Source organism: Hypanus sabinus, chromosome 9 (assembly GCF_030144855.1).
Source record: "Hypanus sabinus isolate sHypSab1 chromosome 9, sHypSab1.hap1, whole genome shotgun sequence".
In the NCBI taxonomy this organism is placed as follows: Eukaryota; Metazoa; Chordata; class Chondrichthyes; order Myliobatiformes; family Dasyatidae; genus Hypanus; species Hypanus sabinus.
In genome coordinates, this window is record NC_082714.1 from 138,327,451 (window position 1) to 138,471,259 (window position 143,809).

The 143,809-nt window shown below is 39.6% G+C and overlaps 2 protein-coding genes across 6 annotated transcripts in view; both read left to right on the plus strand.

Moving 5' to 3' along the window:
- Positions 1 to 2,802, plus strand: part of LOC132398932 (XK-related protein 7-like) — a 234,795-nt gene extending 231,993 nt beyond the window's left edge. For 3 of the 4 annotated variants that reach the window (XM_059978768.1, XM_059978772.1, XM_059978770.1), the window contains one exon: positions 1,856 to 2,802. In XM_059978768.1, the coding sequence (XP_059834751.1) occupies positions 1,856 to 2,802 (947 nt within the window). Of the gene's footprint in view, positions 1 to 1,849 lie in introns of all 4 variants that reach the window. The other variant, XM_059978769.1, reaches the window with a different exon arrangement.
- A 41,002-nt stretch (positions 2,803 to 43,804) lies between these two features.
- ccm2l (CCM2 like scaffold protein) lies at positions 43,805 to 108,601 on the plus strand. Of its 2 annotated transcripts, XM_059980669.1 has the most exons (10): positions 43,805 to 44,114; positions 56,471 to 56,644; positions 72,845 to 72,928; positions 76,175 to 76,358; positions 77,859 to 77,995; positions 78,096 to 78,231; positions 90,984 to 91,047; positions 91,169 to 91,316; positions 95,815 to 95,953; positions 107,833 to 108,601. In XM_059980669.1, the coding sequence occupies exons 1-10, from the start codon at positions 44,085 to 44,087 to the stop codon at positions 108,093 to 108,095; spliced, it is 1,359 nt and encodes a 452-aa protein (XP_059836652.1). In that variant the 5' UTR covers positions 43,805 to 44,084; the 3' UTR covers positions 108,096 to 108,601. The 2 variants fall into 2 exon arrangements, with proteins under 2 accessions (XP_059836652.1, XP_059836653.1); XM_059980670.1 differs by lacking the exon at positions 56,471 to 56,644.
- The last annotated feature ends 35,208 nt before the right edge of the window (positions 108,602 to 143,809 follow it).

Below are 143,809 nucleotides of genomic sequence, written 5' to 3' on the forward strand. Positions count from 1 at the left end.
CAGCGGTAATGACAAAATATCCTAACATAATCAGACCAAATTTTAGCTTCTTGGGCTCAGCACATGCAGTGATGAAAGGTACAATCCCAAGGACTGAGAAAATCATGGGGACAGTTTTTAGGAAAGGTCTTGAGTATCAAGGCATTTTGGAGACCTGGAAGAGAATGTTGGCCTCTTGTGGCATTGTAGGAAATGGATTGATCTGCTTGGCATTCTCCTGACCCCACAAGTTCCTATTACTTTGTTTTTCCTTATGTTTACCTTATGTTTTTCCATTCAAGTTACTGATTTCCAAAATGTAGTGGATTCCCTTAATATGAGCAAAGTACTATGTATATACAAAGGGAGGATATCTTTTTGATCTTCTCAGAGGAGCATATTTTAATTCAATGAATTAAAATAGAACATTGGAAAAGTGGTCTTGTCCACCTGGTCATCTAATTTCCAATGGATAAATAAAGTTTAAGAAAACCCTATTAATCACTTCATAGTGTTTCATTCTCAGTGTTACTTTAGCGCGATTGGCTCAATAATTTACATAGTGGGCATTGAAGAAAACAACCTTCTCATGAAATACTGTTTGGTATGTAAAGTTTAAGACCTAATTGTTTCAATTTGAAACACCCATAAATATCAAATGAATAAGCTTAAAAAATACAACTTCTGCTTATTATGATCCTCTCCGGCTAATCTTTCAGCAAGGAGAAAAGTCAAGCTGCTCCTAATGTAAAAAAAAATCTTGAAGAAATGAAGTTGGCATGGAAACAATGAAACCAAGTACCTCAACTACCCTTGAGCAAAAGGAATGGAAATGCTAATAATTTATTATCTGTAGTTACCTATTTATAACCTTGAGAAACACACCATATATTGTCAGTAAGGAAATATATTCCAATTGGCCACTGCTTCTTTCTGAAGTTAGTATCCTAGGACAATAGTCTTAAACTCTGTGTGCTTTTTGTAGCCTTGGACTTCATGCTTAACAACAGAAGTGTGCAGCTTGTTCACTTGTTTAAGGAGCTTATGTGTTCAACTCAAAGGAAGGAGCATTACATTTCTAATGAAACTGCAGCAATAAGCACTTTGTGGAATAAATTTCCTTTGCAGCATCACCTTACCATGTGTACATGAGGAAAAGCTCCACTTATGATCCCAATTACTAGAGTAGTTTATTCTCTTAAAGATAGAGCTCACATGAAAGCTTGAAAAGCTGCAGGATTGTCTCAAAATGATTGTGTGTGGGATGAATCTTTAAACAGGAATCTTCCAAAGCTCATTTAAATAATCTGCTGAAAAGAGATTCTAGCTCATACATTAAGATAGCGAGTAGTGAAATATCATGCAAACACATTAAGCATTGCAAAATCAAAGCTCCATTCTGATGTTTCTAATACAAGAGAAAGTCTACAAATGCTAGAAGTCAAAGCACTGCACACAAAATGCTGGAGGATCTCAGCAGGCCAGGCAGCATCTATTGGAAAAAAGTACAGTCGACATTTTGGTTTGGGACCCTTCATCAGGTTTGGAAAGAAAGATGAGAGGTCAGCGTAAGAATGTGGGGGGGAGGGGAGGAGAAGTACAAGGTAGGAGTTGGGTGAAACCAGGAGTTGGATAGTGGTGACTTGTCATTTTTCCCAGTCCTGATGAAGGGTCTCGGCCCGAAACATCAACTATTTACTCTTCAACGTGGATACTGCCTAGCTTGCTGAGTTCCTCCAGCATTTTGTGGGTGTTGGTTAAACTGATGTTCCTGTTCAGATCATATCAGGGTATTGATATTTTCATGAAAGTGAAATGAAAGGAAATCAGCACTGAAATGAGCTAAAGTGTCTCCAATATTTATTATCTTTCCCAGGTCTGTCGGCAGCTGCATCACTTCTGTCCCTTGCATGGATGATAGGTTCTTACCAGAAGATACTTCGGGACTCCCGGGATGATAAAATGCCCATGACATATAAGGCTGCTATTACACAGATTCTCTGGCACCTCTTCACCATTGCTGCTCGAGTAATTGCATTTTCCTTGTTTGCCTCCGTTTTCCAACTCTACTTTGGAATCTTTATTGTCAGTCACTGGTGCATCATGACCTTCTGGATAATTCATGGGGAAACAGACTTCTGTATGTCGAAGTGGGAGGAAATCATTTATAACATGGTTGTCGGAATTATTTACATTTTCTGTTGGTTTAATGTTAAGGAAGGGAGGACTCGGTGTCGAATGTTCATTTACTACTTCATTACCTTTTGTGAAAATGCTGCCTTGACTGTGCTGTGGTACTTGTACAGAGATTCCCGTACTACAGACTTTGAAGCCTTAATCATAGTGTGTGTAGTGTTTAGTAGTTTTGCCCTTGGAATATTCTTCATGTTTATATATTATGGTGCTTTGCACCCAAATGGACCAATGTTTGGTTCACAAGGAGGGTGTATAGACGGCAGAGAACGAGACACTGCTACACACATACCTGCGCAGGTTGTAACAAGTCCACCCCGAGCGATGACCCAGTGCCGGACTACAGCGGGTGAGCAAGTGCCATCTGATCGCGACAGTTGCATGCCTGTTTTTCAGGTAAGGCCCACTGTCTCCCCAACACCAGTGCCGCGCACACTGCGAACAGAAGGGCCTGTTATCAGGATTGACTTGCCCAGAAAACGGTATCCTGCCTGGGATGCGCATTTTATCGACAGACGACTGCGCAAAACCATCCTGGCCTTGGAATACACCTCGCCTGCCACTCCATGCCTCCAGTACAGAAACATTAGCTTTACACAGGAAGTACTGGAATATGAAACCACTGTGTAGTAATATACAGGCAGATCCAGATGCATGGAATATTGTCACCCTTCTTAAAGGGTTCAAGTCTATGTAGAATAGCAGTGCACTGCAGGGCTCCCCCTCAACAACTAACCTTGCTCTGTCATGGCAGTGTACAGAACGCCTGTATCTACTAACGTGTCTTTGCTGAGGAAATGTAGTATTGATGCCACACTCCAACTCTGTTGGAGTGAATTGGTCAGTTGTTTTTGTTCTTGCCTTTTACAGGAAATGATTTTTACATTTGTTTCAAAGAAAATAAGCGTCGGTGCACATAGTTCTGTGTCACTCAATTGTGAAAGGCTACACACAGGTAAATGTATGGTACCTTGGGTTTAAACTTAGAAATGTCAAACTTTGCTGATTGTTTGAAAAAAAAAACGGTTTGCATGTGATGTTTGAAGTATTATTTCCAAACTTTACTATAGCTTATTCTCCTTAACCAGTTTTTTTTTTAAATGTCACAATCTATTTGCCAAATAGTGACCAAATATTAAGAGTAATGACAGTATATGATATTCTGTAGAGGTTAGACAACACACATTGTTTGAACTTTTAATCCCTATACATCACGTCTATTTTTTGATGTAAGCAGGATGCTTCTCTGCAGTTATTATGGTTCTGGCAATGGAAATATGTTCAACATTCTTGCAAACAAAATAGATAATTATAGTAATTCTTACAATTCACATTGTAATGGGCCATGCACATTTCAGTGCGGGGAATAAAAGCATTAAAGCTGCAATATAGAATAGCAAGGTATTATGACTTTTTTTAATAAATTAGCAGAACATTTGACTTTGTTTTAAATGTCATCTTTTCACTTTTACTATCTTAATACCATGCATAGAATGCAAAGCAAATTCTCAGGAAATATGACTTCAAATAAATTTGAAATATAAAATATTATTAAAATGTTGGTTTTAGATTCAGAGTACAAATATAAATGTTATTTTACAAACATTAATTATTTTCAGTTTGTATGTTGGCTGGCAGGTACAATATTTTTAAATGTATTCTGTTAAAATATCACACTTGCTTTCTTTGTTGTACTACAGCTTTTGGCAGCGAACAGTTAAGAGCAACTGTAAAGATACATTAATCAACACAATTAACCTCTCATCAGTAAAACTGGAAACAAATGTTCCAATAAAGAGGTATCAGTTTTCAGGTACAGCCAATATTCTTGAAGTTTTGGGAAGTTGGATTAGTTGGTCTTCATTCAAAGATGAATTTGGAAAGATGAGTTACTGCATTATCATGTGTCTCTATAAGATGGTATAATTGATTAGGATAAGAATGCTGTGCCATATCAGAAGTGTTGCCTTTCACTTGGGCAGTGGCATGAAATAAAATAATTCTTCACTATTGATAAGAAGTACATTCATTCTGATTGCAAGTGAAATGGGTGCTAATTCACAGCTGTACTCTGGAACATTTGATGAATTAAAGTTTGTTAGTAGTATTTTTTTTAACCAAGGGCTTTTGGTTCAATGTGGAGTTTTAAATTGAGGATCCATGCTGCCTGGAGTGTAAATAACTAATTGTCCAACTAATGTTGGCATGGTCCTGAACTCCTTGCATTGAAATAATGCGATGGTTCAGGTAAGAAACTTGCAACAGTTTGGATTGAAGAAGCTCAATTGCATCTTTTAGTTTTTTTTTTGAATTACAAGAACTTATGCAGCAAAATGTTAAAATATTTTTCCAGATTAAACATAGAGGAAATGCAAACTTACATTAAATTTGAAAACTAGCATCAAATATTTATTAATGAAGTTTACTCAAAGAATGAAAAAAATGAAATGTTTTTACATTTTTGCCATTAATTTTCACAACTTAAATAGAATTATGCAACTTTTCAAGAGCAGTTAAGCAATTAATCCCATTAATATCTTTAAATTTTGCTTCTCTGGAGCATTCAGAAACCAGCATGCAGCTTTGTTAGTCCACAGCTCAGACACATGGATCAATGAGCAGCACTGCTTTATGTGAAATAGAGTGTTGCATAAATCAAAAAGAGCCAAAAACTAAGCAGTAGTACCACTACGGTCCAACAGGACACCTGGTATCAATAAAATAACACTGGTGCATATCTGGAGATTGTGCTATTAGTTTCACAAAAATAAATACAGGCCACCCCCAGATAGTGAACGGCTCCAATTTTACAGACAATCGTAAATTGATTTAGTTTGTAAATTGGAAAATACGCACAAAAGACTCACTATAGTAACCATATCTACATAGTTTTGTAATGAATGGCATCAAAATTGTTTAAGACTGATAAGAAAGAGCAATAACTATGTAGGATTTTAAAATTTAATAATACTGTGGGAGCTCGTTCCTATCTATTGGTATCCATAAGTAACGTGTTCATAATCATGTACTGAAACCTAGGATGGTAACAATATTGCAGTTGTCATTGATCATACAATTTTGAATAAAAATTACTTTGGATGTACATGACTCGATAACTGCAGTAATCGATAAAAAAAGTACACCCTGTTTTCTTTAAAGTCTAATGTTTTTAAAAGAATTTATTATAAAGCTTAAATTGAAAATGGAGCAAAGACACAGGTAAACTATAATTCCAAAAGCATGCTACAAATCATTAATAATTTTAAAATCTCAAATTGAGAGGTAGAGTTTATTAAAGAATTTGAAAATTTCAGTGTTTTAATTTTTGTAAAATACAAAACTGTGGGTAAATATACTTAAAGATACTTTAAATATATTCAAAATAAAACATTTTCTTCAAGGTTATTTATAATGTGTGACATCAGTCCTTTTTCCCCCACAGTTAATGTATCTTAAAATGTTTGTATAACTACACCCCTAATTTGAAGCCTTATTTTTACACATTAATATGGACCAGACTGTTGCTTATTGCCTGAGGCAAAAACTAGTGAAAAGAAGTTAAATAGTGCCTGCTTAAACTCCACAGATGGTCTAAAGAGTTAGAGGCACTACCCGTGTTGGCACTAAGCAATGCAGAGCATAAGATCCCAGTAATGATTCTTGGTCTGTTATGTGTTAGTTGACTGTTGCTCCAAGTTGGAGCAGATGTAGGGGTGCTATGATTTCTTTCAAAGGTACAGCTTTGAACCTGGTCTAGGGAGTGGATGAAATTGCCCCTTGATTATTAAATGGCTATGGAAAAGACATTTTTCTGCATGCTAGATAAGGTAGGACAGGATGAAGTAAGGTCTTTTTCCCTCCTTGGTCAAGTAACTAGCCAAAATTTCCTCTGTAGGCACATACAGTATATGCAAAATGCCCAACTGGAGGAGGGCCTGAGCCTGAATGATATTTGCAGATGCACTGCCTAATAAGAGTCAGTGCTATCTGATCACACTGAAGGGAGGGGTAGAATAATTTCGAGAGTGTGGAGTAACAGTGCCTGCACAGTGACATGAAAGACACTGATAGTTTCCAGTAAAAACGTCTACATAATAAAGAATAGAAGCATCATTTTGCATTTAGTAGCTTCTGTTTGCAATATTATCATTACTGAATACTATTCAAAGTACTGTGTGGCACAAACCTCATCATGTTGTGCGGAATTTCAAGTACACACTTGAAATTAGTACTTTGTTCACATAATGTATACAACGAGGTGCCATCTATCCTGTGGAGAATGCAGAGTAATTACATGTGCACCTTTCTTGTAGACGTGAATATTGTGAGGCATTCACCAGTTTGCGAGTTAGTCTGATGGAGATTTATTAATCCTTATTAAAAATGAATGGATAGAATATCGTGGCTTGTGATAGATGATTGTAGATGAACTATGATTTGTCTCATTTTGGGGATAACATATAGTTTTTAGAAATCATAAACACAAGAGATTCTGCAGCTGCTGGAAATCCAGAGTAAAACGCACAAAATGCTAGAGGAACTCAGCAGGTCAGGCAGCATCTATGGAGTGGAATAAACCACTCAATGGTCCCCTCTCCTTTCCTATCAGATCCCTTCTTCATCAGCCTTCCAACTAGCACCTCCCAGCTTCTCAATTCATCTGCCTTCCTCATCCACTTACGATGTCCCTCACGTGCTTCACCTGTCACCTTCTAGATAGTATTCCTTCCCTCTCCCCCCCCTACCCTCACCTCCTTAGTCTAGCTTCTTTCCCTTTCCTGATGAAGGGTCTGAGTTCAAAATGTTAACTGTTTATTCCCCTCCATAGATGCTGCCTGACGTGCTGGCTTCCACCTGCATTTTGTGTGTGTTACTCTAGTTACTGTATTAGAAATCTATTTCTTGTGGGCATTATTTTTGAAAATTTGAAATATTCAATATAAAAGAATATATAATAGAACCAAGGCAGATTATCTTCTAACAAATAGGGGAGACTTCATTATGAGTCAGATTTAAAATCTGTTCCAAAGAAAATCTATGTAGTAACTTATAGTATGTTAAGAAGTAATTGAGATTTTCTTTTTTTTTATTCTGTTGCATTAACATCATTTTACTGGGTGTTGTTGAAGACCATTTTTAAGTCTGATCATAGAGTTAAGCACTTAATACAAAGATTACATGAAATACAACTATTTACTAAATCGGTGCACTTCCACAATATATGGGAGATATTGTGCCATCTAAATGCATATGTTATGATATGATTTAATCTGCTGCTTTTAATTTTTAGTGAAATATCTACCTCAGATGTTTATTGTATTTTTTTTCTTGTCTTTGTGGTCTCCTGGTGAAAAGTGGGAATGAATTGTTAATGTATTATGCAGGGAAGATGAGTTAGAACCAGTTCATAGTTTGTCTTTCATTTTTCTCTTAATGTTATTTTGGAGTGATATTTACTCAAAATGCTAATTTTATTATATATTCATTCAGATATAAATGGAATAAAATAATATTTAACTTTAAGGAAGTAAATTGTGCACATGCTGTTACTCATCTTTTGATATCACTACAGCATATATTCTCACCTTAGCAATGGCTGTTTTTCCAGTTTAGCTCTTCCATTATTAATGCCTTTGCTTCTGACTGTAATTGAAGTGAAAACAAATCTCACTGACCATTTCATTCCTAATTCCATCTTTCATTGATATATTTTGACATCTCACAAAGTGTAAATGAACATTAAATCTGAAGATATAGAGCATAAGCTGAGAAGAAGTTATCTTAATTTTCTCATTTTTCACCAAGAAGGAAAAAAGATATTCTGATATTAATGAAACTGGAATTAGAGGCCACAATTCAGTGAAGGACAAGATAATTATGATCTTTTTTCATTAATCTATACAGGATTTTCATCTCTGTGTTCACTGGGAAGTATTGATCACTCGGAGGGAACAAGAATAGCCTACTAACAGAACTAATGTTATCTTTTTCTAGCTTGGACTGTCCATTATATAACATGCCAACAACACTATTATTTAGGTGTCTGGTGGAGAATTCTACCATTTCTCTGACAACAGAACAGATACATCAAATGGAAAATATGGTCAGAATTAAATATTTGGGACAGAATATGTTTACTGCAAAAGCTATCATGTGTAATACATACTTTAAATATGAACAATATTATTTAAAGTGTGTAGTCAGTCTATAAGCATCATTTCTCGTCTATTTTGCTTTCCCTTGTACTTTCTCTCTTGCTCGCAAACTCCCATTTTCTTCTGTTCTCTCTTCAACAATCCCACTCTTTTTCAATATTAAGTAGAGAATTTTTTATATAAGACAGGAAGCATTGATTGAAATGACAGCAGTTAGTAATACCAAACAAGTAAACAAAATACAGTAATTTTTTAAAATTCTAATTTGTGATACAGTAATTTGTAAGTCACTCTGCTTAGTGATTTTAAATAATACAATTGCTGTCTTTTGTATGACTTTTAATATGTTTTGCGTTACTCTCTACTTCTGAATTCTATTTTTAAGAATGCTCTAGCTTGAGGAACATTTAAAATGCATTCCACCAGGAGGATAAGCCTGCAGGGTTTAGAAAGACTGTCTTCAGTTGCCTTTTTATTCAGGTAAAATTAGTTGCCTAATTTTGTAAAGGAATACAACTTTAATCGTATTGTATCCCTAAGTGTGATTGTGTTGCAAGATGCAAAAGAACTTGATTCATCACTTTGCTTGCTTTACACTGCTGCTTTTGCCTCAGTATTTGTTACTTAGCTTCGACATACAATGACATTGAGCTTCTGCAAGGTGTACCATGGTGAGATGAGGGTGAAGCAGTATGACATTTTACAAAACTGAAACTTACAGCCTTTAATACCCAGAAAAATGTACATTTTATCTTTTGCACATTTATGTACTGTCATTGTATTTAACTTATGGTTTTACTCCCCATTTTAATGGAAGGTTTGCAAAAGTGTAATCATAAAATGTTAACCGTTCTGGTTAACACTGAAATTAATACATTTTATGGTGTATATTTTATGCCCCATTAACAATAGGAAGAAAATCAGTGAATAAGAATACGTTTTGAGATGTTGCATGCTGAATGCAGGTAGTTATGACACATTACTAATATTACATCACCCTTTTTCAAAATGGTTTTATAGAAAACCCTTTTCACATTTGGGTTTGTCTTCACTAATCATGCACTGTCTCATTTGATATAACGATCAAATAACCTTTTAAGCTTTTAAATTTATGTAGTTTTTATTCACCCTTGAGAGAAGAATTTTATAAAATACTTTCCGGATTTTAATAATTTAAGACTTGGACTATGCAATTCTTTTTATTCCAGAAGAAATTTTTAGAAATTGACAACATGTGAATTACTTCAGAGAACACGTGTCAAAGTTTTTACAACACATTACTGAAAATAAAAATGGCTAAAATATTGCAAGTTTATTATGTCAAAAATCACTTACAGATTGTAATCTGTGTGCAGGCCAAATAACCCTCATGTCTAAACTGCTTAGGTTTGCTAAATGTCATAGCAATGCTTAGTGAGTATAACACTAAGCATCCAATATACCCAAGCAGCATAAAGAAATTATGATTACATTAAATACAAGAAATTCTATAGTATTATAAAGTAACATAGCATCTGGATCATCATATCAATTGTCTATTTAATTGTTTTTATTTGTACTGTTTTTCTTTCACAACGAGGAGTATGCAATAATTAAATCTGTTACAATTGACATTAAATGATGCAAAACCTCTCACCGTTTCCTGTTTTCAGCTTCAGCAACTATCCAACATTCAAACGCTGCCTCTTATTGAATGCTATCGTTTAAGTCTTAGATACAAGTAATTGTGAAAAATCTCTACCTTCTAACACACTCTGAACCATTTATTGATCAGGTTAGCACGATACCACAAAGAAGCAGGTGACATAATATGTGGGCAGCAAAAACTCAATTTTCTATATTACAGCAGCAGCTATATTCAGAATATGATATTTATATGTGTTCTTGTGTTTTTCTTTAATGAATAGTGCGAAACATTTTTAATCTGGTTTATTAACATCATAAGTCTATGAAATGACATATATTCATCCCATTCCATAGAGAAATGAATAGCAGTGCTGGTTTTGCCCTGACTGCTTCTTATGTGTACTGTATGTGAAAGGCTGTATGTATAATTGAGGATGTAATCAGTATCTTTCTTGGGTCTTGGCAGTTCGATCAGCTGTAACATAACAGCTAGTGATTGTGTATACTGCTTTATTTAGTGGAAATAATCTGTGGGTTAAAATGTCTCTTCTTTGTGTACCTGTAATCAGTTTTGTACTGTGTGGTTCGATGTTATTTAGCACACATGACTGAGCATATGTTCACCTGAATGATTAGAAACTGCATCAACAGATAACTTAGTTGAGAAATAATTGTTGACGTCATTAAGATGTTGCTTGGTTTTAAATGTCATGTGTGCTAAAACAAAGATTATTATATGATAGCTGCTGAGTTTTTAAATGACTTTCTATTATTCTTTTCTCAGCTGCTGATTAATAGTCTTTTTTATTAGAATTAAAAGGATGGAATGATGTGTTTCATGATGTACATAGTTATTTGGTGCCACCTTGTAATATTGTTTCTTTTAAAACAATTCAAAAAAGTAATTGGGCTTGAAACTTTGTATATTATGAACTTTTTTGTACATTTTTATTTTGCTGCAACACAAAAACCAAAATCATTAAAATAAATTATGCCATTACCAGTTTTAGTAGTTGTGATTGCATTGTGTAACGCAAAATTACAGCAGAATGTATGACTTGTTCTCAATGTCTAGAACTCTGCAGAAAAAAGTAACATGAAAAATACTTGCATATTTATTATGTTAAATATTGCATAGTAAAAAATTGTTGATAAATCTAAGATCCGTACAACATAATATTATTGGATAACTTTGCCAATCAAGTATGTATCCAATGTGCTACTATATCAAAGCAAAATACCAGCTTCCCAAATTATTTTTTTAAACCAGCCTTTTATTGCAACTTCATGCTACAGTCGTTTTAATAAGATTATCATTTATTTCAGAATATAAATATATGTATGATTGAAGAGGATAATTACCGATCTGATTTTTTCCCCTCCACAGCTCTTCTCCAAGCACATTGAAACTGAAAAATCGAGCTTAAATGTAATTATAAACATTTGTAAAGAAAGGAGCTTATCATGGCATTCATCTCAGCAAAATCTGAATGTTGTTTCATGAGTACACTGAATAATATCCTAATGGAATTCAATTTCATGTCCTCTTGATTTTATGTTTTCCACTAAATAATACAGATAGGTTAAACGCAGCTTAAATTGACCCTTTGATTTTCAGTTTTTTTCTTAATTATGCTCTTGATAGCAATTTTTATTGAGTAGACAGGATTTTCTCCTTATGGTATTTTAATGCCATTTCTTCCACCTATATCTATAAAATTCATTAAATATATAATTGGATACAACTTTGAACCTACCTGCATGTTTCTCCAGACCTACTTCCAATGACATTTTAAACCTTTTAGCCTTCCAATTATTTAATATTTTTCACATTCCTTTCATAATCAAGCAAGAAAATTGCAAGGGGGAGCAAACAGATTTAACAAGTTAGAGTTTATAATGAAAAACAGTATTTAAACACTTCCCTGAATCCCAAACTGCCTTACTATGAATGGAGTACTTTCCATTGCTACACTAACATGTGGGCAACCATGTGGGTAGTGTAACAGCATAAAGATGTTACAGTGCCAGCAACCTGGGTCCAATCTGCTCCTGTCTATAAGGAGTTTGTACACTCTCCTGTAACCACATGTCCCTCCAGGTGTTCTGGATTCTTTACAGAAAGATGTACAGATTACTAGGTTAATTGCTTACATGTTTGTAATTGGGCAGTTGGGGCTCTTTGGACTGGAAAGGCCTGTATTCGTTCTATATCTCTAATAACCTTACCTAACAATTAATGCGTATAGAGCAAGATACCAAAATATCTGGGGGAAAAATCACCAGATAGGAAATAGTTAACCTAGTTTGATAACCTTTCATCAATACCAATGCTTGTACTTCAGACTTACAATGTCTACAGTATTTCACTTTTCAATACCAGACAAAATAATCTGTTTTCTGAACTTTGTTGAGGGATGCTTATTGGTCAGAAGACTTGGGCCATTCTCAGTTTATTAGTGACTGCCATCAGATCTTTTGTTCCCAAGAATTGGAGCGTAGAAGGTTGAGGGGGGATTTGATCGAGGTATTTAAAATTTTGAGAGGGATAGATAGAGTTGACGTGAACAGGCTGTTTCCATTGAGAGTAGGGGAGATTCAAACTAGAAGACATGATTTGAGAGTTAGGGGGCAGAAGTTTAAGGGAAACGCGAGGGGGTATTTCTTTACTCAAAGAGTGATAGCTATGTGGAATGAGCTTCCTGTAGAAGTAGTAGAGGCCAGTTCAGTTGTGTCATTTAAGGTAAAATTGGATAGGTATATGGACAGGAAAGGAGTGGAGGGTTATGGGCTGAGTGCGGGTAGGTGGGACTAGGTGAGATTAAGGGTTTGGCACGGACTAGGAGGGCCAAGATGGCCTGTTTCCGTGCTGTGATTGTTATATGGTTATATGGAATGAGGGTAGAGCATCATTTTAATCACTCATCCGAAAAATGACAATTCAACTGTCCTCCATGCAGAACAAGCTGGAGCTAGACTGGGACGGCGATACAAACATGTGGCCATCAGTAAGAGTGTTCTAATTGGTTCAAGACTGACAATTTTCAGCAATTATATCAAGTTTTCCCTTACTCACTGACCATTACCCCACTGGCTTTTAGAGAAGCAATGAATATCCTCCACCTCTTTATGCAAAGATAAAGAAGGATTCTTCATTGGTGTTTCTGTAACAATATCTCATGGACTAGTTTTTAGCAGTGAGCTGAACCTCCAAATCTGGAGGACTGGTGGACCACTCTTAGTCTGGCCTCTACACTTTGACATGTTTGGCATGGGTGACCCTACCAAGAGTCAAAACATAAGGCCCTGACACCAACTAACATAGCTCTCCAGGTCATTGAGGTACGCAAGCATCCAAACCCTACAACAAGGTGGTGGTCCTCTTGGAGGCAAGTTGTCCCTATTTTTGTAAAGAAACACCTTACCCTTTGGTTAGAAATGAAGAAGGATATGATGAAGTAATAAGATTGAATAAGAAAGCAGGCAGGAAGTTCTTACAATATGCCAAAGTAATATTGAAGTACTACTGTTTGTGCTGGACTGCAGGATTTAATAAAACCAATTCAGACAAAAAAACTGAATAATTAGCATGAAAGTAGGTTGAGAGGACAAGAAAGGGGAGATGCAGACATGGATGAAGGCTTGAAGGATTTTGATGAACTGAGAGGTTGGTAATGAATGGTGGTTAATAGCCCTCTAATTTGCAGAAGAAGATTCGGGAGGCTGACCTCTGTTTGACTTGCGTATGCAAAATGAAACACCGGAGCAGTAAATACAGTCTGAAAAGATCAAGTCTGGAGGTAGCATATGTAGGTATCAGGATTCAGAAGGAGATGAGGTGAGGTGGCGTCAGAGGCTATTGATATTTTAAATGTACATAGTACCTTGCAGCTATATTCCAGGGCTGGCAGAACACTTAAAATAATTAAGGAGTTTAAACTAATATTATATCAAAATGTTTGAGGAAACCAAACAAAATAATTTTGATTTGGAAGGAAAGTGGAATAATCCAGAAATAATCAGCAGGCTCCTGCTGAAGAGTGATTGACTGAAAATGTCAACTTTTTCTCTCTCTACAGATTCCACTGAACCTCCTGAATATGTTAAATATTTCTGTTTTGATTTCAGGTTACCAGCATTCACAGTTTAGATTTGCTTTCATTCATGTTAAACTGTGGAAAGGTTTGGATTATTTATGACGTTGCATCACATTGACAATCGAACACGATAGTTGATGTGAAAAATGGTGAGTGGAGAGATAAAACTGGCTGTCATTGACATGAGAATAATAGGTAATTATGTGTTTGCATATAATGGATTGATAATATATATGTGCCTTAAAGCACAATAAATATCATTGTGTTTGTGCAGGTATGAAATCTCACAATTCTGTCCCTGAAAAATAACAAAAGATATGGGCAACAAATAACTTGAAACCATACTAAGTTTACCGCCAGATTTAAGTTTAGACCAGTATTTGGCAGATCCTAAATATTTTTGCAGACCAAGTGCCCAGTTATAGAAAGAAAAGTATAAAATTCTATCAAGGAGCCACAGACTGCTTTTCATTCATCTGGTGAAATTGCTAAGTTGCAAAATTTTTTTTCCACATGGATTGTGATTAGTACATGAAAGGTTTTGACTATTTGAAAAGCGTCAAAGAAAAATATGGAAGTATACAGATGAAACATAAGGAAATAGATTCAGAGTAGTTCTGGCAAAACACTGGCAATATCTACACATACATCAATCTTGTCAGCTTTTGATTCAACAGAAAAGGTATTTGCTAATAGTCACAAAATTGGAGAGTTTACTAACCAAACTTTGTTGTTCAGGATTTGTATTGTTTTTCATTGAGTAGTCAGAATTACACACTAGGTAATAAAGGAAACTTACATTGCTGCTCATCGTGACATTAAAGCTGAAAATCATCCCATGACATATAATAGTGTGAATTTGTCATTTACAAACTATTATCTCTGGAGTAAAGGAGTGATAGAAAGCTCCTTTTGGTTGTATACGCTAATTGCCTGAAATAGATATATATTTATATGGAATTCCACATTAAATCATACTTACATAAACCACCATATCAAATAATTGGGATATATTCCTAGTTTAAATTTTAATTTGTAACATCAGAACAACTGATCATTGCTGTCTAGGACCCTCAAGCCCTTGAGTGATGTGAATTTCTAAGCAAATGATTGTGTCTTCTCATATGGCATAAAACTGAAGCTTTATTCAACATAACAGAGAAAGAAATGCATTGAATAGATTTTAGGAAATCTTTTGAGTATAGAAGCATAGGGAAATCAATGTTGATAACAGAGATATGGAGTTTAGACTACTTCCTCCTATGCATGGATTTGGAGGAAATTGTGGAGGCAATACTGGTAGTACCTGTCCACTACACCAATTCCTAGAAGTATACTGGAAGGCAGGCATCATTGCAGTCTGTAGACCATGAGCTTGATCTTGATCTCCAAACAGTCTTTTCCTCTGTGGCTGTCCTGGTGCACTGAAAATGATGATAAATGTCATCATCAATATGTACCCACGTTGAAAGGTCATTCCTGATATAATGGAATTAGACAGCACATTATGGGACTTTATTGATAGGTAATGTGCAGGAGTAGAGACACTTTGCTTTGTGTTATAGGATTATGATGAGACCCCATTTTTAATAAGAGGTCTGGTCTCTCAAATTGATGAAGAATATACACTCATTACACACCTGGACATCAGCTTGTTAATGCAAATATCTAATCAGCCATTCATTTGGCAGCGACTCAATACATACAAGCATGCAGACATGGTCAAGAGGTTGAGTTATTGTACAGACCAAATATTAGAAGGAGAAAGGAATGTGATCTAAGAGATGTTGACTGTGGAGTAATTTTTGGTGCCTGATGGAGTGGTTTGATTATCTCAGAAACTGCTGATTTCCTGGGATTTTCACATACAAGTCTCTAAGATTTACAGAAAATGACATGAAAAATAAAAGAGCATTCAGTGAGCAACAATTCTTGTTGGCAAAAGCACCTCGTTAATGAAAGAGGTCAGAAAAGAATGGCCAGACTGGTTCAAGCTGACAGGAAGTAACTCAAATAGCCACAAGTTACAACAGTGGTGTGCAGAAGAGCACAAAGAGTGCACAACATGTTGAATCTTTAAGTGGATGGGGTTCAGCAGCAGATGACCATGAACATACACTCAGTGGCCACTTCATCAGCTATAGGAGATACCTAGTAAAGTGGCCACTGAGTTGATTCATCTGTTCCATTTGAGGAAAGATGAAGAAAATCAGGCCTGCATTTGGTCAGTCCAGCAACCACCAGTTTCTTTCTAGCTGCAGATAATGTAGACACCCTTGCATTCTCTGACTCAGATGATAACATAATCCAAAATGCGCCAAAGTGTGGATAGCATTGTTGGCATGCGATCTCCCATTTAACAAGCAATTTGTGTTGATGAGGTTATGCTGAAAGTGTATAGTTAGACAAAGAACTCCGCTGGAATTGACTTACCCTGCTCCCTCTTTTCCGACACTGGCACTGAAGTTATCTAAGAGAATTACTTTGTCTTCACTAAGATGTAAGGTAGTGTTTTCATTCATGGCCACATTCACAGGAGGAAATGCTGCGAAATCATAATAGTTTATAGTTGACTGCAAAGTTTCAGAACAATGGTTCCCAACCTTTTTTAGACCATGGACCAATACCATTAAGCAAGGGATCCGTGGACCCCAGTTTGGGAACCCCTGCTTCAGAAGATGAGCGAAAGACCTTCTGCCTTTATACTATAGTCAGGATAGCAATACCAATGTGAATGTATCTACGTTCCCAACTGTAATAAGAAGAGTGACATTCAGTTCTGTCATGGCTGAAGTTTCATATAAAGACCCTGATGTTCCTTATGATTTCTAGCAAGGTGGTCACACCTCAGGCACAGGCAGAAAGTTGTTGGACAACTCGCAGGAAAAGAAGAGGGAATAGGCAAATAGTGCAACCTTATGACCATTCCCCTTGACAACAAGTATACTGTTTTGGGTATTGTTGGGGGATATTGTTGTTCAGGAGAAGGCAGCAGTCGCCATGTCTATGGCACCAGGACTGGCTCTGAATCTCGGCAGGCAAGGTGAAGGCAGAAAGGACTATAGTGATAATGTACTCAATAGTTAAGGGCAGACAAGAGACTCTGTGGCCATGAAAGGGATTCTGGAATGGTGTGTTGCCTCTCTGGTGCCAGGGTCCAACATGTCACAGAGTGGCTACAGAACATTCTTAAATCTTAGCACAATTGACATAGAGAAAGTGATAAGGTCCTACAGAGTGAATACAGAAAACGAGGGAGGAAGTTAAAAAGCAGGACCTTGAGGTTGGTAATCTCTGCTTGTCAGGGAAAGAATAGCAGGACATATCAAATGAATGTGTGGTTGAAAAATTGGTGTAGTGGGCAGGGATTCAGATTTCTAGACAATTTGGGATTTCTTCTGGGGCAGAGGTGACCTATACAGGAGGGATGGTTTGCACCTGAATTGGAGGGGAACCAATATCCTGGAAGACAGTTTTGCTGGTGCTACTAGGGTAGGTTTATACTCAATTGGCGGGGGGGGGGGGGGGGTTGGTGGTTGAGATCCCAAGCATTGGGGAGGCAAATGAGAGACTGGAAAGTGATGCAGAAGTCTATGACAGCAAGTTAAAAATTCATGACAAGCACAAGCGTGTCAGGAGTGAGGAAATCCTATTGAATTTATCTTAATGTTAGAGGCCTGACAGACGTGGCAAATTAACTTGGGGCTTGATGGGGATATTATAGCTATTTTGGAAATATGGCTAAGGGAAGTACAGCTTAATGTAACAAGCAGCATAATGTCCCGAGGTGCAGATTTTATAGATAGGATAGAGGTGGAGGGATAGCGAGGAGGAGTTGTTGCATTTTGATTAAGTGAAAAGTCACAGCAATGTCAAAGATGAAATTACTGAAGGATCATCCAGTGAGGCTTTATGGGTGGAGCTGAGAATAAAGATGGGTATGATCATATTATTGAGATTGTACTATATGCCCCAAATAGGCCAAAGCCTGAAAGGAAAATCCTGTCTGAATAACATACCACAATCTTTCGGGAAAATTACAATCAGGGTAGACAAAGGAGATGCAGTAGATGTGGTGCACTTGGATTTTCAGAAAGCCTTTGACAAGGTGCCACACATGAGGCTGCTTAGCAAGATAAGATCCCGGGGAATTACAGTGTAGTTACTAGCATGGGTGGAACATTGGCTGATCAGCAGAAAACAGAGAGTGGGAATAAAGGGATCCTATTCTGGCTGGCTACCGGTTACCACGAGTTCCACAGGGGTTGGTGTTGTGACCGCTGCTTTTCACGATATATGTCAATGATTTGGACTATGGGATTAATGGATTTGTGGCTAAATTTGCCGATGATACAAAGATAGGTGCAGGAGTGGGTAGTGTTGAGGAAACAGAGAGTCTACAGAGAGACTGAGATAGTTCAGGGGAATGGGCAAAGAAGTAGCAAATGAAATACAATGTTGGAGAGTGTATGGTCATGCACTTTGGTGGAAGAAATAAACAGACAGACTATTATCTAGATGAGGAGAGAATTCAAAATGCAGAGATGCAAAGAGACAAGGGGGTCCTTGTGCAGGATACCCTAAAGATTAACCTCCAAGTTGAGTCAGTGGTAAAGAAGGCAAATGTAATGTTGGCATTCATTTCTAGAGGTATAAAATATCAGAGCAGAGATGTGATGTTGAGGCTCTATAAGGCACTCGTGAGACCACACTTGGAATATTGTGTGCAATTTTGGGCTCCTTATTTTAGAAAGGATATACTGATTTAGGAGAGGGTTCAGAGAAGATTCACAAGAATGATTCTAGGAATGAAAGGGTTACCGTGTGAGGAACATCTGGCAGCTCTTGGGCTGTATTCCCTGGAGTTCAGGAGAATGAGGGGGGTTCTCAGAAACATTCCAAATGTTAAAGGGCCTGAACAGGTTTGATATGGCAAAAATATTTTCCATGGCAGGGGAGTCCAGGACAAAAGGTCATGACTTCAGGATTGAAGGGTGTCCATTTAGAACAGAGGTGTGGAGAAATTACCTTAGTCAGAGGGTGGTAAATCTGTGGAATTTGTTGCCAAGAGTGGCTGTTGAGGCTGAGTCATTGGATGCATTTAAGACAGAGATAGATAGGTTCTTGATGATCAATTTCTCCTTCCAGTAAAAAACAAATCCTCCCCCTCCCCTCTTCTATTCTTCACTATAATCCCTTACCACTCCTCACCTGCCTATCACCTCCTCCTGGGTTCCCTCCTCTTTCCTTTTCTCCGATCATCTACTCTCCTCCCTTCCTCTCCAGTCCTTTACCTTTCCTACCCACCTTATTAATCTATCACCTTCTAACTATCCTCCTTCCCCTGCCCCCCCCCACTTTTTCATTCTAGCAGCTTCCTCCATCTTTTCCTATCCTGAAGAAGGATCTCGACCTGAAACATTGACTGTTTATTCATTTGCATAGATGCTGTCTGACCTGCTGAGTTCCTCCAGCATTTTTTGTGTGTTGCTATGGATTTCCAGCATCTGCAGAATTTCTCTTTACTGCTGATATCATAATAATAATACTAGAACATTTTGAATCAAAATCATTGTTGATTGCCATTGGCATTAGGATTCATTAGTGGAATCGAAAGGAAGGGGAGTCCATTTCAACATCCATGGTTGAGTTGAAGAAGTTGGCTGAGCATTGTCATTTCACTGACAGGCTTGATGCACTGAGAGAACGTTTGGTTTGTGGACTCTTATAAGAAAGCACTCAAAAATAGCTCCTAGCTGAAGCACGATTTACATTAAAAAGAGCAGTGGAAATACTGCAGATGTATCATTGCACAATTGAGCTGAGGTCAGGAATGGAAGTGAGCATGAACAAAACTGTAGCATCAAGAAAGAGGCCTGCATGGCCAAACAGATTGTGTTACCATTGTAACAGGGACACACATACACCAGGCCAATGCAGATCTGAAGGTAAATGTTGCAGAAAATGCAACAAAGTAGGACACATACAAAGAGCATGTCAGACAGGCAAAAATAAATGGACTGCACAGGAAAAAGGAAAATCTTAAGAAGTCAAGTTGCAGTTTCTAAAAGAGCACTAATCTGCATGCTGTTGATGAAAAGTTGTGATAATGATGAGAATGACATAGATCTGGGTAGTGTTTGGACTTACAATGTGAAAACTGACAAGAGACAAGCAATATGGCTTACACCAGAAGTGAACACCAAATTACTTAAAATGGATTTGGACACTGGCTCAGCTGTTTCAGTCATTCCACAAAATGAGTTTGAACAGCATTTCAAATTTACTAAGCTGAAGCTTGCAGAATTTATACTGGAGGAAAGATTATTCCTGCTGGAACGACATTTGTAACAGTGAAATACAACAACCAACAAGCCACACTGGGCTTGCATGTGATAAAACAGGTCGGCCAGCAATGTGATGATGTAACTAAGACTACTAAAAATTGATTGGAGATCCAACCACAATTTGCATGCCATGTCCCCTGTAATAGAGTCAACACTGAAAGTGAATTAAGAAAGGTACTGGATGATGCCACAACTGTCTCCATGTTGTACACCATTAACCATTACCCAGTAGAGGGCAACAGGCGTTGATGCCAACCTCTATACCTCTGGCTGGAAAGCATATTTGACCACAGAAGGATCATGCTACTCTGAGGAAGTGACAAAAGCAGTGTTCTGACTACAAAAGTTTTTGTAGGCAATGTATCTGAGAAAGCTTTTGATATGCTAATCAGACAGTTACCTGTGAAATGTGGCTTGGTTTTAAGCTGGAAGAGAGTTCAAGAAGCTTCAGGAAAGTATTCATTTTTTGTGAGTATAAAGTACCAAAATCTACTCTGCATGCATTAAGGTTATTGAATGAACCTCAAGAGGGAGACAAAAATGCTGCTTGAAAAAGTAGATGCAAAGACCAAAACCCAGCTGGATGAATGGAAGGCCGAACAGAAAGGAGTCAGTGGAGATTCAAAAACAGAGGATTCATCAGATGATGTTGTGGATGAGGAAACCAAGAGGTGAGATCAGATCATAAAGGGAGCAATAAAAAGATTAATAAGAGAATATTCCCGTGAACTAAATGCAACTTTCCAAGATCAAGATGCATAAACTAGAAGAAAGGTATCCAGAGCTGTCAGACCACTTTCTGCAGTGTCAGAGTCATTTCGTTTATTTCATTTATTCATTTATGATCAAAACATATATCTATATACAACTCTACATTTTGTATTTCTACAAAACACAAAGAAAGAGCATGAAAGTCAATCAGAGAGAAACATTGAACCTACATCTCATACAAAAAAGAACGGCATCCCAATCATCAAGCTGCCAAAAACCCCTTCACTCTGCACAGAACAACCAGCAAAAAACAATCCTTCCCCACACAAAAAACTAACAGAACATCAACACCCAAACATCATCCCCTTGTACAATAAAACGGAAAATGAACAAGTGATAAAAAACACAGAATATAAAACCTACAAATCTGAAAAATCTACAGCCCCAAATAGCAATAGTCCAATCCAGAAACATATCCTCCAATATCACCAACAATCATCGAATGGGAGGGATACCACACAAGGGTTGAGAGGTCTACCCTCCTGCCACAGTGAGCCACACAGAGAAAGGCTGCTCACAGGCTTCCTTCCCAACTGCGACCAAATGGCAGGCAGTCAGCACTGAAACTCTCACTTACCTTCCACATTACCTTGATGTCTCAATCTTCCTCAATGCTTTAATCGGCAATTAATGGATGTTATAAATGGCGAAATTAAATCTAACATTGGCTCATGTCTCGTTTCTTCGCATTGAGGCCATCCGAGTACACATTCGCTTCCTGGAATCTTCTTGGAGACAGCAAAGTGCAAGATCACTCAAGTGATCTCCAAGCTGTAAATTGCAGGCTTCAAACAGTCCCAGAAACATACTTAAGGTGAAAAGCAGATATTAAAAAAAGTAAAAAAGCTATTTTCGTGAACTATCTGTAAGATGTTGACTGACGGAGCATTGCATGATGGTGCCATCTTGATTGGAAGTAGTCAACTCCTACAACCACCATGGAGGAGGCCCCAGAACCTGAAATTGTTTTCAGATCACAAGTCTCACCTGCCAAACAGAGTGACTTCCCTTGTCAGAAAAGACATTATCCCACAAGAGTGATTAAATCTTTAGGCCTGAATGGGACAGTTTAAAATTTACTATGCTATGGATGTCTTTATAGTGGTTGTATTGTAGAGTATGTACAGTGCCTATAAAAAGTATTCACCCCCCCTTGGAAGTTTCCATGTTTTACTGTTTTACAACATTGAATCATGATGGATTTAATTTGGCTTTTTTGACATTGATCAACAGAAAAGTTTCTTTCATGTCCAAGTGAAAACAAATTTCTACAATTGGTCTAAATTTTTTACAATTATTAAACACAAAATAATTGAGTGCATAATTTCTCAATCCCTTCAAGTCCGTATTTAATAGATACACCTTTGGCAGCAATTACAGCCTTGAGTCTGTGTGGATAGGTCTCTGTCAGCTTTGCACGTGTGGACATTGCATTTTTTTTTCCTATTCTTCTTTACAAAACTGTTCAAGCTGTGTCAGATTGCATGGGGATCTGAGTGAACAACCCCTTTCAAGTCCAACCATAAATTCACAATTAATTTGTAATTAATTTAGATCACTTTGTGCAGATCTATTTTCACTTTGACATGAAAAATTCTTTTTCTGTTGCTATTATTAGCCAAAATAGCAAATAATTTGGCTATTTCATTAATAGCCAAATTAATTTCACTGTGATGCAATGTGGTAAAACAATAAAACATGAAAACTTCCAAGGAGTGTGAATACTTTTTATAGGCACTGTATGCGTACTATATAGAAGTTGAGTTGAATTCTATTTTGAGTTGGAGTTTATAGCTAAGCAGGGAGGATGTTGTGTATTTAATATTTAAGTAATATTTGAGTAATATTGTAAATATTTTGTTGATTAAGTATTTTTTGTTTAAATAATTCATTACAGATTTTTTGTAGAAGTATATAAATGGTATACATTATTACAACACTGCTATGCGCATGTCTCACTTAAGATAAAAAATCAAAGTTAGACTCACGCTTCAGGCTTTTGTCTTTTCCTTTCAATTAGTTTAATGTTTTGAATTTACAAAACATAGCAGGCACTCACAGTAAATATAAAGAAACAACAGAATCAATAAAGAGCTGTACAAAGACACAACAAAGATGGACAAACAGCAATGTTCAAAAGACAATAAAATTATACAAATACAAAAAGAAAGAAATGAAATACTAATAATAATAAATAAGTAATAAATATTGAGAACATGAGTTGTCACTTCCTCGGACATGAAGAATCTCTTCAGTGGTGGGGTGAGTGATTCAGGAACCTGATACTTGAGGGCTATTAAGTGTTCCTGAATCTGATGGTGTGGGCCTAAGGCTCCTGCACCTCCTTCATGATGACAGCAGCAAGAAGACAGCATGGCCAGGATGTTGAGGGATCAGATGAGTGTGGGCTGAGAAACAGCAAATGGAGTTCATAAGTGTGAGGTGTTGCATTTTGCAAAGTCAAATCCAGGTAGGACTTGCACAATTAATGGCAGAGCTATTGGGGAGTGTTGTAGAACTGAGGGACCTTGGAATGTATATGGTTCCTTGAAAGTGGAGTTAGAGGCTGATGGTGTGGTGATGAAGGCTTTTGATATGCTGGCCTTCATACGTCAGGGCATTGAGTACATAATTTGGAGGTCATTGTGCAGTTTTACAGGATGTTGGGGAGGCCACTCATGGGGCATTGTGTTCAGAGTTCTTTGCCCTGTTATAGGAAAGCTGTTATTAGTCTGGAAGGAATATAGAAAAGATTTACTGTACAAGGATGCTGCCAGAACTTGAGAGACTGATTTACAGAGAGACTTTGATCAGGGTTGGTCTTTATACTTTAGTGGTGGGCAACTGAAAGGTGACTGTATAGAGGTGGATAAAATCAAGAGGGGTATAAATGGGGTGAGTGCACTGTCTCTTTTCACAGAGCTGGTATATTAAGAAATAGGGTGCCTAGATTTAAGGTGAGGTGGGAATTTTAAGAACTTGAGGGATAACTTTATTACTCAATGATGCACCATCAATAACTCACACTGAGACGTAAGGCGAGATACCGGCTTTTATTGACTGGAAGAAGGAACCTGCAGTGAGTGACCACCATACTACATCCTGGAGACTGAGAGGCCGGGCTCAGGCCTCGATCTCCTTTATACAGGGGTCTGTGGGAGGAGCCACAGGAGCAGTCAGCAGGGGGCGTGTCCAGACAGGTATATGTAGTTCACCACATTCAAGGGGTGATATCTATGTGGAATCAGCTGCCAGAAGAAGTGGTTGAGTCAGGTAAATTACCAACTTTTTTTAAAAGACAATTAGACATGTGCATGGAATGGAAAAGTTTAGAAGGTTATGAGGCAAACAGTGGCAAGTAGAATTAGCTTGGATGGGGAATGCACCAGTTTGATTGAAGGGTCTGTATCCATGCAACATTATTCTATGACTATATGATCCTTCCCCATCTGCCAAAGGTCCAGTTATCTCCTGCATGCCCTGTCCTTCTCTCCACTATACCTAATGTGGCCCATCACCACTTGTACCCTGTCATTCCATTCCCTCTTTCCTTCCAGGAATCTTACCCTATCACTTTCTTTGAGTTCTGTGCTCTCTCCTCTCTTCATTTCCCTACCTCACAAGTCACCCCCTTGCATTCTTTCACTATCGCCAGCGCCGAGAAAAATATTAAGAAATGATTTCCTGCCCACAATGAGCAGGATTCATGGGTAAGGGCTCCTCTGGTGCATGTCGTCCTTGCTCTTTTTCTGAAGGAATAGTGCAGCTTTCTTTTTTGAACAGGGTATCTTAGCAAGCCATTTGACAAGGTGCTGCATGTCCAGATGATCTGAAAAGTTAGATCAGGTGGGATCTGGGATGAGCTAGCTAATTGGATACAGAATTGGCTTGGTGGTAGGAGGCCAAGGGTGCTAGATTTTCAAACTAGAGGCCAATCACCACTAGGATTTATGCATGTTCCTATGTTTTGTATCATATATATTAATAATTTGAATGAACATGTAAGTGACATGACTAGTAAGTTTGCAGACAACACCAAAATTGTTGGTATAGCAAGGACAGAAGAAAGATGTCTAGGGCTGCAACTGAATACAGATCAACTGAGTCAGTAGGCAAGCGAATAGCAAATGAAATTTAACCTGGCAAGCATGAAGTGATATATTTTGAGAAGATTGGGTGTAGCACAGTCCTGGCAAATGTTGATGAACAGAGAGGTCAAGGGGTACAAGAACACATTTCCATGAAAGTAGAACAACGGTGTTGAGAAAGGCATGTGGTTTGCTTGCTTTCATCAGACAAGGCTTTGAGTATAAGAATATATTGGTGTTGCCATTGTTGGAGTATTGTATGCATACTCTAGCAAGGAGGCGACTAAGCCAGAGAAGGAAAGATTCAGTAAGATGGTGCCTAGATTTAAATTACCAGAATAGATTGGATAGGCTGGAACTATATTCCCAGCAGCAAACGATGCTGAGGTGACTTGATAGAAGTATATAAAATTATGAAATGCATAGAAAGGGCATCTGTTTCCCATGTTGAGGTGGCTAAAACTACAAGGCACAGCTTTAAGGTGAGGGTGTGGCTGATTAAAGAAGATCTAAGGCTAATTTTTTCTCACGAAGAGGTTGGTATCTGGAATGAGCTGCCAGAAGAGGTGGTAGTGGCAGGAATAGTGCCAACACTTAAGAGGAAGTCTGGACCATAATTAAAAAAGCAAGACTACAGTTAGATATGGAATTAATGCAGCCATGTGGCTTATGCTCGTTGTCAAAGATGCAAAGGGCTGAAAGACTTGTTTCTATCATTGAGCCCCTGATTCTTGCTTGTGTAGCTGTGCCAACTGGTTTAGGTTATGAAAAGGCTTCAAGATTTTATTGTGATGCAGAATTATGCATACGTAGCCTGAAATGCTCAAGTATCTATGGTTAAAGCAGGGTGGAAAGAATTGATCAAGAAATGCTGCACTATGTTTTCAAGGAACTAACTGCAAGATCACTCTACTCTTGCCAGACAGGTTAGGTTAAAATTGCCTGCAAGGTTCCTGTTCACTCTTTAAATCAAGTGATGCCTTCTATTGGTGTTCCAAACAGTTAGAGTATATCCAGCATACTGGCTCATCTCATTTGGCTTCAGGGTTAAAGTAAATAGATTGATCTGTTATGCCAACGCAATTTGACTGCCATTTATGTGTAACACAGATTTCAGGACTACACCATCTATTACACTGAGTTGCAAATATACCTGCAAGCATTTGATAAACACAGGCAGAAGGTCAATTTAGCCTGACCTGATGTTGTAACTAGGCAACAAGACCCCCACACGCTAGTAATCTTGTAATGCTTTGATAGAAGTGGTTACTACGCTGTCTAGAACCAACATTATGTGATTGTCAACCAGGACCTCCTTACCTACCCTGCAGCAGACAAATCTAAAAAACATTCAATTACTTAATCAGAGTGAGACAAGGAAAGGCTAACCAGATTTGTCCCCCAGCTCTATGTATCAATGACTGCACGACATGCTGGAGGAACTCAACAGGTCAGGCAGCATCTGTGGAAATGAACAGTCAACATTTCAGGCCGAAACCCATCGTTAGGAGCAAAGAGGGAGGGGGCATGAGCCCTATAAAGAAGGTGGGGGGAGGGTGTGAAGGAGAAGGCTGGTAGGTGCCAGGTGAAAAACCAGTAAGGGGAAAGATAAAGGGGTGGGGGAGGGGAAGCAGGGAGTGGAAAGGTGAAGAAGGAACATAAGAGGAAAGCACTATGGGTAGCAGAAGGAGGCGGAACCATGAGGGAGGTGGTAGGCAGCTGGAGGAGGAGGCAGAGTGAAACTGAGATGGGAGAAGGAAGGGGGAGGGAATTAATGGAAGTTGTAGATTTCAAAGTTCATGCCAAGGGGCTGGAGACTACCCAGATGGTATGCGAGTTGTTGCTCCTCCAACCTCAGTTTGGCTTCATCATGGCAGTAGGGGAGGCCATGTATGGATATATCCGAATGGGAATGCGAAGCAAAGTTGAAGTGGGTGGCAACCAGGAGATCCTGTCTGTTGTGGTGGATAGAGCAGAGGTGCTCAACAAAGCTGTCCTCCCTTCCCCCATCCCAGTTTCACTCTGCCTCCTCCTCCAGCTGCCTATCACCTCCCTCATGGTTCCACCTCCTTCTACTACCCATAGTGCTTTCCCCTTACATTCATTCTTCACCTTTCCTGCCTATCCCCTCCCTGCTTCCCCTCCCCCACCCCTTGATCTTTCCTTTTATTGGTTTTTCACCTGGCACCTACCAGCCTCCTTCCCACCCTCCCCCCACCTTCTTTATAGGGCCTGGGCCCCTCCCTCTTCAGTCTTGACGAGGGGTCTTGGCCCGAAACGTTGACTGTTCATTTCCACAGATGTTGCCCGACCTGCTGAGTTCCTCCAGCGTGTTGTATGTGTTGCTTTGACCCCAGCATCTGCAGAGTATTTTGTGTCTGTATCAACGACTGATTGTCTGGGCTCTCACTTTGAATGAGAGACCTTCTTCCTTAGTGTAAGAGCTATAGATGTGTTGCTATGCTCCTTCAGGTCCTTTATAAACAGCATCATACAAACCCACAACTGTAACGTATGGATCTATTTTTTTCTGAGCAATGACCAACACCAGCCCCCAACACTATGTATGATCTGTTGTCTATGCACACGCATTGTTCTCTCTCTCTCGTTGCAATGTGAATACACCAGTTAAAGCCATCTCCCACATGCATGCTTTTATTTAATCAAAAGATAGTGGTGCACAGACACAATAAATTGGTGACAAGTACGAACCTGAATGTCGGAAAAAATCACCAACTGCACCGACAGTCACAGGGCGAAACAGCGAGAGTTAAACAGCACGAGAAAGCCAAAGGACCCATGATTAACAGTGGAAAACAGACTGAACTTAAAGTGAAAGTAGCATGGCGATGACCTCAGTCAGGAAAGTTAACTAATTTGATAGTGCTAATGAAAGCTGGGAGTCAGATATCAAGAGGGTTGAACCGTTCTATAGCGCAAACAAAGCGAGGGCGCCAAAGAAAGCCCCTGCACTTCCTAGCTTAATGAACCCAAGAACGTACTGTCTCCTACATAACCCAATAACCCTGCAAAGCCAGCAAGCAAGTCGTTCGATCGAATTGTTACTATTTTACAATATCACTAGAGTGCTAAAGGGCTGGCTATAGATTTTACAAATGGAATCAGTCAAAAGATGAAAGCGTTTCTGAATACATTGCAGAACTGCACAAGCTTTCCCAGTACTCTGACTTTAGAAATGAACTTTCTGATGCATTAAGAGACAGACTTGTGTGTGGTATGCATAGTCAAAGCTCTCAAAAGAAGCTACTGTCCAAAAGAGACTTAAACTTAGAATGGGCATTGACCATTGCAATATCATTAGAGACTGAGGCAAGGGGTGCAGCAGAACTACAGTAAAGGAGGCTACAATGTGAAATACACAAAATGTCCCAGAAAGGTGAAAAAAATCCAAAGATGTTATCAAGGTGGCAAATCCTCCTATGGTGCAAATGACAATTGGTTTAAAGAAAAAGTTTGCAGAAAGTGCAAAGACAAGGTCACATAGAGAGAATGTGCAAAGATGACAAAAAGCACAACCGAGTGAAAATGCATAAAGTTACTGAATGTAAAACAGAATCAGACAACATATAGTCTGACTAAGGTGACCTGTCATGCCTAAAACTGCACAGTATTACTGAAGAAGATCGTAGTATAATATGAGTCACAATAGATGTGTCTGGTGTATACCTGAAAATGGAGCTGGATACAGGTTGAAGGGTCTTGGCTTGAATCGTCAACTGTACTTTTCCATAGATGCTGCCCGCCCTGCTGAGTTTCTCCAGCATTTTGTGTGTGTTGCTGGATACAGGTTCAGCTTTGTCTGCAATTCGAGAGGCAGAATACAACAAGCAGTTTTCTAAGATACTATTTACATCTGGGGCGCCTAGGCACAACTTGAGTGGCAGCAGTACTCTCAATGGATATGATTAAATATTCCTGCTTCAGCCTGACACAGCTAAAAAGCACAACTGCTTCCAAGGTCAGTAGAGTCAACAAAGATGTCTTAATGTGAACTATTGCTGCTTAAGACTGACAGAAACAACACCGACTGTGGTTGGAAGCAGTGTTCAGGTAGGACACCTTGGAGGAAGCATGGGTGTAGCACGGGGTTACAAGTGCATTTAAGGAAATAAGGTTTTAAATTCCCTATACTGACTATCTTGCTGGCGAATGTTCAGTCTCATGTGAGTAAAATCAATGATCTCAGTGTGAGGGTGCTGAATCAGAGGGACGTTAGGACTGCATGGGTCCTTTGTTTCATGGAATCCGTTACAGGATGCAACGATTCAGATCGACAGGTTTTCTATCCACCATCAGGATGGATCTACAGAGTCCCTCAGAAGCAGAGGTGGAGGAGTTTACCTCATGGTGCACAAACATATCAGTGCTGTCCCCAACTCTGTTCACCAGACCTGGGATACCTAGCAGTAAAGTGTCGTCCTTTTTACCTACCACAGGAGTTCTCTGGAGTCATTTTGGTAGCAGTTTACATCCCACCTCAGGCCAACTTCAAGCAGGCTTTCGATGGTCTGAGCAATGGGATCAACATACATGAAAAAGCACAGCCTAAAGCCTGCACCACTGTTTTGGGAAATATTAACCAGGCCTGTCTGAAAAAACTCACTACGTAACCACCATCAACAGATCACTTGCAATACCAGAGGAAACAACACACTGGACCATTGCTACACCACCATCAAGAATGCCTGCCTTGCTATTCCACACCCTCACTTCACCTGGCTGTACTTCTGCTCCCTGAGTACAGGCAGAGACTGAAGACTACAGCACCAGCAGCGAACACCAAGGAGAAAACAGGAGCGCCTAGACTGCTTTGAATTGGTGTATTGGACTGAATTCAGGGATTCGTCTTCGAACCAGAATGAGTTTGCTGCAGTTGTTACCAACTTCATTAAAACCTGTGTGGATACTGTGCGTTCCCAAACCAAAAACTGTGGATGTACCAAAAGTTACATCATCTGCTGAAGGCTAGATCTGTGGCATTCAAGTCTGGCGACTCAGGCCTGTACCAGAAAGCCAGGTATGATTTGCAGAGGGCTATTTCAAGGGTGAAGAGACAATTTCAAACGAGATTGGAGGACACATTGGATGCACGGCAACTCTGGCAAGGTCAGCAAGACATTTCTTCCTACAAAGCAAAACCCAAAAGCTTGAATGGCAGCGATGCTTCACTACCAAATGAACTCAGTGCCTCCTATACACACTTTGAAAGGGAGAACACAATTATAGCTGTGAAGATCCCTGCTGACCTGATGACCCTGTGATCTCAGTCCCGATGGAGTACCTGGTAAGGCTCTGAAAACCTGTGCAACCAACTAGCGGGAGTATTCCAGGACATTTTCAACTTCTCGTTGCTATGGGCAGAAGTTCCCACTTGCTTCAAAAAAGCAACAATTATAGCAGTGCCTAAGAAAAATAATGTGAGCTGCCTTAATGACTATTGTCTGGTAGCATTCACATCCACAGTGATGAAATGCTTTGAGAGGTTGGTCGTGACTAGACTGAACTCCCACCTCAGCAAGGACCTGGACCCATTGCAATTTGCCTATCACCACAATAGGTCAATGGCAGATGCAATCTCAATGGCTCTCCGCACGGCTTTAGACCACCTGGACAACACAAACACCTACTTTAGGATGTTGTTCATCAACTATAGCTCAGCATTTAATACCATCATTCCCACAATCCTGATCGAGAGGTTGTAGAACCTGGGCTTCTGTACCTCCCTCTGCAAATGGATCGTCGACTTCCTAACCAGAAGACCACAATCTGTGTGGATTGATGATAACATATCCTCCTCGCTGACGATCAACACTGGCACGCCTCAGAGGTGTGTGCTTACCCCACTGCTCTACTCTCTATATACACATGACTGTGTGGCTAGGCATAGCTCAAATACTAACTATAAATTTGCTGATGATACAGCCTTTGTTGGTAGAATCTCAGGTGGTGATGAGAGTGCGTACAGGAGTGAGATATGTAAACTAGTGGAATGGTGCTGCAGCAACAACCTGTCACTCAATGTCAGTAAGATGAAAGAGCTTGTTGTGGACTTCAGGAAGGGTAAGACGAAGGAACACATACCAATACCCATAGAGGGATTAGAAGTGGAGAGAGTGGGCAGTTTCAAGTTCTTGGGTGCCAAGGTCTCTGAGGATCTAACCTGGTCTCAACAAATCGATGTAGTTATAAAGAAAGCAAGACAGCAGCTGTACTTTATCAGGAGTTTGAAGAGATTTGGCATCTCAGCAAATACACTCAAAAACTTCTATGGCTGTACTGTGGAGAGCATTCTGACAGGCTGCATCACTGTCTGGTATGGAGGGCATACTTCACAGGACTGATAGAAGCTGCAGAAGGGTGTAAATCTAGTCAGCTTCTGTGCACTAGCCTACAAAATACCCAGGACCTCTTTAGGGAGCAGTGTCTCAGAAAGGCAGTATCCATTATTAAGGACTTCCATTACCCAGGGCATGCCCTTTTCTCACTATTACCATCAGGTAGGAGATACAGAAGCCTGAAGGCACTCACACAGTGATTCAGGAACAGCTTCTTCCCCTCTGCTATCTGATTCCTAAATGGACATTGAAGCTTTGGACACCTCCTCACTTTATTTTAAATACACAGTATTTCTGTTTTTGCCCATTTTAATGTATTTAATATATGTATACCATAATTGATTTACTTATTATATTTTTTATTTTATTTGTTTTTTTCTCTGCTAGATTATGTATTGCATTGAACTGCTGCTGCTAAGTTAACAAATTTCACATCACATGTCGTTGATAATAAACCTGATTTTGATTCTGAGAGGACCTAAGGACCTACATAGGTGAAAAATAAATCTCCTAAATGCAAACTAAAGGTGAATGTGGCCAAATACAGTTGTTAGAACTTCATGTATTGAGAAATGGAACTTCTCAAATTTGAATGGTTGAGAAAAATCCAACTAAATTGGCACTCAATCAAAGCTCTCAGTGTGGCATCAACAGGCAACTGCAGCCCAAATGGTAGCACTAACCACAGGCTGTCATGGCTGCTTAATTCTAATCAGAATGTGTTTAAGAAGAAAATAGATAAGCAAATCGAAGACTTGGCTAAAAGCTGTTCGGGGTGCCAAAAAGTTCAAAATTCACCCCCACAGGCAGCAGTACACCTGTGTGAGTGGCCAACTTCACCATGGCAAAGAGTACATTTTGACTTCACTGGGCAATTCATGCACTCCATGTTCCTGATTACTGTGGATGCTCATTTGAAGTGGCCAGAGGTTATACCATTGAAATCATCCACCTCAGCAAAGACTTTCTCCAATCTGAGGACTATCTTCACCAGAAATGGCTTACCAGAACAAATTATGAGGGACAATGGACCACAGTACATCTCAGAAGAATTCCAGCTGTTGAAGAAAAATGGCATCAGACTCTTCAAGTCAGCTGCTCACCACCCAGCAGTGAATGGGTTAGCTGAATGGTTTATCCAAACCTTCAAATCCACTAAAGCAATGAACAAGGAGGACATTTCTCTACAGCACAAGGTGGACAACATCCTTTTTGTGTATCAGAATTCTTTTCATGCTACGACAAGTCAAAATCCTGCAATGCTGTTCATGAACAGGAATCTGAGATCTTGCATGGACCTCCTGAAAACAAACCTCCATAGGGAAGTACAAAATAAACACTACAGGTAGTTGCCAAGTGAAGCAGCAAGGTGCTTCAAGATTGGACAGGAAGTATCCTAGCGCATGATTACCAAGAAGACAAGTAGACACCCGGCAGGATACGTACAAAAACTGGACCACTGATATACACAGTGAATGTTGGAGATCAGACATGGAGATGTCATGTGGACCAGATACTGGGTGCTCAACTGGAGAACACCCCTGAATCGATTGTATCCAAGAAGATGGACACATTATAGTCACTGGGCTTAATTCTCAGTGATGATCACGTCACTGACAGCAACGTGACACCAGAAACCGAGAGCGTTGTCCTAGACAAGACACCTACCAAACCTAATGCCACTCCACAGATCCAGGGGCGCGACCAGAATGTTATCATTGACAAGACATCTGCCAAGCCTGATGCCACTCCACAGATCCGGAGGCGCCATGCTAAAAGAAACAGAGCGCCACCCAAAAGACTGAACCTTGAGAACTGTGAAGTTAGTTATGGACTGTTACCTTGAAAGTATGTTTATTTGGAATATGGGTTTATGAAAGGGAAATTGAGTATTTTGCACGTATACAGTTTATTCCCCCCCTTATCAGTACCATTGATCTGTCATCTATGCACGCATAGTTGTCTAGGCATGCCTATTGTTCTTCTTCTCTCTCACTGCAATGCGAATACACCAGTTAAGGTCATCTCCCATGTGTATAGTTTCATTTAATCGATATGTAGTTGTGCAGACACAACAACAACCTCTACTGGCTAAGACATGAGCAGCAAAAACAGGGGAACAGCACCGCCTGAAAGTAGCTGTCCAAACCACACACCATTCTGTCTTGGAAATATTTGTCGCTGGGTCAAAGAGTTCAAACTCTCTTCCAAGTAACTTTATGGGTATAGCCACTCCTCAAAGACTGTAACAATTCAAGAAAACATCTGCCCACCACTTTCTCAAGGGCAACTGTGAATGGGCAATTAAACACAAGAGATTCTGCTGATGTAAGGCAGCATCTATGGAAATGAATAAACAGCCAATGTTTTGTGCCGAGACTCTTCATCATGACAATGTGTAATTAAATGTTGGTTTGGCCTGTGAAGCCCATATCCTTTCAAGGAATATTAAAAATGGGTGAAAGAAAATGATTATTCCAGTAAAAAATGCACAAACAATCTGGGAAGTCTTCATTGGGATTTTATTGTTAAGCATATCATGTTGCCAGTGACAATTCTCCCTGATAAATGTCTTCTGAAATTCAGTTCTTGTTCACACTCAAAATAATTAATGGCTAGAGCTTTAGTTAATCATGCCTTAAATTCAGAGAAGCTTCCTGTTATTGACTGGCTCTGAAGCTGCACATACTTTGAAATTTACTTCAAAGTAAAGCTAAAAAGGCATGTAGTCTGTCACTAACCTTGACCACAAGAGGATATAGGCATGTGTTTCCTGGGTCTGACCCTGCATGAAGATGAATTCTTAAGTGCTTTTATGTTAAACTATGTATGTATTTAGTGGATGCATATAATCCTCGGCAATTCTGATATTTTAATCGGGGAGAGAGTTTAGCATGCGTTTGAGCACATGGCCTCTATTGTTCCCCGGGGCAGAACAATTGCAATTGCATCTAGCAGTATAAATGAGGTACGGCCTGACTAGAGCTGACAGCTGCAGTTTAATCTATCGTAAATTCTATAATTTCTTTGCAACCCAGTTGATTTAGGAGTGGCATCTTGTTCTTTAGGTTTGTTGTTTTTGGTGATTTCTTTTTAACTTTAAATTTTTAAGATTACAGCTCTTGGTTAAAATAGAGTTTTATTACTTTCTTCTGCTAAAGTGACTTTTAGGAGCACTTAAGGTTCTCCCATGTGGATCTCATTCAGTTCTCAAATGGGTTAGGAAAAATATGGAGACTTCGGCTGTAACCCTCCCGAGTGACACAGTGACTTATTCACCAAATAAAAGACGGAAACTGCAAATCGGTTTTAAAATAAGGAGGTAAGTGTAAGAAGTGAAAGAAAACAGCTCAATATTTAATTTTAAAGCAACTAATTTTGGTTAATAAACATCAGTAAATTATAGAAATTTATATTGGGAACAGACTATTATGTAAGACAAGTAAAAGACTGGCACTTCAGATATCCTCCAAGGCAATAATTGGGTGATCTTTGAATTTCTAACAGAATATTAATTGTGTTTTTTAATGATTGTTCAGTCTTCATTAATACAGACATGTATATTTGTATCCTGTATGTTGAAGTATGCTAATATATATACATGAAGTCTACTAACTGATTATGCTTAGAATGATAATGTTATCTGTAAAGTACGCAATGGAGGTAACAATCTCAAAACCCATGTTAATTGTTTCTGGAGGGACTGCCGATGATATGAATTTTTTTTTAAATCTGACACATCTGTATATCATCTTACTGAAATATTTTTTCTGACTGGAAAAGTTCTCCCACAGGAAGTATCTGAAATATGCCTGTATTTTTCAGCCTCCCAAAAGATTTTCAATATCCTGCATCAAATTTCGAGATCATTTAGGTTCTGAAGTCCTTAGCCACACTGTGACAGAGAACTCACAGAAATGCACAGCTACTTACAGCATGCCCATTTTTTTTCAGCTTTCATTGACAAGTCAAGCAAAAACTGCACTAAAGAGAAAGATTATCAATTACTAACTAGAAAAAATCTGCAGAAATCCAAGCAACACTCAGTCCTGATGAAGGGTCTCATCCTCAAATCTTGACTATACTCTTTTCTATAGATGCTGCCTGGCCTTGACAATTACTTTTAGGTCTGATGTTGTTGTGTTGAACAGCTCTGAAGACTGGTTGACTTCGTTTGAGTTTGATTGAACAACCAAACAAAGGTGGCCTTTTCTTCAAGAAGAATATGGTGGCCTGCCTCAATGACTATATTCGAGTAGCACTTACATCCAAAGTGATGAAGTGTTTTGAGAGGTCAGTGATGAAACATATGAACTCCTGCCTGAGAAGTGACTTAGATCGGCACCAATTTGCTTACTGGAGTAACAGGTCCACAGCAGATGCCATCTTTACTTAACCCCTGGAACATTGGAACACTAAAGATGCATGTATCAGGATGCTCTTTATTGACTACAGCTCAGCGTTCAATACTGCCATCACCTCAAAACTAATTAATATGCTCCTGGACCTTGGCTTTAATACCTCCTTGTGCAATTGGATCCTCAATTTCCTCACTTGCAGACGCCAGTCAGTTCGGATCGGCAACAACTTCTCCTCCACAACCTCCATCAGCACAGGTGCACCACAAGGATGTGTGCTTAGATCCTGGTCTACTTGCTTTACACTTATGACTTTGTGGATAAGCACTGCTCTGATGCCATATTCAAGATTGCTGAATACACCACTGCCATAGGCCAGATCAAATTTCGTGAAGAATCAACATGTAAGAGGGAGATTAAAAATCTGGCTCAGTGATGCCATAACAACAACCTCTTACTCTGTGTCAGCAAGACCCAGGAGCTAATTATTGACCTCAGAAGCAGAATACCAAAGGTTAATAAGCCAGTCCTCATTGTGGGAGGAGGGGATCAGAATTGGAGAGGTTCAGCAATTTAAAATTTCTCAGTGTTAATATTTTGGAAGACCTGTCCTGGGCCTAGCACGTAAGTGCAATTATGAAGAAAGCATGGCAACACGTGAGTTAGGAATTTGCAAAGATTTGGCATGATATCTAAAACTTTGACAAACTTCTATAGATGTGTAGTGGAGAGTATATTGACTGGCTGCATCACATGAATTGACTCACTTTCAAGGCCTCCATCTCATTTTCTTGATATTTATTGCTTATTTATTAATTATTATTATTTCTTTCTTTTTGTATTTGCACAGTATGTTGTCTTTGCACACTAATTGAATGCCCAAGTTGTTGCGGACTTTCTTTGATTCTGTTATGGTTATTATTCTATGGAATTATTGAGTATTCCCATAAGAAAATGAATCTCAGGGTCATAAACAGTGACATATATGTACTTCGATAATACATTTTTTTTGAACTTTGAACATTGAAATATGAATGCTTTAATAGTGGTCCAGCTAACCCTCCTTCAACAAAATAAAGACCAGGCTGGTTTGGAAGTTTGGAAGAAGGGATAATGAATGGAGGAGATTAGAGGGACTTATTCCCCAACAGGAACTCAGAAGAGAATTATACCCCTACGGTCCAATCCCTATGGCCCCCTCATGTACAAACATCTGTAGAGAGATCTCCAGTCATGCACTTTTTATGAACTATTATTTTTGTGGAGCTAAAGGTCAAAGTGTGGCTGAGTTCAAATTCATTCCACACGTGTTACTTTGTCCTTCATCCCACAGTATTATTATAATGAGAAAGAGGGATTCCATGAGAAAGAGGAATCATCTATGTTTTACAAAGATGCTCAAGGATAATATGAAATCAAAATGTTTTTTTCCCTGTTGTAAAAGGACATTTACCAGGGTCATAGCAACAAGCAGCCTGCCGGAGGAACTCAGCAGATCAAGCAACATCTCTGTGTATGGAGGAGGAAAAAGATGGAGGTATTTCGGGGTGGAAGTGATGGGCATCAGGGGCAGAGTGGAAAGAAAAGATAGCCAGTAATATAGAGGAGTTGGAAAGTGATATGAGATGGCTCAGTGAGCAAATGGTGGACGAAGGATGATGTGCAGTTGGAGCCAGGGAGGGCTGGAGTTGGGGGACTGAAGAAGGTGGATGGTAGGTGAAGATAGGTAAACAAACAAACCTAAAGGAAGATAGATATGAAGCCAGGTGTGTGGAGGGTGAGAACACGAAGGCTGCTGGTGCAGGAATCTGTTAAGTAAGGAAGGTGACAATGGTAACCATTAGGAGAGAGAGGTGAAGACCCCTTCTCCTCTGGACTCTCTTCAATGTCTGCGCATCCTTTCTTAAAAAATGGGCCCAAAACAGTTTTCAATACTCAAAGTGTGGTCTGACCAATGCCTTATATTGTGAACTGTTTTGGGCCCAGTTCCTAAATAGGGAGAAAATTCAGAAGTCAGAGGTGCAAAGGAATTTGGGAGTCCTTGTGCAGGATTTCTTAAAGGTTAATTTGAAGGATGAGTTGGTGGGAAGAAAGGCAGGGTAATTTTAGCATTACATCTTTGCTTTTATACTCTAGTCCTCTTGAAACGAATGCTAATATTACATTTGCCGTGGAAAGTTGAAAAGGCATGCACAAATGGGGAGCACCAAATTTCTTGGTGTTCACCTGGCGGAGAATCTCACCTGGTCCCTCAACACCAGCTCCATAGCAAAGAAAGCCCAGCAGCATCTCTACTTTCTGCGAAGGCTGAGGAAAGTCCATCTCCCACCCCCCATTCTATCACATTCTACAGAGGTTGTATTGAGAGCATCCTGAGCAGCTGCATCACTGCCTGGTTCAGAAATTGCACCATCTCGGATCGCAAGACCCTGCAGCGGATAGTGAGGTCAGCTGAGAAGATCATTGGGGTCTTTCTTCCCGCCATCACGGACATTTACACTACATGCTGCATCCACAAAGGAATCAGCATTATGAAGGACCCCATGCACCCCTCATACAATCTCTTCTCCCTCCTGCCATCCGGGAAAAGACTCCGAAGCATTTGGGCTCTCACGACCAGACTATGTAACAGTTTCTTCCCCCAAGCTATCAGACTCCTCAATACCCAAAGCCTGGACTGACACCTTGCCCTATTGTCCTGTTTATTATTTATTGTAATGTCTGCACTGTTTTTGTGCACTTTATGCAGTCCTGTGCAGGTCTGTAGTCTAGTGTAGCTTTCTCTGTGTTGTTCTTTTTTTACGTAGTTCAGTCTAGTTTTTGTACTGTGTCATGTAACACCATGGTCCTGAAAAACGTTGTTTCATTTTTACTATGCACAGTACCAGCAATTATGGTCGAAATGACAATAAAAGTGACTTGACTTGACTTGACAACTGGGAGTCCAGGTTGGCCCGATTACTACACCTACAGTCTCTTGTGCTTCCATTCACTGGCCTCATTCTTGGAGAATTCTCCTGTCAAGTGAGGATAAATAGGTTGTGTCTGTATTCCTTGGAGTTTAGAAGAATGGGGATGAGGTGAGCTTATGGAAAAATAAATTAGGTTCCAAGGTGACATGATGAGGTAAATATTGAGATGTTTTCATTGTGTAAGGGACTTAATGGGAGGACATAATTTCAAGATAAGGGGTCAGTCATCAAAAACCAAGGTGCATGGAAATTTCTTCTCACAGAGATAGAAAGTTGTAGAGGCCAGGTAACTATTTGGAGTGGAGGTAGATTTTTCTGAAAAATCAGGAACTTGAAGGCTACAGGGATCTGGCATAGAAGAGACCCAATTTAAATCAATCATGATCATAATGAATCATGAGGACCTAATCACCTACTGCTGTTTTTGTTTCCTATGCTCTTTTGACAGAGGATCTCTACTTAAATAGAGGGGAGTTCATTTCCCAGAGTAGAGACTGCAAACATTACAAATTCATGGACTGAACAGGAACATCCTGGAAAATACCATCGACTGGAAAGTGACACGGGCCAAGCATTAAACAACTATAGAATGTCAGAGATGGCAATTTCCACATCAAGAGACTCAACTCCTTACTTCATGAAAAGACAAGAAGCTGTAGATATTAGAATCTGGAACAACGATGTGCTGAAGGAACTGAGCAGGCGGGGCAGCATCTGTGGAGAGAAAGGACTTGCCTTGATGCAGAAATGTTGACAATTACTTTTGCGCCACAGATGTAGCTTGACTCACTGAGTTCATCTGTCAAGTTATATGTTACTTCTTACCTTCATAAAATTGCTTCGCCATCTGCAAGTCTGTATTAGAAGAGAGAGTTGCTGAAGTCCAATGAATGATCTAGTTTAGTGAGGGATTGATTAATTAAACAGTACAGTTGATGAATGTATTGCTTTACAATTTATTTTCATTGTAAAATGGATAGCAATTAATATTGAATCACTCATTTGGTGAAGGTATAAACATCAAGAACATATATTTCAAAAACAAGTATCCTTGAAGGTAAGGGACCTTTGAATTTCTAAGAATATTAATGTGTTACATTAATGATTGTCATTTATTTTGATTTAATAGCTTGATTTCTATTTCTATGAATATCTTCTATTGTGTATACTTAATTCAGAATCAAACTTGTTTTCTTCCTGATTTTACATTTCAGGACAAGAACAGACAATTGAAAAACGATCAAATTCGGCAACAAAACATAAGATTGCTTACAAAATAATGTACAATGTTAAGATTCAAGATAGTAGTATTCATATCATTTGTTGTAAAAAATTGAGGATAGACATGATTGGTGCACAGGTTGAACAAGTCCCTGAGGAAAGAAAACCAGAAGTATCAAAAAAACGATATTTCTCTCAGTTCTTGCAATGAAAACATTACATTGACTTGCGAAGACAGGAGGAGGCTCAGCTTAATGACAGAGGAAGTCCTATATAAATAACTTGATGAATGTATTTTGTTCCTCTATTTTTACTTTTTGATCATTTTTTCTGTGCAATACATCTTTAGCCTGTGAAAAACAAGTAACTATTCATATCTGGAAAAGCTGAGACCTATTAGGGATAATTCAGCCTAGTTTTATGCAGGGAAGGTCACAAATCACTAACTAGATAGAGCTTTTTTGAGGAGGTGACAAAGATGGTAGGGCAATGGATGTTATATATATGGACTTTATAAAGCATTCAACATGATCCCTCATGGCACATGGGATCACTTGAGTCTTGGTAGATTGGATTAAAATTTGACTTGGGCATCGAAGACAGAGGATAATGATGAAGGGGCTTTACACAGATTGAATATATGTGACCAGTGGTATTCCACAAGAACCATTGCTATTGCTTGTGATTTGGCATGGTTGGTGATAGTAAGGAAGTTTTGTCAAAGAATTGAACAAGATATAGAACATTTAGAATTGTTCTATATTTGAGAATACTAGATGAAATTTAATCTAGACAAACGTGAGGTGTTAAACTTTGGCAGGTCAAATGTATGGGAAAACATGCAGTAAATGGAAATTCCCCTAAGGAGCACTAAAACAAAGAGGAATGGATCCTGAGGTGCAAGTCCATAGCTCTCTAGAAGTGGCAACAGGAGTAGGTGGGGTGGGGAAAAAAGCCATATGGCGCACTTGCCTTTATTGTTCGGTGTATTACACATAAAAGTTGAAAACACATGTTGCCACTGTATAAACCCTCAGATAGGCCTCAGTTGAGGTCTTGTGTGAAGCGTTACATGAAGAATGCAGAAGTTTTGCTGAGGTTCACCAGGATAGTGCTTAGATTGGAATGTATTAGCTATAAGAAGAGGTTAAACAAATCTGAGTTGTTTTCTCAGGATGGTAGAAGGCTGAGAGGCAATTTGATTGAAATATCAAATTTATGAGGGGCACAGATATAGTCCTTCTTTCCCAAGATAGAAATGTTGATTACTAGAAGGCGGGAGTGTGGAAGGTTTAAAGGACATTTAAGAGCCTAGAGAACGCTGCCAGGGAGGTTGTGAAAGCAGGTATGATAGCAATGTTTAAGTCATTTAGACAGGCACATAGAGGAATATAAACGATTTGCAAGCAGATGAAATTGGTTTAAATTGATACCATGGTCACTTTGAATATTATGGACTAAATGGCCTGTCCCTGTGTTCGAATGTTCTATGCAAACTGTACTTCAGTATTAACAGAAAATGTTTAAATGATACCGAGACAAGTTATAGTGTATTTATGTATATCTCTGGTTCAAAACACTTCCACTTAACTGCTTCATTTGAAGCATTAGTGTTACACAGGTAAATGTGGCAGTGAGTTTGTAGACACACATCCTAGCCCCAATAACCACAAACTAGATCAAGGACTGTTACTCTGCATGGCCTAATAATGAGAAAAAGAATACAAGGAACACGCTTACATCTGTCTGAAATGAGAGATGGCTTTTGAATTTAGATAACACCTCTCTGGATTAAAGTCTCAACCTAGATTACATGTTTTGAGCCTGCAACCTTTCAAGCAGAAGGCAAGCACATTACAGCTACTATCTAGCAAGGGTAATATTGAAATATTGATTAAAATCCATACCAATGTCTGGTTTTCCTGTTCATTTTACATATTCCCACCCAAAACCATTGGAGGAACACCATAAATCCCAGCACTGCACCAGTTCTAGTCCAAACATGGCTACACCAATCCTCAAAATGAGAAATGACTTAATCAAAAATAATCAAACCCACTGTTTAAATTGTTGACTTCTTCTAATTATGTATTTCTATGTTAGACTAGATCAGGTTATTGTCATTACAGACTGCAATAACAATCCTTTTTACATGAAGTTCACAGTGTAAAGATGTTAATAATAAATACAGCCAGAAATCGCAATGAATGGAGTTACATTCTGGTGATTGATGGCCCAAAGAATTTAAACTTTGATTGTTCTGAATGTGAAATGGTAATATTGATCTTCCATATAATTCTAACATTGTCTACAACATTTGTTAAACTTCATACAATTTGAAATAATATTAGCAAACATGGCTGCCACTTAAAAATATAAAGAGGAAAAACAGGTGCATGTAAGTACAGTAAGTTCTAAACTGACAGAGTGAGACAATAAGTATAATACATTGTGGAAAGAAACGTTTCTTCAACTGAATTATTGAAGACATTTTTTGAATTATGATTGAGTCAAGGAAAATCAAGGCACTGAATACTGCATGTAAACTAATAATCTTGTTCCTTAGAAATGCAAATTCTAATTATTGTATTCATCATTCTATTGTCTTTCCAATTAAACTGCAACCTATTATTACTGTTGGTTAACACTGAGATAGTAAGTCTAGTGATAATGGGATAATTGAGGTCTGCAAATGCACTCGGTTGTGTGATCTAGACTAATGGAGCACCATGTGTAGATCAAAGAATGTGTCAGGAAAGTATTGAGTAACATTATTCAGCAAAACTTCTGCAGGATTTTCAGACTGCATGACCGGGTTAATTGTCCTTTCAACAGATTTTCCTTCATCTGCACATCTTGATGACCACTTCCAATTTCAGAATAATGGCATTAAATTAACATGGTCATCATCAAGTCATTAGCCTTGATTACACTAATGTGCTACATATGAGAAAATTAGGAAATGGTGCTAGAAAGTTAATAAAGCATTTTGAGAACGCTACCTTCAGGTTCTTTTTGTTAGTTTTGATTGAATTGAACAATTCTTTCCAATGAGCTTACCCACACCCACTCATGAAGACTGATATATATAGTGAAGTACAGTAAAGGAAATGAAATTTCATGTTATTGAAGGGTCTCTATTAAGACTGATAAAAGCTTCTTCTAAGAAACTTTGAGTATACACTTGAAAGATTTTCTTTTATCCGGTAATCTCTTCCCATGACAGAGCTCATTTTGGGATTCCCAGATCAGGTATACAAAAGATGTGGACTGCTTAACATAGTCACTTCAGAATAACCAGGATTCATTATTGGGCTAAGTAGAAAAAAGAATTTTGAACAATTATGTTTATTGAGCTTAAGATAAATATTGAGCTCAACAAAGTTCTCTTACAAAATAACTACCTGTGAAATGAAAAGGATCTCTGAAATGCTTTATTAATATCTGTCAAGTTAATGTAACAACTTTGCTGAGGAAATAGCTGGTATTAGAAGTCATTTCCTGCTCCTTGGGTGTCATGGTGATAGAACAATACCAATTAGCCAACAGGAGATACTGAAAGAACACATCCAGAGGAAGTGACTCCAAATCCTTTCTGGTGATTTAGGGAAATTAATTCCGCCCTTAAGAAATGGCCAAAATTAACATCACAATATTTTCTGAAATGTTGTTAGTCTCACTGAAAAAATCAGCATCATATCAAAATTGAAATATATTGCCAGACAATTCTGTCAAAGTAGGCTCAGAGACTGTCTAATATTTGCTAGATTTTCAAAGGCTGCTGTATAGCATATTGTTATCAGTCCCTGGAGAGGAAGGGCTGTAAAAAGCTTACTTATTTGGTGGAGTCTACTAAGGGTTTCCTGCATGTATCAGCACTAGAACAAAACAAGAAATGTGTAGAACTGATGTGAAAGCACAATGGAGGTAGACTTCAAGAAAGGCAAGAAGGTAAGAGTTTTCATAATGTGATATCAATCAGAAATACATGCATGAACGTACTGTAAACTTCAAATGTTTTAAATCTATAATACAGCGGAATCAGTGCAAATTCTGGAGGCATACACACCCACTATTTCCTTTAGGGAAGCTCACATCAACCAAGCTTGTTTAAATATTGTTCTGGATTCTAGATGAACAAACTCTATTTATATGACCAAAATGTATTAACATCTCTTTTGTTGAAATATTGCAGCTTTTCTGCCTTCAGGATAAAGTTCTGACCTAGCTGAAGCTTTAAGTGTGTGCAGGTCTTTCTCAGGTCAACTAATTTTAGGGCATTGTTAAGCCATGGCTGAGATTTGTGGTAGTGGCAATCTATATTATGGAGTTTAACCTGATTTATGTAGTTTATTTATGCATATCAGTTTTAGAATTTATTCTGGGCTGTAAAAGAGCATGCTTTTCATATGTTTCACAGGACAGTTGTGTACAGTGGAAATGGTGACTTGAGATAAGTAGTACAGTTTTATGTTGAAGCTTCTTTGTTAAAATGGAATTCAATTGCTGTGTATTCGGTCTTTTTTTTGTAGTTGTTCATTCAATATTACATCGTAAGACTATACAATTTTGTAAGGATAAGAGAGAAGTTTCCGTTGGATAAGATTTGTAACATCCCTTTCTTATCAAAATGAAAGATTCTAACTGGATAGTTTGCTTAAAGTAAAAAACGTGTCAATGCTTCTAATAAATCCCTGGTTCTTGGATCCTCCATCATCCCGGAAGATGTAACATGGGGGATATACATAAGATTATATGCTATCACAAATGAACAAATTATATCGTCTATTTTATTGGTTCTGATCTATTATTATTTTTATTTTCGATTTAAAATTCCTTCATTTGTAGGGAGTTTCTAAGGAGTCAAGCATACAGTCAATAAGAGCTCTCTATTGAATGGTTAACAGAAAAGGAAGGGAAAGAGTGCCCAAGCTTGCAGTGTGGGAATTGGTAGCAATATTAATTTGTTCTTGTATAGTTCTCTAATCAGCAAAGCTGATGGTTGGTGTAACTGGACAGTAAAACACACAGGTGTTATTAACACTAAAGTAAGCTTTAGATGTCTACAGACATCTCAGGAACACTTGTATGATTCAGTCCTCATGTTTACAGATACCCTTCCCCAGCCAGGTCTGACTCCTATTAGAAAAACAAAATTAAGAAATCATTACATAGTGAATATATGGTTTTTCACTCGAGATGTCCAGAAGATACTGGTTATTGATGAGTCAGTAACATGCAAAGTAGAGTATACTCATTGAGACTCAAACATTATCTACTCTTCCATCTATTCCAATAATGTAAATTCAACAGTGAAATCGGTGCACTTGCATTACTTTGGGCTGGCTTGGCTGATCCCTGATCCCTGGGACTGGGAATAAAAGGAAAACCCAAGAAGGGTAAGCATTTTGATTCTGGATTATCCTAAAAAATGCAAGGTCAACATGATTTCCAGCAAGCAAGAGCATATTGGTTTCTATAGAATGTAGAAGGTTAATAAAAATGATGAGTTACTTGGCATCTGAAATGGTCAGGATTATTGATTAAATATGATACACCTTGTTTGCCCCTTTAGACAGAAAAATATTTATGACCTTGGGATATCACAAAACATTTAATTATTGGTCAATTACAGGTACATACTTTTCATTAGTAGTCACCATTATGGTAAAGAAAAACAGACTTGTCCTCTTATGTCTCAGAAACTATTGCCTAAAATTAAATTTCTCTTTTTTTTTGCTGTATATGACAGTAATCAGTTTACCCACAAGTCAAGATATTGTCCAAAAATCCATTAGAAATGGCATTAGTTGTTTTAGAGTCAGGATAATGCGCTAAAGTAGGACAGCATTGTGAACAGCTCCTTACCTCTGTTTTTGCCATTGTGATCACTGGGCAAATTCAGTGGACCTTAAAGGAATTCTCCCTGTGGCAAAGAAGACCAGTTACATAAACAGTTGTCTTGGAGCTGTGGGAAAATCCAAGGAAGAGGCACAATAATCTTCTGAGGGTGCAAGGACTCATGGGAAATCTTGTGCCTTGATTAAATCCAGTGCCACAAATGGATTCTGGTCGTTGTGAGTTACAAAATGATCAGTGAGGACTTCACAGCATGAAGTTCCAATGGACATCATATTTAAAAGATTCTAACATTTCTGAATAACACACACAAAATGCTAAAGGAACTCAACAGGCCAGGCAGCATATATGGAAAAGGATACATTCAACGTTTTGGGCCAAGAGCCTTCATCAGAACTGGAGAAAAAAACATGAATGAGGAGTCACAGTTAGAAGGTGGGGGAGGAGGGGAAGAGCCACAAGGTGATAGGTGAATCTGAGGGGTGGGGGCTTAAATAAAGAGCTGGAAATTTGATTGGTGAAAGACAGACAGGGCTGGAGAAGCAGGGGTCTGATAGAGGACAGAAGGCCATGGAAGAAAGAAAAGGGGAAGGAGATAAGGTGAGAGAGGCAAATGGGAATGGGAAATTGTGAAAGGGGGTGGGGGGCATTATCAGAAGTTCAAGAAATCGATGTTCATGCCATCAGGTTGGAGGCTACCCAGATAGAGTATAAAGTGTTACTCCTCCATCCTGAGTGTGGCCTCATCACAACAGTGGAGGAAGCCATGGACTGACATATGGGAATTGGAAGTGGATCTAAAATGGGTGGGCACTGGGAGATCCCACTTTTTTCTGGCTAGCTCTTGCCACAAAAGAATACAGGGACAGTCCCAACTATGTGTGTGGGGGGTGGGGGCAATGGGGGGGAAGGTATGGTTGCAACAATTCTACTCAAGTCTTTCATCGACATCCCAGACAGAAATTGGTTTCAAATTCAGATCCTTTCTTCTTCCTTCTCCTGCTCCTCCTATGGCAATAACAATCTGCTGTCCAGGCAGAGCTGATCCCACTCAGTCACTACATAATGGAAGGTGCAATAGGTCAGAGGACATCCAATATGTACAATCTGCACTGCACCAAAGGGCCATGGTACAGATTATTAAGTTAATCTCATCAATGGTGATATGGCTCTTGTTATGTCCTGGTTCTATTATCCAGGTGTAATCTGCCTGAAGAAGAGGAACAGGACTAGGTATCTTCATGGCTTTGTCACAAACCAGCTTCATATTGAAGAAGTCTTAGTTACAGTGTGGGAGATTTCACTGCAAAATAAGAAACAGCAAAATTTGTCTTGTTCCACTTTTCTGAAAAATTCACTGGGATATGAAAAATATGAGTGAGGATTCCACTCTTCTGAGAAATGCACGTATATATTATGTCTCCTGCTCTTTCTTTGTAGAAAAAAGAATGGAACTCCCCTCTTGAGAGGTGACCACGATTTTATGGCTCTGACATCAGACTGGACTCAGCTGAAAGTCATTGAAATTTACTATCATTAATTTGGCAGTCAGTGGCAAAACAATTCTAGCACTGTTGAGTGGCTGCAAGTCTGGTTACTAATCATATTGATTTCTCTGGCAAGCAAGAGAAATTGCACAAGAATCCACAAGAATTGCTTGTCTGAAATGTTAACATGGGTTAATTTGTCCTAGAATCTTCTGATAAGATTGACTGTCCTCACCAGAGCCCTATTTCCCCTTTATGTGCCTCTTCTGGTATTTTGCCTTATCTGCTCAGTTTTTTCCTTCTTTGCTCTAAAGCTGAGACTAGCTATTAAAGCTTTTGTATCTCCTGTACACTCAGATCTGATGATGTATATAATGCTCATAAAGCTCAGCACTTGCTGATTATTTATTCTTTGAATATCAACTCAGACCACTGTTCTTCAACTCAGAAAACAATGCAAGACAGCAATCCCTTCATTCATATTAATCCATTCATTCATGCATTCATATTAATTCATTCATTCAGAGTCTTCCCCAACCAGAAACCCTGGATAAACAATGACAACCGCAATCAGCTGAGGGTCAGATCAGAGGCATTGAAGTCCAGAAATGAAAAAAGTTACAAGGGGTCCTGATATGATCTCCAGAAAAATATCATATGCTTAAGGTGGCAGTACTGGACTAAATCTGAATCACTGAAGGATGCTTGACAGTTGTGGCAGGGTTTGAATGCTAACACCTCTTACAAAGTCAAGTCAAGCAACATGGGTGAAAGCAGGGCTTCCCTTCCAGATATGCTCAATGCCTTCTATGCTTACTTTGACCATCAAAGCATGGAAGAACTATCACAAACTCCCACAATCTCTGATGATCCAGTGGTTTTAGTCTCTGAGGCCAATGTGAGAACAGACTTCAGGAAGGTGAACCCATGGAAGATGCCAGGCCAGGATGAGGTACCTGGCCAAGTACTGAACCCTTGGGCTGATCAAATGGTTAGTGCGTTCAATGAGAATCATTAACCTCTCACTCTGGCAGTCTGAGGTACCCAAATGCTTCAAGCAGGCTTCAATTATACCAGTTCCTTAGAAGAATGAAGTAACCAGCCTCAATGGCCATCGTCCAATAGTTCTTTCATCCACAGTAATGAAATGTTTTGAGAGGTTGGTGATGCAACATATCAACTTCTCCCTGAGAAGCAATTTTGATCTGCTCCAGTTTGCCTACTATCACAACAGTCCATCTCATTGACTCTCCACTCAACCCTGGAACATCTTTATCGACTACAGCTTGGCATTCAATATTATCATAAATTAATCAATAAGATTCAAGATCTTGGACTCAATACCTTTTCTTGACAAATGGATCCTGGATTTCCTTACCTGCAGTCTGCAGTCAGTTCAGATTGGCAGCAACACTTCCTCCACAATCTCTATCAACATAGGTGCACCACAAGGCTCTGTGCTTAGCTCCCTGCTCTATTCAGTTTACACTTATGATTACGTGCTGAAGCAAAATGCCAATGCCATATTTAAGTTTGCCACTGACACCATTGTTGTAGGCTGAATCAAATGTGGCGACAAATCAGCAAATAGGGGGAAGACTGGAAATCTGGCTGAATGGTGAAAGCAATAAGCTCTTATTCAGTGTTAGCAAGATCAAAGAGCTGATCATTAACTTCAGGAGAACAATCCTGAGGTCTATGAACCAGTTCTTATTGGGAGAAATCAGAGGTGGGAGGGTTAGCAATTTTAAGTTCCTCAGTGTTAACAGTTCAGAGGACCTCTTTTGGGCCCAGTATGTAAAAGCAATTGTGAAGAAAGCTTAACAGTGCCTCTATTTCCCTAGGCGTTTGCGAAAATTTGGCATACCATCTAAAACTTTGATAAACTTCTATAGATGTGTAGTGGTGTGTGCATTGACTGGCTGTATCACAGCATGGTATAGAAACAGCAATACCCTTGAATGGAAAACTCTCCATAAAGTAGTGGATATGGCCCAGCCCTTCACGAATTAAGTCCTCTTCACCATTGAGCATATCTACACAAAACGTTGTCGCAGGAAAGCAGCGTCCATCATCAGGCCACGCTCTTTTCTTGCTGCTCCCATCAGGAAGAAGGTACAGGAACCTCAGGACTCACAGCACCTGGTTCAAAGTGGCTTATTAGAGGTTTAGATAAATATTGCTGCATATACCTGATTGTTTGATGCTATTGTGGGGTGAATTTGGGATGATGCCAGTTGTAGATATTACTATTGGGACATTGTATACCTTGTTCATTTTATTGTTATTATTATTATTATTTTTTCCTTTTTTTTGGCTTTTTTTCTATTTGCACAGTTTGTTGTCTTTTGCTTATGGGTTGGCAGCCCTGCTGGTGCAGCCCTTCATTGATTCTATTCTGGTTATACTTTCATAATAAGTATATGGTTATTATCAGTTATTATACAGTAAGTATATTTTTATTATATGGTTATTATTCTTTGATAATAAATTTACTTTGATCTTTGAAGACTATGAGAATCACTTTAAATTGCCAGAGTTGAACTGGTGGTTGTTTCTGCTGATTTTGGCCATACCGTCATGTACAGTAAACATACAACATGGGGCAGCTTGATAGTCAAAGCCCAAACTGATGGAATAGTTAATATACCAGTATTACCTGATTACTGACATCATGAACTACAGTCTTGAAAATTTCAAGCTGCTTGACCAATGGAGCACAGGCTTTCCAATTTGCCAAGCAGCTGGCAATCTGCACACACATGATTCATGTGAAAGATAAAAAGGTAGTAAGCAGCCCATGTTTTACAATCCAAGTCTATTGCTCTCTGTATAACATTGCTTCATCTCCTGGGAATTTCAAGTGTTTTGTTCTGTCAGTTGAAGTGTTGATTAATTATAAGCACAGATCTGCTCCTAATTTGTCACAAAATAACAAATTCTCATTAAAAAAAATAAAGGGGTTTACTTCTGCTGGGTTCCCTGTACTGAATTGGGTCATGCTCCAGAAATAAACAATTAAAGTCATTATTTGAAATAACATAACCTAATAATCTGAACAAAGCTCAAACTAACATAACACGTAGAGATGTGATGTACTGATCGTAAAGAAAATAACTTGCTGAAACACCAAGACCAATGTCTCTGTATTGAAATTTGACTTGCATGTAAAGATGCATTGACAAGCCTTGTTGTTGCAGGAATATAGAGAAGGATTTGCTCTGCATTGGATTGTATGGGATAGATAATTGGTGAAATATAATTCCTCCGGAGTATTAATATTCTTCATGTTTTTAAATAGAAAAATAGTTATTAAATTTGATATAATTCATGTAAATGAGTTAACATACTGAGCATAGAGGAAAATAAGTTTTAAAACATTTGGTGCTTTTGCTGTAAATTCCAAGAGAGAAAGAATTGCTAACTGTTCAAGTCAAAGCACGCTTGGTGGAGTCGGTTTAGAATTTCCTGACTGGACAAAACAAATAAGAAAGCTCAAAGTTCAGAATAGATCAGAAAGCAAGATGGATGGGGATGTCAGAAGAAGGGAGAAAAGTAAAATTTTAATAACTGGATGTTGGTGGTAACTTCAAATATTTTGCAGGTTTTAATCTGGTGCATCATTAATATAAATCAGACTTAAAACTGATCACAGTATTCCCCAGAAAATATTCACCAAGGGAAATGTATGTTGGGTTGTTTAGAAATCCTCCTCATGTACAGTATTTAAGTAGAAAATGTGGCTACCATATTTTTTGTTGATGAAATGTAAAAAATTTTTACACACCAGTGAGATTGCCTAATGTAAGTGGACTTTTTCAGTCAAGTGGAAGTTTCATATGGAATTTTAAGGAAAAGTGGGACATGGATTTTCTTTCATTTTAACTTGGTGGCAATTTCATTATTTATCTGTGTTAGCTTGTCACTGGTCAATTTGTTGGTTGAATAATTTATTCCTTACTGTAAAAATGACTTAATTAGATTCTGAAATTCTATTATAGTTAAAGCACTTGCAGCATAAAGTCATTTGGACCACTGCTCTTGCACTGGCAAGGGAGATATCAGCTCCATTTTCCTGCCTTTTATATTCCTCTCTTTTTAATACACACACACACACTTTTAAAGAATTTGATGATTTCCATTTCAATAAATATCCATACACTAATAATCATAAATATTTATTTTGACCTTCTCTTATTCCAGCAATTAAGGCAAAGTTAATGAAGCTGTCTTCCACATGTGGTGTGTAAGGATAGATTGGTAAAAGGACTGTGCTGATCAGACTGAGAATGACAGCCCATGCGATCAGAATAATTCACAACTGCTCTGTGTAACCACCTTAAATTATGATCTAACTGCAAGAAGAAACATGTAAGGGCTGACTGCTTGATGAAGATTCTGATGAAGGGTATCACCCTGAAGCACCGACGTTTAATTGCTCTCCATAGATTCTGCCTGACCTGCTGAGCTCTAAGGTTGGGGGGGTGGTGGGCAGCTATGGACGACGAGAGAAGTCAAAAAGAGCATAAAAGCAAAGGAGAGGGCATCTAATAAAGCAAAAATAAGTCTGAAGTCAGAGGATTGGGCAGCTTTTAAAAGCCACCCGAAGACAACTAAAAAAACCACAAGGAGAGAAAAGCTGAAATTTAAAGGAAATCTAGCCAATAATATAAAAAGGGTACCAAAAGTTTTAAACTCAAGAAATTCTACAGGGCACTGGTAATCCAAAGCAAAACGCACAAAATGCTGGAGGAACTCAACAGGTCAGGCAGCCTCCATGGTAAAGAAAACTCACGTCAACATTTGAAGCCAAGACCATTCTTCAGGACTGGAAAGAAAGGGGGAAGATGCCAGAATGAAAAGGAGGAGATAAGGGAAAGAGGGTAGCTAGAAGGTGAAAGGTGAAGCCAGGTGGGTAGGAAAGGTTAGGGGTAAAGGAAGGAATCTGATAAGAGAGAAGAGTGGACCGGGGAAATAATAGACAGGTGAGAAGAGTGAAAAGCCAGCGTGGGGAATAGAATTGGTGAGGGGGAGGGTTTTTTAAAACCGGAAGGAGAAATTGATATTCATAGCATTATGCTGGAGGCTATCGAGGTGGAATACAAGGTGTTGCTCCTCCACCCTGAGCAGGTCCTCAAAGGAGGCCATGGACCAACATGTTGGAATGGGGATAGGAATCAGAATTAAAATGTTTGGCCACTGGGAAGTTCTGGTTTTGGCAGAAGGAGAGGAGGTTCTCGACGAAGCGATGGGTCTCACCAATGTAGAGCAGGCAGCATCAGGAACACTGGAAACCATAGATGACCCCAGTAGATCCATGGATGAAGTGTTGCCTCAATCAGAAGGTTTGTTTGGGGCCCTGAATGGAGGTGAATGGGCAGGTAAAGTACTTAGGCTGTTTGCAGAGATCAGTTCTGGTGGGGGGGGGGGAGTCAGGGGAAAATTAGTGGGGATACACAGAAAGGGGAGAGAATTTGCTAAATGTTTTTCTCAAATATACAAAGAATAAATGAGACAGGAAAGAATGCTGGAAAATGACTCTGGAGAGGTAGTAATAGGGTACAAAGAAATGACTGAGGAACTTAAGTATTTTGTGTCAGTCTTCATTGTGGAAGACTCTAGCAGTGTGCCAAAAGTTCAAGAGTATTGGGGACAGAAGTGAGTGTTGTTGTTATTACTAAGGTGAAGGTGCTTGGGAAGATGAAAGGTTTGAAGGTAAATAAATCACCCAGACCAGATGGACTACACCTCAGGGTTCTGAAAGGGGTAGCTGAAGAGATTGTGGAGGCATTAGTAATGCTTCCGGAGTACAGCAAAATTGCAAATGCCACTCCACTCTTTAAGAATGGAGGCAGACAGGTGAGAGGAAATTATGGGCCAGTTAGTCTGACATCAGTGGTTGCAAAAGAGTTGGAGTTCTTCAATAAGGTTGAAGTTTCAGGATACTTGGAAGCACATGATAAAGTAGGCCAAAGCCAACATTGTTTCCTTAAGGGATAATCTTCCCTGACAAACTTGTTGGAATTCTTTGAGGAAATAACAGGCCAGGTAGACAAAGAAGAGTCAGTGGATGTTGCATACTTGGATTTTCAGAGGCTTTTGACAAAGTGCCACACATAAGGCTGCTTAACAAGTTAAGTTCCCATGGTACTACAGGAAAGATACATTGTGTAAATAGAAGAATGGCTGACTGGCAGGAGGCCAAGAGTGGGAAGAAAGAGGCCCTTTTCTGATTGGCTGCTGGTGTTTGCAGCAGTCAATGTTGGGACTGCTTTTCACATTACATGTGAATGATTTGGACAAAGGAATTGTTAACTTTGTGGCCAGGTTTGCAGATGATGCAAAGATAGGTGGAGTGTAAGTAGTGTTCACAAAATAGGAGTCTGCAAAAGGACTAAGACAGTTTGGGAGAATGGGCAAAGAAGTGGCAGATGAAATATAGTGTAAAGAAGTGTATGATCATGCAACTTGGTAGAAGGAATAAAGGCATGGACTATTTTCCAAACGGGAAAATATTCAAAAATCAGTGGTGCAAAGGGATGTGGGATTCTATATGCAGGATTCCCTAAAGCTTAACTTGCGGGTTGAGTCAGTGGTAAGAAAGGCAAAGACAATACAGTCTTAGCATTCATCTCGAAGGACTAGAATATAAAAGCATAGATGTAATGTTGAGGTTTCATAAGGAATTTGTCAGACTGCACTTGGAGTATTGTGAGAAATTTGGGGCCGTTTTGTCTAAGAAAAGATATGTTGGCAGTGGAGACAGTCCAGAGGAGGTTCACAAGAATAATTGCAGAAATGTAAGGGTTAATGCATAGGTAGCGTTAGATGGTTCTGGGTCTGCACTGAATGGAACTTAGAAAAATAAAGGAGGATCACATTGAAACCTAATGAATATTGAAAGGTCTGGACAGAGTGAATGAAGGGAGGATGCTTCCTCTAGCGGATGGGTCTTGAACCAGAAGGCACAGCCTCAGACTAGAGCGACGTCCATTTAGAACAGAGCTGAGGAGCAAGTTCTTTAGCAAGAGGGTATTCTGTGAAATTCATTGCTACCGGCAACTGTGGAAGCCAAGTCACTGAGTATATTTAAAGTGGAGGTTGATGGGTTCTAGATTTGTCAGGGCATCAAAGGTTATGGGGAGCAGGCAAGAGAATAATCAACTGTGATAGAATGGCGGAGCAGACTTATTGGATCGAATTACCTAATTCTGCTCCTATTTCTTCTGGGCCTTATAGTTTTATGTTCCTCCAATATTTTGTGTGTGTTACACTGGATTTCCATCATCTGCAGTACCTCTTGTGTTTATAATTGTTTCCATCTTCTGCTGTCACTGCAGTTTTCTAAAATAAATTTACAACGAAATCTTGTTCAGCACTAAGAAAACATTTTAATTATTTGTTACACATCTATTAAAGTGCATGAGTTAATACTTCAAGTTTTATTTATGTCAAATAAAAAGCAGTAACTCTGAAAAATACCTTCAAACCAAACTTTGATTTCTTCATATCATTGCCAGTTGGCCTCATTCTTGCTTGTAACAGAGGGATGTATGTTTAAGCCCTGGTCAGAATCTGAGCAGATAACCTAGCCCAAAAATTCAGTGCGGAATAGTGGAATTGCTTGTGCAGGAATCTTGCAAAATTCAGAATTCCTGGCCGATTGCAAAAACATAAATTTCTTTTATTGCCTTAACAAGTATTTTCCCTAGACAATTCAACACTTATCATGCAACTCACTGGACCTTCCTATATCCAGATTAATATCTCTAATAATGTTTCAAACATAACTGATTATATGTGGAATACAGCTCAATAAATGTATAGTTTTAGTGACCTGCTGTTAAAAATTTTTTTTGAAATGCCTTTAAGTTGATTACATTTGCCAAAAATAATTAGTCGTTATTCAAAGGACTTTTCACATTGACTGAACATTGACTTCTCTAACTTCCATTAATGCCCCTCCTCCCCTTCTTACCCCATCCCTGACATTTTTTGTTGTTTGCCTGTTCTCCATCTCCCTCTGGTGCTCCCCCCCCCCTCTTTCTTTCTCCTGAGGCCTCCCGTCCTATGATCCTTTCCCTTCTCCAGCTCTGTATCACTTTCGCCAATCACCTTTCCAGCTCTTAGCTTCATCCCACCCCCTCTGGTCTTCTCCTATCATTTCACATTTCCCCCTCCCCCCACTACTTTCAAATCTCTTACTATCTTTCCTTTCAGTTAGTCCTGACGAAGGGTCTCGGCTTCTCCCTAGAGATGCTGCCTGGCCTGCTGTGTTCCACCAGCATTTTGTGTGTGTTGTTTGAATTTCCAGCATCTGCTGATTTCCTCATGTTTACTTTTCACATAGTGGTTTTAAAAAGTTATGTAAATCAATTCCAATTGTTATGAATATTTCACAGTAAAAGTCATGTTACCAAGGCCAATAATGGAAGAAAGAAATGATTAACCTGATAACGTGTGACATTTTATGATAGTTATTATAGCTGTGCTGTTATTTCACAAGCAGAATAATGAATTTAGTATGTTATATTGTCACTGTTAATGGTCAAATGTTTTTCTGGTTTCTCTGTCATACTTTAGTTCATATGTGTTTCTATTATAGGCTATAATATATTCAGTACATTATAGTACTGTTGTAACATGTTAATACTTTAAACTATATAAAAACAAGTTATTTACAATTGTTTTCAAAAGTAGTTCTTTTAGGACAGTTAGATAACTGATTGAATAAGGCCAAAATTATAGGATATGGAAAGAAGCAGGAAAGTGAGATTAGTTTATTTGGCAAATTTCCCAGTATCTACAGCACTCTGTAGCTTTTATGGTGTATTGCCTGGAAGACTGCTTTGCTTTTCCTTCTGAAATGGAGCGAACCATTCCTCCAGAGCCTACTTAAAAAGATATCAAGAACAGCCTGTTTGAAAGTGGTAATATTTGCATTCTTTATGTGATTAACAGGGGTTTGTGTCTCCTATCAAAAGGCTGGTCTTTCCCAGAGCTGACAAGAATAGAAGGCAGCAGGACAGAAGCAGTGTGTACAGGAGGCCATTGCATTCTATCCCCCTCTTCCCTCCGGATTATCTAATAGATCCGGAACTTCTGCTGCATGATTATCTGGAGAAAGAGGTCAAAGTATGTTCTCCCTTTCTTTCTCATCAGTCACTAAATAGAGTATGTTATCCTGTAAATAATGCACTGAAAATAAAGTACCTAGGTTATGAGAAAAAAATTGATATTATATCAGAACAGACAATTTAACTAATGAGCAACATTGGGTAGTATGTGAAGGGCTGAGTGGTCTGCTGTGTTATTATCTCAATAATTCTAAGTAAACCTTAAGTCGCTAATATTATGCATAGCTATAAGTTGTGACAATTGTCTCTTGCCATGTAGGGAGGAACTGTGATAGTTGCTTGAATGAAATCTATTGTATAAAAATAATTTTTAAAACAAGATAACATGTATAAGGGGAATTAGATAAAAAAGAGTATCTTTTATAGAGAACTGGCTCAGGCACCAATGAAAATGCTCCACATTTTCTTTGTTTTTGCCTTTGAAAGGGGGAAGTTTACAACAATGAAATGATTGGTGTGGTCCATAGTGGGATTTGTTATTGTAAGGTGGTACATAGCATGATTTATTATGAAACATTTATTCTAAGTGGTGTAATTTTCTAATGGAAGATATAGAGTATGGGAATATTTTTTGGACAATTCCTGACTATAGTGCACACCTGACAAAGATACATCATCTCCTTTATTCACACTTTTATATAATATGCTTTTATCAGAATACTTAAACATTTTAATCAAGTTAAAATGCTTCATTTGTAGCTTCTAGTTTTAATGGTAAGACAGTGTGCAAATTGCATTGTGCACCAATGGTGTATCACAATTAAGTCAAATTGATTGATGTAGAAGAGGGAAGAATAAAATTATTTTTTCAATGTCACAGCTATTTGTTAACAATTGCATTTATAGCATGTGGAGTTGGGCAGATATAAATTGTTATTTGGTCAATCTGGAGGTTGCTGATTAAACTTTTTAATTAGTAAGTTTTAAAAATTAATGAAGATTTCAACTGAGCTTGAAATCTCGATAAGGTTACATAGCAATGAAACAGGATCTTTGGCCCAGCCATACTTTGAGTATGGGTATTCTACTATTCTTTCCTTCATAGATGACACAATATGTATTCCGTGCCTGCATGTATACTTCTACATGTGTCAGTTGACCAAATGGTAAAATGAAATGCAGTCTCTGAAGTTTCTATTCCTGTAATATCTGAAGATTTAAAATAAGCACATTGTTTGCAATTCTTAAAACTTCTCTCCATATTTTAGCAAATAATCAATTTTTAATTGTTCTAAAATTATGGTATATGCAGAGGAATGATGCACTCACCCCTGCTGAAGAGAAATTAACTAATAATTATGTAGTTATTTTTTATAAAAACAATTTATTAACTGCACAAATTTCGCATAAAATATCATGTCTAGAATACAAGCAACGCAAAATTATTGCAAGAGAGGGAACAGGGGACGGGGGACAGTTAGGCTGTGAATTATCAACGAGAGGGAGTTTTCAATCAGGTCCAAAATCAAGATTTAAAAGGCAGGGCTTCATGGCAGTTTCTTGGAGTTGGGCCACAATCAATCACTGAGAGGGTTTCATTAGAAAGGACAAATTAAAAATAATGCAAGTGCAAGTGGAGTGGCTACTCTTTTGGGTGTGCCCGTGTTTAGAGTGGTTTTGGCTCATCAGGCTTTGGCAAGGTAGGTATCTGGCAAGTTTTAAAATTTTTGCTCTTATTTGTTCATTCCTCATCTGTTAGAGCACAGTAGTGTATGGAGGGGTAGTGTTCTATACTGTGTATGGGATGTGGGAAGCCTGGGAGACCTCCAGCCTCTCAGATAAACACGTCTGCCCCTGAGAGAACGTATTAAGGAACTGGAGCTGCAGCTTAATGACCTTTGAACTATAGGGGAGAGTGAGGAGGGGATAGATAGGAGCTACAGACAGGTAATAACCAAAGGTTGCAGGAGACAGGTGACTGGGTGACTGTCGTGAGAAAGAAGGGAAGTGCACAGCCAGCACACCCGTGGCAGTTCCTCTCAATGATGTATATAACTTTTGATACGGTTGAGAGGGACAACCACAGTGACCGAGTTTCTGACACTGAGTCTGGTGCTGTGGCTCAGAAGAGCTGAGAGATGAAGAGGACTGCAGTGTTGATGGGAGATTCATGGAACATAGAAATTTACTGCACATTAGAGGCCCTTTGGCCCATTATGTTGTGCCAACCACGTAACCTACTCTAGAAACTGCTTAGAATTTCCCTAGCTTGTAACCCTCTATTTTCTATTTTTCTAAGCTCCATGTACCTATTTAAGAGGCCTATCTATGTACCTATCTATTTTAACCACTTCTGCCATCACCACCAACAGTGCCTTTCACACACCCACCACTCTCTGTGTGGAAAAACTTACCCTTGACATCCCCTTGGTATCTATTTCCAAGCACCTTAAAACTAAGCCCCCTCATGTTAGCCATTTCAGCCTGGGAAAAAGCCTCTGACTATCCACACAATCAATGCCTCTCATTGTCTTATACACCTCTATCAGGTCACCTCTCATCCTCCGTCGCTCCAAGGAGAAAAGGCTGAGTTCACTCAACCTATTCTCATGAGGCATGCTCCTCAATCCAGGCAACACCCTTGTAAATCTCCTCTGCACCCTTTCTATGGCTTCCACATCCTTCCTGTAGTGAGGTGACCAGAACTGAGCACAGTGGGGTCTGACCAGGGTCCTATATAGCTGCAACATTACCTCTCGGCTCCTAAATTCAGTTCCAAGATTGATGAAGGTCAATACACTGTATGCCTTCTTAACCACATTTTAGCACCAATGACATAGATATACAAGGTGCGGAGGACCTGAAGAGAGATTTTAGGGAGCTAGGTTAAAAAGCTCAAAACCAGGACCTCCAGGGTAGTAATCTCTGGAGTTCTGCCTGTACCACGCACCACTGATGGTAAGAATAGGATAATTTAGCATGAGAATGTGCGGCTGAGGAACTAGTGCAGGGGCAAGGGTTCAGATTTATGGATCATTGGGATCTCTTCTGGAGAAAGTATGACCTGTACAAAAGGGACAGGTTACACCTGAACGCAAGGGAGATCCAATATGCTTGCAGACAGGTTTGCCAGAGTTGTTCAGGAGGGTTTAAATTAATTTGGCAGTGGGATGGGAACCAGAGTGACAGTGGTGAGGATGAGGAAGCTGGTTTGCAGTAGCAATGTGTTAGGAGAAGCTGATGAAAGGGCAACATTGCAGTCAACAGGATGAGTTGCAGTATAAAATGGGCTCACCCTAAGAGTTCTGCTTGCCTACAGAGGACCCCGAATTCTTGTGACTCCGGAGACGGGATAGGAGGTCGGTGTCCGAGCAGAAGGCAGGTGTGACCAGCTGTGTGACCAGAGACCCAAGATCATTAGGCACAGAGCTTGGAAAAAGCGATGCAACAGACTTTTAACAGCATACACCAGCGAGTTGTTTGTTATGTCTGCCCTCTCGCTGTGAAACAGAGACACCTCTTTTTCCATTATTAGGGGGGGAGAGAGCCTGTGGTATGTCGAATGCTGGGTGAACAATGCAGTCTTTCGAGTAGTGCAAGTCTGTGTCTTTGCTGTTGTCTTGCTCACGTTTGAGTGCTCGGTGGTGGGCGCCGATGCTTTATTTGCCAGTGGGGGGAGGGGGGATTGTTGTTTGCTGCCGCTTATTGCTACAAGTTGTCGTGGGCACAGAACTGGAGAGTATGACATCGGTGGCAGAGTGGAGGGTGCTGAGTAGGCTACGGTCAATCATGGAAAACCCTGAACATCCTCTGCACAACACCATCCAGAGACAGAGAAGCAGCTTCAGCGGCAGGTTGCTGTCAATGCAATGCTCCTCAGTCAGGATGAAGAGATCATTACTCCCCAACGCCATTCGGCTCTGCAATTCAACCACCAGGGGCAAGACATGTTAAAGTGCCGGGGTTAGGACTGAGCTTAAGTTACCACTCAATGCACTTTAGTAAACTATTTAAGAACTTTTTAAAAGCTATTTATTAATGCTTTTTGGGAGGGTGATTTTAGATGCATATTATATTTATACTGAGTTAAATACTGTATGTAATTAGTTTTGCTACAATAAGTGTATGGGACACTGGAAAAATGTTGAATTTCCCCTTGGGGATGAATAAAGTATCTATCTATCTATCTATCTTACATGTGGGAGGGAGGGGTGCTGGGGGTTGGAATTTGGGGTTCTAACATTTAACTGTTGTTCATTCTTTGGGGGCTCTCCTCTGTTTTTGTAGATGGTTGCGAAGAAAAAGCATTTCAGGATGTATATTGTATACATTTCTCTGACATTAAATGTACCTCTGAAAATCAAAAAGGGTGAATACAGGACTGAAGGTGTTGTATCTGAATTCACCCAGTATACAGAATAAGGCATGTGAACTTGTAGCACAGTTACAGATTGGCATGTATGATGTAGGCATCACTTAATCATGGCTGAAGGAAGATTATAGTTGGGAGATTCACGTTCAAGTATACACATTGTATCAAAAGGACAGGCAGGTAGGCAGGGGGGTGGCATGGCTTTGATGGTAATAAAATTAAATGAAATCATTAGAAAGAAGTGACATGGGGTCAGAAGGAGTTGAATCATTGTGGATAGAGCTAAAGAACTGCAAGAGTAAAAAGACCCTGATGGGAGTTATATACAGACACTCAAACAGTAGAAAGGATGAGGCCTACAATTTACAATGGGAGAAAGAAAATGCATTCCAAAAGGGCAATGTCACAATAGTCATGGGGGAATTTCAATATGCAGATAGACTGGGAAAATTGGGTTGGTGCTGGATCCCAAGAGGGTGAATTTCTAGAATGCCTATGTGAGGGTTTTTTAGAGCAGATTGTGGTTGAGCCTAATTAGGGGATCAGCTATTCTGGATTGGGCATTGTACAATTGAACCAGAATTGATCAGATATCTTAATTTCTCAGAACCCTTAGGGGAAAGTTATCATAATATGATCAAATTCATCCCAAAATTTGGGAAGGAGAAACTAAAGTCAGATGTATCAGCATTACAGTGAAGGAAAGGTATTTACAGACACATGGGAGAGAAGTTGGCCAGAACTGCTTGGGATAGATCATTGGTAGGGGTGACAGCAGATGAGCAATGGCTGGAGTTTCTGGAAGCAATTCAGAAGACACAGGATATGTACATTCCTAAAAAGGAAGGAGTACACTAAAGATAAGATGACACAACATGGCTATCAAGAGAAGTCAAAGGCAACATAAAGTCAAAGATAGGGAATATAATAGAGCAAGAATTAGTGGGAAGTTAGGGGATTGAGAAGCTTTTAAAAACCAACACAAGGCAACTAAAAAGATTATTAAGAAGGTAAAGATGGAATACAAAAGAAAACTACTCAATAATATTAAAGAAAATACCAAAAGTTTCTTCAGATATATAAAGTTTAAAAGACATGATATTGGACCAGTGGAAAATGGTGCTGGAGAAGTAGTAATGGGGACATGAAAATGATGGATGAACTGAATGAATGTTTTGCATCAGCTTTCACTGTAAAATGCACTTGTAGTATGCTGGAATCTCCAGCATGTAAGGGGTTAAATGTGTGTGAGGTTACCACAAGTAGGGAGAAGGTTCTTAGGAAACTGAAAGTACTAAAGGTAGATAAGTCACCAGGACCAGATGGTGTACACCCCAGAGTTCTTCAAGAAATAGCTGAAGAGATCATGAAGGCATTAGTAATGATCTTTCAAGAATCACTAGATTCTGGAATAGTTACAGAAGTCTGGAAAATTGCAAATGTCACTCCACTCTTCAAGCAGGGAAAGAGGCAGAAGAAAGGAAATTATAGGCCAGTTAGTCTGACATCAGTGGTTGGGAAGACATTGAAGTTGATTGTTAAGGATGTAGTTTCAAGGTACTTAGAGGCAAATGATAAGATAGGTTATAGTCAGCATGTTTTCCTCAAGGGAAAATCTTGCCTGACAAATCTGTTGGAATTCTTTGAAGAAAAAACAAGCAAGACAAAGGAGAATCAGTTGAAGTTGTGTACTTGGATTTTTTCAAGGTACCACACACATGAGGCTGCTTCACAAGTTAAGAGCCCTTGAGATTACAGGAAAGACACTAGTGTGGATAAAGCAGTGGCTGATTGGAAGGAGCAAAGTGTAAGGAGAAAAGGTGCCTTTTCTGGTCGTCTGAAAGTGACTAGTGGTGTTCCACACAGGTCTGTGTTGGGACCACCTCTTTCATATTATATGACAGTGACTTGGACGATGGAATTATTGGCTCTGTGAAGGTTTGTGGACAAGGTGAAGATAAGTGCAGGGGGAGATAGTTTTAAGGAAGTAGAGAAGCTACAGAAAGACGTAGACAGATTAGAACTGGACAAAGAACTGGCAGATGGAATAACAATGTCATGACGGGTAAGGTCATGCACTTTGGTAAAAGAAATAAAAAGTAGATTTGTTTCTAAATAAAGAGAAAATATAGAAATCTGAGGTGCAAAGGGACTTGGGAGTCCTTGTGCAGGATTCTCTAAAGGTTAATTGGATACTGTTATGGGGGATGACCTCCAAGCAGTAACCTCCAAGTTACTGGCACTGAACTTGGGTCCACGATGCAGAAGGAAAAGAGAGAAAAGGGGGAGCAGTAGTGATAGGGGACTCCATAGTCAGGGGACGGACAGTAGATTCTGTGGACACATGGGTGGTATGCTGTCTCCCAGGTGCCAGGGTCAAGGACATCTCTGATCACGTTTACAGCATTTTGGTGGAAGAGGGAGAACAGACAGATGTCTTGGTACATATTTGTACCAATAATACAGGAAGGAAAAACAAAGAGGCCCTGAAGAGAGAATTTAGAGAGCCACGCTGAGCAGGCCCTCCAGGGTAGTAATTTCTGGATTGCTGCCTGTGCCAGACACCAGTGAGGGAAGAAACAGAATGATTTAGCAGATAAAATGTGCAGCTGAGAAGCTGGTCCAGGGGGCAGGGCTTCAGGTTCTTGGAATCTCTTCTGGGGGAGCTATGACCTATACAAAGAGACAGGTTGCTCCTGGACCTGAGGGGGACCAATATTCCTGTGAGCAGTTTGTTAGAGCTGTTGGGGGGGTATTTAAACTAATTTGGCAAGGGTGGGGGGTAGGAACTGGAATGAAAGGATATGGGATAGGACAAATGGTAAAAAGGCAAATATAGCTTGCAGCCAAGCTGTCAGGAAGGGCAGACAGATGACAAGACTAAATTGCAGCCAGGAGAGTGAGTATCAGCGCATTATGGATGCAGAATCAAAAAGGGTAGCAAATACAGTACTCAGGACGCATGGAGTATAAGAAATAAGGTGGATGATCTTGTTGCTCTATTACAGATTGTCAGGTATGATGTTGTGGCCTTCTCTGGATTGTGGCTGAAGGATGGTTGTAGTAGGGAGATGAATGTCCAAGGTTACACATTGTATCAGAGGGATAGGAAGGTGGGCAGAGAGGATGGCATGGCTCTGCTGGTAAAGAATGACGTTAAATCAGTAGAGAGATATGACATAGGATAAGATGATTAATCCTTGTGGGTTGAGTTAAAAAACTGCAAGGATAAAAGGACCCTGATGGCAGTTATATACAGGCCTCCCAATAGTAGCTGGGATGTTGACCACAGATTACAACAGGAAACAGAAAAGGCAAGTCAAAAGGGCAATGTTATGATAGTCATGGGAGATTTCAACTGGTTGACTGGTTGACTGGGAAAATCAGGTTGGTCATGGATCTCAAGAGAGTGAGTTTGTTGAATGCCTATGAGTTGGCTTTTTAGGGCAGTTTGTTATTGAGCCTACTAGGGGATCAGTTATACTGGATTGGTGTTATGTAATGAACCAGAAATGATTACGGAGCTTAAGGCAAAAGAACCGTTAGGAGGCAGTGATCACAATGTGATTGAGTTCAACCTAAAATCTGATAGGGAGAAAGTCAAGACTGATGTAGCAGTATCTGAGTGGAGTAAAGGAAATTAGTGGTATGAGAGAGGAGCTGGCTAAAGTAAATTGGAAGGAGATGCTGGCAGAGATTTAAGCAGAGCAGTGATGGCATGTGTTTCTGGGAAAAGTGAGGAAGGTATTCCAAAAATGAAGAAGTACTCAAATGGCAAAATAGTACAATAGAGGCTGACAAGGGAAATCAAAGCGAGTGTACAAGAAAAGAGAGGGCATACAACAAAACAAGAACTAACAGGAAGCTGGAGGATTGGGATAAAATATGAAAGCAAGCTAGCAAATAATATCAAAGTGGATAGTAAAAGCTTTTTCAAATATGTAAAAAAATAAAAGAAAAGAAAGATAGGAGCAGATATGGGACCACTAGAAAATTAGGCTGGAGATAGCAGATGAATTAAATGAGTATTTTGCATCAGTCTTCACTGTGGAAAACCTTAGCAGTGTGCCAGCAGAGAGAAGTGAATGTAGTTACTATTACAAGGGAGAAGATACTCAAAAAGCTGAAAATCCTAAGGGTACATAAGTACTGGACTAGATGAACTGCAGCCCAATGTTCTAAAAGAAGTAGTGGTAGTTACTGCGGAGGAATTAGTAATGATCTTTGAAAGATCATTGGACTCTGGCATGGTTCTGGAGGACTGGAAAATTCCACTCTTTAAGAAAGGAGGAAGGCAGCAGAAGGGAAGTTATAGACCTGTTAGCCTGTGTCAGTGGATGGAAAGATGTTAGTCGATTGTTAAGGATTAGGTCGCGGTGTACTTGGTGACACAGGGCAAGATAGGACAAAGTCAGCATGGTTTTCTAAAGGGAAAATCTTGCCTGTGGAACCTGTTGGAATTCTTTGAGGAGATGTCAAGTAGGATAGATAAAGGGGTTGCAGTGGATGTTGGATATCTGAACTTTCAGAAGGCCTATGACAAGATGCCATATCTGAGGCTGCTTATCAAGTTAAGAACCTGTGGTATTACAGGAAATTTACTAGCATGGTTAGAGCATTAGCTGATTGGTAGGAGGCAGCCAGTGGAAATAAAGTACTGCCAGTGGCTAGTAATGCTCCACAGGGGTCTGTGTTGGGACTGCTTTTTTATGCAGTATGTCAATGACTTAAATGGCTTTGTTTCCACATTTGTAGGTGGTATGAAGAATTGTGGGTTAGTAGGGCTTAGACATATTAGAAGAATGAGCAAGAAAGTGGCAAATGAAATGCAATGATGGGAAGTGCATGGTAGTAGAAAGGAACACACAGACTACTTTGTAAATGGGGAGAAAATCCAAACATCTGAGATACAGAGGGACTTGGGAGTTGTTGTGTGGAACACCCTGATAGTTAACTTGTAGATAGAGTCAGTGGTGAGGAAGGCAAATGTCATGTTAGCATTCATTTCAAGAGGGCTGGAATACAACAGCAGGGGTATGATCATGAAGCTGTATAAGGCACTGGTGAGGCCTCACCTTGAGTATTATGAACAGTTTTTGGCTCCTCATCTAAGAAAAGATGTGCTGACATTGGAGAGCATTCAGAGGAGGTTCACAAGGATCATTCCAGGAATGAAACGTTTATCATACAAGGAACATTTGAAGGCTCTAGGTCTGTATTCACTGGAATTTAGAAGGGTGAGAGGTGTCTCATTGAAACCTTTTGAATGTTGAAAGGCCTAAACAGAGTAGATGTGGCAAGTATGTTTCCCATTGTGGGGGAGTCTCGGACAAGAGAGCACAGCCTCAGGATAGAGGGGCATCCATTTAAAACAGAGATGAGAAATTTCTTTAACCAGAGGGTGGTGGATTTGTGGAATTTACTTACCACAGGCAGCTGTGAAGGCCAGGTTATTTGGTGTATTTAAGGCAGAGATTGATAGATTCTTGATTGGACGCAACATCAAAGGTTACGGGGAGAAGACTGGGAGTGGGCTGAGGAGGGGATAAAAGGATCAGCCATGACTGGATGGCAGAGCAGACTTGATGGGCCAAACGGCCTAATTCTGCTCCTGTCTTATGTCTTAAATAGCGGGTTGAGTCGATGGTGAGGAAGGCAAATGCGATTTTAGCATTCATTTCAAGAGGACTGGAATATAAAAGCAGTATGTAATGATAAGCTTGTTTGAGGCCACACAGAGTACACTGAGTGGTTTTGAACCCCTTATTTTAGGATGGGCTGATACAGGAGGTTCACAAAATCATTTCAAGGATTAAACAGCTTGTCATATGAAGAGCAATAGATGGCTTTAGGCCTGTACTATCTAGAAATCAGAAGAATGAGAGATGGCCTGATTGAAACCTATAAAATGTTAAAAGGCCTCGAAAGAGTGGATGTAGAGAGGATATTTCCTATGGTGGGAGAGCCAGGGATCAGAGGACACAGCCTCAGAATAGAGGAGCATCCTTTTAGGATGGAGATGAGGAGGAATTTCTTTAGACAGAGAGTAGAGAATCTGTTGAATTCTGTGCCACAGTTGGCTGTGGAGGCCAAGTCTTTACATGTCTTTAAGACAGGGGTTAATTGATTTTTGATTGGTCAGGGCATGAATGGATACAGGGAGAAGGCAGGAGACTGGGGCTGAGAGGGAAGATAAATCAGCCATGATGAAATGGCAGAGCATGACTTGATGGGCCAAATGGCCTAATTCTATTCTTGTATCTTATGGCCTTACTATTGCATTGATGCAGCTGTTAGCATTGAGTGCCTTGACCTTGAGTGTTGAATGTGTGGTTAAGTGTTGCCATTACTGCTACTTTCTGCCAGGAGGTCTTATTTACTCCCATACCCCAAAGATGTACCAACTGTACTCTAGCTGTTGCCACTTCCTCTTTAGTTTAGGTATGTGACAAAAGATTCATAGTAGATTTGATGGGCATATGAGAGAGAATGCAGGATAAGAGGGAAATAGGACTGATAATATGCACTGCTGTGAACTAGAATGTGCTGAATGGTCCTCTCCATGTAAAATCTCAGCCATTGTTAAACCAATAGGAACAATAACAGATATCCTCTCTTTATAGGCTCTGTTTTCATTATCAAAGACATTCCAAAAGGGAATAGAAGGGCAAATCAGTAAATTGAAGGTTAAAGTATCTGGTAATTCCAGGAAGATTGTCAGCTGCATCATCTTGTGAACTGATAACCGAATTCAGTTTATTTAAGCAGGAAGTTTGTGTCCTTTGCAATCAGCACTTTCTTTTGTTTCAGCTATTCTCCTGCATTGAGGCCAGAGATTCTTACATGAGTTGTGAAAGTCAGTGTGGTAATCAATGGATGATATTTTTACTGTTTGTTTCCATCCCCAGTCAATAAGCTTTCCCCCCAAATTAGTCAAGTGTCATAAAACTACCAAATCATCAGTCCGAATATGTTAACCAGGGTTAAGGCAGCTATATGAAAGATTTTATTTATTGATCTCTGTATTTTCTAAAATGCAACTCTCCAGTTCTAAGTTTTTATTTTGCATATAGTTACCTACATACATTTTAATGGATGGGTCTTCAATAATAAAAGTAGCGAACATTTTCTTTATTTAGCCCAAAGGTAAACTCAACACTGATAAAAGTGCTGGAGAATCCACTGTGGCAAAACATTATTTATTAATGAAAATAGCAGTAATCCTAAGATACTAATTTAACAACATTGCCTTAATGTTTCCCTCAACTTTTCTTTAATACATTTTCCATAAACACCATGCTCTTTAGGCCATTCCTCTGACATGTACTTAAAATGACTAAGCCTCTGAGTGGAAGTGGAACTTCCCATGTGTATGTGCTTGCTGATGTAGACATAAGAGAATAGACACTGCCCATTTAGTTTATGTATATATATATGATTATGCTGAACATATACTCTTGTCCATCAACTCCATTTACACACATACACTTTGAGTCCTGTAATGGTTGCAACTGCACATTGGTTTTTGAGTCCAGCAATCACAGTGGTCCAAAGCATATGCAAAATAAACTCACAATTTCAAGAACAGTTTTTTTTAAATCAACAACCGTTGAATATTTATCATCAGCAGGTCCTGCACTATAGTACTTAATTTTGCTTCATTAGAATCAGTCACATGAGAAATTGAAAGGTTTCGCAATGTACAAAATTAAACCTGCTCTACCTAGCATGCATAAATAACAGTGGGATTGATATATAATTATTTATATTTATGTGGGGAATATATTGCATGGAATCACCACTTACCTCATTTCCCAATTGCTAACATTGCTTTCTAATTGTTTACAATTACTTTTACATTATAGTAAATGTTAATTAAATTGACAGGGAATAGAGACTTTGACAGAATGGGCTTAAAAAGAAAACAAAGTTAGGTATTATTTCATGATTCTATGTCACATTAAATTTAACTCCATTGAGTCAAACCGCAATGCATTAGCATTCTGATTTTCAGATTCTGGTTAATGGTATGATGGAATTTCATTGTTCTAGTACTGTTATGACTACTTACTGTCCTATGATTGTTACCATTATAGGTAACAATCCTTTGAGATTTGAGAAATGTGTGCAGCTGAGATTAAGGAACCAAATACTCTAAAGAGAAAATCACACAGAAATCCTTACACTGGGAGGTACTGAATGAATTCTTTGAGCATCAGATCAAGAAGACCTCTTCTAGCACTGGAACAGTTGATGGTATGACAGTTTGCTTCCAAGAGGAGTCTTGGCAGGTGTCTGATCTCAAGAGTGATATCCATGTGAAGAAGCTTCACGACGCAAGACAGAGGGTGTAAGGGATATTCACTACCCTGATCTTCTTTTTTGCCAAGCTCAGCTTTCTATACACACTGCAGCTGACACTTGTAAAGATCAATGTGTTATTTTTGAGTACTTTAAACTTCCAATTAGTATTTTCTGTTTGATTTCGTGACGTGAATGGAAGCCAGTCTTCAGTTGTTAATGTAAAAGGCAAGCTGTAATCAGTTGAAGTTAAAACAACAGTTTTGCAAACACTGTCTATGGAGCAAATTTGCTGGCCCACTGCATGTGAGCTTAATGCTCAAGAGATGCATTGTAAGACAGCAAGTTATTCATTTTGACTTGTATCAAATTAGAGAAAGCCAGCTAAATTATTTAATTCAAGAAAGCTTGCAGACTAGATTGGTATTATCACTTAGTATATCAAATAGCTGATCTATTAATTGTTGGAAGGTTTGTATACTCGAGAGTCAACTTCACAGCATTAATTCTGGGAAGCTGGGATCTCCGTTTCTAGAAGCTTTTAGACCATTTTTGTTAAAAGATGTCTGAAAAATAAGATGTGTGTGTAAAGTCGCCCTAGTGATAGAGAAACGGAATAAATGTAGGGAGCATTCCAAGCTTTTTAGGAATGGTCCAGAAACTTCAAGAAAAATTACAGAAACACGGGGTGAACTAAAATTCATTCCTCTGCCTTCAATTTCTGTGAGGAATTCATGGGTATGTCTTTATAGCTTATAGGAAATGCACCTGTGCTTTTGAAATCCTTTGTGTTTTAGAAATCATTTGTAATTTGGAAGTCTTTTATAAGATAGAAATCCTCTAAATTTTAAAAGTTTTAATAATGTTGTTTGGATTCAACCATATATCACTGAAAATAAATTGTGTTTTAAACTATTTTGTTAGCTGGAAGTATCTCTTCCTTGTGGGGGGGGGGCACCACTCAAATAATGGGAATTGGCAGCTAAACTCACTGTACAGGATAAACAAGGAAGTGAACTAGCTTTTGAAGATTGGATAGTTACAATGTAACCTCCCATAGTTTGGGTACCCATAGTTATTTATATCAGATAAGGCTTAAAATCTTTCTTTGTGTTTAGAACTTCTAGGCCAGCAAACCCAATACCATCACAGTGGTGAAAAGCTACATAAATCTCAGATTATGTGTCAGTGTTGTTGTGGTAGAAAAGACTAAATAAGTGCAGGAATAACAAAAAGTGGGTAGTACCTCCACCCCACTGCTGTTTCTGGAGCTGTTAAGCTGTTTAACCTGAGTAAGATGGATGATGAGGGGGAAATGTTTTGCTGCATGGAACTAGTTTGAAGATACCAAGCATGTTACATTGGGTATGGAGATATTGATAAATAACAGAGGCTAAAAGCCATGATGGCTGAACTTGTGCACAGGAAAGCATCTAGAGAGGGAATGTCTGTGGTGATGATGACTAAGCTTCGAAAGATTGACGAAGAAAAATGTAAGGCCTAGAACCCATGGGGAACAAAAGCAAGAGTTGTGATCTGAAACAGAATATGCACAAAAGAAAGTAGATGTGAAGCATTAAGAAGAATTTAATTGAGAATTTCCTGTTACTGGGTTTGTGATAACTTGTAATACTTCAAAAGCATTTTACTACTTCAGTGGTTAATGGGGTATTTGTCTGTTAAGTTTTGTAAATCACATCCACAGTTGAGAAATGCCTGTGATAGCCATCATTCAGTATAGTTAAAGTAATTCTTTAATACAAGATGTGAGATTTTTTTGCACGTAAAGTGAACTGTTGAGGTCATTTGTTCAATTCATTGTAATTATCATAAGTACATGAGTCAGAACATTGAGTTCCCAAATAACAGTGGCATCTAATCAGTCTTGCATGCAGAATGATTCATATGCTGTACCTTGTAATGACACAGAAGGAGATGGTGCAGCCCGTCACGTCTCTGCCTCCTTCCAGAAGAACAATAATATTTGCTCCATTCCGCAATTTCTAATTGCCTTGCCTCTACCACCTCACTTTGATTCTTTTTGCATTTAGCCTATTCTTAGATATAAATGACAGTCAACAATTAACCTAACGTGATTTAATTGGAATGTGAGACCCAGAGGAAACTCACAAACTCGAGAGGTTAATAATGTATTCCAGACTGAATCAAGGCAGCAACACCAACAGCTGTGCCACCATACCACACACTACTAGAATTTAGTATCTGCCTGTTCACATATTTCTGGGTGCTCAAGATTAATGTCCTCAGCAATAATGCACCCAGGACAATTAAACCTACCTGTGGGGATGTAGTGTCTGAAATGGCATTTTGTTTTCAAAAATCATCCATACTAAACAATGGCTATTATTGTTCCAAACAGCATGCCACATAGAACTTTGCTGAGATACTCATCTGGAAGCAATCATATCAAGAACTATGGATTTATTTTCTTATCCGTGGATACTTCCATTAAACATGTATCATAGAGAATATGAAAATAGAATTCATGCTTTGTTAGTTTTTGACAAGTATTCCAGGTTCAAGAATTTGTTAATTGACACAGTATATAGCATTTGTAATGTCCTCTTGAATGTAGGTTCAACAGAATTTGTCAAACCCACAATACACCTGCGCACTGCCGATAAAACTGTCACAAAATCTCAACAAAAATTGACAAAATGTGTTACTTCTTTCACAGTTTAGGGTTACTTAGCTATTTTTTGCTCACATAAATTCCATAAGAACAAATGTTTATTCCATCTCTTAAACATTTTGAGTTGTGATTTGTGAATTCTACAAGGGCACATTTCCAATACATGGACTGTACTAACTCAAGGACACGAAGTATACATTATTTTTTTAAAACACTTGGCTCCAGTTAATGAAGAGAATATAGAGTTGTGGACACTAAACTAGAAATTATTTCATGGTACATTAATCACAGATCAATAAAATGTATGTGTATTGTCCATTCAACTGATACTTTAGCTAAGATAATTACCCATTAAGTTTAAATATCTACTTGTGTTACCAACAGAATTCTTTAGTTGCATGTTCCATATTTAATTTCCCTTCCCTCACTATTAAGAATATTCACCATTAAATATGATAAAGACATTGATACTGTTGACAATTTAACTGGTCAAATGCACAACTGTGATTCTAATTAACTTCAACGTGATGCAAGTACAATCCAAAGATGTTATAATTGCCTGTATGATCAGCCTTGTATGTAAACCTTCCATGCCCCTCCCCTGTATCCCTGTGTTAAACTATTACATGAAGTGTAAGCTTGGTTTGTATACTCAACCCTTTACCATCAAATGTCAATCTTAATTGGGACTGTCCTTTATAATTCCACTTAGTTGTATAAAAAAGCTCTGTTGTAGGCAGAGGCTGGTTTCACTTCATTAATCTGATCACCCTTGAACTGATGTTGCTATGGGAAAAGATTTAATTTATTATTCAATCATAATGCCAGTCGGTTCTCTAAACTAAGAGCTTTTGATTAGCTACTTATGAAACTCAGTAATCTGTTCACTATGACCTAACTTCATCCTTAAAGATGTATTTTTTTTTCTTCAGTTTTTAGGCCACTTAACTTGGGTATCATGCTCTTTAAATCCAGCAAGCAGAGCTGAAATACTGCAGCTTTTGGACACAGCAAGGGTAAGGGATGACTACCAGAGAATAAAACGAATTAAATAAATATTAATTGTGCACAATTGTACGTCAGACCCAGCAATGTCTCATAAACTGCAAAATGACCAAGTAAATTGTACTTGTCATGTTACTTAATAGATTAATACTTACTAAGATTGTGGGACCTCCAAGAGGACCACAACTTGTTCTGGTTTGGAGGCTTGTGTGCCTCAGTGATCTGCAGAGTTATGTTGGCAGGGGTCAGGGCTTTATGCTTTAACTCTTGGTAGGGACTAGACTAGGAGTGGTCCACCAGTCCTCTAGGTTTAGGGGTTTAGCTCAGGGCTAACAACTCTGACTGGTGAAACAAAGTTGTTACAGAAACCGCAATGAAGAATTCTTCTACCTCTGTGTGCGCTGGTATTCCTGAGTCTCCATCCAAGATTTGCGTGACCACAGCAGTGAAAACCGAGGAAGCTACTGACATGATGAAGGAAGCACTGAACACTGCCAGACATAGAGGTCTTTCATTGCTACCCTAAACACCAGTGGCATAATGAGCAGTAAAATAGTGGAATTCCTATCCTCTGCTTCAAATAGAACCTTGAAGTCTTCTTTTGTCAGCAAAGAGAGCAGACAGGGCATTAACTTCAATATCTCAGAAAAGGTTATGATTTCAAGATAATGAGGTATTGTATTGAAGTGTCAGCCAAGATTATAGTTCAAATTATTGAATACTCATAATTTATTAAGAACTTTTGCCAGGCAAGTAAATTGTATAATTAGATGTTCATGTTTTTATGTTAATAAGCACTAAGCTTTTAAACAGAAATGATTCAAAAATTATAATGTTCTTGTATCTTGATAATATAATTAATGGAAGAAAGCCAGATCTTATCAGTGGATTTAGATTAATTTCAAGATTCAACATGTCTAATGTTCACATTAGTTTTGATGTCTAAGAAGAGTCCTTTTGAAGGTATGCATAATTTGATATATATTTTTCCAAAGAAAAATACAGTTAGTTTCATTAATTCAAAAATAAATAGCTAATACTGGAATTTTGGTAATGTAAGGTTGTCCATCAGTTTCCGGAAACCGATGGTTTGGCCTATGTGTGTATCACACCCAGCGCCACCTGTGATGAGACTCATTTTGACCAAAGCACACTATTTTTTTATTTACATTGCACTTGTTGTTGTTAGCCCCAACACCTTGTGCTTATTTTTTGCTTGTTTTATGTAAATTTAACCCTAGCTATGGCTTCTAAGATAAGTGCAAGTACCAGTGGTAGTGTCAAATGTAAACATTTCAAGAGAAAGTTGAAATGTTGCAAGAACTGGACCAAGATGTTTCTGTGTGTGAGCTGTGTGACTTATATGGCATTGGTTCATCAACTATGTTTGATGTAAAGCACCAAAGAGAGAAAAAATTTGCAATTCTATCCAAGCAGTGTTTCGCTAAAGAATGTGAGTATTAGAAAAACTATGAAAGTTGGTAAGAGCACTCAGCATGATCAAGTGATGATTGAATAGTTTAACCAGCATGAGACTGATGGAGTTGATTAGTCAGGCAATATGATAATGAACCAAGCTAAGTTGTTCCATAAAGAACTTAAATTAGAACATGGGTGCAACTACAGTGAAGGATGGCTTCAAAGGGTTAAGAAGCACTGTGGAACTTCCATGTATAAAGTGTGTGGAAAAAACAGCTTGCACACCATGAAGATGCTGCTGAGAACATGGACAGATTTTCAAAGCTCACAGCTGATGAAAGCTTCAATCCTGAGCAGGTGTACAATGGAGATGAAACTGCATTATACTAGTAACACATACTGAGGAAAACATTAGCAACAGAAAACAAAGAAGATCTCACAGGGTTCAAAAAATCTAAGGACAGAGCTATCATTTTAAGGTGCTCCAATGCAGCAGGTACTCACAGATGTAAACCACTGATGATTGGAAAAATTAAAAGCCTTAGGGCCTTGAAAGGTATTAAAATTTACCCAGTAACATACCATGCAAATAAAAATGTCATAATTACCACTGATATTATCTTAGAATGATTTGAAAAATATTTTGTGCTATCTGAAGATTGGAAAGTTCTTTTTATTTTGGATAACTGTTCAGCTCACCCTAAAGCTGAATTCCTGGGTAAGAATAATGTTTTTACCGTGTATTTACCATCAAACTGGACATCACTTATCTGACCCCAAGACCAAGGAATACTGCATTCTCTAAAGGCCAAGTATTGCTTACTTTTCATAAAATGTCTGTTAGATGAGGTGAATGCTGGCAATTCTGTACAGACGTTTATTAAAGAAGTTAACACAAAGGACTTTCTTTGGTTCGCTGCTTGAGGATGGGAGAAGGTAGAATCTTCAGCGCTAAAGAATGGCTGGCATAATTTGCGGCCTGCCTTGATGTTTGATAATGTGCCTGAAGAAAAGCTTGACGATGAGTTTACAGGACTTCATGATTCAAAGGAGAAAGCAGTTGTTCATGATTTGCTTACGTATGCAAAAAGTGTTACAGGACCTGTATTCAAAGATATAGCAAGTAGTCTTAATGAAGAAAATCTACATGAGTGGATGATAGTTGACGATGAATCACCTGTTGTGCATCACCTTACGGACTCGAAAATTGCAGACAGTGATCTGAATGCTGATTAAAAACACTGCAAGTGATGAAAATGGCAGAGATGATAATGAAACAGATGAAACTGTAAGATTTATTATTGACATGTTAATTGAGTTGTTAGGTAACTTCAAGGGGATAGAGAAACATACCTTCGTGATGGAACGAAAGCTAATGAATTTTTATTTGATGCAAGAAAAATTGCACAGGGAGAGATAAAAGTACATGAAACAGCTTTGCCTGGATGAAGTGTTTAAAAAGATAACTAAGAAGCAACATTCTTTGTAAGCACAGTAAGTAATAAATTTACATTTAATTTGTGTTTAATTAATAATCCTTTTTAAGCTCCTACTTTTGCCATTATTATTGCATGGCTTCTTTTAATCCGGCAGAAACGTTAATCTGGCACAGCTCAGGGACCAAGGAAGCCCAAAAATCATTGGTCAACCTGCAATGTACAGAAATTGCCCATATTTATTTCAAATGAATTTCTATCAGTTCTGTTTTACAAAACAGTTTATTCATCAGCTCAAAGTATTTTGTCTTTAGGTGTAAAGAGGGTTTATAAAAAAAGTGTATACAGCAAGAGGATGAAAATTACGAAGAATAATTGAAATATTCAGAATCCTTTTTACAGCAACAAAAACAACTGCCTTTGCAAACAACCTCAGAACAGGACACCATTCTGAGTTTGTCTGCACGCTGTCTGCTCTTGACCTGGAGGGATAATGAAGAGCTGATCCTGAGAATCCCAACTCATGAGATTGCTGCTGTATCATATGTCAGGGATGATGCATTGCATCTACTCATTCTCAAAACAGGTATGTTTATTCATTTAAATATATTCAGTGTGAGAATTCTAACTCATTTAGCTTTACACAATAACAAAACTGAGATAATCCTAGAAAACTTTCAAGTATCGGTGTCAGGTACGCCTACTGAAGTTCAGAAATTATGCATGCCTGAAGTGATTAATTCCATGGTCAGAATCTTTCTCCTCACAAGAGACTGGTATTATCATAGTTTAGTCGGCAACTTTTAAGTCCTAAGGAAAGGATTATTCTCCATGTGAAATTAACTGGAACTCATTGCTGATGGGAAGAATAGCCTCCATCTTAATGATCCTATGACTCAAAGAATTTTGGCAATTGTAACTCAAGTATCATAATACAAATTTGCCGGTAGGTACCAACAGGATGATAATCTAAGAATAATATGCCATTCTGAGGCAATTAGATTGGTCTTCTCTGAAGATGCAGCTGAGGGCCAGCAGTGGAGCCAAAATTTACTCAGCATTTTGGTGGGGTTTTCTCACCATATATTGGTCATAATATTGGATCCCCAAAATGAAGAATATTCCATACCACAAGAAATTCTTCTGATTTGAAATGTTAACTCTCTTTACCTTTCCACTGATGTGCTAAGTGCTTCCGGCATTTTCTGTTTTTATTTCAGACTTACAGCTTCTGCAGTGTGCTTGATCTTCATAAACAGTGGTCCCCTTGATTTCTAATTTGCTTTGAAAATCTTGCATCTAGTAAATACTTGTAACATCCAAACTTCTATACCTCCAAAGTCTAGTGGCTAGACAAAAAGGAATTGTTAACAAGCAAAAATATTTATCTGCTAGATCTCTATATCAACATTCAATTTAGTTTCTTCCTTATTCATAAAGTTAAATAGTGTTACGTAAATTTAAATATAATGTTAATTAATATGGTCTGAATCACGTAGACATGCCTTCAGTTAATTTGGGTGTTTAATTTAGATTAATAAGTTTTTTGTACTAATGTTTATGAAGCAAGCTGAACCACATGTAATATGAAACTTAAAATTCAACAACATTTCAGCTCAAATCACTCACGATACCATCTGTCCAATTCAACTCACATTATTTAATCATTTGCTCTGCACTCTGGTACTTGGTATCTGAGTGTAAAATTAACTTGCTGGAAGAAGCTTTAAACGTCCCCTGCAGCTGCAGTAGATAAAACAAATGACTGCAAGATGTTCCATGGATGTAACCATTCTCAAGGTTAAAATGACATTAATAAATTACTGAGCTTTCCTATAATATTTGATGACACTATCTCATACATTGTTGTGGAACTGTTGAGCAATACACACAACTGAGCTTTTATCTTTTCCAATGAATATTAAAAACAGCAAATTGCTTCTCAAGTGTTCTTCAATTTGATCCACCAGGTTTTCTTTTGAAATTGCTCTTGAATTTTGTCAACCCTTTAATGTTTTCATATTATGGAAAAGTCCATAATTTAGACTTGGTTACATGAATGTTATAATTATGTATCTCCTGCTAGGTCTTGGGGTGGCTGCTGTTGCTGCTAGTGGCAGTCTGGAGCGGAGGCAAACAACTGGAGCTCTGCTTGATACACAGGAAGCTGTGCCCAGTTCGGAAACGTACTGCAACCTTGTGATACTTGCAGTGGACAGCAGAGTGAGCACTTCTTGTCACACCAGTAATGATGTTTTATCAGCACTTTCCGCAGATGCACTCTGAGATTAATCATCGCTATTTGTGTTTTTTTTAAATTCAGGATTCAGCTGAAGAATATTGTGCTCTAATCTGTCAAGTGTTTCGTATCATTTATGGAGATCAGACAATAGACTGTGTCGATCGTGCTGGAAACAATTATACCTCGACACCAGATAGACGGTGGTTAATGGAGAGAAGTATGTTTCAGGTTGAAAGTGCAAAAACATTCATAAAAAATAGAGGCTCAAATAGGCCGATCAGTCCTTTACATCTGAATTGCCATTTGATTAAAATCTCTATTGTTACTTTAATGCTGATATTTTTCCTCAGCACCCATCTCCTGCCCTCATTCCCTTTTCTTTTATTCGACTAATTTCTAAAAATCTTTCATTCTCTATCTTGATTATTCTCCATGACTGTGCTAGTACAGTGTCTTGAAAATATTCATCACCTGTTGCCGAAGAATATACTTCTCATCTAGGTCCTAAATCGAAGCTAACTAACATCCTTATTTGAGACCATGACTCCTAATTCTTGACATGCTAGACCATATAAACATCATCCCGCCCTCTAGCTTGTTAAACCATGTAAGAAGTTAGTATGTTTCAATGATGTCAACTCTTATTCTTTCAAGTGGAAGAAAATATAAACTCAATCCAATTAAATCCACCTCACAGGAAAAACTCTCCGTCTCAGGAATCAGTCTGGTGAATCTCAACTCCACTGCAAGTAAATTCTTTCTTAGATACGGAGACCAGACCTGTACACAATTTTCCAGGTGGTGTGTCACCATGCCCTGCTACAAGTTAAATTGCTATTAAGGGCTTGTATCAAGTTTGCTCAGTCCTGTTGACTGCACATCCCTCAACAATCATAGCACTTGCAATACTACCATCAGAGGAAAACCAGTAACGACAATTTCTAGTGTATTCATAAAAATGGAAAATACATGATTAGATCTATAACTTGTGGGTTGCTTATTTCCGATTGAGTACCTCCAGAAATCCTAGCCTAACCACATGGTCTTAAGTGCAACTTCTACATTATTGATCACAACTCTAGTGCATGCCAAGCTTATGCACACAATCAAGGGAGCATCTACAGAGAGAAACAAAATTACATCTGCAACAGAATCACCAGAACACGTGCCTGTATTTCTATTGCCATTGAAACAGAATGCCATGGCATCTCCAACCATAAAACAAACCCTGAAGTGTGTTTGAAGTATCCTGCGAACCTAAAACAATCCCAAATGTTAATAAAACTACCAACACTAAGAGAGCCTGCAATCCTAAAGCTCCCCGTTAATTAAACAATGCCCATCGCCAAACTATCTACCCTAAATAACAGAAAATATCTTCAATATTCCATCTTAAAATGAACCACCGATGCAAAAACAATTCTTAACCCCAAAACAAACTTTAATACATAATTCTCTAAAATAACACATAACCCTCAATATTCATCTGAAAATGGCCTACAGCATGAACTTTCAGATAAACATCTGTCGGATCTGGCGCATGTGCTAAGTCTAAATTTAATTCCTGCATAACCTTATGGTAATTGTAACTGGACAAAAACCAATGGAAACAGTGTGGAAAAAAAAAAGATGTCATAGCTCAAGTAAAGAAAGGAGAAGAGAAAATGTAAACTGTGTGAATGTAATTATTCTGCTGGTTTCAGACTTGAACCTTAACTCTATCTCTGACCATGACCTTTGACCAATTTACACCCAATCCCAAACATGATTGCCCAACTCTTGACTACTTTACACCCAATCCTAAACTTAATATTCTTGATTCTGACAATAAATAGTCAAAACAATGGTACTAAACATAATTTTTCTTTCTTTCAGCAAGCAGTATCCCTAGTGGTTAGGTTAAAAGATGTTTTCAGTTATAAATTTCATGTAACTGACAATAAAGCACTGGAATTCCTGAAAGATGTTATATAAAAGTAAAATTGGTCTGTGATTGTAAGCAAATGGGAATAGGCAACTTGTCTTCAGTGTTACCTAGACTTGAGAGCCTGGGTTGCAAAGAGAGGGTGCATGGTTTCCAACTTTATGTAGGAGATTGAGGGATGATCTGATAGAGGTACATAAGGTCATGACAAGCATGGACAGGGTGTACTCAGAGAGGAGGTACTAAACATGAGGGCATTGGTTTATCTTGAAAGGGAAAATCAGGGGGAACTTGTTCACACAAAGCCTGAAACGTCGACAGCACTTCTCCCTATAGATGCTGCCTGGCCTGCTGCGTTCCACCAGCATTTTGTGTGTGTTGCTTGGATTTCCAGCATCTGCAGACTCCTCGTGTGTGCATTTTTTTTTTTTTTGCTTACTGGGATACAGTGTGGAATAGCAAGCCAAGCCACCCAGCAATCACCTGATTTTTAATCCTAGCCTAATCACAGGATAATTTACAATGACCAATTATCTACCAACCGGTACATCTTTGGACAGTGGGAAGAAACTGGAGCACCTGGAAGAAACCTACGCAGTCATAGGAAGAATGGATAAACAATTCCCAGCGGTCTGAATTGAAGCTGGGTCATCTGTACTGTAAAGCGTTGTGCTATCTACTATGCTACCATGCCAACCTATTTCTGGCAGCTGGTTTGTAATGGTCTTCTAGAAATAGTGGTTGAGGTAGGAATATTAGCAATGTTTGAAAGCCATCTGAGTAAGTAGACGGATAGGACAGCTTTAGTTGGCTTTAGGCCAAAGGCAGATATGTAGGACTATCTCACTAGTTCACACAGTTAGCATGGTTGGGCTGGACCAAAGGCCTTTTTAAGCTATATGACTCGATGATTATTGTGACTTGTATCTATGGTGATGAAATCTTTGAGTTTGGTCGTGGCTACAATGAGCTCCTGCCTCAACAAGGACCTGGACCCACTGCAATTTGCCTATTGCCACAATAGGGTCAACGGCAGATGCAATCTCATTGGCTCTTCACATGGCCTTAGGTCGCCTAGAAAATACAAACACTTATGGCAGGATGCTGTTCTTTGACTGTAGCTCAGCACTTAACACCATCATTCTCACAGTCCTGATCAAAAAGCTACAGAGACTGGGCCTCTGTAACTCGCTCTGCAACTGAATCTTCTACTTCCTAACCGGAAGGGCACAATCTGTGTGGATTAGTAATAATATCTCCTCCTCGCTGACGATCAACACTGGTGCACCTCAGAGATGTGTACTTAGCCCACTGCTCTACTCTCTCTGTACCCATGACTATATGGTATAGTTCAAATGGCATCCATAAATTGCCTGATGACTTACCCATTGTTGGCAGAATCTCAAATGGAGACGAGAGGACATACAGGAGCAAGATATACCAGATATACCAGAGTGGCGTTGCAGCAAAATCTTGCATTCAATATCAGTAAGACCAAAGAACAGATTGTGGACTTCAGGAAGGGTAGGATGAGGGAACATGAACCAATCCTCATGGAGGGATCAGGAGTAGAGAGAGTGAGCAATTTCAAGTTCCTCGGTGTCAAGATCTCTGAGGATCTAACCTGGTCCCAACATATCAATGCAGCTATAAAGAAGGCAAGACAGTAGCTACATTTCATTAAGAGTTTGAGGAGATTTGCTTTGCCACCTAAAACACTCAAAACCTTCTACAGATTTACAGTGTAGGGCATTCTGACAGGTTGCATCATTGTCTAGTATGGGGGCGGGTGCTACTGCACAGAATCAAAAGAAGCTACAGGAAGTTGTAAATCAAGTCAGTTTCATCTTGGATACTATCCTCCATAGTGTCCAAGGTATCCTCAGAAAGGCAGCATTCATCATTAAGGGCCCCATCACTCAGGACATGCCCTCTTCTCAATGTTAACATCAGGAAGTAGCTACAGAATCCTGAAGATAGACATACAGTGATTCAGGAACAGCTTCTTCCCCTCTGTCATCGGATTCCTAAATGGACACTCAACCCATGAACACTACCTCACTTTTTAAAAATTATTTCTGTTTTTACATATTTTTATTTTAACTATTTAATATACATATATATATATATAGATATATACTTACTGGAATTGATTTTATTTTATCATGTATTGCATTGTACTGCTGCTGCTAAGTTAACAAATTTCACGACATATGTTGGTGATACTAAACCTGATTCTGATTGTGAATTCATACTCTGGTAGCTGGTGTTCCCATTATCTGCAATCTGCAGCATCTGACTTGTGCCCAAATGACTGTCAGTAGTTTTTCAAAGCGTGAAGATGGTTTGTTGAGTTAGTTTTCTATGAATTCATTTGAAGGTACAGTGCTGTGCAAAAGTCTCGCACACATATAGTGTGCCTAAGACATTTGCACTGTGCTGTAATAATTTTATGTATTGCACTGTATTACTGCAAAAAAAAAACAAATTTCATGACAGATGTGAGTGACCTAATCCTGATATAGATCTCTATTGTGGACTGAGAGTGGGAAGGGGCAGGGTGAGAGGAATCATGTTTGGGAAAGTGGAATGGAAAGGGGAAGGAATGGGAAGCACCAGAGACACATTCTATAATGATCAGTTAGCCAATTGTTTGGAATCAAATGAACTTGCCTGGTATCTCAGAGCTGGGTTTGTCTGAAACTGTGCCACACCCCATCCTGGCACTCCTTCTCTGCCACCAGTCCCATACCCGTCCTGCAGCTCTCCACTCTCACCATTGCCAACATATTTTGCTCCTGTCACATTTACAAACCCACTCTCCATTCCATGTTGACAAATACAGTGTTGTGCAAAATATTAGGCACCCTAGCTATATATATGTGTCTAAAAGATTTGCACAGTACTGTATGTTTTCTGGCTGGTCTATACCTTCCTATGCTGTGTGCAAACAAATTCTCTCTGTCAGTTATTGTTATAATGTTATGTAGAATATGCTACATTTCAAAGTTGTCCCTTCTGTGATATAATACTCACTCATAGTTCAGTCAGCTGTAAGAATCTCCTAATGATTTATGCCAATGCTACACAGCTTCATTCAATGCACTTTTAAAACATTTCCTCTGCTTATCATGTTATATTTGAATTCATTGTCTAAACTACTTTTGGCAAAAATCTGCTGAAACCCATCCTGATAATTTGCCTCTTCAAGCATAGTTGCATCTTAATTAGCATTGAACTGTCTTCAGTAAGTACCTCTCAATGACTTCTGTCAGTGCCTTGTCCAATATTATTGGATTTTGCATCATTCAGAAATCGTACAGGACCTCTGTGGAAACCTTACAGATTAAATGCCAAAAGCCTTTTGCATTGGATAGAGGTACCAAAAAGATACTTTATTATTGAAAGAATTTATACTCATCCTACAGCAGTCTGATGCAGCAAAGCTTATCAAAATTCATACCTCACATTACGAAAGTACATTCACAATCACATGTACTACATTGCTTCCTTAAAAATAGCATGCAAATCATCATTATGTACATCTATCCACAGTAACAATTCAATTACAAGTATTAAACACAAAATTAAAGGCTTACATATCAATACACAGTCATCAACTATAAATTGTATCTTTGTATTGTATCTCTGTATAAATTGTATAAATTAGATGCTTTGACCCCAGCATCTGCAGAGTATTTTGTGTTTTTAAATTGCATCAGTCTTTGTGTTTTCTTAATCTGAGGTCATATCCACGAGGTAGTCATCATCAACCCTGAAATGTCTTTTTTAGACACCCTTCATTCTGTTGGAATGCAGCATCCATTGTCTGTGTGTTGCTGACTTGATCTTGGGGTCTATGGTGCCTCTATACCCCTTTAATGGTTACATTATAAAAGTAATAGTGCAATTGGAGTACAGGATAACCTACCCCACATTTTACTTATCAGCAGCTACTTGTATATTGATTAATATGAACTGACATCTGCATTCATCTTTAGAAACAGAATCAGGTTTAATATCACCAGCATATATTGCAAAATCTGTTGTTTTGTGGCAGCAGTACATTGAAATACATAATAAAATCTATAAAATCCAGTAAGAAGTACATATCTCTGTGTGTTCCTCTCTTTTTGTGCTACTTATTAAGTGTGAACAGAAAATGAGAGAAAAAGAATTGAGTTAGTTTTCATGAGTTTATTGTCCATTCAGAAATGCAATGGCACAGTAAGCGTTCTTCATGGTGATCATTAAGTCACAACTGACAGGATTTCTACTGTTACATTCTGGCTCCATTAAACCAATGCACATACCTCATGTTTGTTGGTGTACTCTTGTAGTATTTACACCTTGTACAGTATATTTTGCCACATCTTTGTTTCTTCTTTTGCTCTGGTTTTCCTTACAAGTTAGGTGGCTTGAAGGTCACTCATGTTGGCTTCCAACCACCCTTCAGCTTCTCATTCCAAGAATATCTTATTGTGGAGTTATAACTGGCATTGACCAAGCCCAGATCTGTCAAAAAGTCTCTTTCAATGATCTGGACAATGCCCTGTTCAATACTATTAGATTCTGTATCATTCAGAGACTAGATATGAATGGGAAAACCTAACAGACTAAATGGGAAAGCCAGATTATAATAAGTGTGTTGTGTCTGTAGTGTATTTTGCATTGCAGTTGACTATAAAAAGTAACATGGAAAAACAAATTGATTCGAGCTGATGTTTAATAGATGACTTTGTACTCACTTACAATAACTGTTGCCTTCTTTCTTTTGCCATGAGTACAGAACATTCAGACTCCCTATCAGACACTGGAAAGTAGTAAAGTGTGAACCATGATTAGAAACCAATTCCTCAGGAAGGCCTATTTATTGCTAAACTAGGCCTTGAACCTTGAACATTACACTTGGTAGAGATGACAAGACAACATTATCAATGACTTCCAATTCCAAATCAGATCTTGCCTCTATATGAAGCACTCAAGATATTAAGAAATTTCCATTTCATGTTCTTGTCCTTGCATTAGACAATGCAGAGGACTTCCTTGAGAATCACAAAGACTTCACCATTGAAGAGCCCTAGAACAGGCCTGTAGCTTACCAATGGAGTCATACTGAACAACAGCTCATACCTTATCATGCAACAGATGCAGCATTCTGTCTTCATGGTCATGAAGGTGTTGTAATGTTTGTGACTGTCCAGTGAACTTGCAGCATCCTGTAGATTACTTCTCCAGGATCATCGTAGCTATATTTATCTTTCTCATCCTTTGGGTCCTAAAAGCCAAGGAATTCTCACCACCCTCAACTTCTGTGATTATAGGTATATCATAATGTTATGGACATAAAATGACTGACAACCATTACCTCTCTGTCTCTCATGAACCTGCTCCATAATTACAGCCTACCTCACATTGTTAAACATCACCTCCACCATGACCATCCTGCACACTCCCTAAACATCAAATCAATTTGTCTGAATTCTCTCATCAAAGTGCTCCACAATACAAATGCTAGTGCATTGTGTTACCTAGAAAAGTGTTTAAATAAAACCTCTTTAACTGTACTCTAAGGCTGAGCATGTATTGACCATTCCTGCTGAAACCTCTTTGCACTTGCCAAACTCATAGCTCTCAATGATCACTGAAGACTCTGAGTTAAACGTCCTCTTCGATAGAAAGTGGCATTGCTCGGCTCACCAGATATCTCTTACGTCTCTATCCCTGCTGCCAGCAACAATGTTGCCTTTTTTTTCCATACAAGGCTTTATTGTTTTGCTTCATGTCCTCCCTGGGGCCAAGAAGAAACCGTTGGCTCTCAGGGAGAATTCTGGTCATTCCATGTATAACTACAATGGCTGAGACTGGTCAGATTTCTCCAGCTAGTTCACATATCTGCCAAATTCTCTGCTGTTGCCTGTAATGTTACACTTGATTACCTCTCTGACCACCTCAACCAGCAACAACCTATAAATACCTGTAAGAAAATGCCATATATGTACTTTGGTCATAAATTTAATTTGACTTGGAGTTAATGCCAAAGGAATGTCCACAAACACTTGTCACTGTGATGTTAAAGACAGGTATTAGTTTATTATTGCTACATGTACCAAGATACAATGAAAAGCTTGTCTTGCATGCAGATTTGTCTTATACAGATCAAATCATTCCATAGTACATTGATCTAGAATAAGGTAAAGCAATAACAATGCAGAATAAAATATAAGTGCTACCAAAAAAATGTGCAGTGCAGGTAAACGATAAAGTACAAGGTCATAGCAAGGTAGAGTCCATTTTATCGAACAGGATGTCTGTTCAAGTGTTTCATAACAGTGAGATAGGAGCTGTTCTTGAGCCTGGTGGGGTATGATTTCTGGCTTTATTATCTTCTGCCCTGGAATGGGGAGAAGAGAGAATGTCTGAGGTGGGTGGGGTCTTGAGCTATATTTCTTGCTGTCTCAGTGAAGCAGCCAGCATAATCAGTATCCATAGATGGGAGGCAGATTCCCATGATGTGCTGAGCTGTGTCCTGTGTCCACAACACTAACGTTTCTTGCAGTGACAGGCAGAGCAGTTCCCATACCACGCTGATATGCTTTGTAGGTGCATCAATAAAAGTTGTTAATGGACCATGCTGAATTTTTTTTCCCATCTGAGGAAATAAAGACCCTCCCATTCCTGAGAACTGTTAATAACACGCCAGTTCTGGCCATAAACCAAGGCCTCAGGGAGCAGAAGATGACTGAAGCCCCACAGCAGTCTGCAAATCCATCCCATCGGTATCCCAAATGCTCATTTGTATGTACGGGCTGTATACAAGTCAGGCATTTGTAACCTTGGGAAGACTTGGATTGAACTACCAAAAATGTTGTTTATTGAAAGTAGTTAATGCCAAGCTGACAGCAATGGATATTTATCAAGAAAATACAGAGCTTGAAAGTATCACACACAAAGTGCTGGAGGAGCTCAGAGGGTCAAGCAGAACCTATAGGGAGGACAATTGATGTTTTGAGCTGAGAGCCTCAATGAGTCCTGATGCAAGACCGTGGCCCAAAACACTGACTCTCCATAGATACTGCCTTGAGTTGCTGAGTTCCTCCAGCATTTTCTGTGTGGTGTTCTGAATCTTCAGCATTTGAAGAGTCTCTTGTGCTTGAAAGTATATTGACATTTGTATTACTTTACAAAAAAAAAACAATCTCACGTGTCAAATTCTTAAAATATTTTAAGCACTCTCCAGATACAGAAAAGATTCATAATTGACTAGCATTTCCTTTGAAATTATAAACTTACTGGAATACAGAAAAATAAGATGTTGCTTTTGTTTTTTTTTCATTATTTTCTCCTTCCATTGCCTAAGCAATAATCAACTGCAAGTGTCTGATTTCTAGGAAAGAATCTTGCTGCAGTGGCTGACATTCTCATTCATGTAGAAGTCTCAGGGTTACATGCATTCATACACACTGCGTCCCCAAAAGACTCAGTTAGATGTGGCACCACACCTGTTACTATGCTGCATCATTGAATTACTTGTGAAGACTAGTTGTGCTGGAACTTTTTGGGGAATTGTCATTCGGATCCTACAACTCAGTCCCACAAGTCCTAGAGGTCCACTTACTTCGAATGGATTTGCTGAGCCAGCAGATTGGAAGCTGAAGGGGAAAGAAAGATAATTTTTTAAAAGCAATTTTACTTTGTGCTAATTATTTCCAGGTATTTTGTGCTGTTACTTAACTTCAGATTTACATTTTCATTCTTGTAAATTCAGTATTAATTTTTTCACTTCTTACTATCAGCAACTTTGGAAAACTGTTCAAAATGCTTTCCAACTTTAATCAGAAACTATGTTTTGCCTTCTGTCAAAGTCTTTTGGAGTATTCTACGCAGAAGTCTCTCTATCATGCAGTTCCAATGTTGCACTGCCCACATGTTCAAAGTAAATTCATTAACAAAGTACATATATGTCACCATATACAACCCTGAGATTCATTCCCTTGCGGGCATACTCAATAAATCCAGTAACCATAATAAGATCAATGAACAATTACACCAATAGGTCAGACAACCGGTGTGCAAAAACATTAAACTCTGCAAATAATAATACATCAATAAGCTATAAATATCGAGAACATGAGATGAAGAATCTTTGAAAGTGAGTCCGTAGGTTTTGGGAACAGTTCAGTGATGGAGCAAGAACCTGATGGTTGAGAAGTAATAACTGATCCTGAATTTGGTGGTGTGTATCATGAGGCTCCTGTACCTTATTCCTGATGGCAGCAGCGAGAAGAGAGCGTGACCTGGGTGGTGGTAATCTTTAATAATCAATACTGCTTTCCTGTGACAACACAGCATATCAAAGTAGTCATAAAGAAGGCAAGACAGCAACTGTACTTTATTAGGAGTTGGAAGCGAGTTTGAAGTTTGAAGTGAAACAACTACACTCAGAACTTCTATAGTTGACCGTGGAGAGCATTCTGACAGGCTGTATCACTGTCTGGTATGGAAGGGCTACTGCACAGGACCGAAGGAAGCTGCAGAAGGTTGTAAATCTAGTCAGCTCCATCTTGAGCACTAGCCTACAAAGTATCCAGAACATCTTTAGGGAGCGGTGTCTCAGAGAAGCAGCGCCCATTATTAAGGACCTCCAGCACCCGAGGCATGCCCTTTTCTCACTGTTCCCATCAGGTAGGAGGTACAGAAGCTTGAAGGCACACACTCAGCGATTCAGGAGCAGCTTCTTCCCCTCTGCCATCGGATTCCTAAATGGACTTTGAAGCTTTGGACAGTACCTTACTTTTTTAATATACAGTATTTCTGTTTTTGCACACTTTTTTAAATAATCTATTCAGTATATGTAATTGATTTACTTGTTATTTATTATGTTTTATTTTTTTCTCTCTCTCTCTGCTAGATTATGTATTGCTTTGAACTGCTGCTGCTAAGTTAACAAATTTCAAGTCACATGCCGGTGATACTAAACCTGATTCTGATTCTGATGTTCTCGATGGTGGGGAGAGCTTTACCTATACACTACGTTTTGCAGGATATTCCATTCAAGGGCATTGTTGTTTCTGTATAGGTTGTGATGCAGCCAGTCAGCATATTCTCCATCGCACATCTTCATCAAAGTTTTAGATGTCATGCTGAATCTTCACAAACTTCTAAGGAAGTAGAGGCACTGCCATGCTTTTTTCATAATTGCACTTGTATACTGGGCTCAAGACAGGTCTTCTGAAATATTAACACTGAGGAATTTAAAGTTGCTGACCCTCTTCACTTCTCTGAACAAGGACTGGCTCATGGACTTCTGACTTGTTCTTCCTGAAGTCAATAATCAGCTTCTTGCTGACATTGAGTAAGTTGTTATGGCACCACTCAGGCAGATTTTCAATCACCCTTCCACATGCTGATTTGTCACCAGTTTTGATTCTGCCTATGACAGTGGTGGCAGCAAACTTAAATATAGCATTGGAGCTTTGCTTAAATCTAACCCTCGTTATCCTAATCATGTGTGAGAAATCGGCTCTGGAACAGATCCTAGACAATCTCGCCTAAAGGCTGTCAAAAGTTATGGAGTGAAGTCAGAAGAAAGGGGTGGAGAGGGATAATGCATGATCAAATGGCAGAGCAAACTCAATGGGTCAAATGGTCTAACTCTGCTCCTATTTCTTGTGGTTCTATGGTCTAAAGTGTCCGAATACAAAACAAACACAATCACCTTCAGCGTTTGAGGAAGAGAAATAAATTTGCCTTTAGTCTTCTGAACACTTATCTCATTATTATAAAAGTAATTTGAATAAGATGCTGCAACTTGACAGCAGAAATTGATTTCTAGTCCCAAGTTTGTTTTATAAGTCAGTAGCTTCTCCTTAACAATCACAATAAAGCAAGAAGGTAATTGAAGATTTATTGAAACCAAACACTCGTATGTCTTACTAAATATTCATGCTTTCTGAAAATCAAATATGAATTGCAGCAAGGAAATTGTTGACTTCATTTGGATTAATGGGAGACGTTTTTGGTTAAAATAAAAGCAAATTGTTATAATAACTAAATCACTTTTGAAGTGCAACCTTCATGAAATAATGCTATTATTATTATTCCTGTCTACGCCGTGTGATGCATTGGGTGATAACCTGACCATTTCTTTAGCATTTTGTCTGTTTTTTACAAGGGTGAATTACTAGCTCAATGCATCAAGGATGGAAAATGTGAATGAAGCTGGTCAGATTCAAACCTGGGACCATTGGCCTCAAAGTCCAGTGCTAAAGCCACTACCTCACTGCCCAGCTAAATAATACTACACTATGTTGTTAACCTGTCACTGTTCTATGACTTTTTAATTTATGTATATTTTGCAGGTGTGTCACTGATTTAAATCATTGTCAGTTTAAAAGTAAGTGATCATTAAATATTATGCTAAGCATGCAAACAGTAAGGAGATGCACAACACCCTGAACATCTCATTATGGTAGGAAGGTTGCAGTTACGATGTATGTTATGATCTCAAATCCGTTTCTGGTGGCTACTCAGTTTCACCAGGTGCTTCTTGCACTGTTACTGACAGCTTCTCCCTTTGGTTGTTTTGTGGCTGGAAATTCGTTCGAGTCTAAAACTATGGAAAATTTCACAAATACGATTAGACATTTTCCCCAACAAATTTGGCCTAATTTCCTTTTTAACCACAATAAAGACACAAAGTAAGATAGAGATGTTGAATAGTTACAAGTGAAAATATTGGGTGCATTTGTTAAATTTTCTTTAGTGGAAAAACAGGAAAGGGAAGAACAAGTGAAGAAGAGCCTTTCTCTCTTTGTAATGACCAAGCAGAAAACTATGTTTAAACTAATACAAAACTCAGCTCACAGTCGAGAGAAAATCTGCAGATGCTGGAAATCCAAGCGAGCAACACACACAAAATGTTGGAAGAACTCAGCAGGCCAGGCAGCATCTACTCAGCTATAGTTGGACACATACTCCCAATCTGGTGATACACAGTGACTATTTCCAGTCTCCTAACAATCTCCTTTTCCCTGATTTGCCAGGTAACAGTAGACAAACAGCTGAGACCTATGGCTATGAAGCAGATTTTAGCTGTTGCAGTTCTTTGTGAGTACCTTTGACTTTGCAAGGGATTCTGTGTGAAACTTCAGGAATGTTTTTTTCATTTTTCTATATCAAACTGGGTTCCTTCAAGCGTCTCCTTTTCTTTTGCACTTTTTGAGAGCAGTGATGGATCACAGGACACATTTGACCCTTACTGTTGCGGCAGCTATTCATCCTCATGCAGGGAATCACAATTCAGCCAAGGCACAGTCGGTAGTGAAAGTGACCAGAGTAACACAGGAGCTGATCTGCTACAGGATTATATGACAACTGTAAGTAAGTGCTGGGGGATTTGTACGTGACACCTTTTAATCTATACTTACCAGAAGCCTGCAGAAATGTTCAATAAGTCTGCGCTTGCAGTTCACCAGCATCTGTGTCATGGTGGCTGGTTAAACATATCAATTTCTAAATCACAACTTTATCACAGTGAATTATAGTGTTTTTTTTTAAGTGATGATATCCTTGCCCCTTCCTGGTTTGTAGATTGTTGCTACCTTGTTTAAGTTCTTCATGTCCAACTTTGAGCATTGCAGTTGGTGTTATCAGAGCTGAATCTAGCCCAGCCTCCTTAAGCTTCCTTCTCTGTAGAGTATACATACAATAACTGCTGCACCCTGTTCACAGCCAAAAATCTATTGCACGGTGCTGACGTCAGATAATAATAGGCAAATCAACTATTTTGAACACTTAACTGCACAGGCCCTTTGGCCCACAATGTTGCGTTGACCCATTCATCTGTCTTCATTTCATCATGTGCCTATCAAAGAGTGTCCCTAATGTATCTGCCTCTACTATCACCCTGGAAACATGACCCATGCACTCACCAATTTTTGGGGGAGAAAAATGACCCCTGACATATACCCTATACTTTCCTCCAAACACTTTAAGGTTCTGCCCCTCTGTTTTAGCCATTTCTCCATTTCTGCCCTGTGATAAAAGCCTTATCTATGCCTTTTATCATCTTGTACACTTCTATTAAGGCACCTCTCATCCTCCTTCACTCCAAAAAGAAAATCACTTGCTCATTCAACCTAAGACATGTTCACCAATGCAAGCAGCAATCTGATAAATTTCCTCTGCACCCTCTCTAAAGCTTCCACATCTTTCCTATAATGAGCCAACCAGAAGATGATCTCCCAAGTGTAGTCTGACCAAATTTTAATAGATCTGCAAAATTACCTCACAGCTCTTGAACTGAATCCCTGACTAACAAAGGCCATCACACTATACGCCTTCTTAAACCCGCTATCAACTTGTGCTCAGTGTTGAGGGATCAATGGACATGAACTGCAAGATCCTTCTGTTCCTCCACGCTGTTAAGAATCCTGCTATTAACCTGGTTCTCTGTCTTCAAGTTTAAACTTTCAAAGTGAATTAATTCACATTTTTCCGGGTTGAATTCTATCTGCCACTTCTCAGCCCAGCACTGTACCCTGTCAATATCCTATTGTAACTTCGGACAATCTTCGACATCATCTGCAACAGCAATGACCTTCGTGTCCTCTACAAACTTACTAACCCAGCCTTCCACTTCCTCATCCAAGTCCTTAATAAAAAATTACAAAGAGCTTGGAATTTCCTATTTTTGTGTTCCATCTTAAAAATTTTACATACTTACCCATTGAGGCAACCTGGAATTTGAGTTACACATTCTGAACAACCCTATGCTAGCTGATTACGTTTTCCTTGTTTGAAGTTCATGTATGAGAAATTTACTTCTGGTCACCAGTACTAAATGCAAAATATACTGGAACCACTCGACAGATCAAGCGGTGTCTGGAAGGAAAGAATCACACATGATGTTTTATGTCAAGGACCCTTTATCAGAAATGAAAAAGTGGACACCATATATGTGTTTAAGCTGCAGATCTGGGATGGGATGAAGTGAACAGAGCTCAATAGCTTAGAACATGTTCTGAGGATTGAATGCACTGACTTAGAAAATTTCAAGTAAATCACTGCTTCACATGGAAGAACTGTTTGGCTCCCAGGATGCTGGAGGGGGAAGTGGGAAAAACAAAAGGTGTTCTATATCCTACAACTTGTTTGGTAAAGTGCTTAGAGAAGGAGAGTGTCTGGTAAAGAAGGAAAAGGACCAGGGAATCAGCGAGAGAAAGATCTCCTTGGAATGCTGAAAGGACAGGGAAGGAAAAAAATGCTTCTGGTTGTGGAATCTAGTTGAAGGTAGTGGTCTGTTGAATATGCAGACCGGAAAGGCCTCCTTTTCTAGCGTGGACAAAAGGAGCAGGAAGAGAAGGGCAGGAAATGGAAAAGATACAGGTATGAGACCTGTCAACTGTATAGAGGACAAGACGTCATTAAGGGAAAAGGAACACATTTTAAAGATACTATTGTGAATAATCTCATTATCACAACAGATTGAATGGAAGATGGAGGAGGGGAGTGATGGAGGTGTAGGGGGATTATATGCTATCGTGAAGTTGGCCCTGTTAGGATAAGGAAATTATAAACTATAAATTGTAAACTATTAATGTAGTGAAAGGCATCAGCTGTAAGTAGGTAGGGACTGGACAAGGGGAGAAAGAATAAAGTTTAAATAATAAGGTGTGAGTATTGGGTGGGAAGGGAAGGCTGAAGGTAAGGCTATCTGAGCAGTTCTGCTTGACGATCTTAGGTGGTATGTGCTGGAGACTGCGGAGGGACTATCTCTTGAAAGATGAGATTGGTCACTAACATTTAGTGATGGCCCACTGGGAGATATGAGGAGAAGTCCAAGTGCTGATTATCCTCAGCACTGATGTCCTCCCCCATTTTGGTAGTTTCTAGTTTCCTAGTCGCATCAAGTTTCTATCCTATTTATAAAACTAATAGTACAATGAAGCATATTTTAAAAAGATGGAACATTTATGCATGATAGGTAAATGTAAACATAAAAAGTAAAAATGCAATGAGAAATTATTGTTTTGCCTGCCCTATCCATTGCTTTAGTTAATCACTCAGGCTTAGTGATGGGTTTTTCACACATCACGGCATTTCATACATGCAGAGAAACCATCTTCATAAGGGCTGGCTGTCCTGTACCGTGTGGCTCTGACGTTCCTGAAAAAACAGAGAAATAATTAATCAGAGTACCTAATCCCACTCTGTATGGAGAGCACATAACGACTGATATGACAACAGTTTCATTCTTTGTACAAATAAAAATGCTGCTTCCAATTATTATTATTGGGAACACATGTGAACAGTGGCCATTGATTGAAGTAACGGGGGATGTGTTAATACACATTGTAATAGGAAACGTGTAATGTGCACAACTATACACAGAATGGAGGCAACTCATTTAGGCCAGAAGGCAATTAAATATATTTGTATTTTCATTGTTAAAACTTTCTGTCTTTTCCCCCTTTCCCCTCTTGTCTTCCTCTTTGGGGTTTGCTATCCAGATTGTAATTATACTTGTAGATCTGTGATTAAAGCCTTCCCTTGTATCAATGTTCAGTGGCCGGAAAGGGATTTGTGATGCAAGACAGTTTCTTATAGGTTAGGATACAGTTATTTACTACCTTTATTCTTGTGTTATAAATAAAATAAGGCACAAATGTAATAGTATTTGTTAGACATTTATGGCACACGAGCTTCAGAAACCTCAAATGCCTCTTCTGTCACTGATGGTCTACTTATCCTGACTGAACTATGAAGAAAATTTATGCCCCTGTCAGTGTAATATGACAAAGAGGATTCTAATGTAGTAGTTGTAAAAGAATACTTCATCTACCAAACAGAATGTTGGCATGTCTGGGTGATCATGAAATGCAGTTAGAGTACTGTATCTCGGATCAACATTGCAGATTATATCTTGTACTCAAGAAAACTAGGAATAGCTCACAGTCGTAACTCTTTCAAATTTTGTTTTATTAAATGTTCATTGAGAGAGGGTGTCTATATCACACTGAAGAGCTGGAATCTTTACTCTCCCAGCAGCTCTGATGATGGAATTCACTGACAGGAAAAACTTGTTTTGGCCACAATTTTGATACATGGCTGAATATACGTTTCAGATGCACATTTCTGCTAGACTCAGCAGTGGGAATACCAAATCTCATAATTCAGTGGCGGAGAAAATGAATATAAATAATAGTGTTGTTTGCAGCTCAAGGAGAGAGATCTAAATCAACAAAAGAATGAAATTAACAACTTATCTCTTCACATATTTTAACCAAGCTTCAGAACTATTTCATTTTCTCTTCCCTGGCGTTTTGAGGGAATAAACATATTGATCCCTGTCACAGTGCTGGCTGCTCCTTTGATTGAAGAATATTTCTGACAGCATTAACAACAACAGCAGTCCAAATTAAGAACTGTATCTTAAAATGCAGAGATCTTTTGAGAGAGAGATACTTACTGAGACACTATCACTGAAGTAATGCATCAATCTTAAAAAACATACCTGTGATCAAAAAATCCCAGATATCAACAGAAGCAGAAAGATATGTTTTCTAGACATACACTGTAATTGAACTTTAAGAATACTTCAATAATATCACTACCTGTGTTTTCTCCTTAGAGAACCTCCTACAACCTTAATCTTTAAAAACACTTTGAATCCTGAATATCGCTCAGCAGCAACTTCTCATTTCTGGTTCTCATGAAATACTATAGGTTGTGTTATTATATAGAAGGTGCTTAGAGAATAGAAGATGTTTGTGTCATATATATTAGACAAATAGTAGGTATTATTCAGAACAATAAGCTGAGTCATACAGTTTCTCACAGAGTTAATTGTGCTTCTCTTTCATTGTTTATCAGCTGAGAACGAAGTTGACACCTCAAGAAATTCAGCAGTTTGCTTTGCTGCTCCGTGAGTATCGACTGGGTGCTTCAGTTGAAGATTATTGTGCTGAACTTCTTCAACTTTATGGAGAGAAAAGAAAGTTCCTCCTTTTAGGTAAAAACTTTTCCATGTGCATCAGAACTGATGAAATCATTCTTCTACGTGTGTAGGCTATTGAAACAGTTCTCTTCTGGCAGAAGAGATTTAAAAGAGTCAATAGAAATATCAGAACAAAAAAGAAAATATTTGGTTTTATTTCTGAAAATTTTAAAATATTTGCCTTTATTATCTTCTGTCCTGTTCTACATAAACCAACAGTGTTAGTCAAACTCAACTGTTCACAAACAGTTTGGACTCCTGAAAGAATACAGTACAGCACTAGTTAAACTAATACAAAGACACAGAGACTGCAGATGCTGGAATATGGAACAAACCAATGCAATCCTCGATAGATCAGAGTTGATTTACAACTCATAACAATGTACTCCTTCTGCATAGTCAATGGGAAGTTGATTAATTAATCAGCCCAAGCAGAACAGTGACTTGACTTCAGAATTACAATGATGATGCAAATTGTGTTCAATTTAACAGTAAACTCACTGCCTGCAGATTTCCAATATCCAGTCCCAGTGGGTGCTGCTGTTCACCGCTGGTGCATTCTTGGAAAAATATTCGTTCATTAACTTTCAGATTTATAGACCAGTTCGTTTCCATGCAGAGGCCAGTGGGCACCTTTCTGAGATATTTCAAAGAGCTGGGGAAGCAACAAAATTTGCTCATGCTGGGTTGATAAGATTATTCATAGTCATAGAGTCCTAGAGCAGTACAACATAAAAGCAGGCCCTTCAGCCCAACTCGCCAATGCTGACCAAATGCTAGTCTCATTTGCCTGCAGTTAGCCCACATTCCCCTAGCCTGTCTAAATGTCTTTTAGATTCAGTAATTTTACCCACCCCTCCAACTTCCTTTGGCAGCTTGTTCCACATACTCACCATCCTCTGTGTGAAAAAATTGTCCTCAAATTCCCTTTAAATCTTTTCCTCACACCTTAACGTCCATGTTCTCAAGTTTTGGACTCCTTACCACTGGAAAAAAACTATGCCACTCATGATTTTGTAAATCTATACAAGGTAAGTTTCAGTCTCCTTTGCTCCAGGGAAAACAGTCCCAGACTATCCAGTCTCCCCTTATAGCTCAAGCCCTCTAGTTATAACAGCATCCTTGTGAATCCTCTCAATGCCTTCTCCAGCTTAATCACATCCTTCCTATTGTACGGCAACTTCAGCTGCACTCAATATTCCAAATGCGATCTCAGCAATGTCTACACAACTGTAACAGGGCATCCCTACCATAGTACTCTATGCCCTATCCAATGAGGGTAAGCATGCCAAATGCTTTCTTCAACATATTATCTTCTTCTGGTGAAATCAGGGAACTTTGTGTTGGCACCTCTAGGTCTCTCTGTTCTACTATAGGTCTAAGTCCTGCCACTTACTGTTTAAGTTCTTCCCTAGTTTAACTTCCTAAAATACATCACTTCTACTTGCCTGATTTAAATTCAATCTGCCATTCCCCAGGTCAACTTGAACCTGTTGTAAACTTAGACAACCTTCTCCACTGTCCAACTCACAACCAATTTTGGTGTCAGCTGCATATTTACTAATCATGCTGTCCATTTTCTCATCAAAATAGCAGGGGGTATGCCCTGTGGCATATCATAATTTATCCTTCACAACAACTCTCTATTTCCTCCCACCAAATCAATATACCCCGTATTTTTAATCCAATTGGTTTATTTGGCTCACTCACCCTGGATCCAATGTGATCTCACGTTATGGACTAGCCCACCATACAAAATTTGTTAAAGGCTTTGCTGAAGTCCATATTGATGATGCCCACTGCTCTGCCTTTGTCAATCCTCCTGGGGTCACATCTTCAAAAAGCTCAATTAAATTCATAAGACATAATTTCCCAGACAGGGAGCCATATTAACTATCACTAATCACTCCTTGCCTGTCCAAATACAGACATATCCTGTCTTTCAGAATACTCTCCATTAACTTGGCCATCACTGATGCTAGTGTCACTACCCTATAGTTCCCTGGTTAGCCTTACTGCCATTCTTTAATAAATGTACAAAATTTGTCATTCAGTTTTCTGGTTTCATTACCTGTGCCAAAGGAAGATACAAAAATCTTCACCTGACCCCCAGAAATCTCCTTCTTTGCTTCCCCCAACATCTTAGAATACACTTTATGTTCTTCAAGACTGCTAACATTTCATCTCTTATAATATCATTATGTTTCCAATATCACTATTCTCTTCCCTGAATTCCCTAATAATTGTGACTTTCTCCACAGCAAATACAAACAAGAAAGACCCTACATCTCTTATACTTCTGAATGGACTTGCTTGATGCCAGCTTCCTATGCCTCTTTTTTTCGAGCCTCAATTACCCCTGTCAGCCAAGATTCCTTAATCTTGCAAGCGGTGCCTATGAATCCAAGAGAAACAAGTTAGCTCTAGGCTCTCACCATCTGACATCACTGAATCTCACTTGCCGGATATCCCCATACCTACTACCAGCCTCTCACAACAACCACTGCACGCATGCTGAACTCGTTGACTTCATTAACTTTGCTTCCAACTTTCACCCTGCCCTCGAATTTACCTGGTCTATTTCTGACACCTCCCTCCCCTTCCTTGATCTTTCTGTCTCCATCTCTGGAGACGGCCTATCTACTGACATCTACTATAAGCCTACAGACACTCACAGCTACCTGGACTATTCCTCTTCCCAGCCTGTCTCTTGCAAAAATGCTATCCCTTTTTCACAATTCCTCCGTCTCTGCTGTATCTGCTCTCAGGATGAGGCTTTTCATTCTAGGACGAAGGAGATGTCTTCCTTTTTTAAACAAAGGGGCTTCCCTTCCACCATCAACTCTGCTCTCAAACGCATCTCTCCCATTTCCCGCACATCTGCCCTCACCCCAACCACCCACCACCCCAGTCGGGATGGGGTCCCCCTCGTCCTCACCTACCACCCCACCAGCCTCCGGATCCAATATATAATTCTCCATAACTTCCGTCACCTCCAACAGGATCCCACTACCAAGCACATCTTTCCATCCCCCCCTCTTTCTGCTTTCCGCAGGGATCACTCCCTACGCGACTCCCTTGTCCATTCGTCCCCCCCATCCCTTCCCACCAATCTCCCTCCTGTCACTTATCCTTGTAAGCGGAACAAGTGCTACATCTGCCCTTACACTTCCTCCCTCACCACCATTCAGAGCCCCAGACAGTCCTTCCAGATGAGGTGACACTTCACCTGTGAGTCGGCTGGTGTGGTATACTGCGTCCGGTGCTCCCAGTGTGGCCTTTTATATATTGGTGAGACCCGACGCAGACTGGGAGACCATTTCGCTGAACACCTATGCTCTGTCCGCCAGAGAAAGCAGGATCTCCCAGTGGCCACACATTTTAATTCCACGTCCCATTCCCATTCTGATATGTCTATCCATGGCCTCCTCTACTGTCAAGATGAAGCCACACTCAGGTTGGAGGAACACCTCATAAACCGGCTGGGTAGCCTCCAGCCTGATGGCATGAACATTGACTTCTCTAACTTCCATTAATACCCCTCCTCCCCTTCTTACCCCATCCCTGACATTTTTAGTTTTTTTCCCCCTCCCTTTTTTTTCTTTCTCTGTCTGCCTATCACTCTGCCTGTTCTCCATCTCCCTCTGGTGCTCCCCCTCCCCTTTCCTTTCTCCCTAGGCCTCCCGTCCCATGATCCTTTCCCTTCTGCAGCTCTGTATCACTTTTGCCAATCACCTTTCTGGCTCTCAGCTTCACTCCACCCCCTCTGGTCTTCTCCTATCATTTTGCATTTTCCTTTCCCCCTCCTACTTTCAAATCTCTTAGTATCTTTCCTTTCAGTTAGTCCTGACGAAGGATCTCGGCCCGAAGTGTCGACAGCAATTCCTGCTGCATTCCTCCAGCAATTTGTGAGTGTTGCTTGAATTTCCAGCATCTGCAGATTTCCTCATGTTTGACACAACCAACATTCGCAAGCTTCTGTCTAAAGCCATCAAAATTTGCCTTGCCTCAGCTTAAGATCTTAACTTGTAGCTCAATCCTATCTCTTTCCAAACTATTTTAAAATTAATAGAATTATTGTCACTGTTTCCAAAGTGTTACCTTTGATACTTCAAACACTTGCTGGGCCTTAGTCCCCAACAGGAGGTTAAGTGTTGTCATATCTCTGGTAGGGTCATCTACTGATTGCTTGAGAAAGGTTCCCTGGACATACTATATAGGTTCAACCATATCTAAGCAATTTGTCCTGAAGCAGTACCGATCAATACTAGGTAAGTTAAAATCATGTACTGTCAGAGCCCAAATATTCCTATAGCTATCTACAAACCCCCCTAATTCCTGCTGACTATTGGGTGATCCAGCGTACAATTCCATGAAAGTGATCACCTCCTTCTTATTCCTATGTTTTACACATATACTGTCACTGAATGTCTCCCCCCCAAAAAAAAACACCCATAAATATTCTAAGCACTGCTGTGATGTTCTCCCTAATCAAACTACAATTCACCCTTGTCTCTTACCTACAGAATCAATGTTCTGGAACACGAGTTGCCAGTCCTGCCCGTGCCTCAATCCTGTTTCTGTGAAAGTGAAAATATCAGGTGTCTATCCTACACCTGAGTTCATCTGCCTAATCTGTCAGGCTTCTTGCATTAAAAGAAATTCAATTTAAGCTCTCAAACCTTCCTCACTCCCTGTCTTACCCCTGCCTGCTAGAATTGCTCACTTTAATTTCAATGAGATGACTTTCTCATCTGCCACACAGCTACTTCGGGTCCCTGAGTCGTAGACTGAAAGCTTGCTGGTTTGTTAGCTTAACAGTCTTCAACATATGGATCACACTGCAAACAAATCTATTTAGCCAACTTTATAGTGGACATATCATTATAGCCTTGCTTTACATTTTTCTTCTACTTTACTAGAGGGTTTTTGATTATGTATGTTCATTATGTAAAAAATGACATATTGAAAATCAAACAAACATGGTTGAACCGTTGTCAGTATTTTAACCATGATGATAATATATCAAAAACTGCCCACATGCCATTTAATAGCATTGGGGCAGAGAAATTGTTAAGTAAAGAAAGACAACCAGGCAAACCAAGTTCATATTAAACAAGAGAGATAGAAACCCTAATAGTTTCTGTACAGAACAAAACATCAGTTAGAAGTATTGTATTTCAGCAGCATTCTAAGTTTTATGTTTCCTGACAACAAATCATTATCTCATTTTTCATGATAGTTGTGTGCGTATTTCCCTAGGGTTCCTTACAGTTGTTAAAAGCAAGGGAAGGGGAAGTTTAGCTCCCACTACATATTATATGTTCCCAATGGTGTGCATCTCAAATAGCTTCTGACAACCAGGTCCAGCTCCTGGCTTTCATGTGTGGCTTAGCTACTAAACCCAGCGGAACTATTCCTACTGACAGGAGAAGTGGCAAAGGTATGTTACTGGTGCCTTAAAGCCAGTCACTGCGGGCAGATGAGGCTTGTCTGTTATGGTTGGCAGCTCATCTGGGAGAAAGAAAACCAATCTCAAATTTCAGCTGCCTTGCGGCTATACCCACTCATGAAGAAGGCTTCGGGAGTAAACCCCGAGGAAAAATCCAGAGCTGGAGTCCCTAAGGCAGTCCTACATGGAGTTCTATGCTGACTGACAACTCCTGTAATACTGCTGGTGCTAAGCTGTACTGGTCTGTACCGTTCCTTTGGATTCATCAGCTACATGGAGAGGAGAAGCCTGCTGTGAGGCAATTGCTTCCTCTCTATTTCCTACTGCCCTGGCTTGCATATCACGTAGACAGCGAGAAAGCAATAACCATCGTTGATCCCAACCAATGGAGGGCCTATTTCCCAAGAATACAATCCTAATTATGTTTGCTAGTATTGCACTTTATTTTGTAATAGAATCTGGTAACAAAAATAATTTGATTATTCAGAAATTCCTAAAGGCCCTATTTTCCACCTCTCCACCCAGATATCCAGCAAATGCTTAGGTTACTTTGCATTTCTGCTACTATGATGTGACTCAGAAAACTATGTTTTTATTGGTCATCTCTTGTTCATCTTTTCTTGAATATCACCTATGAAACTGTACATTTCCCCTGCCATTCAGAATGTAATATTATCAAACCTTGGGAACCATTTCTCAATGAAGGCAGACATCAAGGATGAAATTCATCTTCATTTTGAGTGTGTCATGTCAGCCTTTGGTCAATTGAGGAAAAAGATCTTGGTGTTGGCACAAAACTGAGCAACAGTGACACTTGTCCTCTGATATGTTTCTGAAGCCTGGACTACATAGACATAAATGCTTTCAAATTCATGAGGATAATCAAATTAATATCATTAAACCTTATTACCATAAGAGATAGAAGGACAATTGGGCCATTTGATCATAGCTGATTTTATTGTTCCCTCTAAACACCATTCTCCTGCCTTCTCACCATAACTAATCAAGAAACTATCAACCTCTGCTTCAAATATACCCAATGACTTGGCCTCCACAGCCAGCTGTGGCAAAAAATTCCACAGATTCACTATATCTGCTTATAGAAATTCCTCCTCATCTCTGTTCTAAAGGGGTGGCCTATTATTCTGAAGCTGTGCCCTTTAGTCCTAAATCCTCCCATTACTGGAAACAACTTCTTGATATTCACTCTACTAGCCCTTTCAATATTTAGTTAGTTTTAATGAGATCCTCCATCTTCCTAAACTCTAAAGTGCAGGCCTGCAGCCATCTAATGTTGCTCGTCTGTTAACCCTTTCATCCCTGGAGTCATTCTTCTAAACTTCCCAAGGACCCCCTCCAAAGTTAGCACATCCTTTCTTAGTTATGGGGCCCAAACTGCTCACAATATTCCAAATACGGTCTGACCAATGCTTTATAAAGCCTCAGCATTATATCCTTGCTTTTATATTCTCGTCATCTCAAAACGAATGCACTCATTTTTTCGTTTTTCTTTTTTTTCTTTTATTCTTTTTTTCTTTTTTGCTCTCTTTTCTCACTACTTAATTTAATTACTTATAAATTACAGTAAGAATTAGATATTTTTAAATTTTATGTATTGCAATTTACTGCTGCAGCAGAACAATAGATTTCATGACATATATCAGTGATATAAAAATCTGATTCTCATTCTCATTCTGACCATTACATTTGCTTTCCTTACAAATGACTCAAACTGCAAGTTAAAGTCTAGGGAATCCTACGCTAGGATTCCCAAATATCTTTGCACATCTGCTTTCTGAATCCATTCCCCATTTAGAAAATTGTCTGCATCTTTAATCCTTCCGCCAAAGTGCATGGCCATACATCTCCTTGCACTGCATTGCATCGGCTTCTTCATTGCCCATTCTACCAACCGGTTCAAGTTCATCTGCAGACACCCTTCTTCCTCAACGCTACTTGTTTCACCTATCCTTGTCTCATCTACAAGCCTGACCATAAAGCCAGCAATTCTGTCATTCAGATCATTAACATATGATGTGAAAATTAGCAATTCAACACCAACCCCTGTAGAACACCACTAGTCACCAGCAGCCAATCAGAAAAGACCTCTCTTATTTTCACTCTTTACCTTCTGCTAGTAACTTCCCTGAAATACTTTGGCCTCTTTGCTTCGTCTGCAGCACCTTTTCAAAGACCTTCTGAAAATTCAAGTGGACAACATCCACTTTTTTGTCTATCCTGCCTGCTTCTTCCTTAAAGAATTGCAACAGGTAAAATTTCTCCTTAAGGAAATTGTGCCAACTTTGGCCAATTTTATTGTGTGCTTCCAAATACCTGAAACCTCATCCTTAATAATGGACTCTAAAACCAAGCACTGAAGTCAGGCTAACCATTCTATAATTCCCTGTCTTTTGCCTCCCTCTTTTCTTAAAGAGTGGGCTGACATTTGTGATCTTTCAGTTCTCTGGAACTATTATTGACTCCAATGTTTCTTAAAGATCACTTCAAATGCTTCACAATCTCTTTCAGAACCCTGGGGTGTATTCCATTTGGTTCAGGTGACTTATCCACATTCAGACATTGCAGTTTTCCAAGCATCTTCTCCTTAGTAATTGCAATTAACAGTCGCTTCTGCCCTCTGACTCCTATTTTCTGTCATTTTACTGGCATCTATCACAATGATGGCTGACAAAAAAAAAATACTTATTCAATTCATCTATCACTTCTTTGTTTACTACTTCTCTGGCAACATTTTCCAGCTATCTGATGTCCACTCTTGTCTCTCTTTTACTCATTATATACCTGAAAATTCTTTTGGTATCCTTTTTTTTAATATTATTTCTAACAACTTCATATTTCATCTTTTCTCCCCTTATTGCCTTTTTGGCTACCTTCTGTTGGTTTTTAAGAGCTTCCTGATATTTTGGTAGTATTATATGCCCTCTATTTTGTTTTTATGTTGTCTTTGGCTCCCTCATCAGCCACAGTTTCCTCATCCTCCCTTTAGAATGCCACTTCTTTGGGATGGAATTATCCTGCGTCTTCTAAATTACCCCCCAGAAAGTCCTGCCACCCATTTCAATTCTACTTTCCTTTCCCATTCCAACATGTCAGTCCTAGGCCTCCTCTGCTGCCACAATGAGGCCACACTCAGAATGAAAGAATAAAACCTTATGGGTAGCCTCCAACCTGATGGCATGAGCATTGATGCCCCATTCCTGTTTCTCTCACACACCTCCTCTTCTCACCTGCCCATCATCTCCCTCTGGTGCTCCTTCACCTTCCCTTTCTTCCATGGTCTCCTATCCTCTCTTATCAGAAGCCCCCTTCTCCAGCCCTTCGTCTATTTCACCAACCAACTTTCCAGCTCTTTACTTCACCCCTCCCCATCTCCTAGTTTCCCTACCACCTTGTACTTCTTCCTTCACTCCCCTCACCTTCTTATTCTGACTTCTCCCCTTCATCTTTGGTCCTAATGAAGGGTCTTGGCCTGAAACATTGACTGTTTACTTTTTTCCACAGATGCTGCCTGGCCTGCTGAGTTCTCTAGCAGTTTGTGTGTGTGTTGCTTTGGATTTCCAGCATCTGCAGATATTCTTGTGTTTATGAAGTCTTGCCATTGCTGCTCTGCTGTAGTCCTTGCTAAGCCAACCTTCCCTTTATTGAGGCCTTAGTTACACTCTGTCACATACATTGGGCAAGATGTGTCACATACATGACCAATGCCAGACTTCCAAAACAGACTCTCTATGAATCTCTGTGCTCAAATCTTCTTTAAAGAAATGCACATCCCCACTGATGTGCAATAAACACCCAGCATGACTAAGGTTGCTCACGTTGGTACGGAGTACCTTGAGGTCATTTATTGGAAGCACCCAGTAGCCATGCATGAGCAGCAGAAGGAGCAGACGACCTCAAAAGCCACTTAAACTGCCTGCCAATTTGTGGAAGAGTAGGCAATTGCCTCATTAGCCTCTTCTAAACCAGAAAATCTCATCATCCGCTCTGTGAGTCTGCTTATGATGTGCCTATCTTCACATCTCCATTGTTTGAATAACTAGTTTGTTAATCAGTGACCATAAGTACTGTAGATATAATTATGGGAGCAATGAAACATAATCTGCTCTCATGTCATAGATTGGTCTCAACCTGTGAGAGATACTCTCTTTGTATTTCTTTTTTCTCTGTTCCAGTTCTGATGTTAGTTCTCAAAGACAACATGTTAACTTTGTTTCTTATTCCACAGATGATGCCTCACCTGTTAATTGTTTCTAGTATTCTCTATTTCTATTGAAGTGATGGAGATTTGGTCTGACTAACTGCATAGAGGTCAAGATTTGACTTGCTTGTTGATGTGAACTACAGGTCATGGGTTAAAGGTGAAAGGTAAAATGTTTAAGAGGAACCTGAACTGTCACTTCTTTCTCAGGGGGTGGTGTAAGTGTGGAACGAGCTGCCAGCGAAAGTGGTGAATGCAAGTTTGATTGCAACATCTAACAGAAGTTTGGATAAGTACATGGATGGGAGAGGTATAGAGGGGTATGCCACCAGTATGGGTCAGCTAGGCAGAATAACAGTTCAGCATGTATTATATGAGCTCGCAGGATCTGTGTCTGTGCTGTAGTGCCCTATGACTCTGACTCCATTTTCCCATACAAACGATATATTCATATTCTGCCAAGTAGTTTTATTTTAAGAATGTATTAAATATTGAAATGACTATTTAATAAACAAATTCAGTGTTTGCCAATCGAAGGCACCTTCTTCACCTTATATGCTGAATTCACTTCATTGAATTCCTGTTACTGTTTTCAATTGAGAGTTCAGATTCAACCCCACTAACTTTAACAATGATCTTTCAAGAATTAATTGATTCTGGCATTGTACCAGATGACTGGAAAACTGCAAATGTTACTCCACTATTTAAGAAGGGTGGGAGGCAGCAGAAAGGAAACTATAGACCTGTTAGCCTGACATCAGTGGTTGGAAAGTTGTTGGAATCGATTGTTAAGGATGAGATTATGGAGTACCTGGAGGCACATGATAAAATAAGGCAAAGCCAGCATGGTTTCCTGAAAAGAAAATCCTGTCTGACTAACCTACTGCATTTTTTTGAGGAAATTACAAGCAGGGTAGACAAAGGAGTTGCAGTAAATGTGGTGTACTTAGATTTTTAGAAGCCCTTTGACACGGTGCCACACATGAGGCTCCTTAGCAAGATAAGAGCCCATGGAATTACAGGGAAATTACGACATGGGTGGAGCATTGGCTGATTGGCAGAAAACAGAGAATGGAAATAAAGGGATCCAATTCTGGCTGGCTGTTGGTTACCAGTGGGGTTCCCCAGGGGTCAGTGTTGGGACCACTGCTTTTTAGATGTATGTCAATGATTTGGACTATGGAATTAATAGATTTTTGGCTAAATTTGCCAATGACACAAAGATAGGTGGAGGAGCAGGTAGTGTTGGGAAAACAGAGAGCCCACAGAGATAGTTCAGGGGAATGGGCAAAGAAGTAGCAAATGAAATACAGTGTTGGAAATTGTATGATCATGCACTTTGGTGGAAGAAATAAACAGTCAGACTATTATTTAGATGGGAAGAGAATTCAAAATGCAGAGATGCAAGGGTACTTAGGAGACCTTGTCCAGGTTGAGTCGGTAATGAGGAAGGAGAATCCAATGTTTACATTCATTTCAAGAGGTATAGAATATAAGAGCAGGGATGTGATGTTGAGGTTCTATAAGGCACTCATGAGGCCACACTTGGAGTATTGTGTGCAGTTTTGGGCTCCTGATTTTAGAAAGGATATACTGACATTGGAGAAGGTCAGAGAAAATACACAAGAATGATTCCAGGAATGAAAGGGTTACCATATGAGGAATGTCTAGTAGTTATTGGGCTATATTCCCCCTAGTTCAGGAGAATGAGGGGGGATTTCATAGAAACATTCTGAATGTTAAAAGGCCTGAACAGATCAGATATGGCAAAGTTATTTTCCATGATAGGGGAGTCCAGGACAAAAGGGCATGACTTCAGGATTGAAGTATGTCCATTTAGAACAGAGATGTGGAGAAATTACTTTAGTCAGAGGGTGGTAAATCTGTGGAATTTGCTGCGATGAGTGGCTGTGGGGCCAAGTCATTGGGTGCATTTAAGGAAGAGATAAATAGGTTTTGATTAGCCACGGCATCAAAGGGTATGGGGAGAAGGCAGGGGAAGTGGGGATGACTGGAAGAATTGGATCAGCTCATTATTGAATGGTGGAGCAGACTCGATCGGCTGAAAGGCCTACTTCTGCTCCTAAATCTTATGGTCTTATGGTCTTTCAGAGTTGATATTTCCAAGGGAGGTGAAGATAGCTGTTTGATACATTTGCAACTTCTTCAATTCATGCGGGGGGAATTTTAGGTTATTTAACAAGTGTCTTGCTCTTAATGTAGGTATGCGGGCCTTCATACCTGATCAAGATGCCAGCTACTTTGAGGGCTTTTTAGAAAGCATCGGAATTAATGATGGAAGAGGAATCCTGACAGACAGCTTTGGAAGAATTAAGCGAAGCATGAGTAATACATCAGCATCTGCTGTCAGAAGTTATGACAGTTGGTCTGTGCCTACAGAATCAGATGGATTTGAAAAAATGATTTCAAATATCACACATGACATTGAAGCTTTAGGATGTGATGTGGAAGATGATTTATTGTGATGGATGTATGGTTGTCTGTTCATTTTATTTAGCATTTCTAATTAATAAATTTACTTCAGTCACTCAGCACAATAGCTGTAAAAATCTGCTAGTCTTCAACTCTGATTAAAAAATATACTGTGCTACAGTAAATATTTGAATTTACTGAATGTTTAGAAAGGTCTTAATAGTTCAATAAAAAATGCAGTTGAGTGGCATTATTATACTAAAGTTTAGTACATACATTACAATTATCTATGCCCCTGATCATAATAACCCAAACTTTACTCTAGAAAGGCCAATATACTGTATTCATGAGATTTTGTACAGATGAATTTCAACCATCTGAGGTAAGCATTCACACAAACAGACAGCACAAGACATTTTGAAGTTTATATGATTTTTTTGCCAACCTCCACAAAATTATAATATTATTAGGTAAAACTAATTTGAATTGGGTTCCTGAATTCTTTGAAAGTTGAAAAAACCATCCAAAACTATGAATAATAAATGCTATTTAAAAAGTGCATACATATAATTGAAGTTATTATTATGTTAAAATATAGTGGAATGAACGCTAATTGCATTATCTGTTTTGAAGGCCTTGCTGTGATGCTTGTAATAATGCTGTAAGTGCAATAATAACTCATTCTTGCACATAGATGAAATCGCTGGTGAGAAACTAAAATCATGAACAAATTATGTATGTTCCATAAACCTGCTTTATTTCTACTATATGCTTCTTTTCAAACTTAATTTCTTTTTTCCCTTTTACTTGCTTCACTGCCACCTTCCTGTCAAAAGGTTTAACCTCTTTCTTTTTGTTAGGTTTACTTTTAACCTTTCTCATTTTGTTTCCTCTTTCTTCTTTATCCTGTTTGTCTTCCAGTGTTTCTCAGAAATGTTCTATCTTTGATGCACAATGCTCCATCAACATGTCAGTTCTTAAATTTGATACAGCCAAGGTCAGAAGAAGTACTCTAGCTGCCCCAGGAAAGGAAACAGGAGCCAAGCAGAATTTTGGAAAGATATATTAGGTGAGAACCTTCCATCAGACAGAAAATAGGAGAAAGACTGAGATTGATGACACTGGCAGATACAGGATCAGGTCTGGCAATACTTGCCTCTGGTAGGGAATGTTATTGATCAGTATTGACATAAAGAGCTAGGAATTCATTTGTGCTAGAGACGTCACTATTAACAGCTGTCTCCAACAACACCACTGACTCTGGTCATGAGGCAACTGCAGCAAAATTCAACATTGCTCAAGTCATCGGCTCTGCTTATTTCCTTTAGAGTTCTTTACCATTACTATGGAGCATTTGTCTGAAGATAATTGATTTGCTGCATGTTGGGACCAAAGTAGTGAGATATCACTAATTTGTAGTTTGGTTCGAGAGCTGGGGGGGGGGGGAGTGGGGATTCAGTGATGTGTGGATGGAGATGTCAATACAGCTGGTCTAAAGCCAAGGTAGGAATCACTATGTGGGTCAACCCATTAGAACACATTTGAAAAGTGTCCAATAGCAGGCACACCTCAGCACAACATGATCTAATTTCTTGGGCAATATTCTAAGACATTTTAAGGAGAAAGATGTAATTCCACATATAACTTGTTTGGAAGTCATATCCCTGACACAAGTAATGATTGCAAGTAATCAAATTTCTGAATCAGAAGCTTCAAGGTTCAAATCAGCACAGTTGCATACCATTCTAAAAATAACTGATAGTAATGTGCAGAGTGTTTAAAAAAGAAGTACCATGTTTATGATTGTTCCGTTTGAGGAGTCTAGCTGAACTCAAATTAGCTCAGGAAATATTGGTAGGATGTGGCATTAAGAATTTGACATGATAATAAAGGTTTAGAACGGGTAAGACTCATTAATGGTGAGCGAGGGATTTGGAAACATAACAGGAAAATAATGAAGTACTTGTTTAGTGTAAAATTGGCCCTAATTTTAACTAATTAATTGAGTTACGTGTTCCATTTATAACCAATTATCATTGTTCTCAAAAGGTAATTCATGATGTTTTCTTGTAATTAATAGGCTATCTGACTCAATCATGATTTATTTCATGATCCAATTTCCCCTCATGTTAAAAATGTGACAAACAAGCACAAAGTGTGTTTGTAAATAAAAATGATTAACACGAGAGATTCTGCAGATACACAAAACCAGAGCAACAGACATAAAATGCTAAAGGAGTTTAGCGGGTCAGGCAGAGAGGAACAAAATGTCGACGTTTCAGGCCGAGACCCTTCACCAGGATTCCTGTGAATAAAAATGAATATCATTCTGCTAACATTGATAGTAAGTCAACTTTAGTGTGAAATGAACAGAGAATGTTGTACAGGCAGTTATGTGCAATGTTATATGCTTGATTTTTGTGTAGAGCAATAACATAAGAGATGCAACATAACTGTACATACTGTTTTTTCATTTCTGTAATGGGCCTAGAGTAGCGTTGCTGATTTAGGAGCAAGCAACAGTGAACTTTGGTTTGGCATGGATGGCTTGTTGGCCAGATCCTGCCTAGAGATGACATTACACATTTTAATTTTCTGTTCCCATGAAATACATTCACAGAACACAGACTGCAGCTTCAATTGTGAGGACCAAGAAGGTATGGTCAAAGGAGGCAGAGGAGCAATTATAGAAATGCTTTGAGTCGTGTGTGGGGTAACAGTGAAACAACATTTTCTTTCATCTCTTGCAATGTGATTATATGATTGTAGAATGTTCATGTGTTCTGAGATTACAGCTTGTTCCTTCCTCTCCTGATAATATTGATTGATACTTGGGTACAATTCCTTAGGAATCATCCTTCTAGTAATACTTCATTTTACCTCAATCCCAACATGAGCAAGAAATTGACATATATATGGGAGGGCTGTTTGATATGAAACACCCTGGTCCGCAGCTGGCCTGTTCAAATTTTCAAACAATCGCTGTCTTTTATGGCATCAGAGCACTGGCACTCATCCAGCATCTGAGAGGTCTGCTCTGCCCAAGTCTCATATTCCTCTTTCCCCTCAGCGTGGACCACCCCTGAGAATGTTCTCAGCTTTCGATCACTGGGACTCCCCGCCTGTGCACTTTGCCATTTATTCACCAGACAGCTAAAGGCTAATGCTAACTCTGGATTCTCACTCCTCGCTGGGGGACTCATTAGACATTTCAACTCAGACCACTCCTTCCCCTCATTCTGCCGAAACTGGGGCAACATATCTTTGAAGTTTCTGCCCCAGCTACGGGAGACCCAGCTTGCAATTCAGCATGCTCACCTACATTCCCCTCCTCTCGGAAAGTATGGTCAGCCCATGGCCCTCCCTCTCCCAGGGCCCCAATACTACCAGGCAGTTCCACTGCCATTACATCAGTGCTAGTCTGAACTAGAGCAAAGACTATGCCCACCATTTTCTCAAACCTGCACTCAACCCCTGCTGTATCCATAATCAATCACTCTACTGGACAATAGTTTAACTCAGACTTAAACACACAGCCTACTGGATCAATGCTCAAGGCAATCACACAGCATCTAATGAAATTGATCCTGGACGAGCCCCCACAGTGAAACTCCCTGGTTTCTTTGGCTGTGTAAATCTAGAGAAGACACTCTCAAGTACCACCAAAGTCCTGAGATTGAGACGGCTCGTCCCACCCCAAGCCCCAGTTTGTGTGGATGCTGTGTAATTTGCTACCCTGTTTCAAATTAGTGCCACAAAATAACAGACAGTACACTGCATACAATTAAAGGAACCTTATTTATGAATCTTAACTTAACAAACGGATTAGTGAAGAAAAACAAAAAGAAAAGGTCCCATTTTAATTAAACAGTTCGATGTGCACAAGTTGGATCTCAGCTTGAACTTCTCTGTCACTCACGCGCTGGGCTCTCAATCAGTGTGAAAGCACACACCACCTTCCGAACATCGCTCACAATACATCTTGAACATATGGGTCTCGCACTGGATTGTACGCTATGATCGGGTCTCCCCAGCGTCTTCTCTCTTCATCACCTCTCGAACACAAGCCCAAGACCAACCTTATTGGCCCTTACCAAGAAAACCTCCAGTAATTGGATGGCACACATTCTACATCATTCCTCATCTTCACCAATAACCCAAACAGGCTGAAAGCAGAACAAACAGCTCTTACAGAGCTGCTAAATGAAATGCCTACAGCATCACAGTAAGGATGTGAACCGGGGCATTACATATAATCAATGCTATTTTTTTTACAATAATTTTTCAACCAGGGACGATGATCAGGAACTGGACTGAGACTGACTGAATACTTCTATTTGAACTTTAGTTGAGATTAGTTAATTCAGTACAGATGAAAATCTTAACCGGGTACCTCCTCAGTTTTTCTTACATTCAGGATAACAAATATCATCAATGTAGCAAGGTAGCGCAGGGTAAGTATGCATCATGATTAACTCATTGTGGTGCACAAATGTGACGGTCTGTCTCAGTCCTGTTCACCCAATCTGCAAAATCAGGCGGTCCATTTTATTTGCCAGCAGAGTTCGCAGCCATCATCCTAGTAGCAATGTACCAACATCACCTCAGGCCAACATCAGGCAGGCACTAAAGGAGAGGAGAACCGTGATCAGCAGTCACAAAACAGCACACTCAGATGCCATCCTTATGATTACAGGGGTTTTCAACTAAGCAAGCTTGAATAAGTCACTGAGCAACAGCCACTAACATATCATCAGTGGAAACAGAAGCCAACGCACTTGAACACATACAGGAGTGGTCTGAGTCGGTGGACCTACCAATATAAAGGGATTCATCCTCGGATCTGAATGAATATGTCATAGTTGTTACCCGATTCATCAAGACCTGTGTGCCTTCAAGAACATACTAGACATACCCAAACCTAATGCCTCGGTGGAACCAGAAGATTCATTGTCTGCTGAGGGCTAGATCTATTTCATTCAAGACAGGTGATCCAGATATATAAAAGAAGTCCAAGTACAAACTACAGAAGGCTATTTTAAAAGCGAGAAAACAATTCCAATTGGAGATACAGATGGAATCCAATGTGCAGCAGCTCGGTCAGGGTTTGCAACCCATTACTTCCTACCAAGCAAAATCTATCGTCATGTAGGGTTGTGATGCTTCATTCCTAGATGAGCTAAATGCCTTGTTTGCGTGCTGTCAAAGGGAGAATAAAACTATATTAATGCAAGTCCCTGAAGCATCCAGTGATCCTGTAATCTCTGTCTCAGAGGCCAACATCAGAACATCTTTCATGAAAGTGAACCCTCACAGGGCTCTAGGCCCTGGTGGTCTATGAGATAGGGTGAAGAAAACCTGTGCCAACCAAATGGCGGGCTCAGGTTTTCAATATCTCATTGTTGTAGCTGGAAGTTCCTGCCTGCTTCAAAAGGGCCATAATCATACCAGAAGAGCAGGGATTCCTGCCTCACCGACTATCACCCAGTGGCACTCACATCTACTGTGATGAAGTGCTTTGAGAAGTTGCTTATAGCTTGAATCAACTCCTGCCTCAGCAAGGATGTCGGCCCACTGCAGTTTGCTATCACCACAATAGGTCCACAGCAGATGCAATCTCCCTAGCTCTCTACTCGGCCTTGGATCACCTGGATAACAGCAATACCTCCATCAGGCTGCTGTTTATTAATTGCAGCTTAGCATTCAACTCCATCATACCCTCGATACTAATCAACAAGCTCCAGAGCCTGGGCTTCTGTACCTACCTCTGAAACTGGATCCTTGACTTCCTGTTTGGGAGACCACAGTCAGTGCAAATCAGAAATAACATCTCCTCCTCGCAGATAATCAACACTGGCACATGCTAGTGGGATAAGGATGCATGCTTATCCCACTGCTCTATTCTCTCCACAGCATTGAATGTGTTACCAATGACACAATTATTGTTGGCAGAATTTCCGTTGGTGATGAGGAGGTGTACGGGAGTGAGACATATCAACTGGTTGGGTGGTGTTAAAAGAACAACCTTGCACTCATTGTCAGTAAGACAATGGAATTGATTTGGACTTCAGAAAGAGTAAGTCGAGGGAACACAGCCCCGTCCTCATTGAGGAATCAGCAACAGAAAGGGTGAGCAGTTTCAAGTTCCTAGATGTCACATCTCTGAAGATCAATCTTGGGCCCAACATATTGATGCAATTGCAAAGAAGACTTGACAGTGTCCTGCCAAAGGGTTTCAGCCTGAAATATCAATTTACTTTATTCCATAGATGCTGCCTGACCTGTGTGGTCAGTGTGTGTGGTGTGTGTGTGGCTATACTTCATTAGGGGGTTTGAGGAGTCTTGGTATGTAACCAAAGATTCGCAAATTTCTACAGATGTACCATAAAGGGCATTCTAGCTGGTTGTATCAACAGCTGGTATTTTGGGGCCACTGCACAGGATCAGAAAAAGCTACAGAAAGTTTTAAAGTCAGCCAGCTCCATCATGGGCACTGGCTTCCCAAGCATCAAGGACACCTTCAAAAGGCAATGCTTCAAAAGGGTAGCATCTGTCATTAAAGACCCAGGACATGCCTCTTCTCATTCCTACCATCTAGGAGGAGGTACAGGAGTCTGAAGACATACACAGAATAATCTAGGAGCAGCTTTTTCCCCTCCGCCATCAGATTTCTGAATGGACAATTAATCCATGTACACTACCGCACTATTTTTTTTAATTAACTCTCTTTTTCCACTACTTATTGAATTTAATATATATTCTTTATTTGAATTTACAGTTTATCATTATGTATTACAATGTACTGCTGCAGCAAAACAGCAAACAGTACAAATTTCACAATGTATGCCAGTGATATTAAACCTGATTCTGATTCTGATTCCTGTATTTTAATACAGTGCATTGTTGCAAGATCTACCAAAATGAGCTTAATGTATTTACAGACAAGAATGAATGAAAATAATTGTAATCTCTAATTGTAGAGTAAAATTTTGCCATATTAAATAATTAAATACTGCATAGATTCCTTAATCTGATGTCTGAGATGAGAGGGCTTACTAATGAAAGTTGATTGAGGAATATTGGCCTGCACTCGTTGGAATTTAGAAGAATATGCATGACAGACAGAATTTGCAGAGGGACTGATTTGCAAACGCTGAGAGGCCTTTTCCTCCCGCTGAAGAGGCTGGACTAGAGCAGATGCTCTTAGGGTAAGAGGTCAGCTATTTGGGTCTGACATGAGGAGAAATTTCTTTCTGCAAAGGGTTGTAAATCTTTGAAATTCTTTACCTCTGAGGCTTGGATCCATATTACTCATAAATTCAAGGCTAAAATCAATAGAATGCTGTTCACTAAGGGAGTTGAGGTTTTGGAGATGAATGGCAAAGTAGATGGGCCATTAGATCAGCCATACTTTTATAGAAACATTTGGAGCAGTCTCAGTGGACCAAGTGGCCAACTCTCATTCCTGCGACTCTTGTGTTAGTTGTGGAAGAATGGTATAGCAAATGTTATACCAAAATATTCCACATTGTATCAACTGCAACTTGGTTGTTTAGTGGTTAGTATAACACTATTACAGCGCCAGGGACCCAATTGCAAGTCTTCCACTGTCCATATGGAGTTAGTTATGTTCTCCCCGTGACTGCGTGGATTTCCTCCAGGGTCTCTGGTTTCCTCCCACATTCCAGAGAAGTAAGGGTTAGTAGATCAATTGGTCTCAATGGTGTAACTGAGCAGTGTAGACTCATTGGGCCGGAAGGGCATGTTACCATGTTGTATCTCTAAACTAAAAATGAAAAAACAATAAACACACTTCAAAAGTACATGATTAAGTAAAATACTATATGTAATGTTGTCACTCTACCATTTTGCTTTTGATATTCTGAACCATTTAAAAGCTTTAATACTTAGGTTAATGTATTGTTGCTCAGAAAGTGGAATTAAATTAATAATAAAAATATTGGAAAAAGAAAGAAAGTGATAAATTCCTGTTTTTTGAAGCCGACTGATCTGCAGTCAAGGCTATGGCCTCACTTTCAAGAATAGTAATATTCTGTTCTTGTGCCTGAATCTTACCATTTAAGCATGAGCAAAGACACAGTAAGTTGAAGAATGCTGAGATGCATCTATATTTAATTAGAACTGTTTCATTTTAAGCCCCCAGCAGCTATAAATAGGAGATCTTAAAGTTAATTACTGCCAGTGAGGAAACCCTGCTGATTGACAGCTGCTTGTAAATTTTTGACACAGGTTGAGATGTTTGGAGTGTCAAATTACTACCTTTTCACTTTTTTGACATAATGTGCATTTTTATAGACACCAAATGTACATGCAAAATTGTACGTAATAGTGCTTCACTCTGCACTTCGTGACAACTTTGCACTATAGTTTTCAATATTTAGTTCTGTCATAAAATTTTAATGCAACAATTAATTTTTGACAGACTTGAAAATGTTTAATGGTGACAAAATTAGCTAATTCATTTCTCCTTGGGCTTCAAATGCCACTGAATATTACTTGAGCTCTTGACTCTATAGGTGGAGCACACAGAAGACTGATTAATCTGCATATACCCAAAGTAAAGATTATTGCTTCCTTGAAGGAAAGTCAAAATTTCTCCAGCAAATCATGTTGCTAAAAATACAATCGGTATACTTAGAAATCTGCAAGATTTGATTCACCACAAAAACGTGTATCATATTTGAAATAGAGACTCCAAACTTTCAAGTGAATTGATGCCCATCTGAGTAATGTACATGAGATGATTGCACAGTCTCTGAAGTCTCAACCCTACTTCCTGTAAAAATCTCTATTTCTCTAAGAGAAATTATTTTAGTTCAATGAACTATAATTTCACTTCTACTCCGACCTCCTTGTCCTCACCACTATTTACTGTTTCAGCAAAGTTCATAAGTAAGCCTCAGGAACAGCACCTGATCTTTCAATTAACACTTGACATCCATCAGACTCAACAATTCTGTTAACAATTCTTCTATTTTTCATCTTTAGGAGAGTAGATAGGAGGTATAAGAACTATATTTTTTTTTCTTAAATATGGAATAAGAACTGAAAATGCTGGCAAAGTTAAGTCAGGCAGCATCTGTGAATTAACATTTCAGATCCAAAACCCTGTGTCTCACCTCCCTCAGATGCAGATGGAGTGTTAGTGATGAGGAAGGGGCCAGGAACATTCCCATTTGAATCTCCAAATTAAAGGGATTTAAGGGTTTGGCAGTGGCACTGTGGTGCTCAGGCAGGACTGAAGTGTGATTGAATATGAGGCCTGGTAGGGTGAAAGTTGAGGGCAAGGATTGTGGTTATGGGAGTGAGGAAGGGATAAATCAGCAACAGGATATCTCAAAGGAGGGAAATGCTCACCTGTGCTATAAAGAAGGCAAATCAGAAATACCAATACAGAAGATAGCATGTTGTAGGACAGAACAAATTGAGAAACAGAGATTGGGACCAGTACAATCAAGGCAGCTGTGGCAGGCTGTTAGGTTTACAGTGGGCAAACTGCTTAAAAAAATTCAGATTGCAAAAGTGGATTCACTGTCAAATCATTAATATGTAATTTGATGGAAAGAACAGTCAGGGAGCCAGAGGTTTTGTATTTCCCAGATTGACAAGCTCAATATTCTGTTATCACTACTAATCTGTACAAGTAGAATTTGTGTTCTGCCTTGCACTTTGGCCATAAATTTGTAGGGAAAGAAGGTATAGCTTTAAATTAAACTGTGATCCAAATTCAATCACCACAGGTACTATACTTAATACTAGTCTTCTGTTAATGCATTCTAACTCACTCAAACATGTAACGAGTCTAAGTTGTGCATAGCAATGAATTAGTGAGGCTGATGAAATCGATTACCGATGGTCTTGCAGCTATTTCAAGATGTTGATAAAAGAATATTTCCATGGGTAATTTAGCTACCCTGCTATACATTTAAACAGTTCAATTGAAAAATGATCAGTAATTAACAGTTTTTTGTAATGTCTCATTGATTTATAGCTAGGAGCACAATTACTTAATATATTACTGTCCTTGTTTTTTGTTACATTTGTGCGGCAGCTTTGCATTTACTGGAACTTATTCTGTGATCATATTTGAGCTTCACTTACAGAGCTCTGATGGTATTTTTCTGCAATCACTCGGCAACACAGATCTAGGAAAAATTGTATGCAAGGAGGAAGTGGAAAGCAAAATTTTGCTGATGATTGAATTTCAAATTGGAGAATATACTGGAAAATCTCAGGTAGCATTTAGGGAAATGGGAAGAGAGTCAACATTTTGGGTCAATAGCCTTCTATCAGAATTGATTTGCAATTTGAACAGTTTCTCTCCCCAAAGGTGCTACCTGACTTGCTGAAATATTCTGTTTTTATTTAATATGGTCAGAGATTTGAATGCATGGTGTGGAAGGAATAGTTTCCAATTCATGGTGGACTGTTGCCAGTACTGTAGAAAGAGGAAACTCGTTAATTGGGATGAATCAGGACAAAATTGAATGCTTTTAGTGTATGGAGCATTTGAAACAGGATTCATAAATTAATGACACAAATAGAGATAGATAAAATATATAGTTATTATAGAGAAATGGTTACAGAATGACCAAGATTATGAATTTGATACTTCAGGATACTTAAAATGGATAAAATGATGGCATGTCATAGATAATAAAGAAAACCTACACAACAGAGAACTATATTCACTCAATAAAATTAATTAATAGAATAAATTTTTGTGGAGCTAAGAAACATCTAGAAACAGAAAAATTGTTGACCTTTGTATGTAGGCCTCAAACCATTACAACAATATAGGGCAGAGTATTAATCAGGAAATCAAATATGCATGCAATAAGGTTAATACAATAATCATGATTAACCTTAATCTGTTTTTGAAGAGCACACCAAATGTTCAATGGTGGTGTTGATGCACCATCAATAACTCTCTCTGAGATGTGAAGTCAAGATATCGGCTTTTATTGACTGGAAGAAGGAACAAGCAGTGAGTGACCACCATACTACATCCTGGAGACTGAGAGGCCGGGCTCAGGCCTCAATTGCCTCAGTACAGGGGTCTGTGGGAGGAGCCACAGGAGCAGTCAGCAGGGGCGTGTCCAGACAGGTATATGTAGTTCACCACAGGTGTGGAGGACAAATTCGTGGAGCTTGGAGATAATTTGGAGATAGACTTCCAAATTAGGGTGTTGAAGAACCAACACACTACATCTTAACCTTTAGTGATAAGAAAGAGTTAAAATAGTAATCTGAGTGATAAGGGAGAATGTTGATAGAAGTTCAGATAAGTGATTTAGTCAAATCTGAGTCATACACTGCAATAAAGAAACCCACAAAGGTTTAAGATGTGAGTAGGCTACGGCAAACTAAGAAATTACATTGAAAGTTAGAGTAAATGAGTAATTGCTAACTGCTGAAGAACTAAATACTTAGCTTACAACCACATCTATCCCTTATGATACAAAACAACAGGCAAAGTAATCTAACCACAGCTAAGAAGAGATACAAATGAGCATATAAATTAAGAGCAGGCATAGGCTAATTGAATCATTAAGCCTGTTTCAATATTCAAGAAATATATGACTCATCAGACTGTAAAGTCAGATCCACATTCCAGTCTACTCAAAGCAATTGGAATAGGTTTTGGTTTTGGTTTATGATTCTCACATTTACTGAGATATAGTGAAATGGTTGTCTTACATGCTTTCATGTAGATCAAGTCAATATACAGTGCATTGAGGTACAATCAGGTAAGACAATAACAATGCAGAATCATGACTTGAGGATTGAAGGGCGCCCATTCAGAACAGAGATGCGAAAAATTTCTTTTAGCCAGAGGGTGGTGAATCTATGAAATTCGTTGCCATGGGCGGCAGTGGATGCCAAGTCATTGGGTGTATTTAAGGCAGAGATTGATAGGTATCTGAGTAGTCAGGGCATCAAAAGGGTATGGTGAAAAGGCGGGGGAATGGGACTAAAGGAGAGATTGGATCAGCTCATGATGAAATGGTGAAGCAGACTTGATGGGCCAAATGGCCGATTTCTGCTCCTTTGTCTTATGGTCTAATAAAGTAAAACAGCTAAAGAGCAGGTAGACAAAAAGGTGAAAAGTCATAACACAGTAGACTGTGAGGTCAAGACAACAACCTATTGTAGCAGGGAACTGTTTAATAGTCTTCATCCCCTGCCTGTACTCTGACTCATTATTATTTGATATATGTCCACTTCAATAGTATCAAATAGTACATTTAATTGGAGCAGAATCTGGCCGCACCTACAGGCAGGCAAGTTGGGGGAGAGGGTGAGCCCTTGTGGAGCACCAGTGTTAGAATAACTGTGGTGGAGGTGTTGCTCCTGTCCTTGTAGAATGTGGTCTGTTGGTCAGGAAGTCAACCTCCTGTTTATCGAGAGCTAGCAACCTCTTTGCCCTCTTGATTATCAAGAATTTATCCAGCCCTGCCTTAAAAATAATCAAGCTTCTATATCTACCACCCATTGAGGAATAGAGTTCTGAAACAAATGCTTCATTTCAGTCTTAAATGGGAAACACCCTGTTTTTCAAAGAAAATGTTTATTTTTTTGACTAGCAGTAAATTCAAGGACTACTGGCCTCAGCCCAGCGCCCTGATCCTGATACAAGGGCCCCTAACCCCTCCTGACTTGCATCGGTGTGTAGCACGTAGGGCAATCGGGGATCTGCAAAAGCCAGCACCGACACCTGGGTCAGCATCTCCTTCAGTGACTGAAAAGCCAATTCACATTCGTCAGCCCATCTCTGTCCGAAGGGCTCTGACGGGTTCAAATATTCTCCAGCCTCCCGTCCTCTCCTCCCTTTCCCTTTCTGTCCCAGAGGAGGGTCGTCACCTCGCCCCACTCAGACAGGCCAGCGCATCTTCAACCCTGGGGACTGTATACTGGTCAGGGATGGTGAACCTATTCAGGGTCCTATAGTCCACATACACACGAATCTTCCCATTTTTCATCCTGGCCATGACTATCGGGGACGCATAAGGGCTGTGGGACTCCATAATGATCCCAGCTTCCTTCAACTTACTCGAATGCTGCCGCACATCCTCCACGTCTGCAGGGGCCAGTCACCGTGACCTTTCTCGAAACGGGGTGTTTTCAGTCACCCGGATGGTGTGGCGAGTGCTCCTGGAACAGCCCATGTCAAATTCGTCTAGGGAAAAAACATCTTTCAGCGTCAACATCTTCTCCACATCCTCCGCTTCCAACTCTCTGGCACAGGCGAGGCCACAAAGTTAAACACCCCAGTGGTCAACTAATCCCTGTTTTCCAATGGCCCTCCCCCAGCGAGTCTCACAGGGGCACTATGCATCACCGTCACCGGGAACAAATGCGCCAGGGGCATCCCTCGTTTAAAAGTGACCTCCCGTTTCGTGGTGATCCTGATGTTCACCACCACCTGGCGTGCTTGTACCACCGAGAGCTTCTGCAGCACGGGTCTTGCCAGCACCCCAGCTGGGAATCTCGATTCCCCTCGAGATCCTCCAGGGGTGTCCACTAAAAAGGCTTCACCCTCAGGCACTCCCCATCACTCTCATTACTTCACCAGGTCGTACCACCCTGGGCTTCGACCAGGCACACCATACAGTTCCTCCTTCCAATGCCAAGTCCCGCCCCGTGCGACCACACGCCTCCTTAAAGGCAGCTTGAAACACTGGGTGCACCGACAGGGTCTCCAAAAAGTCCTCACCCGCCTTTTCCATGCAGGCCCCCAGGGGTCTCCGCACAATAGGGGTGTTGGTCCCCACCAGAATTAACACACCTCCAGTCACAACTGGGTTCGGGCAAATCAGCACCAAGGCCTCATGAGCCTCCGACACTCCCACCTCGACCTCTAGGAACTCCAGCCTCCCGGACAAATAACCATCGTATGGGTAATCACCAGCACTGGCACCCCAAATTTCCAGGGCACTGAAGGGTGTCAAGGGTAAATGCAACAAATACTGATCGTAGAACATCAGTACAATAGCATACCAGTCGAGTGTCGTGTCGAGTATAGCTTTTGCATCTATTCCCTCTATCCGGATTGACACACTGGTGCGGGCTCCCACCAATCCTTCTGGGATAGGGTCTTCTCCTCTCGGGGGTCCCATGGCACATTGCTGGGAACGCGTTTTCCTACAGACTCCAGGCCGTTCTCTCACTGGGTCTCCTCTAAGTTTCCCTACTCCCCCTTCCTGCTGGGACACCCGTGGAGTCTCCCTCCGAGGGGCTCCCGGCCAGTCACATTCCTGCCTGAAGTAACCCTCTTCCCTACAGTTGTTACACCCACCATGTCTCACGGGACCTCGGCCCCCTCCGGGCCTCTGTGCAGTCCGTCCCTTCAGGGAGCGGCCCTCTCTGCCAGTCCCCTCACGCGGAGGGACCCCACTGCCGCGACCCCCCCACCCCCCCATCTCCCAATTGGAACTGGTCCCAGTCACTTCTCTACAAAGGGGTACCACAGAGGACTGCACCTTACTGACGGAGCCCTCTTCCAGCTCCAATGTGTCCTCCTCCTCCCTCACCTCTTCGGGCAACTGAACAAAAGATAGGGGGGGGTGCCCGCGATCTATGGGACTGTCGGAGACCCGTAGCAATCACATCATGCCTCTGGGCGCCCCGGGCTACCTGGTCTATCTCTATCTGATTCACCTCCGTCTCCGAAATGACCCCCATCGCATCAAACAATTTAGCCTTCGTTCTACCCGGAAAAGATACTCAGAAAGCTTTTCCCCTTTCTCCTGACACAGGCTCCACCTTGTCCCCCATCAGAACAAAAGCCTCCTCCAATGCTTCTAGATACTCTTTCCAGGTAGCCAAGCGTTTGCTACCTTTCATGCCTTTTACAACCTCAGCTGCCACCCCTCTCAACTATCAACCAATCTCTGCCGCTTCTCTTCCTCAGAACACTGCCACTTACCCTGTATCCCAGAGACATTTTCTATCCATGTCTCAAAATCATCCTCCCCTTCGGGGTTGGGAGTCCTCCCTGAGAAAATACTTAACATCTGATGAGGACTCGCCATCTTGTTCACCAAGGAATTAATGACTGACGCCAACTCAGAGCCTTTCCCCTTCTGTGGGAGAGGGGAACTAATTAGATTTTCCAAATCTGACCACTCCCTTCCTTCATCCTTCAAGAATGATAGGACCCACTCTTGAAAATCTCTGCCCCCAGCGGCTGGCAACTCCTCTGGTGTCCCAACAGACCCATCAAACATTTCCTCTGTGACAATATGCACGCCCCATGGCCCCGCGTCACTGAGGTCACTGATAGATGGTGGCAGTCCCACCGCTGTGATGTCAGCACCAACCTGAGCTAACACAAAGCCTCAATCCCCCATTCTTCCAATCTTTCCGCCTACGATTTCGACCTTACCAATAGCGCTAACTGTACTCAAAAATCTAATTAATACTTCGTGCCAAAATACGCATGTCCACCCCACTTAATACGCAGGCAGGACTAACCAGTACTCTCTCGATCTCACATCAGAATTCAATCTTATCCGAATCCATCTCCCCTCATTTAAACTGGGGCCAATTACACCATTTGTGACAAATTCAAATCCCAGACGAGAATCCCCACAAATGTAGCATCCATGCCCCCAATTTACCCCTGTTCGCCAGTAGTGAAATACTTCAGCGCAAATATGGTGTAATGCCCCCCGAGTACACTCTCGCAACACAAATACCAGACAATGCACCAAAGGCGAGTAAATAATTGCAACTTTATACTTATTTCCTAGTGATGGGTTAATAGAAACTGATAACCTAAAGACTCTAAATCAGTAAGTTTATCAGTTTGTGCACACAACATTTTAATATGTTGGAGCTCACGCCTCCGGTTCCATCCACAACGATCTTCCGAGCCTTCGGCCACCATCCGAACCGCCGATGTCCAGTATCAGCCGCTCTGGAACCGCTGTCCGCTCCTCACACGTCCGTCCTCCTCGCTCGCCTCCCGAAAAAGACCGTGAACTCCCGCTCAGCTCACAAATACAAGATAACTTAACGATTCTCCATTGGTCAGTTCCCCTCTTATCCACAGTTATAACCCAATCATTCCAGATACAGAAACCTATTACTGCATTAAGTAACATTACAGAGAAGCCATTTTGTTAGCCTGAACAGTGAACACCACAGTTACTGGTACTGAGAGTCCTACATAAGAATTTAGAAATGGAGGACTGAACAAGTGATAGGGAAAGAGAAAATAGAATGTGAGAGCAACTAACTTAGAGACAAAAATGAAAGTTGACAGTAAATGAACTCTAGCTACATGAAAAAGAATGAAGTATCAAAAGTAAATATGGATCCCTTACAGATCAAGACAGAAGAAATTATTCCAGCAAGAAAAGAAACTCAGAGAAACTTTTGAAGATTTTTTTTGGTTTATCTTCATGTAGGAAGCCAGCTGGAAACAATGGAGAACAATAAAACTATAGCGAATAAAGAGCTGAAATTAGAATTGGTAAAAGAATTGTTTTGGAAGAACTAATTGGGCTGAAAGCGGGCTATGATAATGTACATAATAAGATTTTGAAGGGTGTGATTATGGAGATAATGTGATAACATCATTCTTCAAAATTCCATATATTCTAAAATGGTTACCATAAATTTGAAGGGAAGGAATGCAAGCTTTAAAAAAAGGGGGGGACAGGGAAAAACAGGGATCTATGAGCCAGAGAGAGCTATTAGGATATCGTGGAATTTATTTTTCAGAAAATGGTAGCAGGCAGCTTCGAAAATATTTATTAGATTGAACAGAATCAACATGGATTTAGTGTTTGAGGTTACAACTAGTAAAATTCAATAGGGGACTTTTACAACACAAAATCATGCAAGGTACGTAAATGACTACCACCTAGTGTGTCTGACACCTAGTGAAGTGCTCCTATAGGTTGTTCATGTCATGTATTAACTCCTACTTTCCAGACAAACTGCCTACTACCAAAACAGATCTACAATGGACACCATCTCATACATTCATCTCTGGAGAATCTGGACAGTACAGACCCCTACATCAAACTATTGTTTATTGACTACAGCTCTGCCTTGGATAATGTTATTTCAAGCAAACTCATCACCAAACTATTTCCATTAGGAACCAGATCTTTGACTTTCTGACCAACAGACTACAATTAGTAAGGATAAATTGCAACATATCCGCCATGACTGTTCTAATTCCTGGAGCTCCACAAGTTGCAGGTATCACCATCAGCAAAGTAGGAGTGGGCCATGTCCGGAACAATGATGAATCAGCATACAGAAGGAAATAGATAGCGTAGCAACGTGGTGTCATGACAGCAACTTTTCCCTCATTATTAGCAAAACAAAAGAGCTGGCCATTGACTTAGACCATAAGGCCAAAAGGCTTAGGAGCAGAATTAGGCAATCTATCCCATCAAGTCTGCTCAGCCATTCAATCATGACTGATCCTTTTTATTTAATCTCCTCCTCAGCCCTAGTTCCCGGCCTTCTCACCGTAACATACAAAACATAGAAAGCCTACAACGAAATACAGGCCCTTTGGCCCACAATGCTGTGCTGAACATCTGCTTACTTCAGAAATTACCTAGAGTCACCCATAGCCCTCTGTTTTTCTAAGCTCCATATACCTGTCCAGGAGTCTCTTAAATTACCCTATTGTATCCGCCTCCACCACTATCGCCAGCAGCCCATTCTACACTCACCACTCTCGGCGTAAAAAACTTACCCTTGACATCTCCTCTGTACCTACTTCCAAGCACCTTAAAACTGTGCCTTCTCATTGTAGCCATCTCAGCCCTGGGAAAAAGCCTCTGACTATCCACATGATCAATGCCTCTCATCATCTTATACACCTCTATCGGGTCACCTCTCATCCTTCGTTGCTCCAAGGAGAAAAGGCCAAGTTCACTCAACCTATTCTCATAAAGCATGTTCCTCAATCCAGGCAACATCCTTGTAAACCTCCTTTGCACCCTTTCTATAGTTTCCACATTCTTCCTGTAGTGAGGTGACCAGAACTGAGCACAGTACTCCAAGTGGGGTCTGACCAAGGTCCTATATAGTTGTAGTCTTTGATGCCACATCCAATCAAGAACCTATCAATCTCTGCCTTAAATACACCCAACGACCTGGCCTCCACAGCTGCATGTGGCAACAAATTCCATAAATTCACCACCTTTAGGCTAAAGAAATTTCTCCGCATCTCTGTTTTGAAAGGGTGCCCCTCTATACTGAGGCTATGCCCTCTTGTCCTAGACTCAGTCACTATGGGAAACATCCTTTCCACATCTACTCTGTCTAGGCCTTTCAACATTCAAAAGATTTCATTGAGATCCCTCCTCATCCTTCTGAATTCCAGCAAGTACACACCCAGAGCCATCAAACGACCCTCTCCAATGCCAGCACATCTTTTCTAAGATGAGAGTCCCAAAACTGTTCACAATACTCAAGGTGAGGCCTTACCAGTGCCTTATAAAGCCTCAGCATCACGTCCTTGCTCTTGTATTCTAGACCTCTTGAAATGAATGCTAACATGGCATTTGCCTTCCTCACCACCGACTCAGCCTCCAAGTTAACCTTTAGGTTGTTCTGCAGGAAGTGCACTCACTCCTGTCTACATCAACAGTGTTGAGGTTGGGAGAGTTGAGAGCTTCAGCGTCCTAGGAGAGAATATCACCAATAGCCTGACCAGGTCTAACTATTTTGCTACAGTCAGGAAATTTCCCCAATGCCTCTACGTCTTCGGGAGGCTGAAGAAATTTGACATATTTCCATTGACCCTTGATGAATTTTAACAATGCACCTTAGGAAATATCCTATCTGGGTGCATAATGGCTTGATACGGCAACTGCTCTGCATGTGACTGCAAGAAACAACAAAGAGTAGTGAACACAGTTCAGCACATTACAGAAACCAGCCTCCCCTCGATAGACTCTCTCTATTCTTCTCACTTCTGTTGTCCCCATCAATCCTTAGCAATTTCCATTGATGCACCATCAAAAGCATCCCAGCTGGATGCATCATGGCTTGTTACTGCCACTGCTCTGCCTGTGACTGTGAAACTGCAGAGCTGTGGGCACAGTCTGGCCGTCACCAGTGAGGAACCAGTCTCCTCTCCGTAGTCTCTGTCTGTACTTCTCTTCTCCTCAGTAGACCAGTCAGCATAGTCAAAGACCCCACCCTTTTCCAATGGGCAGAAGATACAAAAGCCTGAAAGCACATACCACCAAGTGCAAGGGCAGCATCTACCCCACTGTTACAAGATTATTAAATGGCTCCCTAGTAGATAAGATGAATTTTTGACCTCATAATTTATCTTGTTATGAGTTTGCACATTATTGTTTACCTGCACTGCACCTTCTCTGCAGCTGTTACACTATGTTCTGTATTTATTTTACTTTGTTCTGCCTCAATGCACCATATAATGATCTGATCTGTATGAACTGCATGCAGGCCAAACATTTCACTCTATCTCTGTACATGTGAAAACAATAAAGCAATTCCAATTCCAATTGCTTGAGGTTGCAGTGTATTTACTGGTATGAGTTAAAAGTTAGTTAATGTGCATTCAACAGAGCAGGATTAAAAGAAAAGGCCTTTATTAGATTGTGATGGTTTTGAATAGTGGAATGATTCAGGGATCAGTGGAATGGAACCTGCTGTCTATATCAATGACTTAGATAATGAATGGACCATCCAACTTTGCTAATGATACCAAGCTTGAGATAACATGAGTTTAAAAGAAACTACAGAAGACTTTAATACAGTGGTTCTTAATCTGTGAGTCCACCAGCCCTTTGTTTTCTGGTAATGGTCCATGGCATAAAAGAGGCTAGGAACCCCTGCTTTAATAGGTTACTGATGAGATGAATGAGCATAAGGAATTAAATATAATTGCAAAAATATGAATTCATACACAAGGAGAAAATAAGTTTAAAGACAAAATATTTTTCCATGGTGTCATACTGAAGGGTGTTGTTGTTCAAAGGAAGCTGGGTGAGTTTGACATGAATCACTGAGAGTGTATATGTAAATTCAGCAAGTAATTGGGAAGAAAATTCTATTTTGATCTTTATTGCAGTACAACTTATCAACAAGTGTACATAGGCATTATATAGTGCTTTCTGCACGTGGAATATTGTGTCCAAGCTTAGTGTTACTTGTAATCAAGTGACTACAGAAGACTCATCATCTAGGAGTTGGGTTGTTTGTCCTAACAGAAGAGACTAAACAGACTGGGCCCATGCTAGAATAAGATGTGATCTCATTCATGTCCAAGAGGCCTCTGTTTTATGCTGCATTGCAAAGACTAACCCTTCCCATACATAAATATCCCCGATGACCAGACTTGCTGGCTCCCTATAGTCATACTACTGTTCTGCTCCTTATAGCCTACTGCCTGTGTTCTGGCCCTTTCAAAATGTGGTACCCAAGCATGATGAGAAACAAGTTTGGACTGCAATGACAATATCAGCTGCCCATCCATATTCAACTGTTGTTTTGATTCTTCAAGAACATATAATTTTGTCTCTGCTTATGCAGTACTTGCTAAGCAAATACCTCAGTCTTTTTGTTGTCATTTAGCAATAGCATTTTCCATTCTATTCCATCTCTATTTCCAACACAGTCATCCACAATCAATTCTCATGTAATAAGCAAATGTGGCATGAGCAGAATATACAAAAATGAGAGGTACAATATTTAAGCTAATTTCCTACTACGTACAATGAACTGTCTTGCATTTGAAAGATATCCTCCTTAATTCAATTATGTTGTATTAAGGTATGATGTATTTGTGATTAGTTAATTTGCTTCATCAGCTTTGCCACATACTTTGCATAGTCAGGAACCTCACACTGAACCACATGCAGAGGCACTGAGATAACAGATCAACCATGATTTTATTGAACTTGGAAGGAACTGAATGTCCTTATGTATATGTGACTTCAGAAATGGAAGTTTCTCTGAAATGGGTTTTCTGTTAATGTTGTCAGTGATCATATACCACAATCCTTATGGCATCACCACCACTTTTTGTTGCCTTCCCCTCCCACTTCCCTTGATTCCGGTGTAATATTCTCAACTTGCCCAACCTCCATCCAATTTCCCCTCAATTGCTGATTGCACCTACTATACAAAAAGATCTTTTCTGATTTGATCACTTCCCCCATCACCTCTGCCATGGCCTCCTCCCCTCCACTCCAGTCATCATACACAACCTTGCGATCATCGCTCCATCACTGCACCCCATTGATCTCTCCCCGCAGGTTTGATGAGAGATCACAGAGGAATGATCTAATCCATGTTTGTAAGAGAATGTGTGTGCAAGTTTTAGAATTTCTGGCATGATGTCCAAGATAGTGTGAGAATTGGCAATGGTTTCCTGGGAACAGGCAGTTCAATAAAAATTTGCAAAGATGATACAGCAAGAGGCAAGGTAGCGGCCACTGCAGTAGCCAAGCACATGGTTAGTGCATTCATTTATTACTCCACTGAGCACAATTCATCTCTGCAATGTTACCCAGTGTTTGATGTTGCAGTATTCACTGAGCTTGGTAGTTAGCTTGCAGATGCTTCCTCACCAGTCAAAGTGACATCCTTAGTGCATTGTTGTTGGTGTTTCTCTCTGGGATACTTGCCTCAGTCCTGATTGGTTACCCTTCAGTTGACCTTTGAATTCTATTGGTTTATGTTTCTTTTGCTCTTAGGGGTCCATGGAGGCATCAATTTCAATATGTTTGTTTGCAGAGTTATCAGAAGAGAACCATGCTTCTAAAAATTCTCACACTTTCCTCATGTTTTCCTGCACAAGAATTTCCATGGTGTCCCAGTAAACATATTGACATTGATGCCATTGACAAACCCCTAAGAGAAAAAGAAACACAAGCCAATAGAATTCAAAGGTTAGTTGAAGGGGTAGCCAATCAGGACTGAGGCCTATTTAAATGCAAGAACTCTCCATAGAGAAACTCCAGCAACTGTGTACTGAGGCTGTCAGCTTGACTGGTGATGAAATGTCTGCAAGCTAATTGCCAAGCTCAACAAACACCACAACTTCAAACAACAGCAGGTAAAATTGGTTTGCTGGTGTTGGAGAGACTAGAAAAGACATGGCCACCCTAAACTGATCACAGTACATTTCAGGCATATTGATATAAACCACTGACTAGATGGTGATGGAATAATTATTTTCATATCAGTTCCTAACTTGTGGGATCTTAGCAGTAAATACTCTCCGATTTTTTATTAAGTTGGCCATTGTTGAATAAACTGATATTTCTTCTACTCACTGCTGTTCATACCTCATATAAACCATTTTAGTACCATCTGTCAGTGAGTAGTCAATTAATAATTCAAGTGTGTTTAAAATAATTCCTTTGTGTAAGTTAGCAATAAAGTATGTACGTCAGTATAAAGCATGTCAAAGAAAACAATCTGAATGGACTAGAACATCAAGATTGTAACTCAACTGCACAGGAATATAATCACAAGAGAAATCTATTCATACATTGAATGCTTTTAAGTATTACAACTTTCCTTGTATTTTAGATTCACGTACAGTATATGCATACAGGCCTTTAGACACACACAGCCATTAAAAGGTGTTTTAATGCACTGACCAAAATAAAGCCAGGGCATGAAAACTCTTGCTAATTTTCATGCTCTGTTTGAGTCACCTTTATTCCAGTTGTATTGAATTGGATTATGAACCACATTAACCAACATGTTTGTTTCCTCTCCAAAACCTTACTTCCTGTGTCATAACCTCTGACTACTTCTTTGTAACAGCCTTTACCATTGCATATCGCCATGGCAATGACTTCTATCTAACTTTCTGCATAAACCTTTTGCAATGTAATTGCAGACTCTTAACCACTAGGTGACCCTATGCAGTTAATTTTTAGTTACCGCTTGTTCACCATCTTGTGTGTGAACACACAAAAGACATTCTCAAACTAATTACAGATAATAAAATGGTTGCCTCACTAAGTTCCTTTAATGTATTTTCGATCAATTAAACGATAAACTATAAAATTGATGCCATTTCAAGCACAGTGCTTAGTAGGGAAAAATCACATCCTAATTACATTTAGATTCTATAATTCCTCAGGCTTGTGCTTGGGTCAGTTATATTCCCTTTGCTCACTGGCACTTAGCTGCAGTCATACATCCAAGGACTCCCACCATCTTCCAGAACACTCTGCCTTCCAACCTAAAGAAATGACCAATTTGGATGGATCTTGTTTTAAAAATTAACATGTTTTCACGTGTTCGGGCTAGTTGCCCAATGTGGACCTCAGACAGCTTTCTGGTGGCCAGGCTGCCTATGTTCATTTGGCATTCTAGTCATGATAAAAAAAAAGCTGAGACATCATTGTGGTGTAGAAGTGCAAAGGCCCAGCTGAGGCAGACAAGCAGCTGAATCTTGCATTAGGCAAGTACAAGTAGAAAGACATTCTTCCTTTTGTGTGGTGGCTAGAAAATCCTGTGCAAAACACCATTGGCTTCCCAGAAGTAGATATCTGCTTTTTTTCTGCTGGTAAGTTTCACCAGCTGCTTGCTGGATTTAAAGAGAAACCCACAGACGCTGTGAGGAATTTCAGTGCCTTTAGAGGAAGTTATTTTATCACATTCTTAAATTGTTGTTTCATCATTGTGCAATGTTGTAATGAATATTAACATCAAAAGCTCAATGGCGGGACAGTTCACAGTGCAATTGAAAAAATAAGGGGTATTAGCTCTAATATTTGTATTTTAACAATTTCTCTCTATTTTTTTCTGAATCTACTTTGATCTGGTATAACTCTGTCAAATCCACTCTGAACTTTTCTCTGTGGAAAACAAACATCCACAGCTTCCCTAATCTATTCTTCTAGTTGAAAATCCTCTTCTGAAAAACAGTTTCAAAAGGCTGAGAACGGCACCATGGTTGAAAAATTGCAAGCAAAGTCTTCCTCAAAGATGATTAAGATGTTTTATGATTTGAAGTGATTGTATGCCCAAAAGAAGCCAAAATATGATGAACTGTTAAAATCTGAAATTAAAGCTAGAAAATATGAGGAATGTCAGCAAGTTAGGAAGCTTCTATACAATGAAAAGAAGAGTGACCTGAAACATCGACCTCCACAGATGCTAGATGACCTGATGAGTTCTTCCAGCAGCAGCTCTTTTGTTGCACCAGATTGCAGCATCTACAATCTCAGTCGTAAAGAAAGATCTCAGCCCGAAAGTCGACTGTTTACTCATTACTATAGATACTGCCTGACCTGATGAGTTCCTCCAGTGCTTTGTGTGTGTGCTTTGAATTTCCAGCATCTGTAGACTTTCTCTAGTTGAGAAATGTAATCTATTGTAGCTCTAGTGTTCCTTCATTTTTGCTGTATGATCTCAGAGGAATGTCTGGCAGAATCATAGATTCATAGAGTTATACAGCACAGAAATAGGCCCTTGACCCAACTCATCCATTCCAACCAGGGTGCTTTCCTGAGTTAGCCCCATTTGCATGCATTTGGCCACTTTCTTATCAGTGAACCTTTCATATCCATGAACCTGTAATCTTTTAAATGTAATTATACCAACCTCCACCACATCCTCCTACAACTGGCTGCATACATCCACCACCATATGTGTGAAAAAGATTACCCTTAAAATTCCCTTTAAATCTTTCCCCTTTCACCTTAATGTCTTCTAGTTTCAGATGCCTTTCCCTGGGAATAAGACTGTGACTATCTACTTGATCTGTGTGTCTCATAATTTTATGAATCTCTATAAGGTTGTCCTTAGCCTTCAAGGAAAACAGTCCCAGCCTATGCCATCTCTCCTTATAACTCAAGCCCCCCCAACCGTCCAGACAAAATTCCCAAGAAACATTTCTGCATCCTCTGTAACTTAATCACATCCTTCCTGTGTTGATTATAAATACCCCTTCACACATGTTTTGACTGTGAGTGTGAATGCATCTTTTAACAATTACCTGTACCCTCTGGTATGACTTTTGATACATTAATATACCCTTCACTGCTGTTGCTGCTGATTCAATGTGCTCTGCCCTCAGTACTTACCCTACAGGGATACAATAGAGCCTAAAAACACCACAGGAACTTTGATCAGTTTAAGCCACTTTAATCAGCTACAGAAAATAATTTAATACAAGCATGCTAGGCATTCTTTCAGGAATGAGCCTCGTCAAAAGCTATGCCCTTACAGAGTAGGCTTCAAGGAGAGTACAGATTTTCTAATGAAGGCATCCTACTCGAGAGGCATTATAAGCACCATAATGAGATAATATGCTATTATATTTCAAGATTTATTTTATTTGTTGAATTATTGGTACATTCTACTGATTGTTTTCTTTATTCGATAATAATATGAAATGAGTTAGATAGTTTCGTAGGTTACTTTAATATTTGTTTGGATTTCCCTTCAGTACATTAATATTTAAAGAATTTTCAAGTGAAAATCTTTAGTTGCAGAATATATTTCCTTTTTATAGAAGAAGGCAATGAGACCATGGTACTATTTCCTGATTAGCTCTGTGTATGTATTATATGTGCGTGCATTCCCATTAGTAGTTATCAAGCATTCACAGGAACGTGTGAGTATTTACATAGAATAAAAGGGTGTGTATCCTTTATTGCAGACAATTCCCTGGAGAGTATTCATCATTATAAATGAGAGATCCATTGTAAAGAAAACCATTGCCAATGACAAATGAAACCTCTCACTTATTTGCATATAATTAGTATTAAAATAAAATGATCTTTGTGGATATTTACCAACAGAACTCCTAAATTACTGAAATGCATGAACTAATTAAGAGCCATTTAGAACCATAGAACCATAGAACATTACAGCACAGAAACAGGCCTTTTGGCCCATCTTGGCTGTGCCGAACCATTTTTCTGCCTAGTCCCATTGACCTGCACCTGGACCATATCCCTCCATATACCTCTCATCCATGTACCTGTTCAAGTTTTTCTTAAATATTAAAAGTGAACCTGCATTTACCACTTCAACTGGCAGCTCATTCCATACTCCCACTACAATCTGTGTGAAGAAGCTCCCCCTAATGCTCCCTTTAAACTTTTCCCTTTTCACCCTTAACCCATGTCCTCTGGTTTTTTTTCTCCCCTAGCCTCAGTGGAAAAAGCCTACTTGCATTCACTCTATCTATAGCCATCATTATTTTATATAACTCTATCAAATCGTTCTTCTATCATTATTCCCCTCATTCTTCTACGCTCCAGGGAATAAAGTCCTAACCTATTTAACCTTTCTCTGTAACTCAGTTTCTCAAGCCCTGGCAATATCCTTGTAATGTATTTGTTTCAGGGTTTTGTGATGTTGATAAACTTTCCTTGAATATGAACACGACTACAAATTACTGCCTGTAATGTCTATATAGAACTATTTGTATAGATTGGATCCAATAATTGAATGATAAGCATTAATCAGAAAGTGAGGTACTGTAATTCATGTTTCAAGTTCATGCTACTGTACCTTGACAAGTCATCATTAGTGCTTCTTGATTACTCTAAAATTGCCTAGAGTGATCTGCTGTGCACTAATGCCAGTCTAAAAGTTTGTTTGATTACACACTAATTTACTTCATATCAAAGAAACTGGAAATCCATAGATAGGGATTTCAAAGGAAAGTCATTTGCGTGGATTCCATGAAGACTGATGCAATGGTACTGATTGGATGTGCCTCTAAAAGAACTATCACAGACTCAACGTGTTGAGTGATTTCCTCTGTGTGATAATGATTCTGATAAAATTGCTACTGTTTTGATGAACCACTGTACTCTTAGTGCATTAGTGTAAACATTGTAATTGAAGTTGGCTAGCCTTAGAGTTAATCACATTGCAACATGTCTGAAACAAAAGTTAAGTCAGACCAGATAAGGCTAGATGGTTTCTCAACCAGAGCAACATTAATACACCAGGAAGGAAACAGTAGCGTCATAATTATCACTACAAATTCTAGCATTTTTGTATTTACTGATTATATTACTGTTTTGGGTTTTGAGACTAGAATTCCAGAAAATTAATAGAAAACCTTCAGGAGGGTGAAGCCACAAAAAGCAGCCGACCTAGCAGGGGTAACTGGCCAAATTCTAAATACCTGTGCTGATCATCTGGCTGGAGTGCTTACTGAGATCTTACTGAGACTCGCTTTGGCGGTCTGTGGTACTCACCTGCTTCAAGCAGGCTTCAAGTATACCAGTGCCTAAGAATAATGTTGTGACTTGCCTCAATGACTACATCCGGTATTCCTTACATCCATAGTGATGAAGTGTTTTGAGAGGTTGCTGATGAAACATATTAACTTCTGGCTGAGAAGTAAAAATTGATCCACGCCAAATTGCTCCTGGAGCAACAGGCCTGCAGCATCTCATTGACTCTTCACTCAACTCTGGAACATCTGGACAGCAAAGATGTAAACACCAGGATTCTCTTTCTCAACTACGGCTCAGCATTCAATACCATCATCCCCTCAAAACTAATCAATAAGCTCCAAGACCTTGCCCTCAGCACCTCCTTGTGCAATTGGATCCTCTATTTCCACACATGCAGATCCCAGTCTGTTTGGATTGGCAGCAACATCTCCTCTATGATCTCCATCAGCACAAGTGCACCACAGGGCTGTGTGGTTAGCTCCCTGCTCTGCTTGCTTTATACTTATGACTGTGTATCTAAGCACAACTCCAATGCTGTATTCAAGTTTGCAGACATCATCACTGTCACAGGCAGAATCAAAGATGGTGATGAATCGGCATATAGGAAGGAGATTGAAAATCTGGCTAAGTGGTGCCATAACAACAACCTCTTACTCAATGTCAGCAAGACCAAGGAGCTGATTATTGACTTCAGGAGCATCAAACCAGAGTTCCATGAGTGAGTCTTCTTTGGCTGATCAAATGTGGAGAGGATCAGTTAATACTTAATTCAAACGAGAGGACATGATTTGAGAGTTAGGAGGCAGAAGTTTAAGGGAAACATGAGGGGGTATTTCTTTACTCAGAGAGTGATAGCTGTGTGGAATGAGCTTCCTGTAGAAGTAGTAGAGGCCAGTTCAATTGTGTCATTTAAGGTAAAATTGGATAGGTATATGGACAGGAAAGGAGTGGAGGGTTATGGGCTGAGTGCGGGTAGGTGGGTCTAGGTGCGATTAAGAGTTCGGCACGGACTAGGAGGGCCGAGATGGCCTGTTTCCGTGCTGTGATTGTTATATGGTTATATAATTAATAAATAAATAATGACTAATAATTAATTAGTTCATAATTAACTTTAACTAGCTTAGTGTTATTATTCCGGAGAACCTGTCCTAGACCCAGTACATAAAGGCGATTACAAATAAAGCAAGGCAGCACCTCTACTTCCTTAGAAGATTACGAAGATTTGGCATGATATTTAAAACTTTGACAAACTTCTATGGATGTGTGGTGGTTAGCTTTTTGGCTGGTTGCATCACAGTCTGGTATGCAAACACCAATGCCCTTGAATGGAATACCCTACAAAAAATGATGGTTACTTTCTAGTCCATCGACAGTAATGCCCTCCCCACCATTGAGCACATCTACATGAAATGCTGTCGGAAGAAAGCAGCATCCATCCCCCAAGTCATGCTTTCTTCTCTCTACTGCCACCAGGAAGAAGCCTTAGAACTCATACCACCCGTTTCAGGAACAATTATTACCCCTCAATCATTAGGCTCTTGAACCTTAATCAGCTTCACTTGCTGCATCATTGAAATGTTCCCACAACCTATAGACTCACTTTCAAGGATTCTTCATGTCACATTCTCAATATTTATCACTTATTTATTTATTTATTATTATTATTTCTCCTTTCTTACATTTGCTCTGTTGTCTTTTGCACACTGGTTGAATGCTCAAGTCGGTGCTGCCTTTTCAATACTACTGTTATGGTTATTATTCTATAGATTTATTGAGAATGCCCACAAGAAAATAAATCTCAGGGTGTATTTGGAGACATACAGTATATGTACTTTGATAATAAATTGACTTTGAACTTTGAACTGTGAGTTAATATTTCATTAATTTAACACAATGCCATCATCCCCTCTTGGTGCAGTAGAACTAGTGTCCATTGAGACAAAAGTGGTTGTGTTTAATAGCCTTTGAAAAGACAAAAAGGATCATAATGCAGAATTAACCAGTTTCTGATGCCAACAACAGGTGCGCTACCTGTTCATTTTTATGGTATTGTTTGCAGCGAGTATTAAGTGCTGCCACTTTGGCTTTGCATTCAAAAGTGTATTCCAGTGTTACGGAGTCTCTGGGGGTGGAGGTTAGGAACAGGAAGGGGTCAATAACTTTACTGGGTATTTTTTATAGGCTGCCCAATAGTAACAGGGATATCGAGGAGCAGATAGGGAAACAGATCCTGGAAAGTTGTAATAATAACAGAGTTGTCGTGATGGGAGATTTTAATTTCCCAAATATTGATTGGCATCTCCATAGAGCAAGGAGTTTAGATGGGGTGGAGTTTGTTAGGTGTGTTCAGGAAGGTTTCTTGACACAGTATGTAGATAAGCCTACAATAGGAGAGGCTGTACTTGATTTGGTATTGGGAAATGAACCTGGTCAGGTGTCAGATCTCTCAGTGGGAGAGCAGTTTGGAGAAAATGGTCATAATTCTATCTCCTTTACAAAAGCATTGGAGAGAGATAGGAACAGACAAGTTAGAAAAGTGTTTAATAGGAGTAAGGGAAATTATGAGGCTATCAGGCAGGCAATTGGAGGCTTAAACTGGAAACAGATGTTCTCAGAGAAAAGTATGGAAGAAATGTGACAAATATTCAGGGGATATTTTTGTGGAGTTCTGTACAGATACGTTCCAATGAGACAGGGAAGTTATGGTAGGGTACAGGAACTGTGGTGTACAAAGGCTGTAATAAATCTAGTCAAGAAGAAAAGAAAAGCTTACAAAAGGTTCAGAGAGCTAGGTAACATTAGAGATCTAGAAGACTATAAGGCTAATAGAAAGGAGTTTAAGAAGGAAATTAGAAGAGCCAGATGGGGCCATGGCAGGCAGGATTAAGGAAAACCCCAAGACATTCTACGAGTATGTGAAGAGCAAAAGGATAAGGCATGAAAGAATAGGGCATATCAAGTGTGACAGTGGAAAAGTGAGTATGGAACCGGAGCAAATAACAGAGCTACTTAATGAACACTTTTCTTCAGTATTCACTATGGAAGAGGATCTTGGTGATTGTAGTGATGACTTGCAGCAGACTGAAAAGGTTAAGCATGCAGATATTAAGAAAGAGGATGTGCTGGAGTTTTTGGAAGGCATCAAGTTGGATAAATTGCCGGAACTGGATGAGATGTACCCAGGCTACTGTGGGAGGCAAGCAAGGAGATTGCTGAGCCTCTGGCTATGATCTTTACATCATCAATGGGGACGGGAGAGGTTCCGGAGGATTGGAGGTTTGTGAATGTTGTTTCTTTATTCAAGAAAGGGAATAGAGATAGCCCAGGAAATTATAGAAATTATAGATCAGTGGTTGGTAAGTTCATGGAGAAGATCCTGAGAGGCAGGATTTATGAACATTTTTAGAGGTATAATATGATTAGAAATAGTTAGAATGGCTTTGTCAAGGGCAGGTCATGCCTTATGAACCTGATTGAATATTTTGAGGATGTGACTAAACACATTGATGAAGGTAGAGCAGTAGATGTAGTGTATATGGATTTCAGCAAGGCATTTGATAAGGTACCCCATGCAAGACCTATTGAGAAAGTAAAGAGGTATGGGATCCAAGGGGACATTGCTTTGTGGATCCAGAAATGGCTTGGCCACAGAAGGCAAAGAGTGGTTGTAGATGGGTCATATTCTGCATGGAGGCCGGTTACCAGTGGAGTGTCTCAGGAATCTGTTCTGGGAACCTTACTCTTCCTGATTTTTATAAATGACCTGGATGAGGAAGTGGAGAGATGGGTTAGTATGTTTACAAAGGTAGGAGGTGTTGTGGACAGTGTGGAGGGCTGTCAGAGGTTACAGCGGGACATTGAAAGGGTGCAAAACTGGGCTGAGAGTGGCAGATGGAGTTCAACCCAAATAAATGTGAAGTGGTTCATTTTGGTAGGTCAAATATGAAGGCAGAATATAGTATTACTAGTAAGACTCTTGGCAGTGTGGAGGGTCAGAGGAATCTTGGGGTTCACGTCCATAGGACACTCAAAGCAGCTGCGCAGGATGACTGCGTGGTTAAGAAGGCATACAGTGTATTGGCCTTCAGCAATCATGGAATTGAATTTAGGATCCGAGAGGTAATGCTGCAGCTATAGAGGATCCTGGTCAGACTCCACTTGGAGTGCTGTGCTCAGTTCTGGTCACCTCACTACTGGAAGGATGTGGAAGCCATAGAAAGGGTGCAGAGGAGATTTATAAGGATGTTGCCTGGATTGGGGAGCATGCCTTATGAGAATAGGTTGAGTGAACTTGTCCTTTTCTCCTTGGAGCGACAGTGGATGAGAGGTGACCTGATAGAGGTGTACAAGATGATGAGAGGCATTGATCATGTGGATAGTCAGAGGGTTTTTCCCAGGGCTGAAATATTTGCCACAAGAGGACACAGGTTTAAGGTGATGGGGAGTAGTATAGAGGAGATGTCAGGGGTATGGTTTTTACTCAGACAGCAGTGAGTGCGTGGAATGGGCTGCTGGCAACAGTGGTGGAGGTGGATACGTTAGGGTCTTTTAAGGGACTTTTAGATAGGTACATGGAGCTTAGTAAAATAGAGAGCTATAGGTAAGTCTATTAATTTCTAAGGTAGGTACATGTTCGGCACAACTTCATGGGCAAAGGGCCCGTATTGTGCCATAGGGTTTCTGTGTTTCTATGTTGCAGGATGCCTCAGCTGTTGAAAAAGCACTGAATGGATCACCAGGCTAAATTGTTAGCTCTACAGATGTTAAGTGACCTACTGGGTAATGGCATTGTTTTGTTTTTATTTTAGGTATCCAGAAACTGTTACTGCTCTTCTATGAGGATGCCCTGACATGCAGTGATCTGTGAAATCTGCATGCCATCAGCAAATATCAACTTCCTGCACACCAGCACTCACAACAGTATCATGTCCAGCATATAACATATATAACCATATAACAATCAGAGCACGGAAACAGGCCATCTCGGCCCTCCTAGTCCGTGGCTGGCACCACACCTTACTGAGACCAATACAAAATTCATAGCACACAAAATGTGCCTTATGGGTCAAATTTTGCAGCCACTTTACCATGTAGCATCAAATGTTGTCTTTGAATTTAAAATCAAAAGCTTTTGTGAACTAATAATATTTGAGAGAGAGAGATTTTCTCCTATATATTTAGAATTATTTTGAAAGCTGTCAAAATACTGTACATAAAAACACAAAATGCTAGCAGGCCAGACAGCATCTATGGGGAGAGGTAGTGATGACATTTCAGGCCGAAACCCTTCATCAGGAGTGAAGTAACATGGGATGGTCGAGGGGGGATAAGAAGTGGGGGGAGGGATAAAGTAGAGAGCTGGGAAGTGATAGGCTGGAGGGAAATGGGCTGGGGGAAGGTGGAGAATTATGGGAAATAAAAGAGAAAGAAAGGTAGGGCTGGGGAGAGATTATAGTGAGGGGGGAAAAGAAAGAGAGAAAGAGAACCAGACTAAAATAATAGATAGGGATGGGGGTAGGCAGGGATACCAACGGAGGTCTGTGAGTTGGATGTTCATGCCGGCAGGTAGGAGGCTACCTAGGTGGGAGATTAGGTATTGCTCCATCGACCTGTGTGGGGCCTCATCGTGACGGTAGAGGAGGCCATGGACAGACATATCGGAGTGGGAGTGGTCTGTGTGGCCACAGGGAGATCCCACCACTGCTGGAGGACTGAGTGCTGGTGTTCGGCGGAACGGTCTCCCAGTCTGCGGCGGGTCTCCCCAATGTATAAATGGCCACATCAGAAGCACCGGATACAGTATATCACCTCAGCTGACTCGCAGGTGAAGTGGTGCCTCACCTGAAAGGACTGTCTGGGCCCTGGGATGGTGGTGAGGGAAGAAGTGTGGGGGCAATGATGGTGAGGGAAGAAGTGTGGGGGCTCGTGTTCACTCGTGTTGCCTTAAAATTCTGTACATCTATACTGTGAAGATTATTCCCATCAATTATTTAATGCATCATTTTATTGGTCATTGTTTTGATGTAGTTCCTATGATTTGATCCTGTGCATTGAAATGTAAAATTCTGAATAATTTTGTTTTCTTTCCCAAAAAATATGAACACAAATAAATAATGATTTCAATGCAGTGTTATTGGACTTAGAAACCCACATGCTGCACTTTCATATCCATATGGTAAGAATGACCGTCAGCAGATTCACACAATTTTCCCATCCAACCCATCAATCTTTCTATCTCCCCTCTTTTCTTCCTTCAGGTGAAGAGTTATGACCCAAAACCTCAACTGTCTATTGTCCTTCATAGATACTGCCTGACTCACTGAGTTTGTCCAGCATCTTCTTGTATCACTTCACATCCAACACCTCAACTTCTCCAAATTTGAATTAGCCCTTTTGATTCTGTGAGGTTCTTTGAAGAAAGGTAAGGAAACGTAGAGGAAAAGAAAAAGCTTCAGTACTGAATCAGGAAGTACAGGGCATGTAGCAAAATGTTTTCTAGAGGCAGAATTCAGGAAAGAGTATCACAATAAAATGAAGAGATCACTGAGAATTTGTGAAAATTATCCACTGCAGGGAATGCTTTACAAGTCAAAAAAGTCATCCAGTGACTTATTAACTTAGTAATAAAATAAAACACTTTTTAGAACTTGAAAATTCAATGAGGAAGGCAGTAGCTATGAATTTTGAATATGTAATTGAATGTCACTTCTTTACAACCCATTTGTTCTATGCTTTGTTTTGCTATTGATCTGTATTCATTATTTCTATAGAACATTGAACGGTACAGCGTTGTACAAGCCTTTTGACCCATAATATTGTGCCAACCTATACAAACCTACTCCATGATCAATCTAACTCTTCCCTCTTACACATCCCATAAGTTCTCCATTTATCTTACATCTATGTGCCTATCTAAGAGTCTCTTCAATGTCCCTTTTGTACCTGCCTCTACCACAACGTTGCAAGCACCTGCCACTCTCTGTAAACAAAGCCTTCTTCTGACATCCCTCCTAAACTTTCCTCCATTCACCCTAAATGAATGTGCTCTGGTATTGGCCACTGCTCTTCTGGGAAGAAACTGCTGGCTGTCCGCTTGATCTATGTCTCTCATAATCTTACACACTTCTATCAGGTTGTCCCTCATCCTCCTTCATTCCAAAGAGAAAAGCCCTAGCTTGCTCAACATTTATTCATAAGAGTATTCTAAATACATTATCATGCTGAAAATCTTTAATATCCTCAAAATCTTAAGTGGAGAAATAGAATTCTCCAGCGAATACTGTAGTTCTCATGTTCAAATTGTATTTAAAAGTGATATTATCCCAGGTCCTAATAATCATTTTAAGGTGAAATGCATAAGTAGGAAGCTAGCCGGGGCATTGTGGGTGCCTTTCAATTTAATGTATCTGACATTTCTTGACATCAGTTATGCAATGCAGTCATTCACCAGCCATTTCCTCGGTACCAGAACAAACTGCAGCTTTAGAGTGTAACTTACAAACTTCACTGAACATGGCAGAATAGATTGGAGTATGTAGTAATTTGTTTTTATGTAGACTTACACACTGTGAAGAGATTTGGCAGATTAAATGTAATGAGGGAAAATAAGATGTTGATATGAAGAAAAGGAGAATGTTCTTTGATTGGAGAAAGACTGTAAAAATCTGTGATACAGAGAGATCCTGATCTCTTCGTAAATGAAACTATCAAGCAATTTGCTATCAAGCCTTTCTTGCTATCAAATTGTGCCAAGTCCAAGATCAGATTAGTGTTCATCTTATTGAATGACAGAGCACGATCAAATGTCTACGTGACCCATTCATATACCTATAATTTTAGTTCCTATTATCTGACTGGGCACTTTCCCAACTAATTGCAAGCTGCTCTAACACCTTCCACAGATTCTTAAACTAACAGGCAACACTTCTTCCAGCACCTAGATGTATTTATATTCATTTAAAAAGACTCATTGCTGGAAGCTCTTCATTAGCAATTATCCAGGGCAGGGAAAGGTCTGTAACAATACAAGCCACTGCCATATCATGTCAATTATCTCGGCATTGTAAGAGAAGATATTTGTGTAAACGCAGAAGCATTCCAACATTACTGTGTGTTTAGAATCTTTATAAAATAAAAAGTAAATAATGGAAACATCAAAAGTCATTTATCAGTAACATTGCTCACTATGGTCCCTTGCAAGTTCATTACTTCACATGTGTCTTTCAAATTCTTAAGAGTAACTGCAGTATTCCCTACATGGTTGTAGTCAGGCTGCAGGAAAGGTCCTTTCAGTCTATTATTTAATGTTCTTAGATGGGTTGACTTCAGACTGCTGTTTAGAGACAATCGAATAAACAGTCTGGAATGGACTGCAGTGGGATGCAGGTGAGCATATACTGTCTGAAAGCCCATGACTTCTCAGAGGGCTGGGTGAACAATGATGCAACTACCACCACTACTACTACGTCGACTCAGGCCTAGGGGGCCAGCGTCGGGCACAATGATGGACTCTCCACTCCTCCCTCTTCCTCATCAGTGTATTCAGTTCATCTACATTAGCCACACCG

Excerpts from the sequence above, each read along its gene's own strand:
- ccm2l (XM_059980669.1), top strand. The coding sequence starts at position 44,085 with ATGGAGGTAGACTTCAAGAAAGGCAAGAAG. Across the intron at positions 72,929-76,174 it reads AGCTTTTGGACACAGCAAGG|CAACAAAAACAACTGCCTTT; the intron begins GTAAGGGATGAC and ends TCCTTTTTACAG. Across the intron at positions 77,996-78,095 it reads TACTTGCAGTGGACAGCAGA|GATTCAGCTGAAGAATATTG; the intron begins GTGAGCACTTCT and ends TTTTAAATTCAG.